This window comes from Pelodiscus sinensis, chromosome 13 (assembly GCF_052426305.1).
Source record: "Pelodiscus sinensis isolate ZL-2025 chromosome 13, ASM5242630v1, whole genome shotgun sequence".
Taxonomy (NCBI): domain Eukaryota; kingdom Metazoa; phylum Chordata; order Testudines; family Trionychidae; genus Pelodiscus; species Pelodiscus sinensis.
The window spans coordinates 44,953,578-45,089,800 of NC_143064.1; the positions used below are offsets into that span (position 1 = coordinate 44,953,578).

The window sequence follows — 136,223 nt, forward strand, 5'->3', positions numbered from 1 at the left end:
CTACCATGGGCGTGTTGGGTGACTTAATCTCCGTGCTTCACTTTCCCAATCTGTAAAATGGGGATAACGCATCCGTGCCCCCGACTTTTTCCTGTCATATCTATCTAGCTTGGGAGTTCTTTGGGGCAGGTACCTTCTCTGTTAGCTCAATGGGGCCATGATCCCAGTTGGGGCTGCTAAGTGCCACTGTTATAAAAATAATGACTGTGTGATCGAGGTGGGTGAGAAAGATTGGCGAGGAGAATGGAGGAAAGAGAGGGTTAATCCAAATGTGCTTTAAAGAGGGAGCATTTTGGCAAAGTCTTTCAAGCGTAGGGGGAGCACAGGCAAGCGGTAGCATTTAACCTCCTCCTAAATAATATACTGTGGGTTGCATGTAGTCGGACAGAGGAACAGTCCAGGCGACATGGTGAGAGTATGTTTATGTGTGTGCAGCATGGCCTAGTTAGCGTTGCTGTGGGAACACTAACTCTTCTGCATTCCCTGATTTTTGTGTGTGCCGTTTCTCAGCTTGTGTCCTATTCACAGAACATACTTTTTTCAAGGGTGAGGGGGGAATTCTGCTTCTTCAGGAGGGCCTTTTCCTCAATGCTGGCCATGTACACACCTAGGTCCTCCCCTCGGGCCCCCTTCCCTGGCCTGCGGCCTCGGATCCTACTCTGGCAAGTCACAGATTGCAGTCAGTTCTTCTGATGCCTGGCCCTTTATCGCTTCATGGGATCAGGCCCCATGTTTCATTCTCTAGAGGAGCCAGCACATGTGATGTGGCACTGGGCTGATACCCATTGAGTCAGAAACTGTAGTGGGGGTGTTTGGGGAACGGAGTTTTCTTCACTCTGAAGAGGGAGATGAAGGAGCTACAAGTTCTTAACAGCTAATAGCACCAGGCATGTCCTGGGACAAGGCCTGGTCATTTGACTTGCTTGACCTCTAACTCCCAGCGATCCTATGCTTGAACATTTGAAGCACCTCTTCTCCCTCCCACCCCCGATGAGATGAAGTGTTTTCCACCCTCCTGAGGGACAAGCAGATGTATGTGTGACAAGGGGGCTATGGGGTAATTCTACTCCTAGTCTGAGAGACGGTAGAAAGAAGACCGAAGACACCTGCTCCAGCTCTTCTTACTTGTAGACCCAATCCCTAGGCAGCAATATCTCCTCGTTCTCTGACATTGGTCCATGATCCCACTCTCTCAGAAAGGATTCCTGCTGGCCCTGGCTTCCAGGAACAAGTTACTCACCACGTGACCTTTAGACGACGTTTATTCTGGAACAAGACATGTTAGTGCAGTATCACAAGTCCCGCTGACTCAGATCGTTCAGGATCCTGCTAAGATGTAACTAAACCTGCACTGAAACCTCCTCTGCATAAATGCAGAGTCTGAACTTTGAAATATCCGAAACCCTCCTCCGTGCCCCTTCTGAACACTCAGTCTGCCACTGGGCAGTACGTTAGCCAGCAACAAAGTCATGAACCATTCTAGCAATGGAGCCAGTATGTATTTGTATTTCCATTGCTAAAACTGGAGAATGGCTGAGAAGCCTGAGCTCAAACATTCATCAACTAAATTGTTCCCTTGAGGCCAAGACCCCAGATTGCAAGTTTTAGTGGCACAGGAACATTTGGGGGGGAAGTTAGTGATTGGAAAGGGGGGGGAGGGTTGATTGAAACACCTTCCTTGCCGTATCTGTAAGCTACAGTATGTAGGAATTGTGTTCAGTGTGCTAAACAAGTGACATAGAGTCTGAAGCCCAAAGTTTGGATCCACTCCAAACTTCCCCAAATGTTGCTTAATTTAGTTGGCTGTAGAGCTATGAACCAGATTGACATGAGAATGTCTCTGCCTCTGAAATGTAAGGGGATTCAGATTTGGGTTTGGCTTAGGTCCATTTCTAAAAACAAGGGCAATTAAATTATATGCTTCTGGAGGATAGAGGTCAGGTATGTGGTTTGTAAAGAAATGGTCATTTTCCTCTGACGAGGGGTTGGACAGCTGCCAGAGGCAGGATGCCAAATGAGATGGAGCAAAGGTCTGACTTGATTCAGCAAATCTCCCTAAACGCTGCCATTTGAGCAAATCAACAAATGCTGCTGAAATGGACTTCTAAATAGAAGCAATTCTGTAGACTAGATTCCCCAGTGAAGCAACAATCATATTCTAGAGTCAAATGCAGAAGTGGTTTAGCAGCGACTATTAGTTTCTTTTGTCAGACTGGTTTTCAGCCAGGACAATGGGCCAATCTCTCCCTTACTGATTCTGAAGCAGGTGCAGCTTGATCAGCAAGAGGAAAAATCTGCGTGGGGTTTTTTTGTTTTTTTTTTAAAGCACCATCCAGTTTATCTTGAAACCATCTTAATGCTGTGCCATTCCAGCATGTAAGTGTCATGCCAGGACCTGCACGTGACACATTTCTCAGCAAAGTGATAGCGTGATCTGGAAATCCATGGCTGACGTTGTAAACGCATTTTGAAGTCCTGCCGCAGCCTCCTGAACCGGGCGATGCTGTTGTCTGCACATCGTTTGCAGCACAGGGCGTATAAACTGGAGGAAGAATTGACCAGTTTCTGCTGGGGCACCCGTTACCAGTGAAAGGTCGGTAATCTAGGGGAAGCCTGCACCATTGGCGAGAAGTCCGGCTGATACGGCATGAGGCAAAAGGCCAGTTGTCATTTCATGAAGGCTTTGCCTTCATGTCTGTGAATTCTTACCTGTTCATGCAGGTCTCGGCGTATCCTCTTCAGAAAGGCACACGGGGAGCCCACGTGTCCCACACGCAGACGGTGCGGCTGTCAGGCCTCTGGGCCTCTCTGCGGGTCCAACGGGAATGCTTTATGGACTGGCTCTGATGAGGAAGTGACGGCTGGAGATGTATAGGGAACCCTACACCCCATATTGTGTCTTCTCCTCCACCTGTCACCCGTAGCATGGCCACAGAATGATCAGTTAGTGCTGCGCTGAAGAGTGTTACTAGGGGTCTTTTTTACACAGTGCCCCGGGAATAATCCAGGGAGGGAATTTTTATACCAAAGGCCTGGAGGCTGTAGTACTCCCCAGGGCATGCACACCTGCACAAACACAATGGGACCAGCTGTTCTGCACTCTGTAAAGTGGCTACAGGTCCAGGGGCCTGACCTCTGCTCCGTCGCCAGGGTGTGCTGTTTTATCCCCTCGTTGCCTGCGAAGGCCAGTACAGATTGCCTTGGGTGGGAGAAACAGCTGAGATGGGCAAGTATTTATCTCCCTCCTCCACCCCACCCTCCAGAGTGGGGGGTGACTCTAAGACTGGGGGGAGAACCTCAGGCCTGGGGGTGGATGCAGCCCCTGGTTTGCCTGGATCTGGCCCCCGAGGCTCAGGGCTCCTCCCCCACAGCATTGGGGAGCCCGTGCTGGTGTGCCAGGCCCCCGCCGCCCCGGCTCTGGTGTGAAAGGGGAATGTGGAGAGTCTCTTTCTCCTTCTCAGTCGGGGGCCACGTCCGTGAGGGAGGCTGGGGGTTGCATTTTTGTGGGGTTTTTCTTCTCACTGTGCGCAGCCCCCAACTGATTTTTCTGTGGGTTAGTGGCCCCCGACCCAATAAAGGTTCCCCACCCCTGCTCTAAGAAGCAGTCTACTCACAGGACTATGCCCTAGAGAAACGGAGCGTGCCCAGGGGATGCAGCATCCCACACCATGGGCATGTTCCCTACCATAGATTAGCTCATCTGTCCAGTCCAGTTTAAATATCCTGAGTGATGGGCCTTCTTCCCTTCCCTTGGGAGCCTGTTCTACAGCTCCTCAGAGCTCCCTGTCGCTGTGATGGCCTCAATTTTGCCTTTTACTTTCCCCCCACGTGATTCCCCTCTCTCCTTGATGCTAACGGCCTTTGAATGTCTGAAACCGCTCTGTCCTCACTTAGCCAGGCCATTACAACGGCCGCCCTTGAAATAACTCTTCAGTAATGGTCCCACTGGCTCCCAAAGTCCATGGCGCCCTTGCTGGTGGAGCAGGCAGCACTTGTGGGGGAGATGGTGCCCTCTGTCCACACCAGGACTCTTGGCTTTCTCATCACTGCCACTGAGTGTCCGGCTGTTTGCTGTAGGCGAGTGTTCCTTGGCCAGGCTTCGTAGCTGACATGTCGCGGGCACTGCGCGGTGTAGAGCTCTGGTTACTATGCTTGTTTTAGAGGCTCTGCTGAGGCGGAGAATCTCTCCCTGGGCGCACATGCAGTGGCAGGGAAGGCGTTCAACTAGCAGGGCTGTTGCTTCTATTTCCAGCCCCGCCCATTCTGCCTCTACTGAGTCCGAAGGGTTTTATTTCCTTAGGGTGCTGCATGGTGCGGGTGGGATGCTTTGCATGACCCAGATCACTCCCATCTCCACATAGCCCCTGCCCCCCCTTTTGCCTCAGAAATCCAGCTTCTGTCGAAAGTGGGATGGCCCCCACCATTCTCTGTCAATACAGCTGCCCGGGAGCCTGCAATCCATGCATGTCCTAGCTCCAGAATTATCCCCTGACCTCCCTGCAAAGCACGGCCGTCCTGTGCACAGATGCTGCTCCAAAAGCAAAGAGCAGGAACGGATGGCAGGCATGGGCAGTCAGGGCGCACTGCATACTCCAGCAGAGGGGTGTGGAGGAGCATCCGAGCCCCTCGTCCTGCAGCCAGACTGAACGGAGTATGGACTCTTTCATCAGCGCTGTGACCCGGATCGTCCAGCTACATCACATGTGCTGAAAGGGAGTCTCAGACTTTCAGCCCCATTCTCAGCTTTGCCACCCAGCCTGGCCCATCAAGGGATGAATTTGGGGGAGCAGGAGCAGTCCAGGCCCTTTTAGGAGTTTGTGAGGAGTGTGTGCAGGGGATGCAGGAGAATCTGATATTAGCAATTGTGATGCGTAAGGCATAAGTCATCCATAGTTTCACTGGAGTTACACATGGAGTGGTTTGCAAAAGCCCAGCAAATCTGCAGATATCTGGGGTTTATTGTGCAGATATGGATATTACTCGCGCAAGAAGCCACGAGTGTAGACACACCCTTAGTGTGTGTCTGTGAGACTGAGAAAGGGAGGGAGCAAACGGAACAGAGGCCTGCGAATGGGAGAGAGAGACTGGCTATAGCCGGGGGACTTTCTCTTCGTCCAGTGCTGTCGGAATATACTGCCGCCTTCTGTCTGAGAACCCGTCAGAAAGCTCCTCAGTGTTTCCAGGTGGGACTGTGTGTGAGAGCCAACCACCCCAGGGAGGCAGCCATGCTTTCTGCCAGCTGCCTGGCTTCGTCTTTCTCACACACCCCTTTGGAAACTGCCTTGGGGTGGCTGTAGGGCTGAGGACTGGAGCGGGGTTCTAATTTCTGTAGGAAACCCGACTTAGAAGTGGTAGACCTGGAAGGGGGCCGAGTCCCTCAGCGCCGCAGGGGCATACGCATAGGCAACACTTAGCCATCCTTGTCTGTACCGTGACCTTCTGGAGTGCCGCGCTGCACAGACGTGCCCCACGTGACGTTCACATTCATTGTCCGTTTAGCCTCAACATGAGTCCCCTCACTTTGTGCTCTACCGCTCTGTTCCTCTCGTGGCGCTGTCTTGTGGTGAGAGATGTGATTTTTTTTGTGCTTTGCCCAGCGACTTGCTTGGGAAAATCATTTCATTTCTGTGTCTCTCCACTTCCCCGTAGCTTCTTGTAAAACCGGCACGTCAGTGTTGTGCGTTTGGATGTATGTTTGTAAAGTATGTTGGCCTCCTCACAGGAAAAGTGACATGGAAGGGCAAGTGCAATGATATAAGCTGGGGCATTTCCAGGTGTCCCCCTTGAACTTTTCCCGCTTTAGCAACGGCCCCAAACACATGGAAGCTATAGGTTTGGGACCTGATTGTAGAACGGTGTCCTCTCTAAAAGAAGAGTTCCTCATCTCTCAGCTGCTTTGCTGCCTAAACTGAAATTCAGAAGCAGAACAGTGGCTGGGAGAAACAGGTCAGGGACCAGAGTTAACCATTTTAATGTAATATACGTTATAGATGCCTTTTACTAGGAGCAGTAATGACCCATGATGTGGTGTGTGTCTACGTATCTTCAGGGGTTATATACAGACTATATATAGGCCAGTCCTTTTTATGCATGTAAAAGTCTGTGTACACACACACATATATACACATACACATACATACACACACACACACACGTGGCTACGTCTAGACTGGCACGATTTTCCAGAAATGCTTGTAACGCAAAAGTTTTCCAACTAGATTGGCATGGACGCTTTTCCGCAAAAGCACTTCTTGCGGAAAAGCGTCCGTGCCAATCTAGACGCGCTTTTGCACAAAAAAGCCCCGATCGCCATTTTCGCCATTGGGGCTTTTTTGTGGAAAACAAATCTGAGCTGTCTCCATTGGCCCTTTTGCGCAAAAGGACTTTTGCCCGAACGGGAGCAGCATAGTATTTCCGCAAGAACACTGACAATCTTACATGAGATCGTCAGTGCTTTTGCGGAAATTCAAGCGGCCAGTGTAGACAGCTGGCAAGTTTTTCCGGAGAAGTGGCTGATTTTCCGGAAAAACTGGCCGGTCTAGACACAGCCAAGTCTGTATATAACCCCTGCAGATATGCAGACACACACCACATCATGGGTCATTACTGCTCCATATCTACAGGGGTTATATACAGGCTTGTGTGTGTATGTGTATATATATACACACGTATACACACACAGACTTTTACATACATAAAAAGGACTGGCCTATATATAGTCTTTATGTAACCTCTGCAGACACACACCATATCATGAGTCATTAGTATATACTATATGGCTATGTCTACACTACGTGTTTTGTCGGAAGAGGCAATGCAAATGAAGCGCTGATTAGCATTTTGTCGTGCTTCATTTGCATAATCTATTCCAATCCAGTTTTGCGCAAGAGGGCTTTGTGCAAAAACATGCAGTGTGGACGTGTCCGTTTTGCGCAAAAAACACTTTTTGCGCAAGATCTTTCTGCCTCTCCTATAATATCTGCCTCTGTCCAGAGCTCTCACACATGGTTTTACCGTCAATTTTCCTTCCAAACACGGGATGCATTTATTATTCCTGCCCCTTGGAGGGGAACTGGCAGCAGTGCTCCTAGTGCCCATGGCAGCTTTCCCCACTAAACGCTATGGCTCCATCTCTCAGCCCAAAGAGAAGACACTCTTGCGTGCTGTTAAATCTGTGGAACTCACAGGGTTTTGTCAAGGCAAATTACTTACGAAAAGGAGTAGAGGGTTATATGAGCAAGAAAATAGCATCTTCAGGGAGACAAGCTGGAGGATAAAAATGACGCAGCCTTTCAGCCCTCATGCTTCAGGACAGACGCTGATCTGGCAGATGGGACCAAGAAGACTTTTCCCTCCATGGTTCAGTATTGTACAAGGAGTGCATTGCGTGTGTGTGTGGGGGGGGGGGGGTATATGCCTTTCTGAGAGGTATCTAGGACTGGCCACAGTTGGATGCAGGCTTCTGGGTCTTTGTTCTGTCCTCCTATGGCGAGATCTAGTTTTCTCCCTGCAACTCAGCCAGCTCTCCTGAATGATGGGACCTGAGAGCTGACCCAATGGATTTCACCCTGTTTCAGGTGCCCGTGCCCAGAGAAGTCTCCCTCCCCATGAACCTCCGTGCTGATGCAGCCGATGGTCATGCAGGCATGCCCCTACACCTTGCCACGATGTCGTGAGCGGCGTACAGCGGAGCAGCTACGTCCCAGCAGCACCGCCCAGGCTCAGGTAAGCGTGCCAGGGCTTGCTGGCAGTCGCACGTCGCCTTCTTTTTTTTAATTCAGAATTTTAGTGAGAGTTGCCAAACTTCTGTATTTATAGCAGAGCGGCACCTCCTACATTCCCGGGGCTGTTATTTCCTCTGTCTCCCCCGGTGCCTGCAGAGAAGAGGTGGGAAATGTGTCCCTGCTGCTCAGAAACCAGAAGGCAAAGGGAAAAAAAAATCCAAGTGTTTTTCAGTCTCCTGATTTTGACCCTGATCTCGTGATTCGTTGGGGCCTGACTCGTGATCTTTGAACTCTGGGGGTTGGCGATACTGGGTGTTGGGACTGTGGACTCTATTTCCCTTCGGCCCTTTAGGTCAGCCCAGGCTTTGGGTCAGGGGCAGGCCTGTGCTAGTCCTGGCTGGACAGGCTGCGCCCAGTAGCTGAGGGAGTTTCAGCCGTGTGGCCTGCGTGTCCCTCAGACACTGTCAGTGGTCACTGGGTGGGTGGGTGTTTCTCTTGCAGTTCTTGTGCTGAGCAAAGCCTCGGCCAGCAAGTTGTCTCGCCTGCAAACGGGGAATGAGCCGTTAACCCAACAGCCACGCCAATGGCGCAGAAATGCTGCTGTGCTTGTCTGATCTGGAGGTTCAACAGAGGCTCTGCCCTTTCCCTCCCCGTGTGGCTGAGGAGTTCGGGACCCGCTCCCCGCAGCCGAGTGGTGCTGCCCTGCATGAAGCAAGGGCCTCTCTGGCCTCCGCGTTCCTCCTGCTGGCTCCAAGGAGCTCGGTGAGACTGAGTCTGGGGCTGGAGCCCAGCGCCGTGTGTTCCCGCTGCACTGCAGGGAGCTCTGGGGAGAAACTGTGGGAAGTGTGAGGCGCTGGCGTCTGTCTGAGCCGGTTCCGGGGCTGGATGCGGGGCTCGCAGATGAGCCTGTGACGTTCTGAGTCAGTGTCTGTGGGGAGGGGGTGGCTGCGGGCAGCTGTTGCCAGGAGTGTGTGAGGGGGTTAACAAAGTACGCAGGCTGGAGGGAGAGGGAGAGCAGAGCGAGCAGCCTGCCCTGACCATGCTGAGGGGGTGCCCATGGGTGCCGCGGGGCACTGGCTCTCCTTGGGGCCAGCCGGGCACAGGAACGGGAGCGTGAGGAAGCAGGGAAGCGGACCGAGTCGAGAGCGGCCTCGGGGACACTTGCAGCAACCAGCCGCTGCTCTGGAGAGAGGGTGCCCGAGGTGCACTCGCCACCCATAGTCACCCACCCATAGTCACTCCTGCCTTCTGTGCTGCAGGGCCAGGGCAGTTAACCCCCTGCACAGGCAGCATGCCAGGCCACCGGCTTGCAGGGCAGTGAACCTACCGGCCGCCAAGGCCCCCTCCCTGGGCCGGGCCTTCCTCAGCAGGGCTGCTGGCGTCGCTACTGTCCTGGCCTCGGAGCGGACTCCTGGCCGGCTGGGGGAAGGCGAAGGGCGAGGCCCCTGACTGCGAAGGGCGGGGGGGAGAGGAGGGGCCCGACGGCAGGCGTGCAGAGAGAGCGAGAACGAGAGAGGGAGCGATACAGGGCGCTTTTCATCGGGTTCCTGTAGGTGGGACGGAGCATGGAAACAATGCTGAGCTGCAGCCACTTCAAAGGGCTCCGTGGGAGCAGACGGGGCCGGAATCCTTCTGGCAAAAACAAGATGTTTTCCCTGGACGTGGAGGGGTGTGCGCCCGCCCAGGAATGTTGATGTTGACATGGGGGAGCCCCAGCTGCGAGGGCGGGGAATGCTGAATCTACAGAGGGGCTTCCCTGTGGCTCCTCAGGCAGGCCCTGGCCAGCGCTGTGATGCCCACCTCCGCTGAGGCCCACCCGGCGAGCCCCTGGCTTGTCCTGGCGCCGTGAGCCAGGGCCCACCCTTCCCCCGAGGCCTGGGCAGGGTGTCTGGGAGTAATCGTGGACCCCTGTGGCTCGTTCAGTGGCACCTCCCTCTCTCCTTCGTGAGGGGCGTTTCTCGTTTCACCCCCTGCCCGCCCACACACCCTGTCCTGTCAAGGAGCTTGACTCTCTTCCCTGACGTCTCCACTACAGTGGGGCTCAGCCAGAGACCCAGATGCTCCCCGAGTTGGGGCGAGTTTTCAGGCCCCTCGACGGACCATTCCTTCAGGACCCCGTCCATTGGGGATTAAACTCTCAGATCCCGCACTCCATTTCCAGGAGCCAGATGGCCCAGGGGCCGCTGCCTTATTACTCTGCCGAGCGCTGTGGTGTCTGTGGTCGGGGCTAGCTGTGACACGCTGTCCCCCCTCGGTGCCTTTCACAGGCGTGTGCACACAGGGTGACTCCTGGGACCCCCGGCCCCCCACACCCAGACTGCTGCCGTGGCACCCGCAGGGGTTAAGACAGGTTGGAGGGAGCTGGAATTCCACCAGGACAAAGCGATGATTCACTGGCGCAGCGGCTGCCGCCGCGCCTCCCTCGGGATTCCTGGGGGGTCAGTAAACAGGGCAGCAGCTCCTCTCAGCCCTCCCGTCCTGCTCCTCGCCCGCCCTCTGGTCCCTTCCCCTGCCTCGCTTCCCTGGGCTGCTGTTGGCCTTTCTCCTGCTGCACGCTGCCTGGTGCTGGCTGATGGCACTGAGACGAGAGGGGGACAATGTTCTCCCCTGTGCAGCTGCCGAGCAGCCACCCCTTGGATCCCTGGCTCTGCACAGGTAGGGGAAGCTTCAGAACCTCCGCGCGTGTCTAAAAATAGTGCTGTTCAGGTGCGTCTCATTTCTGGAGGGGGAAGGAGCCAGCCAGCCTGCTCCCTCGGCCTTGCTTTCCCGTGTTCACCTGCAGGGGCTTTGTTCGGGGAGAGCAGGCGGTGCACATCTGGCCAGTGCCTGGCAGCTTCCACTCGGGCTCATTCAGAGGGCACAGTGAGTGGCAGGCATTGTGGACTTCTAACCTTTTCCTAAAGGTTCTGGAGAGGATCCGGCTTCCTGTGGGGGGTTATCCATGCAGTCCGCTAGAGCCCTCAGCTGGGCTGTTGGCCCTAATCCCTCGGCAATCCCCCTGGGGTCAGAGAAGGTGGCTTCTGCCACACGAGGCTCACCTACTTTGGCAGCGTGAGTATTTGCCCGAGAAATGTATTGACTTTCAGGATGCCGGCAGCAGCTTTCGCTTGAATGATTTATGATCGGCATGTCTCGGATTCCTCTGTACTCTGTGTTTGATGGTTTTCGGGATGCTCTCTGGAATGACGTGGCAGATCAGGGACAGAAAATGAAACAGGCCCCCCACTGTAATCATTAAGTACCTCCCTACCTGGAGATACAATATGATGGGGACTAGTTTAGCTACAACTACTCAAGAGAGAGATCTTGGAGTCAGTGTGGAGAGTTCTCTGAGAATATCCGCTCTGTGCAGAAGCTGTCAAACAAGCAAACAGAATGTTAGGAAATATTTAAAAAGGGATAGAGAATAAGACAGAGAATATCTTATTGCCTCTCTAAAACCATGGTGCGCCCTCATCTTGACTACTGCGTGCAGATGCAGTCGCCTCATCTCAAAAAAACGTATATTGGCATTGGAAGAGGTTCCGAAACGGGCAACAAACATGATGAGGGGTTTGGAATGGGTCCTGTGTGAAGAGAGATTCAAAAGACTGGGACATTTCAGCTTAGAAAAGAGGAGACTAAGGGGGGATATGATAGAGGACTATACAATCATGACTGGTGTGGAGAAAGCGAATAAGGAAAAATTATTTACTTGTTCCCATAACATAAGAACTAGGGTTCACCAAATGAAATTAATAGACAGCAGGTTTAAAACAAGCCAAAGGAAGTTTTTCTTCACGCAGCGCACAGTCAACCTGTGGAACTCCTTGCCAGAGGATGCTGTGAGGATCAGGACTTTAACGGTTCAAAAAGAGCTAGATAAATTCGTGGAAGATAGGTCCATCAATGGTTATTAGCTAGGCTTGGTAGGAATGGTGTCCCTAGCCTCTATGTGTCCGAGGCTGGAATTGGATGACGGGGGAGGGGTCACTTGATGATTCCCTGTTCTGTTCCCTCCCTCTGGGGCATCTGGCATTGGCCACTGTTGAAAGACAGGATGCTGGGATAGGTGTATCTTTTGTCTGACCCAGTCCGGCCATTCTTATGTTTTCTTGGTGCTTTTCTGGGGAGAAGGGTGAGAGCCCCAGTAATCTGGAAAACCCTCATTGTGATGGATTCTAAAGCCAGAAGGGGCCAGTTTTTCCTTCTATGCCAGTAACTCATAGCATGGTCACCTCCTCTTCCTCCATGCTCCAAACTTACAGGGTGGCTGTGCTGTTTGAAACAACTACCCTTCCCCTAAGAGATGGCTGCACTCATGAAATGATGCCTGTAGGGTATGTCTACACAGCAGTGTTATTTCGGCATAACTAATGTTATGCCGAAATAACAAAGAGCACGTCTATATAGCAAGCCGTTATTTCAAAATCACGTCTTACTCCAATTCCTGTAACCCTCATTTCACGAGGAGTAAGGGAAGTCGGAGGTAGAGTGTTCTCCCTTCAACTCCCTGCTGTATAGACAGCGCCAAAAGCCATATGAAACTATTTTGACTTCAGCTACGCAGCTGACGTAGCTCAAGTTGCATAGCTTAATTCGGCTTTTGCCCTGTTGTGTAAACGTTCCCTTCCAGATCATTTGGAAAGCACTTTGGGACGAAGGTTGCTAATCGTTAACTGTTACCGCTTTTGAGCCTTGCCAAGACATTAGAAATGTAATTTCCCAAGCAAAATGCAACAGCTGCCCACCTGTGACAACTGTAACTGTGTGTTTTGGGAACAGGCAGAAAGTTACTCTGATGGTCACACACCAGCCCTTCCCCATGCACTCCAAATACATGGTGTATGTGTCTTTGAATCCCACTTCAATCACGCCTCCCCCCAGTTGCTTGCAGATGTGACTGGCAAAGGGACAGTCTTCGCAGTTGTCAGGGGAGGTAGCGCCGTCTACTGATCAGAACGCTGGTGGGGGAGCCAGGAGATTAGGTTCAGCTCATAACGCTGCAACCCATTCACTGTACGAGTCCTTTCCCTGTGCCATGCCCTGCTTTCTCCCACCTGTAAACTGTCAATAAAGCTTCCCTTGCTCCCACGAGGTTGAGGGATGTACAGTGCACGGATGAAAAGCACTCCGGCATGCAAATAGGTATCGTGCGAGAGCCTTTCTTCAAGTTACTGGAGTGTGTCTGGAATTGTGGCTCTCCTCCTGAGTGTCACATGCCTGCACGCTCCTCCTGGAGCGGGGGCAGAGAAGAAGCAGTCTCTGGCATTTGGGTCTCTGGACTGCCAGAGCATGTTGTCACCTGTAGAAGACTGCAGGTGGGAGCTCATAGTCTGTCTTCTGTGGGGGCGAAGGCTTCAAAGCCAGGGCCATTCATATTGTAACAAATCTGTGCTCGCCTGCACCTTCCTGGTTGTCACCGTGCGGCACGCTGGGGCCGCTAGGAACTGAATGGCAGCAGCTGGACTAAAACTAGAGGCGTGTGCGTTTTGCTGCTTCAAAAGCACCAGCTCTAATTGCCTACGATGAATAGGAATCTCTATTAGCTGGTAGTGGTGTGGAGTCTAGGGAAAAAACGGGATCGAGAGTAAGACCGAGAATGTCTTACTTCCTCTGTATAAATCCATGGTACGCCCACGTCTTGAAAACTGCGCACAGATGTGGTCACCTTAACTCAAGAAAGTTATCTTAGCATAGGAAAAGGTTCAGAAAAGGGCAACAAAAAAGATCAGGGGTTTGGAACGGCTGCCATATGAAGAGAGATTAAAAAGACTGGGATTTTTCAGTTTAGCAAATCGGAGACTAAGGGGGGATATGATAGAGGTCTATAAAATCATGACTGGTGGGGAGAAAGTGAATAAGGAAAAGTTATGTACTTGTTCCTATAACTTAAGAACTAGGGGTCACCAAATGAAATGGATAGGTAGCAGCTTTAAAACAAACAAAAGGAAGTTTTTCTTCATGCAGCACACAGACAACCTGTGGAACTCCTTGCCAGATGATGTTGTGAAGACCAGGATTTTAACAGGGTCCAAAACCCTCCCCCAAAAACTAGATACATTCATGGAGGACAGGTCAATCAATACTTACTAGTCAGGATGGATAGGAATAGTGTCCCTAGCCTCTGTTTGTCAGAGGCTGTAAATGAGTGACAGGAGAGGGATCATTTGATGATTACCTGTTCTGTTTACTACCTCTGGGGAACCTGGCATTGGCCACTGGCAGAAGACAAGATACTGGCCTAGATGGATCTTTGGTCTGACTCAGTATGGCCATTCTTATGTAATTCTGAATCTGTCCAATAGAGGGCAGTGGTTGGACATGTGTGGATGCTGGAATACCAGACCAAGAAAATCTGGGAGCATAAAAGTAAAAACCCCTCATCCCACTGAAGTGTTGTAAATGCTGGTAACGTTATTGGTCACGCAGCCAGAACATCCTTCCGGTGCTTTAAATCCTTAACAAAACATCGAGACCATCTGTGATGCAGGCTGGCATTTCAATCTCTGTACAGAAGGTGAATCCAGTACATAAATGTTAAGGGTTGTGCCCACGAACACACAGTGAGTCAGTGGCAGAGGTGAGAGCAGCAGTCAGCCATGAGCTCTAGCCATCCTTTAGCTGCAGTGTGTTTGTGTTTCTGCCTAGGTTAAAGCAGCGGAAGATGGTGAAGGAGCGTCCCGTGTAACCCCGCAGACTCCCAACAGCGCCTACGGGCCCCAGCTACCCCTGGAGATGAATCTTTGTTGGAACGAGATCAAAAAGAAATCCCACAGCCTTCGGTAGGACTCCGAGCGGTGGGAGCTTGCTGGTCTTCACTGTGCCCTGGGGCTGCCCGTGGGAATTGTTCGGCACAGGCCTTTCGATCTTGTTCTGTGCATTTGCCACCCGAGTTCGCTGTGACTTCGGTGCAGTTTCCCCCGTAAAGCAGAGACAAATCTCTGAGCCACCCACTCCTTTGTTGTACTGCCTGGCGTGTATTTTCCTTCCGTTTGCCCTTGTCTGTTTGTCTCTTCTTTCCTCCTGTCCCTTTATCTTTTCTTCCCCTGCCATGCTTGCTGTTTCTCTGCTCCTCGCTCCATTCCACACTGCAGCTGAGCACGTGCCTTTCCGCAGCCCTCTATGATTACAGCTCCCCAGCCAGCCTCACTGAGAGCTCAGCTGGGGCATGTTCATTGCACTTTGCCTCGACACACACATTCTCCTGGAAACCGTCCCGCTGGCTACGACATACAGCCAAGTCCTTGCCAATATGGGTGTAGCCAGAGCTCCGGCCGTGCCATGTGCATGCACGTGTCTGGGCCAATTCTTCTGACCTCCCCCATCACGCACTTGGGGATCAGAAACCGCTTAAGGGCTTCTTCTTGCCTGCCCCTGGTGACACCAGCAAGGACGTGTAACCCTGAGCCCCTGGAAATCACCCACAGAGGGGGCCCTCTGCGGCAAGCCATGCCAGGGCAGAATCCGTGTGCCTGCTCACCTGGGACAGGCTGAGGGAGCCGCTCCCCCGTGCCTGGCAACAGGGCAGGATCTGGCCTTCTTATAGTCACTGGGCAGGGGCCGGCTGCCCGTAGCTTTCCTGCCTGGCTGCCTCTCCTCTGGGCAGAAGAGTCCCACCAGGCTGCAGGGGCCCAGGCCTTTGTGAATTCCATCCTTGTTTCTGCTCTGTGACTGTTGGGTTCCCACCCCTCCTGCGCAGGGCTCGTCTGGAGGCCTTTTCTGACCACAGTGGGAAGCTGCAGCTCCCCCTCCAGGAGATCATCGACTGGCTGGGTCAGAAGGATGAAGAGCTCTCTGCCCAGCTCCCGCTCCGGGGAGACGTGCTCTTGGTGCAGCAGGAGAAAGAGACGCATGCGGTACGCTCCCTGGAGCCCTGCCCTCGCTCACCTGCCAGGAGGACCTGGCTCCTCTGCTCCACAGCTGTCCTTGCCGGTCCCCCTGCGACTCACTGGGGCCAGCACAATGTCCGTCCCTTGTGGGACAGAGCCACGGTCTCCTGAAAAGCTGCAGCCTCAGTTTCCCCTAGTGAATAACAGAATCAGTCCCGTTTGGAAAGCGCAGGGTCGTTGAGCGTGAAGCACGGAGAGTAAATCTGTGTGACAGAGGAAATGGATGTGGGGGAGCACAGCGAGCCTCCGTCACTGGTTGTTGGTTCTCATCGGCTTCCCAGCAGGCTGCAGTGTCCGAGTTCTCGCACGGACCGATGCTTTTCTTCGGCCACGCTCGGGGAGCCGGACACTTGCCTTCTGGGATCCCAGAGACCAATTTGGGTCACCTGTCTGACTGATCTACGGTGACGGGGACAGGGCTGCCCCAAGGGGGATGCAGGGTCTGGGGTAACTCCCCCTCCCCCGAGACCCAAGTGCAGGGCCAGGGCACTCTGCTTCCTGCCACTGCTGAGGCTGGGAGGCAGCGGCAGGGCAGAATGAAACAAGCTGCTGGGCTGCTCCGGATCCCACCACCGTGGTGAGAGTAGGGGGAGGGGGTGACCCTGGACCCCAGATAATCCCATGGGTCCTGCCCATATGACAGTCGGGGTGGCTACTATGAGCCCCCCCTCCCCCAAATGTGTGAGGCCTGGGGTGGCTGCCCCGAACCATCCTGTGGATGGGACAGCTCTGGAGAGGGTGTGGGAACCCCTGTGGTGTTATAGCACATAGACGTAGCAAATCTGATTGGCCAGTGTCATCCCATCCTAATGGAGGGAAATCCTAGAACCACAGGACTGGAGGGACGGCGAGAGGTCGTTGAGTCCAGTCCCCTGCCCTCGCGGCAGGACCGAGAGTTTAAAACCTTCCAAAGGGCAGAGCACCTCCCCTTCCGTAATCCACAGCCCAGAACACGCCCGCCACCGCCTGTTTGAGACACCGTCGAGCTCCCCCGATCTCTCTCCCCTTCCCGGTGCGGGGATTGTCCATGGATCCCAGGGCCGTGTATCCGTTAGCTGTCCTCGGGCGCTGAAACTGTGCATGGCCCCTCCACGCAGGCAGCGCTTCCTTCGCGTCTCAGTTACGCGTGCCGAGCCCGCCGCTCGCCGTGCCCCACAGTCAGTAATTCACTGCCGGCTCGGTGGAGGAAGGGAGTCGTTCACCTCTCTAATGCAGCCTTTCTTGTCCTGCTGTGCCTCCCCTCCGCAGGCTTTCATGGAAGAGGTGAAGTCTCGGGGCCCGTACATTTACTCTGTCCTGGAGTCGGCGCAGGCCTTCCTTTCCCAGCACCCGTTCGAGGAATTAGAGGAACCAAATTCTGAAAGTAAAGGTGCGTAGGGCCGGCCGCTCTCCTCCCCCTCCCTGTCAGCAGGGCCTAGTTCTCGGACCCTACGTGCTGTCGCTCCACGGGAAGAGATGAGAGCAGGGTGCAGTATGGCATCGTGGGCTGCAGTGCCACGTAGACGAATGGAGTGTGCAGTAGCATAGCACAGTGTAATGAAGAGAGGTTAAAATGACTGGGACTTTTCAGTTTAGAAAAGAGGAGACTGAGGGGGGGTATGATAGAGGTCTATAAAATCATGAGTGGTGTGGAGAGGGCGAATAAAGAAAAGTTATTTATTAGTTCCCATAATAGAAGAACTAGAGGGACACCAAATGAAGTTAATGGGTAGCAGGCTTAAAACTAATAAAAGAAAGTTCTTCTTCACACAGCGTGTAGTCAACCTGTGGAACTCCTTGCCAGAGGAGGATATGAAGGCTAGGACTATAATAGAGTTTAAAGAGAAGCTAGATAATTTCATGGAGGTTAGGTCCATAAAATGCTATTAGCCAGGGGATAGAAGTGGTATCCCTGGCCTCTGTAAGAGGCTGGAGAAGGATGGCAGGAGACAAATTGCTTGGTCATTGTCTTCGGTCCACCCCCTCTGGGGCACCTGGTGCTGGCCACTGTTGGCAGACAGGCTACTGGGCTAGATGGACCTTTGGTCTGACCCAGTACGGCCATTCTTAGGTAATGCCGGGGTGTTACCTTAGACTGCCACTCTGTGGGTAGGCCACCAATGAAGCCAACTTGACTAAAGCTGGCTTGGGTGTGTCTGACTGTGTGTCCATCACGTCTCCGAGGGCAGGGTAGACCCATCCGAGGTCATGCTACTTTGGGAGGGGCTGAGGCCCGGCATGTTGCAGTGCATGCTGGGAGCGGGTGGTGCGCAGTGCGTCCTTGAGAGATGCAGTGAGGTACACCAGGGCATCGAGCAGTGATGTAACAAGCATGCTGCTTGCCTGGGACATGAACTCTTGTGCCAGCCCTTCAACAGAGCCACCCCCCTTCTGGGAAGTCCCGGCCTTACCTGAGAGGTACTCTTCTGGCAGCTGGTGGAGGGCGCTCTCTTTCCTTGGGGGCTTGAGGGGTTTCTCCTCTTCCTCATGTCCTACCCCAACTGCTGCCAGCCATTGCTCCCTTCCTTGCAAAGGGGGCAGGGTCCAGATCCACTCTTAGTGTGTGTGTGTGTGTGTGGGGGGGGGAGCTCCTGTGCTTTCCCCACCAATGAGGAGGAGTGAAGTGACCTGCTATGGCCAATAACCAGGCCCCTTTTTCGGAGCACAGAGTTCTCTATGCTGATCAGCACTTGGCTCTGCCACTGACCTGCCTTTTGACCTCAGGTGCATCACTTAACCCCTCTCTGCACCAGCTTTTCCATCTGTGTAACAGGAATAGAATGCCCCTTGCATAGAGGGGCCCAGCTAGGAGGCCCTTAGGCAAAGCTCCCTTTGCCTTGAGGGGCTGTTTGCCCAGGGAAGGATTTCAGGCGTTGTGGTTTAAAGGCAGCAGACCCATCTTTGCTCCTTCTGCGGAAGATCCTGTGCCAGTGCACGGACACAGACCACAGCTGAAGCTACTGGTGGCCGCAGTCCATGAGAGGTCCTTGTCAGCCCTGCAGTGCCTGGCTGATGGTTCACCGCGGCCAATGGGGGATGTAAGGAAGCAGAGAAAAGAATCGCACAGGTGCATTAGGAAAAGCGGCCGTTAAACTCAGGAACGGGCTTCCCAGGGAAGTTGTGGAATCCCCACCGGGGGAGGCTGTTGAGAAGAAGGTTGGACAAACCCCTGTTGGGGCTGGTCTAGGCCTCCTCAGCCTTGCCTCAGCGCCGGGGGCTGGACTTGATGACCTGTGGAGGTCCCTTCCGGCCCTGCCTTCCGCTGATTCTGTGGTGTGAGCTGAAACTGCCCTCTCTCTCTCTCTCTCTCTCTCTCTCTCTCCCTCCCCTCGGTCCTGGGTTCCTCCTCTTCCCAACTCTCCCTGCTTCTCTCTCCCTCCTTCCTCTTGTCACCTCCCCCTCGGGTTGGCTGTCCCTGCTGCGGTTGGGCTCTCCCGGCTGCTCGCTGTGGCCCGGCGGCTTTGCCCGTAGATGCGTCTCCACGGCACCGGATCCAGAACGTCAGCCGGTTTGTCTGGAAGCAAGCCAACGTGGCCAGCGAGCTGTGGGAGAAGCTCACCGCCCGCTGCGTGGACCAGCACCGCCACATCGAGCGCACGCTGGAGCAGCTGCTGGAGGTCAAGGGCGCCATGGAGGAGCTTGGCGCAACCCTGGACCAGGCCGAGAGCGTGCGAGGCGCCTGGGAGCCCATCGGCGACCTCTTCATCGATTCCTTACCCGAGCACATCCAGGCCACCAAGGTACAGCTCAGCCTGTCGGTCCCTGCGGGAGACCGGGTGTGACGGCGCGTTGGGCTTTTCCTGTCTCCTGCACCCCCGTAGTGGCACGAACAGACTCCACCAGCCAGTAGAACAGAGGGAGTTTATTGCTTCTCCAGGATACAGCACAGCACAGATGTAATCCGGTTACAGAGCAGGCCTAGGATGCCTCAGCCCCCCTTCAGATGGGGGAGCCTGGGCCCCTAAATCCCAGCCCGTTGTCTAGGTTGTCTCCTCCACGATCCCAGCCAGAAACCTAACTCACTCACTTCCAGCCCTGCCCCCCAGCCAGGGCTCCACTCCCCTTCTTCCCATTGTTCTGCTCCCTGGGAGATAACTGGTCGGACAGGTTCGAAGCCTCCTTGCATAATGACTCACCCCCTGCCCTGCTGGGCCGTGCTGCTGACAGCAGCCAGTGGAGGTCACTCACAGCCCACTGCCCAGCATAGCAACCAGCAAGGTACCCCCCACTACGTCACACCGGGTGCTAGGGTGGATTTGGGGTGTCTGGGGGGGTTAATCCTGAGGTCTTCTCCAGTGGAGCATGTGCCCCTCGCTGTGTCCTGCTCAAGCCAGGCACTCTCGGGAGAGGCTCCTCGGCTAGCTGGGAGCGGATCAGTAACCCAAGCACGGGACCTGATTCCACTGGAGCGCTGGTGTGCACAGCTCCACCCTGGCTTGAGGGTTTCCTTCTGCGGCTCTAGCACTCTCAGGAGGGGAGGGCTCGGCAGGGAGGCCCCGGGTGTGGCCAGGCTGGTCCAGAGCATCCTGGGGGCATTACGGTGAAGGAATAGGGTGACGGGCTTTTCTCTCTGTCCCGCCCTGAGTCTCTTCTCTTTGGGCTGGCGGGCTGTAGCTGTTCAAAGAGGAGCTCTCCCCCATGAAGGATGGCGTGAAGCTAGTGAACGACCTCGCGCACCAGCTTGCCATCTCTGATGTGCACCTGTCCATGGAGAACTCCCGGGCTCTGGAGCAGATCAACACCCGCTGGAAACAGCTGCAGGTAGGCAGGGGGCAAAGGAGGGGAGCAGGGTGCCCTGAGGACAGTATGGAGAAGGGGCTGTCTGAGCACCCGGGGTCCCATGTCTGAGCAGGGGGTGGTGAGTGTTCAGTGGGGCTTTGGAGAACAGAGGCCACAGGGGCTCCCAGGGGCAGTGGCTCTAGGGACTCTGGTGGCGCCATAGTGAGGCTCTGGCCCGGGGGAGGCAAGGGAGAGGGCAGGCAGGTTTGGCTGGGAGGGAGGGGAGACCCAGGGAGGTGGGGCGAGGGGGGTACCGGGGCAGTGGGTCGCAGGGCCATGCCACCTGACAGCTCCACAAGCTGATCCCAGAGAGGTTCACTTTCAGTTCCAGCGGGGCCGTCCTGACTTCTGGAGCCTCGGCAGCCCCAGCACCTGCGCCCCCATCCTCCACAGGGGAGTGGGGCAGCAACACTGCAGGGGGCAGGAGTCAGGCAGGGAGGCTGGTGGGGCAACAGGTAGAAGGGGGAGCGGTGCAGCTTCCAGTGGGTGGGGGATTAGGGCCGCAGGTGCCAGTAGGTGGAGCAGGGGGCTGGGGGATTTGGCTGCCAGAGCGGGGAGTTGGGGGAAGGAGGGGGTGGGACACCAGAGCAGGGGGCAGGGGATTGTGGCACTGCCCTCAGCCGGCACTAGGCAGACGAAGCACAGGGCACTGCTTAATTAGGGACACAGGGGTGCCCCAAATGTCGTGGTGCCCTAGGCAGCTGCATATTCTGCGTGGGCCTAAGGACGACCCTGAGTTCCCGTCCCCCCTTCTCCCAGGCCGCCGTTAACGAACGCCTGAAGCAGCTCCAGGATGCCCATCGGGACTTTGGACCCGGTTCTCAGCACTTCCTCTCCAGTACGTGAGCCGAGCGTCCCAGGGTCCCAGCCCCCCCGGGCGGGAGAAGCCCAGCTCTGTGCCTGCTGCTTTGTACGGGCTGACACCTGCCTGCCTTTCCTACTGCCTTGGCCACACAAGATCCCTCCCGCCCCGGCCTCTCTCTGCCAGGCAACCCAATAACCAGCTAAGAGGAGGCCCGGTCGTGTGGCAGTTACTACGTGGCATTACCCAAGATGAGAACGCCGTGATGTAACCCACACGCCTAGTGTGATTCGCGATCCACGCAGCGGCACTCAGACCACGCACAGGGAGCGATAGGAACAAGGGAGCTCTACAGCCGGCCCTGAGAGCAAGCTGGCTTTTAGCTCAAGTGCTAGAGACGCCCCCACTAAGCTCCAGAGGCCCTAGGTTCAAATCTGTCCGGTTGTGGTAGTGGGGGATCCTCCGGGATTTGAAACCAGGTGGTGGTTACAATGACACCTGGAGGGTACAGGACACTGGGGCGGGGTGGAATACATCAGATCCACTGCTGGGTGAAATCACTGGGCAGCAGTGACCTGCATGGACGCTCGCATTTGGAAGTAGTGGCCTTTGTTCCCTGTAGCTCAACCTTCTCTGGAGACGAGCCTTGATGCAGGAGGCAGCTCCCCAGGGTACCATGATCCGTGCTTGCTGGCCACATGCACCAGTGGGTAGAGCGGTGCCCCGTGCAGTAACACGGACGGGATGACATGAGCCAAAACTCGCTCCCCGGGGACTCTTGGGTTTGTGCCAGACTGAGACTCCCGGGGCCAGGCGACCGACGGCCACAAAAAGGCCACAGGGGCGGAGAGAATGTGCCTGTTTTCCGCTGTGAGGCGGGATGCCAGTCCCTCACCGTTGGGCTGGCTCCATCAGGAGGCCGGGTGGGCAGCATGAGGAACCCAGCAGCGACTCCTGGAGCACACAGAATCTACTCGCCTGGCCCCCCTAGGCTCTAGTATGTGGGGAGGGTCTTTCTCCCCCTCAGTCGGGGGCTATGTTAGCGAGGGAGGGTTGTTTGGTTTTGGCTTTTGCTTCTCACTTGTGTGCGGGGCTCTGACTGATTTTTCTGGGGGTCGCCGGCCCCCCAGCCCAGAAAAGGTTCCCAGCCCTGAGAGAGACGCCGTGACCGGGGTGCTCAGAAATCACCAGCACTGAAAGGAGCTGGGAGTGGTACTGAAAGGGTTCCCCTTCCCCGGGCAAAGAACCTGGTGCTGCAGGCAGCCAAAGCAGTCGTGGCCTGGCTCCTCGCCACCCTGGTCCTTCCGCTTCAGAAAAACAGGCCTCTGGCCCCTGACCAGAAGGACTCTCTAATGGCAGCAGGGGCAGCAGGTGGATTTATTGGGGAGCCCAGTGGATTTATTGGGGACCCACACACCCACTGACCCCTCAAACCCGCCCACCTTGGGGTCTCAAGGATGGACCCTAAGGCAAAATTTCACTGACCAGGGACCACAGTTTGAGGCCACTGCAGAATCCCAGTGACGGGGTCCTGTCTGGGGCCAACTGTGAGGAACAGGATGAGGCTGAGGACCCACCAGGTTACTCCATTTCTGTGCTGACAGGGCAGGTGTCCCTGGTCCCCCCTTGCCTCTGCTCCCCAAGCACATCACTTGGCAAGCTGCGATCGCTCCGCCGAGAGGGGTTTGTCTGGCATGGCTTTAGCCTCTGTGTGTGTCTCTCTCCTTGCAGCCTCCGTCCAGGTTCCTTGGGAACGAGCGATTTCACCCAACAAAGTGCCGTACTACATCAAGTGAGTGTGCGCTCGGAGGCCGGCAGAGTGGCTGATCTCTCGGTCACGCTGTCCCAGGCTCGCGGCCTGTCTTCCATTCCCCGTGGGACTCGCCACTCCTCTCCAGTAAGGCCTGCGTGGCCTTGATGCGGTAAAACACAAATCCTGTCCGTTCCAGGAGCGTGTGCGGTGAGCTCACCGCCTTCCCATCTCAGCGGACACAGCCCACGTGGCCTCTTTTCCCCTGCGGGCAGATCTGTAGGCACAGTGCAAACTCCTCAGTCTCTGGTGCAAGTAGGAACCTCGCTGAGTCCCACGGTCAGCTGTGACTGGGGCAGGAGATGCGTTCCCTTGAGAACGCCCAGCAGGCTTTGCAGAAGGGATGTTTGCAGACTAGGGAATGTGCAAAAGGAGGTAGTTTGGCAAGTGCTGCTGTAGGGCACCCCCTAGTGTCTCTTAGCTGGTAAGTAAGGGGTGAATGCTGGAGGAGGATGAACCCACAAAGTCAGCCCAGAAGAGGTGGGGCTGGAGGTGCAATTACCAGTCAGGAAAGGACCTCTAGCCTCCAGAATGCACCCCTGCCTGTGCGCACTGGGAATCCCCTGGATATTGGTACCAGTCCCCTGCCCCCAATAAGAAGAGCATGTGGGCTGTCTCTGCACCACTGTGCTGAGGTGGAGATGCAGGGCCGTCAGATGATGGGCAGAAGCCTACAGATATCTGTGGCCTGGTTTGGGGCTGGAGAGAGCGCCCATGCGGGAATACGGCATGTACTTTGGAGACCCATCAGCCCGCTCACGTGTCTGCCAGTGCATTTCCAGCTTTAGTGACTTACCTTCTTCCTTCAGCCACCAGGCTCAGACAACCTGCTGGGACCACCCCAAGATGACAGAGTTATACCAAACACTGGGTAAGAGCAGCTCTAGGTACCTCCCCCGGGTACATTCGCAATCTCCCCCCGGCACCCTGAGAGCTCCCTGTGCTCGGCTCCCCTCGATACCAGGGTCCCAGAGACCCTGCGGAGGCCTGGCGTGATCTGTGCTGCCTCTAGTCACACACGCTCCTCCTCCCCGTCTGTCCCTGAGGGCGCGTGGATCCTCTTGCATGTGGGAGCTGGCACAGCGTCCTTTGGCTCAGGTTCTGTGCAGTTCAAGGGACGCTTTCCCTGCAATTCTGTGACGGGTGAGTGCTCCACCCGGCCGCTGAGCGCAGAGAGGCACAGCCCGCGGCGACGTTCACTTCTCTCGTGTCGTTTTGCAGCCGATTTGAACAACATCAAATTCTCGGCCTATCGGACAGCCATGAAGCTGCGCCGTGTCCAGAAAGCTCTGCGGTGTGAGTACCGAGTGCCGTCCTGGCCCTTGCTGCACAGGGGAGCTGTTCAGTGGCTGGCATGGAGCAACTGATTGGGGTGGCTCAGTGACACTGTCAACCCTCTTTGATCCATTTTGACAATTATGTTCATAGGTAGGGTCAGGTCCTACCCTCCTCTCACAGCCTCGGGGATGCTTGTGGCTTTTCAGTCCCATTTCCCCCGGATTTCACTTCTTTTTCTCTCCAGTGTGGCTGTGGAAGGCCCACACAAATTGGGGAAACTGAGTCAGTGGTCAGCAAGCCGCTACCCTGGTGGTGTCCAACCAGTTCTGAAGCAGTAGCCACTACAGTGGCTACTGCTGTAATGAACTAGCCACACTCAACCGGCCAAATAGTCACGTTGTTCAAGCCAGCTAGCCACACTCAATTGGCCACATAGCCACATGTGGCTAGTGGCTAGCGTGTTGGGACACCACACAGCACTACACAAAATGGGGCTTTCCAATGCCCAGAGTAAACACATAGAAAACCGTGAGACACAATTTCCCTGTAATCTTTCCATGGCTGGGATCTTAGTGGTTACCTAAGATTAACTAGATCAGGGCATTTAACTAGATCAGGACTACTCAACACACGGATTGTGGGCTGCATGTGGCCTCCGGCCTATTTGTTTGCGGCCCATGGTGCGGTTTGGGTTTACATGGGGTCAACATGAGGCCGCAGGTGGGCGCCAAAACACAAAAGTCATCAATATCATGGTCGTCTTACTCTGCGTTTCAGTAGTTCAATTCCCGGACTGTCATTGCTCAGTAAAAGTGCTGTCAGACGGGTGGACATCGGGGAAATGTTGCATTTTATTAATATCAACAGAACTGACTTAAATGGGTCCTGTGTGTTGTGCAGTCTTGCCTTAATCTTTGTATCCATGCCCGTCAGTGTGAAGGAAGCTATTTACATACATTTGCATATAGATTTGCATGGATCTGCAGCCACACTTAAGTTGCGGCCCTCGGCATGTGCCGTGAGTACCATTGTGGCTTGCAGGGCTTCCAAAGTTGAGTAGCCCTGAACTAGATGCTGGCTCTCGCATGATGTGTGTTTGGGACTGATGCCTTCACTTTCCCCCTCTTCTCTGATCTGGAATGTTTCCTTTCCCTGGTCTCTGCCTCTGGCCTGCCCAGTGGACCTGGTGACTCTGGCCACAGCCTTGGAAATCTTTAATGAGCACGAGCTGCAGCCCATGGAGCGTGTGATGGACGTGGTGGAGGTGATCCACTGCCTGACTGCCCTCTATGAGCGGCTGGAGGAGGAGAGGGGCATTCTGGTCAATGTGCCGCTCTGCGTGGACATGAGTCTCAACTGGCTGCTCAACGTTTTCGATAGGTACCTGCTCTCGGCTTTCTTGACTCGTTGCAGAGCCGCAAAGCAGTCTGGCCTGGCAGTCGTGTGGGCATTGCCAGGCCGGTGCTGGAAGGCAGCTCCCACAGCCATGGGCGGTGGCTCAGCTGGGCGAGGCAAGGCCCTGTGGCGAGGAAGCTGGCACTGCAGTGTCTGGGAGGAAGCTGGTGCTGTTGACCTCCCAGCAGGCGCTGCCTGGCTCTGTTAAGGAAACGACCGTCACAGAAGAGAGGGGCTCAGCGTCCCGCCTCTCTGTTTTTCAGCGGTCGCAGCGGGAAGATGCGGGCGCTGTCCTTCAAGACCGGCATTGCCTGCCTGTGCGGCACGGAGGTGAAGGAGAAGTTCCAGTGTGAGTCGCCTCCCGGGAACCGTTAGTCAAAGCAGGAGTGGGAGGTTTCGGGCTTTGTAAAGTTTCTGGGCTGCCTGAGGGGAGCCTCCTGGCACGGCGGATCTGCATCACGACTCCCCCTCGTTCTCTGAATCCCTCCGCTCCTAACGCAGTCGGCTGGGACTGTTCTGCTGCCGGGCAGGCGTAGACACTCCCCCAGGGGCAGCTGTGGCCCAGCAGGGTCAAAGGGCCAAACCTCTTCATCCCCACCCTCTCGCTGCCCTTCCTCTGGCCCAATTAAAGCTGTGTCCCTGGTCATGGAGGGGGAGGGGCTCGCACCTGCATGGCAGCAAGGGGAGCGTGTGTGGGGTGGGGTCTCTCATCCTTGGTTGCCATGGCGCTGGGCCTTCTCCCGGCAGATCTCTTTGGCCAGGTGGCGAATCCCGGCGGCCTGTGCGACCAGCGGCACCTCAGCATCCTGCTGCACGAGGCCATCCAGGTTCCGCGCCAGCTGGGGGAGGTGGCGGCGTTTGGGGGCAGCAACGTGGAGCCCAGCGTCCGCAGCTGCTTCCGCTTCGTAAGTGGCCTCCGCAGCGATGGGTCCTCCTCTCCTCGCCGAGGGGTCTGTCCAGTGGGCACGGGGGCCGGGGCCGCTCTGGGAGAGAGCCTGCTGCAACGTACACGACTTCTCTGGAGTGGCTCTGGTGCTGGCAGGGCTGGGGGCACGGAGCAGGAGCTGCCCCGGGGGCAGGCCAGCAGAGATCTCCCCTCGCGATCGGTGCCTGTCTCTCCTCTCCGCTAGAGCAACGGGAAGCCTGCGATCGAGGGGATCCAGTTCCTGGAATGGGTCAACCTGGAGCCACAGTCCATGGTGTGGCTGGCTGTGCTGCACAGAGTGACGATTGCCGAGCAAGTGAAGCACCAGACCAAGTGCTCTGTCTGCAGACAGTGTCCCATCAAAGGCTTCAGGTACGGAGAGCAACCAGGGCGCAGCTGGCTGAGGAGCAGGGGAGCTCTGCAGGAGCCTGGGGCGGTGGGGCACCGCCAGGCTGCATCTTCCCCCGAGTGCCAGTCGAAAATGCTCCTGGCAGACTTCATCCCCCAGGCTCTGTGGAGCTCGGGGGCGGGTGGGGACTCTGCCTGCGAGGGGACCACAGCCCTGTCTCCTGGAGGCGGTGTGCTGCGACCTGGCTCTGGGGGGCTGGCTGAAAGCTGGCCCAGCTGTTGAGCATCCATGGCCTCTGTGAAATGATGATAGATACATCCCTGGACAGAGGCCAACAGGAAGCAGCCGGCATGGCTACTAATGAGCCCCCGGCTGGCTACCTCAGCAGAGAGGTCGAGCTGCTTTCTTTTGCCAGGAGGGCAGAGACCCATCAGCAGGTCTGAGGGAAGCCTGTGCTGCCCAGGCTAGGCTTGGTGGTGGATAGAGGTGGTCTAGGCTGTAGCCATTCTGGAAATGTGACTGTCCGGCCTCTGCCCACGGGGGCAGTGCAAGAGCAGGCTGGCGGGCCGGGAAGTGGGGCGGGGGGCTGCCCTAGACTTGCAGTAGGTTTTAGATTTGACCTATGACCTCCATGTCTCAGTAATTTGAGGCATGGTCCTGCCACAAATATGAAGTGGACAGAGGGACGGAGCCAGCTGGCTTCTGGGGATGGTGAATGGGTCAGTGCCTCTGAGCCAGGCTTTAGATCCAGTGATGTCTGAGAAAAACGAGCTGCCATGACCTGTGACGAGCAACCCCAGGCTGGTGCACCGCTGAGAGGCCCTGAGGGCGGGAGAAGGGAGCGGCTTGGCAACCGTGCCTCACGGACTGGTGCTGTCTCCCTGACCCACTTCATCTGCCCAGGTACCGCAGCCTGAAGCAGTTCAACGTGGATATCTGTCAGACCTGCTTCCTGACGGGCCGGGCCAGCAAAGGGAACAAGCTGCACTACCCGATCATGGAGTACTACACCCCGGTAAGGAGCGGGGGAGCTAGGTCAGCCAGCCTAGGGCGTGGCAGGGAGCTCTCCCTGTCGTGCTGTACCCCCGCCCGCTGCGGGTAGCCTCGTACACCGCCAGAGGGGGATTCTCTGAGGCGTCGTTCAGCTGTGGCCCTGCCTGATGCAAGCTGCCTACACAATTGGGTTTTGCAGCGTCTGCCGCTCCAGCCCATTGGTGCTGAATGAGGACACAGGCCCCGATGCTGGGCCCGTTGGCACGCCCTAGCGCTGTGTGGGTGACACGCCTCTTATTCCGTGTGCAGCTCTTGGCACATGCCCTTGCCTGCTCATTGCATGCACACATGGCCTGTGCCCTGGGGACTCTCGAGGGATTTCTTTCCTCTGGATGCCCCGCCCCTTGCTCTCTAGAGGCTTAGTTCTTTTGTGACATGTTCCGCCGTGGGCGCTGCCTGGAACCGGGGTACCCTGGGGCCCTCTGACCCACCAGCCTGAGCGCCCTCTCACCCTGCACTACTGAGACAAGCTGCAAAGCCTGCGCTTTTACCAGCACTCACACAGGTAGGGACTCGCCTAGCCACCAGCTTCCCAGCCCCCGAGCAGTGCTGCCCTGCCCTGGCTGCATCTGGCCAGTGTGTGGGTTTAATACCTAGTCCGCTTTCCCTCAATGTGAAGAGGGCCATGCGCGCTTGTCCAAGCCCAGGTCTTCCCCAGCATTCCAGTCAAAGCTTGTTGGGGTAGAGTCAAACAAAACCAAGTTTATTAACTACAAAAGAGAGATTTTCCCCCCAGTGATTATAAGTGATAGCAGGGAGATCAGATTACCTAGCAAACAAGCGTCGGTTGTGTTTTTGTTTAATACACTAAATAGTTTGGAGATGAATTTGCAGATTCGCACCCTGAGAAGTGATGCAAGCAGGCGGCTGAGTCAAGCTGCACTTGCTTTGGAGCTTGGAGTCCCCAGGTGTTAATAGACAGGCTAGAAATCCCTTTAGCCTGCGTCCAACAATTCTCCCTCACCCCGTTTGGTCTTTGTTCCTCACGTGTTTCCAGCCATCATCTGGTGTGGGGAGGGAAGAGCCTCAGACGATGTCGCTCCCTGCCTTGTGTGGCGTTAGTACATGGCAGGAATACTTCAGTTTTAAAACTTGGTTCCCAGCCTGGGAAAATGCTGACCTGCCAAGATGGAATTCAGCATCATGTGACCTGCCCGTGTAGGGTCCTAACAGCCGTTACTTACAGGCTGTCGGGAGCATTCTCAGGGAGGCTTGCTAGGTGGGAGATGAACTCCTAAAGCTTATTGTGTTTGCTAATGGTCCGTCACCGTGAATAGGTCCTGCCCAGCCAGTTATCTAGGCTGAAAGCATCTTGCCCAGCTGGCGTTGCCTAGGTGTGGCTACATGTGAAATACAGGGACATATTTATATTCAGATACAAAAACGATTCATGAATATAACCAGGATACTCACAGTTAGCAACTCATAATGTTTCCCTTGACTTACACTGCATACCATACACCATAACTATGTTCTAGTCCTGCCATCATATCACCTTGGAGACCATGGGGCGCTATGCCACTTGTCGTCTGTTTCTCTGCAGACCACATCCAGCGAGAACATGAGGGACTTTGCTACCACCCTCAAAAACAAGTTCCGGTCCAAGCAGTACTTCACCAAGCATCCGCAGAGAGGCTACCTGCCCGTCCAGTCTGTGCTGGAGGCCGACTTCACGGAGACGTGAGTGCTACCAGCGCACCAACAGGCCCTGCCTGACGCGCCCCCTTGGCTCCGACATGCAGATAGAGGGGATGACCAGTTGCGGGGGAAGAGCTGGACATTCAAAGGAAATGATCCAACTGCAGGGATCAGCGGTTGGATTGGTGTCTGGGCCTTGGGAGGTTTGGATGCTTCCATCTTCCAGTTCAACCTCCTGGGAGTGATGCTTCTCCGGATTGCCCCTGGGTTTTCTAGACCCAAATGGGGCTGGGGCAGCATGTCCTAGCCAGGGGCTGGCGTAAGGAAGCACAGAACCTCACTGACCTGTGCATGTCTCTTCCAGACCAGCTTCCTCCCCGATGTTACCACACGCCGATACCCACTCCCGGATCGAACACTTCGCCAGCAGGTACCACGTGCCAGAGCGAGGGAGAGGTGGAACAGTTACTCTGTCGCTTCAACCAGGGCCAGTCCGTGAGACCCTCTTGTCTGCCTTGTGTGCACCCTTCACTCTGCAGTTTGCAGGGTGGGAGTAACCCCAGTAATCCACCCACCCCTCTGCTGGGAATTCCCGTGAGTCACTTTGCAGGCAGAGATTGTGGCTAAAACTGGCTCAGTCCTGCTCCAAACCATGGGGCCCTTATCCTGGGAGGGGAAGCAGGGGAGTGACGCAGCTGCAGGGACCCCTTTTGGAGTGGGCTGCCCAGAGTGGTTCATACAGGTCCAGTAGACACACATTTTCATTTGTGAATTGTGTAATTACAGAAGAGGCCTCGTAAGCTGCCAGGCTTCCCCTAAAAGACAAGCCCAACCCCTCTTGAAGCCAGTCAACCCCTCACCAGCCCACTCGGAGTTTATGTTCCCAGCACCCTGCTTCAGGTCGCCCCATCGGACTTCATGCTCCTCCCCCCCCCCCCGCTGTAGTCTCCCAACCCATAAAGTGTTGCTCTGTGCAACCCCCCTGAGAGACAGGGCACTGCTGTTGTCCCCATTGCACAGATGGGAAACTGAGGCACAGAGATGAGGGTCCAGGCCCACCCAGATAGTTAGGTTTCAACTTCCATTTCAAGCAGTGATGTAGAGGCATGAACACCTGTGTGGAGCTGGGCTAACGGGCTTAGGTCACACAGGGGCCTTGGGTCTCTTCTAACGCTGTCGCCTGTTCCATGTAGGATCCATGTGCTACGTGAAACAGCAGCTCGGTTGTGAGGAGCCCCGGCTGGCCTCACGGAGGGGGCTCTCCAGATGATCTGTCCATGTTTACGGGGGGTTTTTCCTAAGAAGCACAAAAATGTTTAGAACCAAGTGGCAGGCACACTGGGGACAGAACAGCTGGGAAGACATCTAGTCCAGTTGCCTGCTGGAGACGTCAGGAACTGCGGCATGTGGAACAAATAGACACATGGGCACAAGTGAACACATAAGAATGGTCATAAAGGGTCAGACCAAAGGTCTATCTAGCCCAGTATCCTGTCTTCCAGAACCATCAAGCGAGAGACATCAACCCTACTCATCCTGGCTAATAGCCATTGATGGGCCTAACCTCCAGGCATTTATCTAGTTCTTTTTTGATTGCTGTTAAAGTCCTGGTCTTCACAACATCCTCTGGCAAGGAGTTCCACAGGTTGACTGTTTTGTTTCCCCAGGCTCGCAGAGATGGAAAACCAGAACTGTTCCTTGTTTAATGACAGCTTGTCCCCAGACGACAGCCTGTGAGTTGACGTATTTCTCTGCAATGCTTACATTGAAGCCGGCTTGGTGGGTGGGGCATGGGAGCAGCTCCTTCTCCTTTATCTGTCCTACCCTATCTGTGGTGCACAGTCCCCCCTCTGCACCCAGGAATAGAACTCGGGATTCCCCGGCGCTAAGCAGCACAGAACCCGCCTCTCCTGTACAAACCCCCATCCCTGCCGCCGTTCTTTCCCCGTGCACTCCCCCCGCTGAGAGCTCCCTCCCTGACCACCTCCTGGCACCTTGTGACAGGGACGAGGATCAGTACCTGCTGCGTCACTCCAGCCCGATCACCGACCGAGAGCTGGGGTGCAGCCCGAAGGTCGGCGACAGCCTCAACACGGAGGATAAGGGGGAGCTGGAGCGGATCCTGGCCCACCTGGAGGATGAGAACCGGTATGCGTGCGGCCAGAAGCCACGGCCAGAGAGTGAGGGGAAAGGAGCCAGCGAAATGCTGGATTGCAGGGCTGGGGGTGCCCAGGGGAGGGAGGGAGGGATGGAAAGAGCCCAACAGTTCGCTTGGCTGAGCCGTGAGAACTACCCACCAGCGTCAGGAGGGGACATTCTGCAGCACAGCGCTAGTCAGTGGTGGGGGGTGGAGCCGGCATGTAGGCGCCGTAGCGGGAGCGGGGAAGATGGATGTGGCAGGAGCCCTGTTGTCTGGGACGTCTGAAGCGAGACTGGAAAACGTGCTGCAGGGAGCAGGTTGGCCCTGAGCTAGGTACTAGCTGAACAAGCCTGGGTAGGTCTCTTCCGTCTCCCATGTCTTTGATGTATCCCCATGCCAACGGCCCGAGCACCAAGGAGCCAGCTGCAGGAGGAGGCTGTTTCCCCAGAGCTGAGATGTTTGTCTCCCAGAAGTTTCGTTCGTAGCTGATGTGTTTCGGGAGCGGGGGCTTGGGAGGGGGAAGGTATCGACTTGGGGGCAGGCAGAGAACTCAGGGAACGCTGGTTCCTGAGCCCTTACACAGCCCAGGGGGGCTTTCTTGGGGGCCTTTACTCATCCCAAGCCCACAGCTACTGGTGGGGCCGGGTCAGGGAGTCCAGCCTTGTCTCCAGAGCTGGTCGTGTCGCTGCTTAGACCCGGACTGTCCCTTTTACAGGATCCTCCAGGGAGAGCTGCGGCGTCTGAAGTGGCAGCACGACGAGGCAGTGGAGTCCCCCGCGGCGGCAGAGGGGTCTCCGGATGGGCCCCCAGACCCGCACAACGAGGAGCTCCTGGCTGAGGCCAGGATCCTTCGGCAACACAAGAGCCGCCTGGAGACCCGAATGCAGATCCTGGAGGATCATAACAAGCAGCTGGAGTCCCAGCTGCACCGCCTGAGAGAGCTGCTCCTGCAGGTACCTCCCAGGGACGGGAGGGAGAGCTGGGGCGGAGCCTTTGGCTGGATGGGAGAGGAGCCGTAATACGTGGGTGGCAGGGCTGGCAATGCAGGCGCGGAGGGTTGCAGGCCCAGGTTGAGGAAGGTGAAACAAAGGAGAAGCAGAAAACTTTTTTAGGAGGTCTCCTGTCTCCTGCCAGCCGCCTACCGATTTGGACGCCAGTGGCTCTGCAGCCTCTTCCTTGGCTTCCTCGCCCCATCCCTCGGAGGGAAGTCAGCCCCGGGAGAAGGAGCACCCCACCCCTGAAACTGAAGCTGCAGGTGAGGGTCTGGAGCTGGACCTTAATTCTCATGTGTTCCAGCCACTGCCTGGATCCTCCTCCCCCTTCGCTGTGATGCGTCCGGGGCGGTGGTCGTGGTGCTACGAGAGAGGCCCGTTCTTCTGCTGTGCAGTGCAGGGACCTGGAGTGTCCAGAGCACTCGGTCTCCCTGTGTCACTAGCCTCTCACCTCTTTGGCTTCACTTCCCTAAGGCTCTCCAGGCCTCTGCCGCGTGAGGGCATCTGTCATGTTGCCAGTCCCCACCCGGGTCCTGCCAGGTGGAGCTAGCCTACCTGGGAGCTATAGGCAGTGAATCTCTGAAAAAGGCCACTCACCGCAGCTCTGCCTTCTCCCCACCAGATGAGGTGGAGACGAGGGCACGGGACGTCAGCCTGTGTCTGGAGGACATCATGGAGAAACTGAGGAGTGCCTTCCCCAATGCCCAAGGTACCAGAGTGAAATCCCCGTCGCTGGCTTCTTATCCCTCCCGAAGATGAGTCTCTCGCTTGGCTCAAATGAAGCCCTCCCCCTTGTTCAGCCAGTCCTGCAAGACTTGGGTCCCAGCCGCCCCCCACTACCCCAGAGCTGCGAGGACTTGCATGGCAGAGCTTTCGGGGAGGAGAAATTCCCCCTAAGTGTGGAAAAGCTCCCCAGCTGCACAGAACTGCAGCCTTTGGCCCAGGAGAGAGAAGCCGCGCACAGGGGCTGCCTTTGGCCCTGGAGAGAAATATCAGTCCCAGGATATCAGACCTGGTACCGAAGGTTTCCACCCCTGCTGAAGAGGAACATGCCTGATCCCAGCTGGTTCCCGGTATCGCTAAATCTGCTCATCTCGAACCAACTCCCCCCTCTCCATCCCAGCCTGGAGGTGCAACCCGTTGCCCTGCACAGGCGGCAAAGACCAGAGCCCTGCATGTATCTGAAGAAATCACTCGCATCCTCCCACGTACCCAGGAACAGCCCGTTCTCAGCTGGGAATGTTTAGTTGGGGGATGGGGAGAATCTTTTTCAGCTGGGGGCCGCTGACCCAGAGAAAAATGAGTCGGGGGCCACACACAAGTGAGAAGCAAAAAATCCCCCAAAAACCAACAACCCCCAAAACAAAACCCAACCAAAAAACAAGAAACCAAACAAAACCCCTCTGAGACCTGAGCCCCACGCGCATGCAGCTCAGGGCACCGGGGCTCGCCTTGTGTTTCAGCCCTTAAGAACGGCCAGACTGGGTCAGACCAAAGGTCCATCCAGCCCAGTGTCCTGTCTGCCAACAGTGGCCAATGCCCCGGAGGGAATGAACAGAATCATCAAGCGACCCCACCCCTGCCACCCATTCCCAGATTCTGACAAACAGAGGCCAGGGACACCATTCCTGCCCATCCTGGCTAATAGCCATTGATGGACCTAACCTCCCTGAATCTATCTAGCTCTTTTTAGAGCCCTGTTAAAGTCCTAGTCTTCACAACATCCTCTGGCAAGGAGTTCCACAGGTTGACGGTGTGCTGCATGAAGAAACCTGCTACCATAGAGGGGTGCTTAGGCTCAGGGCTTCCCTCAGCAGTGGGGCAAGGAGACGAAGCTCGGAGACTTGTCGCAGGGCTGGAGCGCGAGCGCCCGCTTGCCCTACTGCGGCGGGAAGCCCTGAGTCTCATTGCAGGCTGGCTCAAGGTAAGCCAGGGACTAGATCTGGCCCACAGGCCATAGGTTCCCCACCCTGGTTTAGTAGCTGGCGTTGCTCTGAATGGCCCAGTCTTCTCACAATACTGACAATCTTCAGGTAAGGCTGGGATTTAGCACCTCTAACGCTGGGCTATGGCTTGAGCAAAGCTCCTGGACGTGGCTGCTCTTGTCAGCTAGTCTTAACAGCTCCCTAATCCCCCGTGTGAACCTTCCCTCGCGACCCAGCACCCCAGAGCCAAGGCTCCTGTGTGTGTGCTGGGGAGGGCGCTGGCGATCTCCCGCCACGCCCCTCACTCGTGTGACCGTTCTAACCAGCGTGGCGTCCCCCTCGTGTGACCTCTTGGCTTTTCTTTCAGGTGTGACCTCCCCTATCTAACACCTAAGAGGCTTTGCCTAACCAGCTTCTTGGCTGCTTTCCTCCCCGCCTCTCACCCTCGCGCCCCTCCTGGGACGGGCTTCCCTCGGCGGGCACCCAGTGGAATGGCCTCTGTGAAGCCCACCTATGTCAGAAGATCTCAGGGGAACTCCCAGTGGCTGCAGGCCCTTTGGAGGGGGGGCCGCCCCGAGGACCAGCTAGTTCCGCCCGAGCGCTCTGGGGTCTGGACTGAAGGGACTCTCTGGAGCACTCCTAAGAAAGCCAGAACTGAACCCGAGACAGTGGTGGACGTGAAAAAACACAGGCAAAGACTTGCCCCTCTGGCTGGTCGCAGACCGTTGCCCTCCTTGTGTCTGATGTAGGCCAGGTAAGGAACTCGCATTGGGGAGGGCAGGGCACAGCCACGCCTTGGCCCGCTGGAGCGCTGTGCTTTGCTTCTGCTCCCCGACAGCCTCCTGCTGGCACGGGAGCCCACAGCCGCGCCAGGCCCCGGGCAAGGAAGGGGAGGGCTGGCTCTGTGCTCCGGGGAGGGGCGGGGTAGCCAGCCCTCAGCACCGCCCGGAGAGCGGCACCACCCCCCCACCAGCCCTCAGCACTGCCTGGAGCGTGCCTCATGGTGCTCCGGCGGCCATTTAAAGGCGCCCCCCTCCCCCCCCGGCAGGACTGCCCACTGGGCAGCCTGATGCTCCTGCAGCAACAGGACAGTGAACAGCCTCGAGGATCTGTTTTTAAGCCCTTTTTTTAGCTACCAAAGGCTGCGAGTCTGATTAACTGAACGTGCCCCACGGCCTGGTACCCGGGGCTCGCCAGGCCCGGGCGGGGGTGCTTGACCAGGGGGAAGGGAGGAGTCAATAATACAGCTTCAGCCGAGCTAGTCGCCTTATCTGGAGAGGAGCGTTATAACAGCGAGCCTTAGCATCGGATTTACACTAGATTTATAGAGACAAGATAGAGAGATTCTGTACTTAACCACTATCCAGACTCACTCATGCATTAAATTCTCATGTTGTTTTCCGCCTCACTACTTGGGTCTATTCTAGCTTCTGCTTTTGAGCAGAAAGCACTTCCTGTGCTATCCTTTTCCCCCACGCCTCCCTGTCACAGGCACGGTTTGTGCCGCCCCGGCCTAGAAACTGCCTCGTGGTGACTTCTGCCTTGTGGGATTGGCTAGCGGCACTAGGAGTCAAAGTCAGGGTTCATTTCCCTTCCGAGCGGTCTGTCACCTTAACCCTAGAGCCGCCATTTCCCTTCCGAGCGGTCTGTCACCTTAACCCTAGAGCCGCCATTTCCCATCCGAGCGGTCTGTCACCTTAACCCTAGAGCCGCCATTTCCCTTCCGAGCGGTCTGTCACCTTAACCCTAGAGCCGCCATTTCCCTTCCGAGCGGTCTGTCACCTTAACTCTAGAGCCGCCATTTCCCATCCGAGCGGTCTGTCACCTTAACCCTAGAGCCGCCATTTCCCATCCGAGCGGTCTGTCACCTTAACCCTAGAGCCGCCATTTCCCATCCGAGCGGTCTGTCACCTTAACCCTAGAGCCGCCATTTCCCATCCGAGCGGTCTGTCACCTTAACCCTAGAGCCGCCATTTCCCTTCCGAGCGGTCTGTCACCTTAACCCTAGAGCCGCCATTTCCCTTCCGAGCGGTCTGTCACCTTAACCCTAGAGCCGCCATTTCCCATCCGAGCGGTCTGTCACCTTAACCCTCGAGCCGCCATTTCCCATCCGAGCGGTCTGTCACCTTAACCCTAGAGCCGCCATTTCCCATCCGAGCGGTCTGTCACCTTAACCCTAGAGCCGCCATTTCCCTTCCGAGCGGTCTGTCACCTTAACCCTAGAGCCGCCATTTCCCATCCGAGCGGTCTGTCACCTTAACCCTAGAGCCGCCATTTCCCTTCCGAGCGGTCTGTCACCTTAACCCTAGAGCCGCCATTTCCCTTCCGAGCGGTCTGTCACCTTAACCCTAGAGCCGCCATTTCCCTTCCGAGCGGTCTGTCACCTTAACCCTAGAGCCGCCATTTCCCTTCCGAGCGGTCTGTCACCTTTACCCTAGAGCCGCCATTTCCCTTCCGAGCGGTCTGTCACCTTCACCCTAGATCCAAGGTAGGAGCAACATCCCCTGTGATGGAAAATCCAACTAAATAAAGCAGGCAGCCCGGCTTCCCTCAGCTGAGTCTCGACACCCTGGACATGGGGGATTATCCCAGTGTGCCTAGTGGGTTGTTCCGATTTGTCAGGTTAGCGCTGGTCCTGGGGCTCCTCACGGCTTTGGGTGTCCGTGTGGCAGTTACTTCCCACCAGGCAGGCTGTCCTCTATTTCCCCACCTGACAGGTCAATGGGCTCCTTTTCCGCCAGGGTACTGCAAGAGAATGGGTGTGCTCACACCTCACGGTGACACTGAACCATTGTGACGACTGACATGCCCTGCATTGTGGCATGATGTCGTGAGGCAGTGGCAACGGCTGGAGCAAAATCAGGAAGAGGATGGAGCTGTGCTCTTGAGAGCTCCATCAGGCTTCTAAAAAATCTCTTCTCTGGCGCTAGGGCCCTTAGAGCCTTTGCTACAGTCCAGGGCGCTGTTTGGTTAGGGAGGCCGGAGGATACAGCTGGGATCTCTCCTTAAATGAAGGAACCACAGGGCATGGACGGGGGCGTACAAAACTTGAGTTGCCAGCAGGCAGTGTAGCACCTGGCTCCGGAAGGCTCCGGAAAGCTGAAACCCAGCGTTGTGGGTGAGAAGGCTGCAGAGCTGAGGGGAAAGGTACATGGGGAAGGGGGTGGGCTGCTCTGTCTTGGCGAGGCCTGGGGAGTGCCAGGCAAGAAGGCGGCGGCGTAGCAGTGGTGTTTTGGGAAGAACACCTAGGAATGCTGTAGGCAGACGGCGCGTTAGGGTTGCTCCATTCCCCAAGCTCTGCCATTAGTGTTTTATCTGGGGAACTCACCGCAGAATGCCTGGGGTGGGGATCTGACTGCTGCAGTCGTGCATTGGAAACGTTCTGGTTTGTGTCTCGAAACTGCTGTGGGCCATGTTGTTTGGATGGCGGTGGTGTGCCGTGGCCTGCTAGGCAACTGCCGTGTGGTGAGTTTGGGGGGCGCTGCAGGATGGGGTGAGGTCTGAGGGAGTGCGCCGTGTCTCGGAGGTTGTGTGCGAGGCTGACTTCGTGGTGCTCTGTTGTGGATCTCGCGCGGGGGCAGCACGTCGAGTACGTGGCATGAGGCTTGCTGTAGTCCGTTGTGCGTAGGAGCTGCTGTGATGTGTGACGTTGTGTAGTACAAGGTGCTGTGGAGGTGGGTGTCTGTTCGTAGCCCTGTGAATTCCCGTCGTGTGGTGACCAGTGGAAGCCCTGTCGATTGCTAGGCTTGCGCTAGCATCCTGGAGGGGCGGTGGGTTGCGCTTAGTGTAGCATGTAGGGCAGGAGGGTGACTTGCCCTGTCTTAGGGCAGCTGCAGAAGGTTGTGATTGTGTGTGAGAAGCACCAGGAAGGTTTTTCGGTGACTCCGTGGCAGGAGTGTTTTCGGAGGGGGCCGGGAGCCACTCCTGCAGGGGACTGTCAGCCTAGCAGAGGCGCTCTGTGTTGGGAGCAGTGCAGAAGGCTCAGGCTGGAGAGAGCTCTGACAGATGGGACTGTTTGAGACACACAGACCCAGACAAACAGGGCGTCCTTTGCTCCCCTGGGAGCCTGCAGCTGCTGCTCCCCTGAACTGCTGCTGGCTTTGCCCACCTTGGGGCTCTCCCCAGCCCACACCAGGCTGGTGCCTGGCTCCAGTCTGGAGGAGAAGACACTTCGATTGCACCAGCCTAGCCAGGCTCAAAGGGAGAGGAGGCAATGCAGACAGGTGGCGTTTACCACCCTACAGTGCAGGCACAACCCACTTAGCTCCAGTGCCTCTACAGCTGGGAAGGGTTTGGTCCTACCATGGCCTGTGGCTTCCTCGGCTGCCTGCCACACGGAGATGCAGGCCGAGGGCCCTGCTGCAGGGATGGCTGCAGCCCCCCGGTATCAGTGGTGATGGCAGAAGGCTCCGTCTGCTAGCAAACCCGGAGAAGGGCTGGCAGGGATACTGTTGAGCATGTGGAAGAGCGAGGCTGGGAAGTGGCTAAGAGCGAGTGAGCGGTAAGAATAGGGCCAAGGCACCTCTGAAAGCGTGGTCAGGAGTTGGTGCTTTTCCCAGCTCGGACTCTCCCTTCTGGGGTGCAGAACCTGGCACCCACTCATCTCCCCGACTAGGGCTGGTTCGGTTCAGAGCCCTGCCCGGCATGAGCCGCGACCGAGTCAGAAGGGACCACCGTGGGTCTGAGCTCCTGTTTCTCACAAGCCGCCCACCCCCCAGCCACCGCACACGAGCAACGGGAATTAGGCCATCGCTGCCCAGAGGCTGCCAGCCTAGGATGTGCCGCAGGCAGAGAGAAGAGGGACTGTGGTGCCAGAGGCCCCCGCAGCGGCAGGGAAATGCTCAAATAAACCCAGCAAGTGACTCGTGCCCACAAGCTGCCGAGAAAGGTAGAATCCCCCGCAAAGGCCCTGCTAATCTGAGTGTCTCTGCTCCACGGAGTGACAGCGCCATAAGCCCAGAGAGTGGGGTCTCTTTACCTTGACCCCCATACCCTGGGACTCCGCCCCCTCTGCTCTGCCCTCCTTGAATACAGGTGTTCCTGGACGTTGCCCAGTCTCAGACCTGTTCTACAGCATCCCCTCCGGGTGCAATATTTGGTTCCCACTTTCACAAAGCTCTGCGGCACGCCACCATTCTCTTCGCCATGAGTGCTGATCCAGGCTCGGATTAAACCACCTGATACACTGATGTACGTAGTGGGGCGTTAGCTAGGAAAAGACCTGAGTTTTCTCTCTGTATCTCCTCTGAGCTCCTTCCCTTCACTACCGAGCCCTGCCGCATCTAATTCCCATCAGTTAGGTGCCGAAATACTTGTGAGGACCGGCCCCGATTGCTTTGCCCTCTGCCTCCGGAAAGGGCAGTTGTAGAGAATCTGAGCTCTCTCCCCACCTAGCTGTGCGCCTTAAGACAAGACATAGCCCAGGCCAACCGACCCAACCTCTAGGACGTTTTCGTGGGAAGCAAAGACTGTCTTGTGCATAAGTGAGTTCAGGATTTCTGTTACAGCTGGGCAGGGAACGAACTAGCTAACTCGGGGTGCTGTGTGCTGCGGTGCTGTCCTCACTGGCTTCTCTCCCTTTCGGCTCTGGAGAGAGAATAAATTTGTATTTATATTGATACGTCAGCTGGTGCTTTGACCTCATTATTCCGGTTGCGCCCCTTCCTTCTCTCCCTGTGAATCTGCCATTCGGGGCTTGCTGGTTTGCACCCCACTGCTCAGTGCCAGAGGGTGGGGAGCAACTTCCCTGGTGGGTAAGGCAGTGCACAATCATCCATCCTCTCCTGTCTCTGCTCCCTTCCTTGCAAGAGCCTGTTAAAGGGGGCTTGGAGGAGCGGGACGTTGCTCACATTTCTGGGGACGGCCGTGGTCCTACCCCAGACCAGATTTGCTCAGTTTACAGGGTGTGTGTTTTCCTCTGTGCCCATGCCCCAAACTCATCCTGGGGCCTGGCAGCAGAATTGGCTCCGTTAGCTCATCCATCATTGCCAGGACTAGCGACTCCGCCGTGGGCACTTCATTAATAACGCTGTGGACAAAAGGAGGCCAGACTAGAGTCCCTCTCCCTCTTCCAGGGCCCTGCTGGCTCTGCGGGTGGGAATGTTCGTGGTGAGCCGAGCAGGCAGGAGTCTGGCTACACCCGGGGCCCATGCGTAAAGGAAGTGCTGGTTTCTCAGGCTCTTCTCTGACCAACAAAATCTGTTCCAAAGTTCCCGGCCCTGCCCATCAGGAAGCTGGGATTTGACAACCACAGCCAGAGCTTAGGCCGTTTTTCTTTGCCTGCTCTTGTATGGAAGAGCCTTTTCCAAGCAGGCAAAACAAGGAGTCCTCTGGCACCTTAAAGACTAACAGGTTCTTTAGGGCATGAGCTTTTGGGGGCTGCAGCTCACAATCCCACAAAAGCTCATGCCCTAAGAAACTTGTTAGTCTTTAAAGATGCCACCAGACCCGTGTTCCCTGTAAACTGAGCGATTGCTCAGGAGAACTTCAAATGCCACCCATTCTAGAGGTGGTGCACATCACCCATGTTTAGGTGCACACCACAAAAATTATTCTTCACATGGATGAAAAATTAGAGAGAACATTGCACGGGACTCCTCGTTCTTTTTGCTAACAACCAACCAGGGCACCAGCTTACAAACAGGGGTGCCCAAGTGCATAATGAGACAGGAAACCCTGGGCAGAGATTCCTCTCCCCCCCTTCCAAACTCCCTCTGGGCTCTAGTGACTCTTAGGCTGTGTCTACACTGGCACGATCTTGTGCCAAAGCAGCTGCTCTTGCGCAAAAACTTGCTGCCTGTCTACACTGGCCACGTGTCCTTGTGCAAGTAAACTGACGTTTTACTGTATAAAATCAGGGCTTCTTGCACAAGAACTATGACACTCCCGCTCAGGAATAAGCCTTTTTGCACAAGTGCTCTTCCACAAGAGGGCAGTGTAGACAGGCAACATGAATTTCTTGCGCAAGAAAGCCCGATGGTTAAAATGGCCACCAGAGCTTTCTTGCGCAAGAGAGCATCTCCACTGGCATGGATGCTCTTGCGCAAAAGCACATTGACATACCAGTGTCGACACTCTCTTCTGGAAGAGTTTTTGCACAAGGACTCTTCCACAAAAGAGTTCTTGAGCAAGAAGCTGCCAGTGTAGACGTAGCCTTAGACTGGGTCTTGTGTTACCTAATCTCGCTCCTCTTTCAACCAGGAGACTGGTTTGCAGTTGCCTTTGTCCTACCCTTAGCCTAACACTTCCAGACCTATTGGCCTGAGAATGGTAGAGCTCTTTACAAACACCCCACGGGAGGGACTTGCTACTGACCGTGCTAGCTGCAGAATCCAGGAGTCCTCCCTCCGAGGCTACACCCCTCCCCGCCATTTTCATGTGTAATGGACAGGCACCTGCTGCTAATGGTGGAATGTCTGGTTGTCATTCTGCAGGTCCCATTCCCAAGCCTGGTCCTGTGGTCAGCTGGTCACCCCACCCCACCCACCGTATGGCAAAGGGGGAGCTGAACTGGACTCCAGAGTGGACAGAACTCTGGCAGTGGCCTGTGGACACTAGGAACCTCCCAATCCAGACTCCAGTCCCAGGGATTACACTGGTAGCATGGGGATAATTCCCCCCTTCTTCCCCGCTGCTCCCCAGCCATACACCGGCCCCCCGCCATCACCACCACCCTGGAGCCAAAGCAAAACCACTGGGCTCCATCCTCGGGCTCCTCTTTTGGCGTGTGAGCTCGTGGGCAGATGGCCTTGCTGCAGGGAGCCCAGGCAGGGCTGTGTGTGTTATTAAATCCCCCCTCCCAGGCTGGTTGGGGGGCCGGGAGCATGGCGGGAAAGCAAAGCGCTCTGGTCTGGGGGGCCGCTTGGGCGTCTGCTGCTCACAGACACTAGGCGCAGCCCAGAAGAATCCTTCCACAGCCTTGCCAGGGACGCACTTTATTTCTGAGCGAGCTCGCAGCCACAGCACACGGGCCAGGGGCTAGCGCTGCGGCCTCGGCCCGGGGTGAGCGCCGGCTCCTGCGCCCCGCAGGGGCTGGCTGGGAGAGCGGGCGCCCACGGCGTCGGGTGGATGAATTCGAAGTCGGCTCCCGTGGCTGGGTTGGGTTGTCAGCTCCCGGTTTCGTTGGTGTCTCGGCCATGACAGGGCTCGGGAGGAAGCCTGCACAATACAGACCTACCGCCGGGGGCCCGGAGCTCGAGCCCAGGCCCAGACGCTGAGCCCCGGCTCTTCCTGCAGGGCACAGCCTAACTAGTCACCGAGCGGCCCAACTAGGCCACCGCCACCTCAGCCTGGCCCTGTGGCCTCCGCTCCCAGCTTTGCCCTGCCCGCCCTGGGCTCTCGGCTGCCCGGCTCTACCCTGCTAGAGGCTGGGAGCCTTCGCCCACCTCTCCTAGCCGGCCCCATCGAGCGGCAGCAGTGTCCCTCCGTGCAGCCCTCCCTGCAGGGCAGTGGTGAGGGAGCGTCTTGCACGTCTCAGCAGGCGTCTCCCAGCGCCCTGCTGCCCTCTCCGCCCGGCCCTGCCCCTCCCCACAAGCTCTGCTCCGCTGCATCGGAGCTGGCTTGTCCTCCTGCTTTCCTGCCCCCTTCTTCCTCTGCCTCTGCGCACCGTGCCCTGCCTGCTGCCCCGTGGCCCTCCCGGGCAGGCTCCTCTCCCCCGCCTCGCTCAAGTGGCATCTTCGGGCCTTGAACGAGATGAGACACTGCCTCACGCTCGCCTTGGCTTGCGCCTTCCCTCTCTGCGCTGGAGCCTCCGTCGCCCAGGCCTGGGTCCTCTGCCCCTGAGCGTGCTGGGCCTTCTCCTGCTCCATCTGCTCCAGACGTCCCTTGGGCTGGTCCTTTCCCCGGCTCCCCCCACCCTGCGTCCAGCTTCTCTCCTCCCCCTCCTGTCTCCTCCGTCCCACCCCCGACCCCAGACGTCCCTTGGGCTGGTCCTTTCCCCGGCTCCCACCACCCTGCGTCCAGCTTCTCTCCTCCCCCTCCTGTCTCCTCCGTCCCACCCCCGACCCCATAAGTCCCTTGGGCTGGTCCTTTCCTCAGCTCCCCCCACTCTGCGTCCAGCTTCTCTTCTCCCCCTCCTGTCTCCTCCGTCCCACCCCCGACCCCAGACGTCCCTTGGGCTGGTCCTTTCCTCAGCTCCCCCCACCCTGCGTCCAGCTTCTCTCCTCCCCCTCCTGTCTCCTCCGTCCCACCCCCGACCCCAGACGTCCCTTGGGCTGGTCCTTTCCTCAGCTCCCCCCACTCTGCGTCCAGCTTCTCTTCTCCCCCTCCTGTCTCCTCCGTCCCACCCCCGACCCCAGACGTCCCTTTGACTGGTCCTGTCCCGGGCTCCCCCCACCCTGCGTCCAGCTTCTCTCCTCCCCCTCCTGTCTCCTCCGTCCCACCCCCGACCCCAGAAGTCCCTTGGGCTGGTCCTTTCCCTGCCTTCCCCCACTCTGTGTCCAGGTTCTCTCCTCCCCCTCCTGTCTCCTCCGTCCCACCCCCGACCCCAGAAGTCCCTTGGGCTGGTCCTTTCCCCGGCTCCCCCCACTCTGCATCCAGCTTCTCTTCTCCCCCTCCTGTCTCCTCCGTCCCACCCCCGACCTCGGAAGTCCCTTGGGCTGGTCCTTTCCTCAGCTCCCCCCACTCTGCGTCCAGCTTCTCTTCTCCCCCTCCTGTCTCCTCCGTCCCACCCCCGACCTCAGAAGTTCCTTGGACTGGTCCTTTCCCGGACTCCCCCCACTCTGCGTCCCGCTTCTCTTCTCCCCCTCCTGTCTCCTCCGTCCCACCCCCAACCCCAGACGTCCCTTTGGCTGGTCCTTTCCTCAGCTCCCCCCACTCTGCGTCCAGCTTCTCTTCTCCCCCTCCTGTCTCCTCCGTCCCACCCCCGACCCCAGACGTCCCTTTGACTGGTCCTGTCCCGGGCTCCCCTCTTTCTGCTCTTTCTCCCCCAAGTCCTGTGTCTTCCCCAGAATCCCGCAGGCCTCGTTCCCCCTTTGGGTGGATGTTCCCTTCCCCAAGTCCTGCCTCTCCCATGACCCCCTCTGGTCCAGACCTGCCTTGGTCTTGTCCTTCCCCCTGTGCTGTGGAGCTTGCTGCTCCCAGCCTGGTCTCTTCCCTACCTTCCCCCCAATCTCCTCCCTCCTGCCGGCCAGCTCCAGCATTCCCAACCCCTTCCCACTGCCCCCTCCCTGCTTTGGCCCCTTGGAGCTGCGGCTGCTGGAAGAGGCCCTGGTAGCGCTGCCGATCTTCCACGCGTTTTTCTCTCATCCGCTCCCCCAGCAGCCTCAGCTCTTTCTTCACAGCCGCTGCCAGCGACGGGTCCAGTTGAGCCACCCTCAGGAAGTCGTCTCGGGCCTCCGCTTCGTTCCAGACGGCCGCATGCGCCTTGGCACGCTTGAAATAAGCCTTCACGTTCTCTGGCAAGTGCGGAGAAGCTTGGGGTTACGCTCCTTTTCCTACTAGCCTCTATCAACCCCCCGTCAGCTCATGGCCTGAAGGGTTCATATCCCCGCTGGGGATGTTCTCATTGTCCAGGTCTATAACCTTAGGCTATGTCTACACTCGCGGCTTCTTGTGTCAAATATGCAAATGAGGCTAAGCTTGGAATACTACCAAGCCTCATTTGCATACCTAATGAGCCGCCATTTTTGCAGAAGAGGCTCTTGCGCCAGAAGGAGCTGTCTACACTGCCCCTTCGTGCGCAAGAAAACCCCTCTCGTGCAATGCCGTTATTCCTGAAAATAATCAGCATAACGGCACAGCGCAAGAGGGGTTTTCTTGCGCAAGAAGGGGCAGTGTAGACAGCTCCTTCTGGTACAAAAGCCTCTTCTGCAAATATGGCGGCTCATTAGGTATGGAAATGAGGCTCACGGATATTCCAGGCTTAGCCTCATTTGCATATTTGACACAAGAAGCCATGAGTGTAGACATAGCCTAAGTGAGCTCTGGGCCTATAGAGCCAATGACAGCAAGTGGCACAGGCTACGTTATAGCTACTGTGACAGTATTCCCTGTCCAGGACAGAGTTCTCACCTGGGGAAAGCTGTAGATGAGGGACATGAAAACACTCAGGCTGTGTCTAGACTGGCCAGTTTTTCTGGAAAATCAGCCACTTTTCCGGAAAAACTTGCCAGCTGTCTACACTGGCCGCTTGAATTTCCGCAAAAGCACCGACGATCTCATGTAAGATTGTCAGTGTTCTTGCGGAAATACTATGCTGCAAAACTTTTGCGCAAAAGGGCCAGTGTAGACAGCCCAGATTTGTTTTCCGCAAAAAAGCCCTGATAGTGAAAATGGCGATCGGGGCTTTTTTGCGGAAAAGCGCGTCTAGATTGGCCACGGACGCTTTTCCGCAAAAAGTGCTTTTGCAGAAAAGTGTCCGTGCCAATCTAGACGCTCTGTTCTGAAAATGCTTTTAACGGAAAACTTTTCCGTTAAAAGCATTTCTGGAAAATCATGCCAGTGTAGACATAGCCTCACTGACCAGCCCGAGTGCAGGCTACCAGCCTGTTCCTGAATCTGCCACTCGGCATGCACCATGGGCGTGGCCTTCTATGGATGGCCCCAAGCGATTGGATGGCAATATTACTCTGCCAGCCTGGAACACTTTCTCTGTGCACATATAAGAGCTTCTGCTCCCTTCCCCCAGCAATCGAAGGGAGCAGCTGACGACGCACTCCCAGTTCAAAACCAATGATAAAGGCAGACAGCTGGACTGGAATCCATTGGCAAATTCAATACAATCAACTTAGGCGTGAATGCGGATCTTGTGCTTAACCCACTACAAAGGCAATTCCCCCTCTTTGGATATTCACATCTCCATGCCCAATGCCCTGCCTTGATTGGTCTCAATAAGGTAATACAGCTTTTCAGAGTGGGCCTGCCAGCTGGAGTAGAATTTATTGCCACTTCAGCTGATGTGGGTTTTCCCCTAATAAATCTGTTCTTCCCTACGGTGCTGCAGAACTCCTCCTTGTTTTTGCCAATACAGACTAACCCAGCCCCCCCACTGAGACTTTTCCAAGGGGATTGGCAGCAGGGAAGAAGCGGCCGTGGGCCAACAGCACTGGGGGGCAGAGTCTCCTCTCTGGGAGCCCAGGGGAAGGTTGGCACAGGCAGGCTGGGCGATTACCGTTGTCCTTCTGGAGAAGGTCGGTGGTGTGCTCCAAGACCTCGTAGTACTCCCCCAGCTCCAGCTGGCACTGGCAGTAGTTCAGCACAAGGGGCGTGATGAGGTGCTCCAGGCTCAGCCAGTCTTCAGCCCAGGGCTTCTCCTATTCAAAATCCAGCAATGTGCTGCGTGAGCACCAGCCCTGCCTGCCTGGCCGGAGAACGCTCAAAGGCTCAGCGCACCTGCTGCTGGGAGAGGTGCCTCGTGCATCCCGTGGGGGCGAGCTGTGGCAAAAGGGGGGCTGTAGCTCCCTCTGAAGGGCAAGACGGAGCACACTTCCTGGGGCTCCCCGGGCATGCATGGCCCAGCTGGCTGCCTATGCCCTTCAGAGAGCCACGGGGGGAGCTTTCTGGATCCCCTCTCTGGAGGCCACGGCCCAGAAGTGGCTGTTTGCAGCAAGCCCTGCCTGGCCCTTCGCAGTCACTTGGTCTGGTTTAGTTCGCAGGACTTTGTACCCTGACAATGCCCCCGTGAAGGCCAACGAGGGTCGGTTCTCCCAGCCGCAGGGAGAGCAAAGTGACAGGCCGACAGGGCTGTTTACTGCCTTAGGAATTGCAGTGCTGGCCCAGGGCCTCATGAAGCCAGCTCACCACTGCTACGTGGATACCACGGGCCAGCGAGGAGAAAACCGGTGCGAGGCGCGCCGTACCACCGCAATAGGCCTGGGCACAGGCAGCCTGAGCAGAAGTCTGTCCCTGCTGCAGCAGACCACTGGCCTCCACCTCTACCTCAGCCCGTCCCTCCCCACTTGCGGTGTCCAGCGGGGGGCGGCTCTCACCTTGGCCTGGACGTTCCGCAGGCAGATGACGGCTTCCTGGTACTTTGCTGCTGCCTCCTGGTACCTCTTGAGCAGGACCAGCCGGTTGCCCTCGCGGTGCAAGACAGGAACAGCCGACAGCTTCTCCTCTTTGCTCATGGCCCAGGTGTCCCGCTTGTAGGACGAGGGGTCGTCCACCTGGTGGGGGGGGGGGAGAGACCTTCACACTCCTGGGCCCACTCTGCCTGGGATAGCTGAGCCGGGCTCCCCCTCCCCCAGAGGAGCCACCAGCTTGGGCTGTACTGAGCGGAGCATCTCCACAGCCCTGCCATGGCCTGTCCCGGCTCGCCCGGGCCTTACTTTGAAAAGCTCCATGATGAAGATGAGGGGCTGGGGGGCCCTCTGCAGCTCATCCAGGTCCACATAGCCAGTGCTGTGATAGTCAAACATGTTCCCCATCCCGCAGCGGTGCTTCTGCCCTTCCAGCGGGTCCCTGCCCTCCGCGATCCTCCGCATGCCCTTGGAGACCAGCGCGTACATGCCTGTGTGCTGAAACATGGCGGGGGGAGAGGAGGGACACCTTGGCTCGTGCAAGTGTGCAGAACAACCCCCGGCCTGCGGGCCAGCGAGAGCAGGTGGGGCGAGATGGTGTAGGGCGATGTGGGGCCCTGCCTCTGTCAGCTATTCAGCCAGCAGGGCAGGAACACTCTAAACGCAGCCCCCTCTCGCAGTGGAGGGAAGAGGAACCGTGTGCTAGAGGGCCGAGTTGCAGCCCGAGCTGGGGCTTTTCAGCCTGTCCTAGAGTGAGGACGCCCGCCACGCCTCAGGTGTAAAGCCCTGGGGAGGACCTGGCGAGGAAGGACAGGCTGCTGGGCTAAGCAACCCAGCGCTCCAGCTCCCCCAGTTGTGACACGGGGCAGGATGTGAGACCGTTCAGGGGGCATGGAGCCAGGCATAAGGCAGGCACAGAAGATACGGCGCACCTATGCCATCCTGCCTCGCGGGCAGTGAGCGTGTCCCTGTGTGCATGTGATGGTGTCAGTGTTGAGGGTGCACAATGCGTGTGTGTGTAAGGGTCTGAAATCTAGGTGTTCCCAGCCACGGGGGTATCACTCACAACAGCGTCACACCAGAACTCCGCCACCTCGCCGATCCTCATGGAGGTTAGCAAGGTCTCCCACACCTCGATTTTGAACAGCTTCCCCACGATGATCTCCATGGGGATGCCAGCTTGCCGGCTGTCGTCGATCACAGTGCGCTCAAAGTTGTCTTTGAGGGTCTGAAAGTGGAACGTGAGCTGCACCAAAGAGACCAGTGCACAGTGGGTCAGCTACAGGCGAGGGGACAGGAGGCGGCAGTAGCCTGGTCTCCTTCCCCTCCCATCTTTGGGTCACCGAGAAGGGGAGACATGACCCCAGCTTAGTGTTACTTAGTTGTTCTCACGGAGCGAAGGGATGGGCTGTGAGACACTCCACCATCTGCTATGTAGTTATATACACAACTGCCCTCTGCTGCGACCTCTTTTTAACCCAACTCAGCTGGGGCTCCAGTAGCATGAACTTCCTCACACCCTGCTCTGCAAATACAGCAGGCAAACTTCATAGCAAGCGAACCACAAAGAAAATCCTTAAGTGCCACCGCAAGGGGCTTCGAAAGCTGGCTTGTGTGTACACACAAAGGGCACCACGTCACCCACACTATGGGCTCCCTAGATCTCTGCCTCCGCTGTGGATGTCACCGTCAAACGCCTTCATTCCGTCCTTTTGCTGTGCTAATGCAGTCCCAGGAGCCTGAGCTGGATTACACCACAAAGCTGCCAGCTGGATTCCAGTGGCAGAGCCTATTAGTGCCGCTGAGGAAGGAGGCAGACGAAACGCAGCTGGAATCTCAGAGCCCGCAGCTCTGGCGGTTAGAAAAACCTGCTGCCTGGTCAACTCAGCTACACTGATCTGGACTCAATGAGAGAAGAAATCAGCTGCTTTTATTTTTAGTCTCTTCTGACTACCGGTGCTTTTCAAGGGAACACAGACAGGATTTCTGTAATAAGGGTTCTGGGTCACCACCTACCGCAGGGGAGTCTGGGAGCCAGCTGCTGGCGAGTCGGATCCTGGCTGTGACTCTAGGGTGCAGGGGAACAGCTGACCTGCTCTACCCCTGCTTAGCCAGTTGGAGATGCTTGTTGAGCGTAGTTACCTTGCTCCCATCTTTGAATTGCGGCAGCTCCCCACGGCCTCCATGTAAAATCTTTTTCTTGACTCCTTCCACATTAAGCAAGTACATTTCATCCATGCTGGAGCGGTCGGCAGATCTCCCACCTCACCTCTTGGGGGTGCTGGCCGCACCCACGATTGTTCTGTCTCTTCCCAGAGCTGCCGGGTGCCTTCGTTCCTTGTCTGTTGGGATGAGTTTTCTTCCTCATCTAACAGCCTTTAGGCTACTGCATATCTGGCCTCAGGCTGCCCATCCTGAATGAGACAGACTGCTCTGCCTCCTAAAGCGTTTTCTCCCTGGACTCCCCCTAGGCGGAGTCCTGCCCCTTCAGGAGCAGAGAGAATTGTGCTGTACCACAATCACCTCAAGACGGCGGAGGGTCCCTGTTGTCTGTTATATTTCCTTACCCGTCTGCGCCTCGCTCTGTGGCACAAAAGAGCCTTCCGCCCAGTGCCCTGCGATGCATTCAGACAACTGCTGACTGGGCTGCCCTTCTAATCCCCTGCCTGGTCAATCTAGGATTGGCCTCCCTAATCAATCTGGAATTAGAGAAAGCTCTTTACTCTCCAGGGCTCTACCCAGAATGGGAGGGGTGTCCCCACAATGACAGCACAACAGCAGCTTCCCAGTGTTTTCCCTCGGGAGGGTCCCCTTTGTATCGAACTTGCTGTCGGTGAGTGAGAAGGCAAAGCCGCTGCAGAGCCCCACCACGTAACTACAAGCACCAGGGAGCTGTGTTTCCAGCTGGCGAAGGGACAGTGCCCGTCGCAGCACCACAGAGGAAATGAGCAGTAATGGACAGACACGGTTGGGAACACACACTTTATTCATTCTAGCTTTGTTCAAGCAGATGTTCCCCAGACCCGGGCACAACTCCCAGCACAGCAGAGCCCCTGTCAGAGTCTGCAAAGGAAGCAGACGTTCCCCTCAGGGAATGCTGGTTTGCAGGCTCAGATGATAGCAACAACCACTCTGCTCTTCCGGGCCTGCGCAGTGCGTGGGGGGTTAATTCCTGTGGATTAGCCTGTTGGGAAGCAAAATGCCTTTTAAGGAGTGTTCCAAGGAACCAATGGTTTCCACTTAGAGAAAAATGGGTCAAACTAGTCAAGGAACCGTCTTCCCCCAAGGGTGCAGCTAAACCGCTAGTCACATGTCTCTGCTGTTCTCCGAGGACCAATTCCAGGTTACTGCCTTTCCTTCTTCCAAGGTTAATGGTTTGGGTTGCTCTGTCCAGCGCAACCAACATCAGCCAGCAGCTCTAGAAACAGCGTCCCAGGAGAATAGAGAGTGCCAACGTTAACAGGAGTGGCTTGTAGGCAGTGAGGTCGTGCCAGTGACCTCAGATCTTCAGCCCAGAGGATGGGACTTCATCAGTCTCTCTCAGCACTGTGCCTGCTTGGACGGCACTGCTCTTGCCCTGATCAAAAGGGCCCCCCCTTATTTCTCCATAAGGGACTCCAGTTGTTCTTGCAGAGAGGTGAGCTGTGGAGAGAAGGCAGGAGGGGGCATGAGTGAAGCATTAGAGATAGCATACGTCACTCAGACTGCACGCTCATGCCAAAGGGGTAATGTTACTCTTTTTGTCAAAGGGACCCCTAAAACTTTTTACAGACTATAGGTCTTCATGTAACTGCCTAAGAGAAATACCCAAGCCTAAATAAGCGCAGAATGAGTAAGAGCAAGCACGAGTCCCAGTATTCTGCCCCAAACATCATGTTAGGTAATAGCAAGTTGGATGGCTGTGCCTATAACTGGTTAACACGTGCGAGTAGCTGTGTGCATGGACTCAGAGCTTGCTTTTAAAAATCAGGGACGGATGTAAAAACGGCTTTGTTCACAACTGAAATGCAGCCACTTCTTAGGTGGAATGTCACAGGAGTCTACAGCAAACAACGCTATGCAAGCCAGATTGTAGGGGGAAAAAACAGTAGACTCCAACTGAAACTGCAGGGAGAGATGTAAAGAGGCAGAATATAGTTACCCAGCCCGGTCATCTGCTAAGTACCTGGAGCTATCCCCGCTCTTCAGAAAGTGCTTCTGTATCTTTAATGAACATAGGGAGTCAGGGGCTTCATTTTACATCTCATGCTAAACATGGCAGCCTCAGAGCAGCAATGCAGCTTGGCTCACTCGTGTTCCGGAGAAGACTACCACCTGCTGAATCCGCAGCACCACTGGGTATAGGCATTCTACCAGGGGGGTACTGTGCTCACAGCCTGACTGATGCCGGGCTCAGAGGAATCGAAACGTGAAACTACCAGGCAAGCATGCTACGAGCTGCTTCCTCGTGCCGAGAATCACTCAGCGTCACCCCACAACACCCACACTCCTTACTTTCTTCTATAGGAACGTGAAAGAGACAATAACTGAGGCTTCCTCACCTGCTGCTTCTCTCGGTCTTCCTGCTGTTTGAATTCATCCAGCACAGCCTGGAGGCGGGTCTGGAAGAGACACACAAGCAAGAACATAACTTGGCCATTTATGTCAAGAGAGCAAAGCTGCAGCCATCGGCCTGCAGGCCGCGGAGTAAAGGGAACACAGCATGGATTGCAGGACCCATCTCTGCATTGGTCACAAGGCATCGGGCTGGAATGTATTTCAGCTTTCGTCTTAAATTCCATGTGGCAAGGCCACTGGCTATTCCAGGCCCACAGAGTTGGATGCCTTCCAGTTCCAAGCCTGCATTGCCTCAGCTGAGCTGGCCAGGACCCCAGAAGGGACGCCAGTTTTGGGCTAGAAAGAAAAGTACCAAAGGGTGGACAGCACTCACCTTGAGGGCTAGATTCTCTACTTTCATGATGAGATCTTCCTGGCGCTTTCTCCGTTCCTGGGTCTCCTGGAGTTTACCCTTCAAGTTGTCAATCTGCTTTTGGATCCCCATGGCTAAGGGAGACAACAGAGCACTCTGACCTGACAGCAGAACTGATCCACATCAGTCTGAGTGTGAGCACTAGCAGAGCAACGTGCCAATTCCCAATGGCCCTAAGCCTTCCAGCCTTCCTTGCCACCAACCCGCCACGACCGCAGACGGCTCACCTATCTGGTTGGCTCCCTCGTTCTCCTGGTGTTGCCCGTCAGATTCATTCAGTTTGTCCTGCAGTTGCCTCTCCAAGTCTTCTTCTGTGTCCATGATGTTCAAATCTTCATCGTCATGATGATCTCGCTCATCTTCATCTTCGCTGCTGCTGCTGATGTCATTAAATATCTCCCGCAGCTCATCATGTTCTAGTGGTGTGAAAGGAGGAGAAACGCCTCAGCTGATGAACTCCCATCAGATTCCAGCGTATCACCTCTCCCTGAAAGGCACTACACATCCCTAGGGATGTCAGGCATCGGTTTCTGAACCCAGTGTCTATCTAAGCACACCTATTGTCCTTAGCCTTCCTTATGGCATTCAACTGGCTAGTCAGTAGATTAATTCAAGACCCAGAAAATACTGATCTTCTCTCTCCTACTATATTCGCTAAATTGGCAAAATGCTTGAGCAAACCATCACGGTCCTGTTCTCTCATCCCAATGAGCAAAACCTCAGCATCCACCTCTGCTCAGAGGCTTCCGTGTGAAACAACCCCATAGAAACCAACACCAAGTGACCCTGCCTTTTGGTGGCTAAAGCAAGTTACTAAAAGGACAAGCCTTTGTTAATAGACCTGATGAGCCATGACCCTGCTTGTGTCCAGACATCCCAGGAGAGGAGATGTCCAAGCCGGTAAGTGAACCGTGGTTGTCTGCTTCCTTGGTTTCATCTTCAGCAATGACCTCCCAGCCTGACAGCAGACACAGAAGAGTCAAGGAGAAAGCAGAAGAATGACAAGAGGTGGTCCCAGCGAGAGACCACTGACAGCAAGTGCTAGAAGAGGTTATCCAGTGGACACTACACCAGGCATGACTGCAGTCTCTCAGTGTGCTGCACTGTGCTCAATTCTGCACTGTGCTGACAGGCTCACACAGAGGCCTGCAGGGTCAGATTATTTCTTTGAAGGACTGTACTCGGGAGATGTCGGCCCAGTGTCAGGAGTAGCAGATGCATGTGTGCGGGCATGCCCACAAGGAGGGCTGTGAGAAATACTAGAGACGGGTCGCTCAGGAGAAGCGGTAGGTTTTGAACAGGGTAAGGATCCAGCTATAGCTGTGGTGTCTGTCACATCCTCCTCCCCTGCCTGCTGCTACTCATGCGTTTTAAGAGATGAACTTAACTTCTCTCGCCCGCAGAGCCTCCCACAGCCACTCTCCTGCTCTGCGGAGTTGATCAGAAGAAAGGATACGGACACTGACAGCTTCTGCATCTGTACTCAGCAGACGCTTCACCTCCTTTTCCACGTCTGGAGACTCAATGTACTGGGCCAGAGAGGGGAAAGAGAGAAGAGACGGTGTTAAACACCCTTGGACGGTCAGTCCTCCAGTGCAGTGGTATGTTGGGTGTTGGCTGCCTCCCACACCTCATCCCGCATGTCAGCACCTTATTTTAAGACTTTTATCTTACACTTTTCCTCGTGTGCACATCCTGCCAGAAATCCCTCCCTTGCCACTACCTTCCTTTCAGGGTGGTGTTCCATCTTCCTCCCCCTGCCTCAAAGTGCCTGGACGGGCTGAATCTTTTCACTGCCCTGACTTCCACTCCATTCTCACGCTCCCACCACTACCTCTGAACGAAAGCCAGCCTGATTGGATGGCACACGAGAACTCCCCATGGCTGAATTCATTTATGAACCCTCAGTGAAAGGCTTCCCCCTTACACCGCCATGTTTGCGAGTCACCTGAGGAATCACTTTCACTAGGGTTCACTTTTTAGGATTATTACATTTGTTGGGAACTCTGGCTAAGTGTCTCCACACTTCTATGGGGAAGTCATAGCGCATCCAGGGTCTGGTTTCCCTAATGTTACACTGCAATATTGCTCCCTTGTGTGTAAATGAAGCGCAAAACAGAGAGGAATTCATTCTCCCAGCCTGTACCGCAATGGGCAGTCACTTAGTTTGACAGGGATGGGCAATAATTTTTAAGGGGGGGCCACTCAAGAATCTGGTAAGTGGTCAAGAGTGGCACTTGAATGGAGGAGGTGCGGTGTCTGGGTGCACAAGGGAGCTTGAGGTAAGAGATTAGGGTGCAGGAGGGGGTGTGGGATCTGGAGGTAGTTTAGGTGAAGGAAGGGGTTGTGACCTGGGGCAGAGGTGGAGGAGGGGGTGCAGGGTCTGGGAGGGGGTTGTGACCTGGGGCAGGAGTACAGGAGGAGGTGCAAGGATTTGGTTTCCAGCTAATGAGAGCTGCAAAATTTTGCTGGAGGCGGGGCAGCGCACAAAGCCTCTCCTCTCCCCCCGGATGGGCAGTGTTTAGAGAACTACTCTGAGCGCAGGGGGAGGCCGGCAGGCAGCGGCAGGCAGGGAGCCTGACAGAGGCTCCTGAGGGCCATATCCGGCCTGTGGGCCATATTTTGCCCACCCTGGTAGTATGTCAAGTGGTGAAAGATGAGTAATAGATAAAACCTCTTGTTTCAACACAGATATTTCTAGTAATTCAGAAGCAAGAGATGCAAAATGGACACAGAGTCGATCCACTCCTGTTCAGTGAGAATTCCCCACCTTAGGGCTGCGTTCAAAATACAACCAGGAGATTGCCAAGAATATGTTAAAATGTCCAGTTCCCTTCCTCTGTGCACTCTGAGTGAGGTGCGAAGCTAAGTTCCTAATGCAAACCCAGATTGTTACGCTTGTGACTCAGCTAAGCACGGTACGAGCCGCCTCTTCTGTCTCCCATCTCTGGCCACCACTCCTGACACACAGATGAGGAGCTGCAACTCACCTTCTTCTTAGCTGTTTTCCTGAATCGCCTCTTCCTGACATTCTTCAGTGGAAGAGTGACTAGAACAATGGAAACAGGCAGTGTGTCAGGCACATGATCTCAGGGAAAGTCACACGCATCTGAGTACAGAAAACTCTCACTCCAGGATCTGAGAGATCTGAGGAGTCCTGCAGATTAGCTCTATATTGCCAAAGACGGATGAGAAGGACTTGGGGGGGAGGGGGGCAGTGAGAGATCAGGGTCAAGCTAAGGTAAGATAGGTAAAGCATCCTGTGCTCTACTCACTGCCATGGTTCCAGATGAATTTCTTTTCTCTGTCCTTGTCCTTTTTCTTGTTTGCTTTGGGATCAGTACTCACAGTTGGCTCTTCGAGAGGGGGGTACAGATCACCGTCCACAGTGCACACGAACATCTGAAGCCCCAGAACACAAGGGAGCGGATTATAATGTGGGAGCAGAGTTACTCAATGAAATGAAAGGCTGGTACATTTACAAAATATACAAGGAAAGGCTACTCCCTGTCTCTGGGATTCACGGGCATAACTGACAAAAATCACATTGTGTGGATGGATCATATGACCCTTCATTCTGAAGGGTGCTTCGGGGTAGCCCTCAGGAAAGGAACTGCCAGCTGCTAGGCTGAGGTGAGAAGTTTTAATATCACAGCCACTCTACATACATTCTGAAGATGTGGTAAGGAGCTTTGGGATACCCTATGGAGCACTGCCATAATGTACGGGGACAAACAAAACCAGCAGAGTGAATAGAGTGGGCAGCCCGTACCTGACAAATATCGGCTGTCTTATAGAACGTTTTCTTATCTATGGTTTTTAAGCTCTCAGTGATGCAGGGCAGGTCCACCAGCTTGGCAGCTAATGGGACGCGATCTACGCGGACAATCCCATGTCGCCCATCCGCTGCAGAAAACCAAGAGACAAATTAGTGCTGTGGCCCGCCGGGTGAATGGCTAACCTGTGTGCTGCATCCATGGCCCAAACCCTTTAGAAATCCTAAAACTGCTGCGTGAACTGGAGCTGCACAGAACGTTTTCCTGTGAAGTCAGCGATGCTCTTTGCAGCAAGATAACTACAGATGGACTCGCTTTGCAGGAGAGGAACAAGCAGCGAGGCATGCTCTACAAGCAACACTGGCTATTCTCGCAGCAAGAGGCAGAGCTTGCCTTTGGTTCCTCCAGGGCAGGTCTGGGAATCTGAGGGAGAAAGAAGATTCTTGGGATTTCCTGGAGGGCCGATGACTTACGCCTGTTTTTGTAAGATGGCTCTACCCATGTGATTAATGCATCTCATGAATCAGTGGTATTTTACCTTCACACCCACAAATATTCACTTCACAATTTCTGGGAAAAAGTGAGATGCACATTTTTGTGAGGTGCAGAGAAAAGAGAAAGACCACTTGGGCCAGCCATATCAATGACTAGCTGTTGTATGCGTAACCCTCTTTATTGAGGGTATTGGCCAAGCAGGTTCTACAAGATGTGAAACTTGTCCAGTGTAGGGGGTGTGCAGCTTTCATCTTCTTTATTAAGATGCACTTCTCCTTGGAGTCTCCCAATGGGAAGCCAGGAAACAGTTCTTGATTAGATGCCAGGGACATTTCCACCAGAAATCAAACCCCAACATTCCTCAGAGCACCCTCCTCACTATGTCTGCATGATCCCCAGGGAAGCCCCAATGTCTCTTCTCACTTTGGCCACTGCAAGACAAGTCACGCTCCTTCAAAATCTACAATACTCCCTCCTAAGATGAGAGATTAAAGGCAACTGATCTTGGCTACTCACGGTGTAACTCAATAGTAAGTCTGTCTTTCAGGGTGACACTTCCAGATTGTACTGCCCTCCGCACAGTGGAGGCATATTCCTGAGAAAAGAAAGATGAGTGAGTCAGCACTGTGTGTTCCTTGGCAGAATGGCTAAAGAGAGACTGCTTTCAAACCAGATTTTAATCTATACTTTCATCTGAAAACAGAAACCCAGCTGAAAAGCACCATTAAACACAGGAAGCAAACACTTTTCTCCTAGAAGTGTGCATTAACCTCATGACTCTTATTTCCAACATATCTCACAGCCAGCAACTTAATGTAACTTGGAAAAGATTCTATTTATGGTCCTTTGGAAAACAGAAGTTTCCCTATGTTTTTATGAACGTCTCATGTCTATTTCATTTATGGAGCAGCTGAGTAACAGACCTTTTCAGCAGAACTCAGTTGCTCACTATTATACTACTCTACAATGTACTTGTGGAAATCCAGAGGGGCTCCATGAGGGTCATGGGGAGATACATCATCAATGTGTTATTTGAAGAGGCTTCTTCTCCGATGAAGCATTTGTTGAATGAATAATTACACCAACTGTGAACATTAGAATTGGTCACTGGCAATGGGGTCCAACTGAATTACCACCTGTTAATGCTTTGCCTTGATCTTCTTCACAATACCATAGTTTCTCCAAGCAGCAGTGCATCAGGATGCGTTCCACAGATATAGACATGAACAGGAATGGGTAGAAGGTCAGTTTACCAGGGATTGTTTAAAGGAGCTACACTGCAAACAGGTGGGAGTGCAGTAAAAATACCCAGTGTGAGTCAATCTCTCACACAGAGCCTTTAACAAAAGACAGAACTATGTAGCACTTTAAAGACTAACAAGATGGTTTATTAGGTGATGAGCTTTCGTCGGCCAGACCCACTTCCTCAGATCAATCTGTGGAAGAAAATTGGCACAACCATATATACCAAAGTGATACAATCAAAAAAATGAATGCATGTGAAATTGACCAATCAAATTTTAGAACAGAGTGGGGGTGAGGGAGAAAGTTTCTGTGAGGTAATGACATTAGGGGTGATAATTGGGGAAGCTATCTTTGTAATGGGTGAGATAATTAGAGTTTTTGTTTAAACCCATACATAAAAAGTGTCAACTTTAAGCATGAATTAACTACATAGTTCTGTCTTTTGTTTCAGCTACACCAGATTAACACGGCTGCATCTCTATCACTATTTTACAGAGCCTTTAGAATGTCTATTGAGTTCACCCATCTATTCGCTTTACAAGCTGCTGCTCTGCACCCTACAAACTGGGGCTGACAACTGGGGCTGACTGGATGGGTGCCTTAAGAAGCTGGTGATTTTTTGCAGCAATGGTAGCCTTGTGTGGGAATGCTCCTCTCGCTTGGTCGTCTATAATCGGGCTCAAATCTAAGCGTTTCTTACCGGAGGCAGCCGCAGAATAAACTGGCTCTCCAGCTCATGCGGCGCGTCATCCTTGTTCTTACTCATCTTTAATTCTTGAGATCAGAAAACAAGACAAAACACAATGTCACCAAGATGTCTGTTTTCACCTCCCACAGGCGATGGCTACTCAGCATTTATAAACAAAGTGCATATTCTCCCTGTTGTATTACTAGGAACAGTACGTGTTGGCTGCTGAGACACAAGCACCTATGGGATGGACACTTAACTCAGAAATTCCTTATTAGACAACACTAAAGAATTGCTGCTTCTGGTACCCAATGTTTACATTCGGTCTCCAACTTTCTGTAGGATCTCCCTTGTAAGAATCAAAAGACAGTACAAAATAATCCTGATCAAAAGGATATATTTGGGGTGTGACACAAGAGTTTAAGCCTACACACCCAGAACACAGAAGGGCTTAAGTGAGAGACGAGCTCAAGACAGCAAGAGCAGTTTCTATGACTGTGGGGGACTCATTTCTGAAGTTATTTAGGCTGGAATTTTCCAACACACTCAGTATTGGCTTACCTGCTCCTACTGACAGTAGTAGTAAAGTCCTGTTACCTCACTAGGAACAGAGTTAGGCTAACACTTAGAATTTAAAGGTGGGATGTTAAAAAGTGCTCTCATATATGTAGTAGCCCATTGTCTGTGAGCGTGTAATGCTGATGTACATGGCTGCCGCCTGGCTGTGTACCTCAGCGCCCAGCCTCCCTTCCCCTCCCTCTGTGGTGGTTCGGCCCAGCGCTGCGCTGCTCAGCTGGGCCTGGGCAGGGAAGCAAGCAGCAGCAAGCAGCCGTTTGGGGTCTGCGCTCCCCAGGCGTGCAGAGCACAGACTCCAAAGGGCTGCTTGCCGCCGCTTGCTCCCCTGCTGGGGTCCGGCAGGAGCGCCGCTCACCTGAGTGGCACAGCGCGCCACAGAGGGAGGGGAAGGGGGGGCGGGGCGCCTTGCAGGGAGGGGAAGGGGGGCGGAGCTGGCCGGAAGGGTGGCGGGAAGCTGAGCTGGAGGGGAGGATGGGGGGGCCTGGAGGAAGCGGGTAGGGAAGCAGCACTGGTGGGGGGGAGGAAGGGGATGTCCGGGGGGCTGTGGGGCAGGCTGGCAGGAAGAGGGGGCAGGAAGCAGAGCTGGGGGGGGATCGAGGGCCATGGGTCTGGATGGGACGAGGTGGGAGGGAAGCAGACCTGGCGAGGGGAAGGCGGGGGGTGCAGCCACTGGCCGCAGCTGGACCACAAACAGCCGCTTGCCGCCGCTTGCTCCACGGCCGCGACCCAGCTGAGTGGTGCTGGCGCTGCGCCACTCAGCTGAGCACCGGTGGGACAGGAAGGGGACCGGGCGGTGATGTACACGGCTGGGTGGGGGAGGGTGTGTACGTCACCGCCTCCCCTTCCTCCTTCCGCCATGGCGCTGAGTGGTGCGCTCCTCAGCCGGGCTGCCATAGGAGGGATGGGGAGAGGGTGGTGATGTAGACAGCCCTGCCCCCTGGCCGTGTACATCACCGCCCCGCCCCTCCTCCCCCGCAGCGCCCTGGCAGAGTGTGCAACACTCAACCGAGCCGCCACGGAGGGAGGGGAAAGGGGCGGGGTGGTGACGTACACGGCCAGGGGGCGGGGCCATGTACGTCACCACTCCCTTCCCCTCCCGCTGTGGCACTCAGATGAGTGCTGTGCCCCTCAGCCGGGCCACCAGGGGAGCCAGCAGCGCAAGGGGATGTTTGGGCTCCCCAGGGGTGGGAGTGGAAGGAAGGGCGGTGACGCACACGGCCCCCCCCCCTGGCCGTGTATGTCACTGCCCCGCCCCCTCCCTCGTGGCAGCCCCGCTGAGCAGGCAGCACTCAGCCAAGTGCCACAGCGGGAGGGAAGGGGAAGAGGGGCGGGGAGAGACGGAGGAGAAGAGAAAGGGAGAGTGAGAGGCAGGAGGGGGAGAAGAGAAAGAAAGAAAGAGACAGAGAGAGAGGCAGGAGGTGGAGGAGAGCTGAGGGAGGGAGTAGGAAGACACACACACACACACCCCCGAGAGAGCTCAGGAGAGAAGACATTAAAATCCTGTTTTATGATGGGCTAATTGGCTAGTCAAATAAGATTCTGCTCCTAAAACTTAGATGATCAAAATTCTGTTTTCATGAGAGCAACTTTAGTGTACATTAAACATTAACATGAAACATTTTACCATTCCTAGAACAAATGGGAAGTGAGTGGATGTTTCTACATCAGTTGCATATCTGATGTTGCTCCCCTAGAATGATAGTACTTACAGTGCTTAGCTCCTATAACAATATTCAGCCCCAACTGCTACATAAACAGGCATCCTCCCCACTTTTACTTGCTAAAAGATGCCATTATAATGGTAAGATAATATCATCTACAGTAAGGCTGTGTCTACATTGGCATGATTTTGCGCAAAAACACCCGCTTTTGCGCAAAAACATGCTGTCTGTCTACTCTGGCGGAGAGTTCTTGCGCAAGAACACTGACGTTCTAATGTGTGAAATCAGTGCTTCTTGCGCAAGAACTATGATGCTCCTGTTCAGGAATAAGCCCTCTTGTGCAACTGTTCTTGTGCAAGAAGCCAGTGTAGACAAGCAACATCAATTTCTTGTGCAAGAAAGCCCGATGGCTAAAATGGCCATTGGAGCTTTCTTGCGCAAGAGAGCGTCTACACTGGCACGGATGCTTTTGCGCAAAAGCACATGCCTGTGTAGATGCTCTCTTACGCAAATACTTTAACGCAAAAACTCTTGCGTTAAAAGTGTGCAAAATCTTGCCAATGTAGACGTAGCCTAAGAGGCAATGGAGGACTTGTAAGGAGAAAAATATACAGTTGATTCTGTTCCATTAGATTTACCAAGTGCACTACAGAGATATTTATTTTCATTATACTCAAAATGTCTCTGCAAGAAGGGCATTCCAAGCAAAAGGCCAGGGAACAGGTAACCGGAACAGCACTGTGCATCTAATACAGCACAGGAAATCTGCACTCCACATCAGAAACTCTATGGCTATGTCTACACTCGCGGCATCTTGCGCAAGTGTTCTTGTGCAAGAACTCTTGCACAAGAAAATGCCCACACTGCCATGTGCAAGCTGTGCTTTTGCGCAAGAGCGCCCATGGAAGTGTGGACGCTTTCTTGCGCAAGAAAGCTCTGATGGCCATTTTAGCCATAGGGCTTTCTTGCACAAGGAATCCCTGCTGAGCGTCCACAAAGCCCTCTTGCACAAGAGCTCCTGCACAAGAGGGCTTACACCTGTCAAAAAAGAGTGTAGCTCTTGCACAAGGAGCCCCCTCTTACCAAGCCATACTTGCGCAAGAGCGGGCGGGCAGTGTGGACACTCTGCAGATTCTTGCGCGAGAACGGCTGTACTTGTGCAAGAAGCCGCGAGTGTAGGCATAGCCCAAGTGTTTTAATATCAGGAGTGCTTGACAATGGGAACAGGTGGCTCCCTAGCCATAGCGGTCTGAAAATTGTCCTTGGTTCCTCATCTACACACGGCGTGTGTGTTGTTTGTTCTGCAGATTTGATTTCCGCCCCAATAACTTGTTCTCCTGCGGATCCTTTCAAGGAGGCCCGGGGACACGGCGGCTTTAGGACTCTGGAGAATCGTTTCCCCCACACAGGAAGGAGAGAGAGACCCAGCACCAGAGAGACAGAAGGAAACAAATTCATTACTTGTCGATGTCATCTCGCCTCTTCTTGCTTCCCACAAATGCTTACAAATACCTGCGCCAATAGCCACATCTCAGTGCCGAAAGCGGGAAAGAAAAGACACGTCAGTGTAACACACTCGGGGCATCCCAACGGGCCGGGGGGCGGGAACGGAGCCAGCGCCTGCCCGTGACGCGGCGGCTCATTGCAGAGGCGAGAGGGGCGCCAGCAGCGCCCGCCCCCCAGCAGCCCCCACAAGGCTGTTTGCAGCGAGGGGTCGTGGGGGCGGCACCGAGCGGGGCCCGCTGGCTCCAGGGCCGGGGCTGCCGCAGGGCGGCGGGGGGGGGCTTGGCTGAGGCGGCGCCCCGGGGGGCCTAGGCCGGGCCCTCGCTCTCGGCTCCCCGCTACTCACCGGGCCCCGAGCGGTCGCCCTGGCAACAGGGGCAGACGCGAAGGCCGGCCGGCTCGTCGCGCGGACCCCGCGGAAGGGTGAGGGTGGTGAACCGGAAGCGGAAGTAAGGGGGCCGCCAGGTGTCTCGCCCCGCGGGCTGGTTCCGGAGGGAGGGTTTGGCGGACGGGCCGGAAGTGGTGCCGGGACCGACTGCAGGTAGGGGGCGGTGACGTCTCGGCGGGAGGGGGCAGGGCTCTGTGCCCCCCCGCGGGGCTGCGGGCAGGGGGCGCGGCAGCGGTTAACCGGGCAGCCCCCCCCCCCGCTAACGGGGAACCCCGGCCCGCCCCGCGATTCAAAGAGATTTTACAGCCCTGCCCCCTCCCGAGCCTGGGGCGGGGGGTGCTGGGGCGGGGGCGGGGGGCGCTGGGCCGCGGGGGGCGGGGGGCGCTGGGCCGCGGGGGGCGGGGCGCTCTGGCAGCAGGCGGGCCCGTCGGCGTGTGACGCAGCAGGGAGGTTAAATATCGGTTGACGGGCTAGTTGAGTGACCTCCTGAATTCTTAGCCCTAGACGAGCTGCCAGCAACTGGCGCCCTGGGCGAGCCCTGCAGTAACCCCCCCCCCCCAAACCCTTCAATGATATTGCGCCACCATTTGGCGCCCCATTTAGCTTAGTGCCCTAGGCAACCTCCTAGTTCGCCTATACGGACGGGCCGCCCCTGTCGGTTAGTCGACTATGCTATGGTACCTGGGGCCAGCAGCCAGTGCGCTCTGGCCCCGCTTACGGGGTGCCAGGCAACAGCTGGTCTGTGAGGGGAGCCAGTTTAAAAATCAGCTCCCCCTTGTGAACCAGCTGCCTGTTGCCCCATGCTGCTGCCTCTTATACAGAGGCAGCAGTGTAGGGTGGCAGCAGCCCCTGTCCGGGGGGGCGTGTCTGTGCTCCTGGACCCGGCATAAGCCAGAATTGAACTGGGCTGCCTGACAGCCTAGCTTCTAATACACTTTAAATGTGGGGCCACAGTAGGGGTAGGTCCTGGCCCATCACAAGCCAAGACTGAGCCAGGTTGCTGACAGCCTGCTAAAAAATTTACTTGGGGAGAAGGAGAAATGCATATAGTCTATGGCATTAACCTACAAGCTTTTGCTTAACAGTTAATCTGTTAATTAACTACACTATTACATCCTTAATGTGCAGCATTGCCTGTGGTCCCCCCAGTCCCTGTGACACCCCAGGCACAGCATTCAACATGTGGGGATTGGGGCTTGTTGGGCAGGATGCGGAGAGCAGCACTTGGGGCTCAGTTGCACTTGGCCTTTAGGAGTTTCAGCCAGCGATTTGGTCAAGCAGGAGCTGCAAAGTCAGTTCCAGATGCTTGCGCATTCTTGGGTTGCGCTCAGGTTTATGATTGTTACTGAGACACTATTGGTACCACTGTCTCCTGAGAAGCAAAATCTGAATCCCCTATCCTCTGTAGTATCCATTAACACAGAGGTTCCCAAACTTTTTCTGAAAATATTTTAGATTGTGACAACCTCCCTTCCTCCCACACTTTTGCTACCGAACGTAGCACCTGCAGCACCATGGCAGATCCCTGCTAAGTAACCGTATCTATAAGCATGCCATCCTTACTTCCGCACTGCTGCTTTCGGTGTTGCTGCCTTGAGCGCTGGGTGCCTGACCAGCAGCCAGCACTCTGCAGCTGCCCAACTCTGAAATCAAAGAAAAAGGTGATCTTACCTCCCCTTTTGGGTCTGGACCCCCAGTTTGAGAGATACTGCATTAGGAGCTGGAAATGTCAATGACCCTACCACATGCAGGAGTGGAGATCAAGAAAAGACTCCCACTAGATCCCTTACAAAGTAGTAGTTTTACATAAAACAATTGGTCATGTTCCAGGAGAACACCCTGCATCTGGGGCTATCCTTAGATCTGTGATCACCAACCAGTTGATCTTGGAGCCTCTGACTGGTTTGGCCAGGAAGCTATCAAGTGCTGGCACTTCTGTTGCTCCTGCCCCCACTGTCATCTACTCCTGCCCTCGGCCTTGGAGCTGCCCCACTGGGAGCCTCCTGTTTGCTGTGCAGGGTGTGAGAGGGAGAAGAAGGGGTCACTGATGTCTGGGTATCATTCTCCCCCCTCTACTCCTGTACCTTATCTCCACACAGAGAGATGGGGAAGGAGGGAGCTTGGCAATGCACATTTCTGTTACTCTCATACACTCACAAACATTGTCCTTCACGCTCATCTCCCAACCCCAACACACGTGAGGGATTGTTGTTACTTCTTTTACTGCTTGCAAAGTAGGTTCTTTTGGGCTTGTGACTGGTATGTGCATTTCATAATTTTCATTTCTCTCTTATGCTTACATTTAACTTTTTGGGTAGTGAGTTCTAAAATGCCTAACCTGTCATGGCTGGAGTAATTAATCCTATGGTAATTGCTGCTTCTGGATGTGACTGGCATGTCCCTGCAGTCCCTGAGAAAAGGCAAAGCAGGGGGTCTCCACATGCTGTCCTTGCCTGCAGACACCACTCCTGCAGTTCCCATTGATCAATAACAGGGAACCAAGGCTAGCAGAAGCTGTGGGCTCAGTGCCTGTAGATGAGGGGCAGCACATGGCACCATGGAGTCACTGCTGTATATGCCAGCTGCTTTCAGGAGTGGTGCAGGGCCAGGGCAGGAGTAAGCCTGCTTTAACCCCACTGCTCCATCACTCGGAAACCATCTCAGTTAGGTGGTGCCCAACCAGAGCCTGCTTCCTGAACCCCTGTCCCAGCCCTGAACCTCTCCTGCACCCAACCTCCTGCCCCAGACATGAGTCCCTCTGCACCCAAACTTCTTCCCAGAGCTTGTACCCTAAAACCCATCCTGGATCCCAATCCTCCACCCTGGGCGAAGCCCCTCCCACACTCTGAACCTCTTGGCCTAAGATGAGAGCCTGCACCCCAACCCCAGCCTGGTGCAAGTGAATGCGATTCAGGGAGGAAGGGGGATGGGTGGAGCAGTGGCGGGCCCTCAGAGGGGGTGGGAAGAATGCGGGGCAAGGGCATTTGGGTTTGAGGTAGAGTTTACATTACACTTAAATTGAAAAAAGTGATCTTGTGGTTAAAAAGGTTGGCGACCACTGCCTTAGATTTCTGTGGCAGACATTCCCAGCCCTCTCCTCACTATGAATTTTGGTGTTCTTCCTTCCTCATACAGGAGGCTGTAATGGAAGGTGTATCAGGGCGCTATGACTTCTACATTGGACTAGGCCTGGCTCTATCTTCGAGTATTTTCATCGGAGGAAGTTTTATCCTAAAGAAGAAAGGGCTTCTCAAGTTGGCCAGCAGAGGCTCCATTAGGGCAGGTACTTCCCATCTTTATTGCTACAGTTGGCTGTAAGAAGTTGTGTTCCCGTCTGCCCCTTCCCCGCCCAAAGGCAATAGAACAATAAAAGTTTGTAGGGGCTCTCTACACACTTGGAAAGTCTGAATTTCAAAAAGCTTCAATTATCATTCAGCTAGATGATGTGAAAACATTTCTGGCTTTAATACAGGGCGTCCCTGCTATACATCCAAGATACGTTCCAAAAAACACGGACGTATAGCGAAACGATGTAAAGCGAGGATTTTTTTCCCACAGCTGACTTCCCACCAATTTGTGAAAATGGGGTTTTTGCACAACATAAGAGTGGGGAATGGGAGGACTTATAACGCATCAGTTCCTGTAAGCATCAACGACGTTAGTGTGGAACTGTTGTATACCAGGGCGACTTATAGAGGGGATGCCCGATACTGCAGTTTTTGTCCAATAGGAGCTGAGATATTTTGCTGGGAGAGGGGGCAGTACATGAAGCCTCCCTCTCTCCCCCCACAGCGCAGACAGCCACAGAAAGCAGCTAGCCACTTTGAGCAGCGCTGCTCCATGCTGCAGATGCATGTGGACCAGATTAAAAGGCTTGGTGGGCTGAACCTGGCCACAGGCCAGATTTGCCCCACTTCTGCTTTAGGATCAGCCAAAAGGAACACATCATTTTCTTGATGTTGGAGCTTTTAATGTAGGTGAAAAAAAAAAGAGTGCTGTAGTGGATCTTGTAACCAGTTGTGGTCTAATATTGCACAGTATTGTAAGCAGAGAGCAGGAGAAATGCAGCAATCAAAAATTGTAGAGGTTTGGGGAAAATGACAAGAGTTCAGATGAACAGGGAAGATAAATAGAAATACCAAACCTGGGCAGAGGAAAACGGGGTGTTTCATGAAGTATTTCAGCTCCAAGTCAGACTCAGATCAGTAACCCAGAGTCGTTACTATCTGACAACTGCTTAATGGTGAATCATGTGAGTTTCGTAATCTGAGTCCAGTTCTTAGTAGGCAAGTATTTGTTTCATAAAACAGTTACTACAGCTGCTACTCTTGATGATATCTTCACCAGAGATGTAATAAAGATCAAACTATCTCCTTAGGTAGGAGCTGTGGTCCTGACATAGTTGGACACGTAGAGAGACAGAGTGGAGGAGGCATGTGCTGTACTTACTCTTGAGGATAAATTGGACTTTGTCCCCAGGAATTGCTAGCCAGCACTCTTCATCAGCATCACATTATTTTTAAAAGGTGTTATTATCTGGAAATTGACTTCCTTTACAGAGGAGGAGGAGAGCTGGAGGATTGTCCCAGCCCTCAGAGAAAAAGTCATTCCTTTCTTTATTAATAAGAGATCCTGAATTACTTGAGTAGCTTGGGCCATTGGAACTTCACCCTGGATTTGTCGTTGCTCTTGTTTTCTTTCACAGGACAAGGAGGTCATGCATACCTGAGGGAGTGGCTTTGGTGGGCCGGGCTACTGTCCAGTAAGTACTTGCTGTGAAACTGACTTATGGCAAGAGACATTATGATTATGATCGTCAAGGTTTTTGATTAAAAAAACTTAAAAAACAACAAATGGTCCTGTAGCACCTTAGAGACTAACCAAATAGTATCATGAGCTTTCTTCAAGTGTGGGTTGTGCCCATGAAAGCTCATGATACTATCTGTATTTTTGGTTAGTCTCTAAGGTGCTACAGGACCATTCATTGGTTCTTTTAGTTACAGAGTAGCAGGGCTACCACCCCTTTAAGGTTTTTTATAGACTACTAGGACTGGAAGGGACATGGAGAGGTCATAGAGTCCAGTCCCCTGCCCTGATGGCAGGACCAAGTACTGTCTAGACTATCCCTGATAGATATTTATCTAACCTACTCTTAAATATCTCCAGAGATGGAGATTCCACAATCCCCCTGGGCAATTTATTCCAGTGTTTAACCACCCTGACAGGAACTTTTTCCTAACGTCCAACCTAAACCTCCCTTGCTGCAGTTTAAGCCCATTGCTTCTTGTTCTATCCTCAGAGGCCAAGATAAACAAGTTTTCTCCCTCCTCATGACACCCTTTTAGATACCTGAAAACGGCTATCATGTCCCTCCTCAGTCTTCTCTTTTCCAAACTAAACAACCCCAGTTCTTTCAACCTTCCTTCATAGGTCATGTTCTCTAGACCTTTAATCATTCTTGTTGCTCTTCTCTGGACCCTCTCCAGTTTCTCCACATCTTTCTTGAAATGCGGTGTCCAGAACTGGACACAATACTCCAACTAAGGTCTAACCAGGGCAGAGTAGAGCGGAAGAATGACTTCTCGTGTCTTGCTCACAACACACCTGTTAATGCATCCCAGAATCATGTTTGCTTTTTTTGCAACAGCATCACACTGTTGACTCATATTTAGCTTGTGGTCCACTATAATCCCTAGATCCCTTTCTGCCATACTCCTACCTAGACAGTCGTTTCCCATTCTGTATGTGTGAAACTGATTGATTGTTCCTTCCTAAGTGGAGCACTTTGCATTTGTCTTTATTAAACTTCATCCTGTGTTCCTCAGACTATTTCTCCAATTTGTCCAGATCATTTTGAATTATGACCCTATCTTCCAAAGCAGTTGCAACCCCTCCCAGCTTGGTATCATCTGCAAACTTAATAAGCGTACTTTCAATGTCAATAGCTAAATCGTTGATGAAGATATTGAACAGAGCCGGTCCCAAAACAGACCCCTGCGGAACCCCACTTGTTATACCTTTCAGCAGGATTGAGAATCATTAATATCTACTCTCTGAGTAGGGTTATCCAGCCAGTTAGGCTCCCACCTTATAGTAGCCCCATCTAAGTTGTATTTGCCTAGTTTATTGATAAGAATATCATGCGAGACCATATCAAATGCCTTACTAAAGTCTAGGTATATCACATCCACTGCTTCTCCCTTATCCACAAGACTTGTTATCCTATCAAAGAAAGCTATCAGATTGGTTTGACATAATTTTTTCTTTACAAATCCATGCTAGCTGTTCCCTGTCACCTTATCACCTTCTAAGTGTTTGCAGATGATTTCCTTAATTACTTGCTCCATTATCTTCCCTGGCACAGAAGTTAAACTGACTGATCTGTAGTTTCCTGAGTTGTTCTTATTTCCCTTTTTATAGATGGGCACTATATTTGCCCTTTTCCAGTCTTCTGTAATCTCTCCTGTCTCCCATGATTTTCCAAAGATGATAGCTAGGGGCTCAGATACCCCCTCTGTCAGCTCTTTGAATATTCTAGGATGCATTTCATTAAGCCCTGGTGACTTGCAGGCATCTAACTTTTCTAAGTGATTTTTAACTTGTTCTTTTTTAATTTTATCTTCTAAACCTACTCCTTTCCCACTAGCATTCACTATGTTAGGCATTCCTTCATCAGACTTCTTGGTGAAGACTGAAACAAAGATGTCATTAAGCATCTCTGCCATTTCCAAGTTTCCTGTTACTGTTTCTCCCTCCTAACTGAGCAGTGGACCTACCCTGTCCTTGGTCTTCCTCTTGCTTCTAATGTATTTATAAAAAATCTTCTTGTTTCCCTTTATTCCTGTAGCTAGTTTGAGCTCATTTTGTGCCTTTGCCTTTCTAATCTTGCCCCTGCATTCCTGTGTTGTTTGCCTATATTTATCCTTTGTAATGTGTCCTAGTTTCCATTTTTTATATGATTTTTTTTTATTTTTAGATCATGCAAGATCTCGTGGTTAAGCCAAGGTGGTCTTTTGCCATATTTCCTATCTTTCCTATGCAGCGGAATAGCTTGCTTTTGGGCCCTTGCTTTTGATTATTCGTATTTATCTTGGTCGTGTTCTCTTATTCCCTTTGTCATAATCAGGGATCAACTGCCTTGTTTTATCATTGAGGAGTTTGAAGGTGGGGTAATCTGGCCAAACACTGCCATGTTATGTGCTCACATCTCACATATTTCTCTGTTTCTCCCTTAAGAGTTGAGTCCTGAATGAACCAGGTAATTGGGCCATTTTGGAAGTTCCTCTGTAACCATGCAAAGCATTTTAGAGCATTTTGCGGATTGCCATGTGTGCTGCATAGCTGGCTCCTTAGCTCCTGGTGTGGTTGGTTATTCAATAGAACTTCATGGCAATTCCTAGACATGAGGCTGAGTAAAACCAGAATATGTTGCGTGGACGCCACTACAGGAAGGCCAAATTCTATAAATATATTTGAACTGTAAGGGCGTTAGTATTTCTTTTCTCCGCTGATGCTGGTTAGCAGTATATCCATGGGTAAATATCTCTTTGGCCACTTCTTTTTTTCTCACTTATCTACACTGTCCGTTCAGTGGTCAAATAGCTAGATTGAGTTACTACAGATAACAAATTATGGCATCATGGTGGAATCAGCAACTAGTGGTGATGCCTCTTATAGTGTACAGCAGGGCTACTCATACACTATATGAGTTGCTGGGCCCTTGGACAAGGTGTGTGGCACCGGGCCTTGGAAGGGGCAGGGCTGGGGACTAGCCTCCCCCAGCCAGTCCTTCAGCACTCCCTGGTCTAAGCCACTCAGGGCTTCAATGGTAATTTAAAGGGCCTGAGGTAGAGATGTAAAATCCCGTTAATTAGTTGGTTAGCTTCACATGAGGCCAGAAGTGGCAGCTCAGCAGGTGCAGCCTCCCACCTGCTCTTTCCCGTTCCACATGAGGCTGCCCACTCCCAACCCACGCGGGCTGGGAGCCAGCATCCCCATAGAGTTGGAACAGCCCTCTGCCTGCAACAGGCTGTGACAGTTAATTGTTACCCATTCACATCCCCAGCCTGAGACTCTGGCTGCTGCTTTAGCCGCAGTAGCGGTGGGAGCCCCGGGCACTTTTAAATCCCTGGACCCCAGGGTAGCTGCCCGTTTTGTCGTCCCCCCCTTCGGTAGCCCTGCAGCACAGTAGTGATGAGCTGACCTGAATTGTGCTGCATTTGCTTCCGTATTAAATTGCTCTGACTGACTGAGTCTCTTTTGCAGTGGGAGTTGGAGAAGCAGCTAATTTTGCTGCATATGCCTTTGCCCCAGCAACACTAGTAACGCCACTGGGTGCACTAAGTGTTCTAGTCAGGTAAGCAACAGAAGAACAAACAGGACTTGTCCCTGGACCCTTTACCACTGGAAGTTGTCTACCCGCACCCTATCTGTTCCCTCAAGTCATGGACCCTCTTGGCTTTTATGTGTCCTTTGCTTTCAATCCCACAGCGCAGTTTTGTCTTCCTACTTTTTGAATGAGCACCTGAATGTCCATGGAAAGATTGGCTGCATCTTGAGCATTCTGGGTTCCACAGTGATGGTAATCCATGCCCCTCAGGGAGAGGAAGTATCCAGCCTGGAGTCAATGGCAGAGAAGCTTAAAGATCCAGGTACCAAACTAAGAGGACTCGGTTAATTCCCCCCACTCCTTTGCAATGGCAGTGGAAAGTAGAATAACTTGTGTAACCTGAAAGGGACAGAGTAATCAATTCTTCCATTTTACTCTGCACTGATGTGATTGAAACATGCCCATTGATCCATGATTGTTTAATAGTCGCCTTCTCAGTGATGGAAAATATTAGATTGCTCACTTTTTTGGAGACTCTGTGAAAACTTGTGTTACTGAGATGGATAAGGACTAGTTATTGCCAAATCTGACATGAGGTATGATGCAAGTGTTCGCTACATTTGCATTTTATTTTAATTAATAAATGGCATATCTCATTTTCAGGGTGCTTTGTGAGACACAGGGTAAGTGCTTCTTCCAAGGCCCCAGGAATCTGTGTCAAAGCAGAGATTAGATCTCAGGTGCTTTTGAGTCCTAATTTTGCGCTTAGACCTCTGTCGATGACCCCCAGTTCCTTTAGGACCAAAGCGCTGAGCAAGAGTAGAGGAAGAATAACCACAAAACTAGTAGCAATATCAACAGCAATGACAATTAACCCAAATATCATGCTAGTGTAGGAAAGAAGCTTGTCAATGTATGACAGGCAGCATCAGTGGGAAGAGGAGGAAGGCCAGAGAAGAAACTTAAGGTGAAAATAAATAAGAGAAGCAAAGAAAGAAGCAGAGTTGCAGAGAGGTGGAACTTCAAGGAGAAATACCCCCCAATGTGAGGCTACGTCTACATTGCAGCCTTTGTCAGCAGAGACAATGCAAATGAAGCGCTCATTAGCATTTCTTGCGCTCTCATTTGCATAGTCTCTTCTGATCCGTTTTGCAGAAGAGGTTTTTGTGCAAAAAACCGCAGTGTAGATGGGGCAACAAACCCTTTTGCACAAGATCCTGTATGCCTGCTTTTTTGAAGAATAAGGGTTCTTGTGCAAAAGGGTGTTTTTGCACAAAATGGTCCCGTCTATACTGTGGTTTTTGTGCAAAAACCTCTTCCGCAAAATGGATCGGAAGAGATTATGCAAATGAGAGCATGAGAAATGCTAATGAGTGCTTAATTTGCATTGTCTCTGCCGACAAAGGCTGCAGTGTAGACGTAGCCTGAGAGAAGAAGGAAGAAAAGATTGGAATCAAGGAAATGATTTGGGCAGTAGCATGATAGGAAAGACCAAGTGACAATACAGAGAGGAAGCCTGCAGTGAGAAGGGAGAGGAGCAAAGTGTGCCAGCCCCCTCCCTCCCAAAAAACCCATAGGCTCCTGCAGCAGTTCATCAGACACACTGTGCTGATGCCCATGCTCCTGACTTCCAGCACTCCTTCCTATCCCAGGAGAGTCGTAATCCCAATCTGCACAGATCTGCTAGCATCCCTCTGAACTGACCTGCGGCATTTTGATGTTCCAGTCCTGGAACTCCGTATAGCTCTGCCAATTTACCGCACCCACTACTATATCAGTGGATTATTATTCCCTTATCAAGCCAAATCTCCCACCATCCTGACCTGTAGTTTCCCTCGATCTGAGGTTTTGTATTTGCAGAACAAAATCTGTTAATCATGCCAAGGTGTGGGGTAGTCTTGTGACTCCGGACCATAATGCACTGATGAATAGCCATAAAATTTCTCAGACCTGTAACCACTTCTTATTTTGAACTCAAACTATTAAGGTGAAAGGTGGGTGTACTGACCTATGGGGCACATGCCACCCTATCCTGCATCTCCACTGTTCTGTTATACACCCAAGTATATGAAACATAAATGTACAATAGTATTACCCACTGTGGTGCAAATCCCAATGAGTATTCCTTCTTATCAGGGTTCATAGCCTTTGCGGTGTGTGTGCTGGTGAGCTCCATTCTCCTGATCTTCGTGGCTGGGCCCCGCTATGGTCGGAGCAACGTTCTGGTATACGTTTTGGTCTGCTCCGCCATTGGCTCGCTCTCTGTGTCCTGTGTCAAGGGCTTGGGCATTGCACTGAAAGAGCTGTTTGCTGGGAAGCCGGTCCTGAAAGAGCCCTTGGGATGGGTCCTCCTGATTTGCCTGGTGATCTGCATCAGCATCCAGATTAACTACCTGAACAAGGCCTTGGACATCTTCAATACATCTGTGGTCACACCGATCTACTATGTCCTGTTTACAACAGCTGTCATGACTTGTTCCGCCATCCTCTTCAAGGAGTGGCAACACATGGTCCTACACAACATAATTGGCACTGTAAGTGGCTTTCTTACCATAGTCTCCGGCATTTTCCTTCTGCATGCATTCAGAGACATTCCCTTTCCCCCAGACCTGCTGCCCCTCTTCCTGAAGCAAGGGAGAGCAGGCCTGCGTGGTTCTTGGAGGGGAGCAGAAAAACACCAGTCATGCCTACATCAGCCTCTTCTGGGCCCAGAGGACATCCACAAGGGTTCTCAGAGTGTGGAGGAGGAGGAAGGGGAGAGTGTATGATTCCTCCTGAAGCTGCTGCCTGGAAAAGCTTTTGAACTTCTACCCAAGAGCTTTCTAGTTTCACTGTTGAGCTCCATTTAGTGAGTTTGCTAGATCAGACTCCACCAGCCACAGCTGCATTCTTGGGAATAAGTAAGGTCTGCTGCCTGTTTGTATGAGTGTTCTTCGCTTTCACTGCTGGGGACCTGAATAGCAAGGAGAGAGATCTGATTGCAATTTCCAGATGGTGAGAAGAAAACCTCAGCAACTCAGTGTCGAGAGGACTTGAGTTCCCTTTGAAAGAACTTGCTGCAGCTACTACCAGGCCACAAACTTACGTGGGAAGAGACTCAGCAGACTAATCCTTACTGAATGGAAGGACCACTCAATGTATGTGACCTTAAAACAAACCTTTTCTAAATATTTAGATTACTGTTTACAAACCATTCCAGCCACGTGATAAAATCCTTCTATGTTGTCAGTCATTACAGCAACAAGGGGTAATGTGTACGTGGAGATGACATGCCCAGCATGTTAATTTCAAACCCTCATCTGTACCTTTGCTCTCTGTAAGAAGCCAGCTCGGCTCGCTCAGGTTACTGACCCAAAGCTAAAAGCAGGACTCAGTTCCCCAAACTGATGACTTGTTAATGTTGGTGCTGCCAGTAAATGCTGTGGCTTTTTAGGCTGGATTACATTGGGGAGTGTGATTTCCCCAACGCGGCGCTTGTTGGATGGGAGGGATTAGAAACCTGGTTTTGGTAATCCCCTACAACATATTTGCTCGTGCCGGGAGTGCCCCATAAAGCATTCCAGCGGACAGTAGCCTAGCACACACAATGAGTACTGCTTGCCAGAGACTAACTACAGGGACAATGTGAAAGCCTGAAATCAACTGGAGAGAATGTTCAAGACTTTCTCATATGCTCACTTTTTGTGAGGACAGATGGGACTTGGCTCCTGGTTTTAGTGCCTGATGGATGAGTACATGCTGTTCTCTCCTCTTTACTTTTGATAGAAATCCCACTGTTCCTCTAAGGGTGTCTGCCCTGCATAGGAAAAACCAGAGGTGCTGAGTCTCAGAGCAGTACAGATGTTCCTGCTTGGGCTAGAGCAGCGGCTGTGAAACCTGGCAGCAGGAGGGGAGTCTTAGAGCCCAGGTGGCAATGCCCATAAAGCTATTTTTACCCCAAGAGCCTAGGCCAGACATGAGCAACCTTCCAGAAGTGACGTGCCGAGATTGAACTTCCTCCTATTTACGGGTCTGTGGACTGTTGATCCTTTTTAAAGTCAATAATAGTCTTTCCCCCACCTACCCCTGTGCAGTCTGCTCCCCCCAGCCCAGGTTGGGGTTTGGACAAAATCCTGCTTCTCAAAGTGGCAGGCACCAGCTGTCTGTCCTGTACTAAAGCCCAGCAAAAGGTCCTGTACAAATTATCCACACCTCCCCCACTTCACAGCACAAACTGCTCCTCCCCACCTCACCCCAATGCCAGCATCCACCCATCCCTTCTATCCCCCACCTACCCTATGCAGCCATCCGCTTCCCAGGAGTCTTGAGAGTGCTGAGTTTCTGCCTCTTTCTCCCATGCATAAGGGATTCTCCAAACCATCCTTCCCTCTGATTCTCCCTCCCAGTTACCCACTCCCTCACTCCTCCTCCCCACCTAGCCACGTATTCTCTCCTTATCTCGTTTTTTATTACCTGTTCTTGGAGCAACTCTGATTAGCTGCTTGTTCAGCAAGATGTCCCGCCCCTCCCCCCCCTTCCCTCACCAATCAGCTGAGCTCTCTGCCTGCTGGGAGCTTTGAACTTGAGTGGAGCTCATAAAACAGTTGTGCAGTTGCACAGCTTAGAGGGAACTATGGTCCCCTGCCACTGGCCCCCTCAGCCTGCCACCTCTCCCCGCTGCCTGCTATGGTGACACAGCTGCCCTGGCCCTGCTGCCATAACTGCTGCTCCAGCCAGCATGCAGCCCCGGCTCCGCTGCCACAGCCCCAGATGGGTTTCCCCTGCAGGGCTGCTGCAGCCAGGCTGCCATGGCTGTCCTCGCTGCTGAGCTAGCATGCAGCGCAATCTACTACTGAGCCAGCACACAGGCTGCCCGACCCCAGTTGGGTTACCAGGCTGCTGCCACTGCCAAGCCAGCACACATGGGCTACTGCTGGCCCCAGCTAGGTTGCTGGGTTACCCCTGCCCTATTGGAGAAGGGGGAAGAGCACCGGCGGTTGGTGCACAGCCCAATCTGCAGCCTCCTTGCCTGCCTCCCAGAGCTGGTGCTGCAGTTGTGTGCTGGTCACTCACCGAGCCCAATCTGCAGCTTCCTTGCCTGCCCGCCCCAGAGCTGGTGCTGCAGTTGTGTGCTGGTCACTCACAGAGCCCAATCTGCAGCCTCCTCGCCTGCCCCCCCAGAGCTGGTACGGCAGTTGTGTGCTGGTTGCTTGCATAGCCCATTCAGCAGCCTCCCTGCCTGTCCCCTGGAGCTGATGGTACGGCAGTGCAGGCTCCCCACTGTGCTCCCACCCCACATGTGACTTGTGCTGTGGGTTGCCAATCCAGGTGCGAGACTGTCGAGTTTTTCTTTGCAGTGTGGGTGGGCAATAAGCATGGGCTGGATACCATTCGCCAGGGTGACCAGTGGCCAATGGAGCCACTAGCTGCTGTTACCTGTGAATGCTCAGGTACATAAAGCATTTGGAAGCGCAACAGTCCTATCAAAAGTCACTGCCCAATGGTGTGAATTTACTCTCAAAAAGCAGATGGCTGTTATTTAGAGATTAGCTCTGCCCTAGGACTGGGGGACTAAGAGGGCTGAGTTTTCTCATTGGCCCACTCAGTCATTCTCTGAAGGATTCCAGTTGCAGGAGACTGCAGTGTAAATTACTGTGTTTCTATTTTTTAAAGCATTGGCTTAGAAAAATTACTCTAGACAGCTACTACAAGAGGTGGACAGTTATGGGATTTCTTCCCTTTGTGAATGATATAAACTGCCAGGGGTAAGGACTCTCATCCAATGAGGCGTACTAGAGTACTGGTTTATTAGCTTCCACCACAGAACTCAGAAGTGGTAGTCACAACCATGCTCAGAAAACAGGCTGGAACGTTAATTCAATAATTTATTTGGGGTTTCCAGGAACTAGAATAGTAGCACAAGTAAGCTTTTGAGTTGCTGTTTTTTCAGTAGCCCGTGTAAGAGGAAATGGAAGGTCTGTTTCTGAGAGAAAACATTTGGCCCAGAAACCCCAACTAGAATCACTCATCTTGTTGGTAGTTTCTAGAAAGGCACAGAGGATCACATGGACATAAAACAAATTACCTTCACATGAGAGGTAGTCTGTCTGGATAAAAGAGGGTTTCACTCAGGAAATCTACACCAGTTTGTTCTGTGAACGAAAGGGACTTGATCCCCTTTCTTACACAATATATTTACCGAGTGGTGGCCTTTTTTGTACTTTTTTTAGTTGGCAGAGGAGCTGGTCCAGTCATGGGAGCCATGAAATAGATGACTATGAGCAGCAAATTATAGTTCAGGGTGATACACAAACTCGCTAGTCAGAACAGAGCAGTTGTTTAGCTATAACAACTAGCCTATATATCCTTTTCCTGTCCAAAAATTACTGTATGGTCAACAGAATGGAGGTGGCAGGGTATGCGCAGACAGACTGCACATGATGGCAGAGATGACAAGAGGTGAAAGGCAGGTCTGACATCCCCCACAGCCCTCCTTCCTAAACACAAGAAGCTGATTTTAAAAATTGATCAAGTATATATTTATTCCATTGATTGGGAGGAAACAGTTTATGGAGAAAATTAAATGTTGCACTTCTCATTGAAAAGCTGTTACTTGGCCACATGACTGACTTTATCTTAAGTGAGGCTTAATCTCTTCCCATAGCAACACATCCTTGGGCAAATTCTTCTCAAAGGATGCTGGGGCAATACTCGTGCAGTCCTGCAATTCAAGCTCTGGTTCTCCCTAAGACATGCCTTAGAAGCATATGGAGGGAAATGATCAATTCAGCTACGATTTAGCTCTGAAACCAAGATTGACTAGTTTCTCTCTAAGGGGAGAATTAATTATAAAAGCTGGATGTAATTCAGGACTATTTAAGGTAGTGGTCCCCTTTCTTAAGCTTCACTTAGTGTTTCATTCCTCACCATTTCCAGCATTTGAGCACTCCCTCCTAGAAATTCTGGTGTGCTCAACCTAAGGAGTTCTGTCCATACAATCCCAGTGTAAACTTGTGCATGAAATGTACTCAGTGGGAATGAGAACAGTACACGGGCAAGTAGAGTAGTAAGTGTACATCTGTTACAGGCTCTCTTGTCTAGCTAGGATTTTCACAAGATTGGCATTTTAAATGACAAAAAATGCTGGTCTCCGCTCATTCATGTGACAGGACAATCTAGAATCTGATGCAGAGGAAGGAGCCAACCTCCCCACAGCTTGTCTTCTATAGCTGTCCCATCAGCTTCTCTCCTTTTCCTCTCTCTCCCATTTGATGTGCAATTCTCTTTATTAAGGGAACAGAGAAGTCCATGCCCTGTTCAGTCAGACAGGCTCTCTGAGAAGGGTGACTTGGCTTTCTGCGTCTGCTCCAATCGGTTCAGAATAAACTGACTGGTATCTATGAAGCGCTCAACACAGTTCACGAAACAGGTCTCTGCCCGACTGTCCAGCTTGGGCCCAGGCTTGTCCATGCATTTCTCCTGTTCAGGACATGAAAAGAACCAGTCAGAAGAAAGGTCACCCACCCAGTACGTTAACACTTCCCCAAAAGAAAGGCTCGTTATTTGGAACAACAGATCCACCATAGGCAGCAGCTTTGGCAAGGGGGAGGATCCTCCCACCTAGTGCACACCTAGCATGCTTTGACATATGCTTATAAGCCTACTTTACAGCCAAGCCTAAAGATGCTGGAACCTACTAGCCTGAGAACCAAGTCAACTAATGGTGAAAAATACCTGTGTTATCCTGCTCTACACTGTACAGTTAGGTCAACATATGGTCAATGTAGGTTGCCTAACTAAAGTCTATACTAAAACAGCTCCCACAGATGTTACTCACCCACTATAGCAACTTAACTCCACTTCCACAAGAGGGCTGGCGCTTAGGTCAATGCGGTGTCAGTGTTGACACTCTGAAGCCTTGTCTATACTGCCACAGGTCCTGGACCTTTGACTCTGCCTACTCTTCTCCTTTTGGTGGAGTACTTCTCCTTTTGGTGAAGGGAAAGCACTTCACGGTCAATTTATCGCTACCTTTTGATCCAGCAGGTAATGAAGACATACCCTGTGTCGTTCACATGGACTGTTGCTGCCTTTCCAAAAAACCCTTCTACACCGCAGTTAAATTGGTGCAAGCGCTCCTGGCGAGGACATGCAGCCCGACACAAGAAACATCATGTGGATGTGTAAACCAATTCAGTTATAATAAGGTGGCTACGCACCTCTGGCTTAGTTCTGTAGTTGAGATTTGTCTTGAGTGAACACAGGCACATCTGTGCCCTCCCCTCTCCGCTTACTCCCGCTGCCTTGTCCCACAAGGTGCACGGGAGATGGAAGCCTTTCTCCACACAAAGTTGCACCGCTGCGCTCCCTGTTTGCTAGGCAGCTTCAGCCGTTTTGTCCCTCGCTTCTACCCTCTTCTTGGCACAAGGGTCAAGCGCTACTGAAACAGCAGCAGCCAGTGGTCCCCAGCGCCGGGCGGGCCCGCTACCCTGCAGCGCTCGGGGCCGTGGAGGGCTCCTCGCGCGGCCCGCCGAGCGCCTGGCAGCCAGCTCAGCGGGGCCGGACTCCAGCGCCCCCCCGCAAAGCTGGGGCAGGCTCCCGCGCAGCCCCCAGGAGCAGAGCCCGGGGGGGGGGGCCGGCCCCCAGGAGCAGAGCCCGGAGGGGGGGGGCCCGGCCCCCAGGAGCAGAGCCCGGAGGGGGGGGGGGGGGCGAGCCCGGAGGGGGGGGGGCCGGCCCCCAGGAGCAGAGCCCGGAGGGGGGGGGGCCCGGCCCCCAGGAGCAGAGCCCGGAGGGGGGGGGCGCCCCCGGCCCCCAGGAGCAGAGCCCGGAGGGGGGGGGGCCCGGCCCCCAGGAGCAGAGCCCGGAGGGGGGGGGCCCGGCCCCCAGGAGCAGAGCCCGGAGGGGGGGGGCCCGGCCCCCAGGAGCAGAGCCCGGAGGGGGCCGGCCCCGCGCCCCAGCCCCGCCCGTACCCAGCACAGCTCGGTCATCTGGTGCACCAGCTGCTGGAAGCGCTGCTTCTGCGTCTCCACCTCGATGAAGTGCTGCAGCTGCGGGTCGGTGGCGCCCAGCCCCGCGGGGGACGAGGCCTCCATGCCGGGCTCCGGGCACGCGCCCTGCGCCGGCAGCGACCTTCACGTGTCTGCGGCCGGCCGCCCGCCTGCAGGGCAGTGAGCGTCTCACCGCGCATGCTCGGGGGGGAGAGTTGTAAGGACTGCGCAGGTGCTAAGCCATTCGCGGCAGTGCGCATGCGTGGAGCGGTCGCACCTTCCCCATTACCTTTGGGCTTGCAGGCGGCGCTGTCGTGACGTAACCAGCGACGAACCAATCCCCGTGCGGCGGGTGACCCAAAGAGCGCGGCTGAGGGGCGGGCTCATGCTGGGTCCGGGGTGGGGGTGGAAAGGGAGAGCTGAGCATCGATAGCGCCCCCTGCGGGCCCGGTCCGACTCCGCACCAGCTGTGTGACCCCGCCAGAGCGCAGCCTCTGGGCGCCGGACCCCAGCCAGTCGATTGGGGCGGGGCCTGGGGAACCCCCCGGCCAGCCTGTGCCTGGGGGGCTGGGGGCCCAAGAGAGGACCCCCCCGGCCAGCCTGTGCCTGGGGGGCTGGGGGCCCCAGGGAGACCCCCCCGGCCAGCCTGTGCCTGGGGGGCTGGGGGCCCAAGAGAGACACCCCCCCCGGCCAGCCTGTGCCTGGGGGGCTGGGGGCCCAAGAGAGGACCCCCCCGGCCAGCCTGTGCCTGGGGGACTGGGGGCCCAAGAGAGGACCCCCCCGGCCAGCCTGTGCCTGGGGGACTGGGGGCCCAAGAGAGGACCCCCCCGGCCAGCCTGTGCCTGGGGGGCTGGGGGCCCAAGAGAGACACCCCCCCCGGCCAGCCTGTGCCTGGGGGGCTGGGGGCCCAAGAGAGGACCCCCCCGGCCAGCCTGTGCCTGGGGGGCTGGGGGCCCCAGGGAGACCCCCCCGGCCAGCCTGTGCCTGGGGGGCTGGGGGCCCAAGAGAGACACCCCCCCCGGCCAGCCTGTGCCTGGGGGGCTGGGGGCCCAAGAGAGGACCCCCCCGGCCAGCCTGTGCCTGGGGGACTGGGGGCCCAAGAGAGGACCCCCCCGGCCAGCCTGTGCCTGGGGGGCTGGGGGCCCAAGAGAGACACCCCCCCCCGGCCAGCCTGTGCCTGGGGGGCTGGGGGCCCAAGAGAGGACCCCCCCGGCCAGCCTGTGCCTGGGGGACTGGGGGCCCAAGAGAGGACCCCCCCGGCCAGCCTGTGCCTGGGGGGCTGGGGGCCCAAGAGAGACACCCCCCCCGGCCAGCCTGTGCCTGGGGGGCTGGGGGCCCAAGAGAGACACCCCCCCCGGCCAGCCTGTGCCTGGGGGGCTGGGGGCCCAAGAGAGACACCCCCCCCCGGCCAGCCTGTGCCTGGGGGGCTGGGGGCCCCAGGGAGACCCCCCCGGCCAGCCTGTGCCTGGGGGACTGGGGGCCCAAGAGAGACCCCCCCGGCCAGCCTGTGCCTGGGGGGCTGGGGGCCCCAGGGAGACCCCCCCCGGCCAGCCTGTGCCTGGGGGGCTGGGGGCCCAAGAGAGACACCCCCCCCGGCCAGCCTGTGCCTGGGGGGCTGGGGGCCCAAGAGAGACACCCCCCCCGGCCAGCCTGTGCCTGGGGGGCTGGGGGCCCAAGAGAGACACCCCCCCCCCGGCCAGCCTGTGCCTGGGGGACTGGGGGCCCAAGAGAGACACCCCCCCAGCCAGCCTGTGCCTGGGGGGCTGGGGGCCCCAGGGAGACCCCCCCCGGCCAGCCTGTGCCTGGGGGGCTGGGGGCCCCAGGGAGACCCCCCCCGGCCAGCCTGTGCCTGGGGGACTGGGGGCCCAAGAGAGACCCCTCCCGGCCAGCCTGTGCCTGGGAGGCTGGGGGCCCAAGAGAGACCCCCCCCCCCCCGGGGGGGCTGGCCTGGCAGGCAGCGAGGAGCTGCACTAGCCTCCACCCATGCCTGCGAGGCTGGGAAGGGGGTAGATGGGTTAGGGTTGGGCCCCAGGTAGAGTGTCCCTGCCTGGCTCGGGGGCTGGCTGGCTAGGCTCTGGTCTTCAGGGAGACGCACATGCATCATTCTGCCACACAGTGAGGTGGCCCCGTCACTGCCTATGTGTGCAAGTGCCGGCCTTCTGGTCTGTGTCTGTCGAAGTATAGACCACCTTAGAAAATCCCCTCCCTGATGTGCAGCGCACAATACTGTGCATGTGCAGACATTGTGAAACCTATCTTAATCCTATCTGTCCTTCCACAACGCCCCGTTGCCTGTGACACTGGTCACGACTGTGAACACCTCCTGATTAGAGTCATGAAGGGTGGAAGCCATTCTGTTATTTTCAAAATGTTTTTTTCTGGTTGCCCAGTGTGGCAACTGGCCCAGGGGCTACTGGATCTCCATGACCCAATTCCTCTCAATTTGTACTGTTTTATTTTACAAAAATCCCTAGATTCTGTGTCTCTTTGCTCAATTTCTGCTTGTGATCCTGTACCCCATTTCCATGTTTAGTCCCTCCAGTCTCTGGGATGTAGCAAGAGCTGGTTCAACAGTGAAGTGTTGCTTTCAAGAATCCTTTCTCCAGAGAAATTCCTGATCTGTAACTATCCATCAAGTCAGTTGCTATTCTCTTTAACAACGGGGGAAGGGTTCACACACAAGTCAGCTGTTTGCAAGAGATAGTAGGGTCCAATGTTGTTTGGTGGATCCAGATATTTTCTGCCTTTCTGGGCATGGCAGATTCTTTTAGGATTCTTCCAGTGCCTGCTAGGGCAGGTTCATTAGTCACAAACAGATAAAATGCCAAAACCAAACACTAATAAATGACAGTATGGTTCAAATCGCAGTTCAGGGTTCCTCATCTGTTATGTCGAGGATATTTCCCAAAAGGACTCTGAAGGTTGGTCGCTCCTCTGCTTTCTGAAACAAAAAGATGCATAGAGGAAAATACCAGTGAAATAGAACCCCAAGACCAAATTCACACTGATGCCTTGCTAGAAGGGTTTTGCTGCTGTAGATACACCAGTGATAACTGCATCTATACCAGAGGGATTTTGCTGATTTAGCCATACTGATAAAAAAAAATCACCCCTAACAAAGTGGGCTTCTTTCTCCCCTACCTCTGCCCCAGGACTAGATGGCATTTGTAGAGCAAGGTTGGGTCTGTTGGAGAGACCATGGAGACTTGCAGACTGGTGGTGGTAGACACGAAGGCTATGTACTGGTGGGAATAAGACCTACCTCGTGCCAGCAGCTGTACATGATAGCATACATTCTCTCTGAGGCCAGCTGAGGCCGATAGAGACGCAGTCCTTGGGTGACATGTTCTGTTGTCTCACTGTTGTTAAACCTCTCGTAGGGCATCTTTCCCAGAGAGTAAATCTCCCACATCAGAACCCCTGTCAAATAGAAATACACATTGACAGTCTGTGGGGCAGAAAGGCTACAGTCTCATACTTGAACCAGATTCCTAGAGGAGCTGATTCTCTCTGATTCCAATCACTCTGTTTCCCTGTAAGCAACTCTTTGTCCTCTCAACTCACCAAAAGCCCAGACGTCAGACTTGCTGCTGAACTTGCTGTACAGAAGGACCTCAGGAGGAGACCACCGGACTGGAAATTTGGAGCCCATGGAGCTTGTATATTCATCATCTAGGACATACCTGCAATGCACACACATTTTATGTGATGTTGCACCATTTCCCCCCCAACCATTCACTTTTTTAATCTCATAATCTCTCCGGCACCTAGTTAAGCCTGAAAGGAAAGGAGAGACGAGACAGAGAGGGAGGAAAATACACATGGGTGAGATGGAGGCAGTGGCAGAGCAAATGATAATAGGGAAGAGACAGGAAGAAGGCAGAGAAAAAGCTTGGTGAGAGATTTAGGTGAAATGACAGAAGGAGGAGGCAAGTGCGCAAGGGAAAAGAAGAGCAATGAAGAGGAGAAGCGTGGAAGAGAAAGGAGGGAAGATGCATGTACATATATAAAAACTGACCTGGAAAGGCCGAAGTCAGAGACCTTCACAACTCCTTGGTCGTTCACCAAACAGTTGCGAGCAGCCTGTAGGCACAGAGATGGAAAGAGTTGGCATTGATTACAGCAGATGAAGTACACCAGTGGTCTCAAACTCCTGGGCCGTGGGCCATCCCCAGCCAGAGCACCTGCACAATCCAGCCAGGAGTCCTGGTGGGCCAGAGGAAGGGCTGTCTGTTATCGTTCCCTATGCTCTGTCCCTTCCCGCCATTGTCCTCCCCTCCCCCCCATTGCACCCTGAGGGACACGGCCTCAGGGATTACGGGCGGGCGGGGGCCTGGCACTGCCTGATAGCAGCCTCAGCTGGGACCCCACTCTCTCAGCAGCAGCAGGGACTGCAGTGGAGTGAGCACACGCCACGTCCCCACTGCTCCTGCTACTGCAGAAGGCCCGACCACTAGTGCTGCCCCAGGCCAGGTCCCCTTTGTAATCTCTGAAGCTGCAGCTTCAGGGATGAGGTGTCATGGGCGGGGGGCAGGGGGAGAAGGGGCAGGGCTTGGGGAATGGGAACAGACAGGCCCCCTCAGCCTGCCAGGACTCCCAGGCCAGATGGCACAATTGCTCCGGTCTGGGATGGCCCACGGGGAGAGAGTTTGAGGCCCCTGAAGAACACAAAGCCCCTTCCTGAGGGGAAATAATTGCAGCAGTGACCGTCCCCCCCAGCAAACACAGAATAGCTTGCCTTGGTCTCCAGGGGCTCACAGGTAGGCACTGATTGCCAAACCACAGCTCCGTATCATGGAGGAGCATGAACCACGACTGTGCCCGGTCACAGGTTACTGAGACGCCCGCTACGCGAGGGGAGGTCTGAGCCTCGCCGAAGCTGGCATTCTGCTCAGGACTTTTCAGAAAGACGTGGTGGATACAAGGGCCACGTTCCTGCACTGCTCAAAGGCAGATCAGGCTGGGTTGGCAACTTTCTGAGCCGCATTATTCCTACTCACCATCTCCCCAAGTCCTTTAACATGATCAGGATTGGAAGTGGAAACTCTGTACGAGCTACCCAGCCAAATGGCTCTTTTTAGCTTGTGTATTAACTGTACAGCCTGTGGTCCCAAATACCTCTCAAGTGCAGAGGCCCTACCTTTCACAGCTGTCTCCAATTTTGCAATGCCGGTTTATGGGTGCCAGTAATTATGATCTCATTTTCACACCCATAAGTGTCTGCAGGGACAGTTAATGTCTGTTACAATACATCTTTACCTGCCATCAGCCAGACAGAGGCGTAAGTGACTTTAAGTGCATCTGATTGTAAAAATGGGGCCATGAGGTTTGGCCTACACTTAAAAGTTAGGTTGATGTAGATAGATACAGTCACTATGGCCAAGGATGTGAAAAAGCCCATAACCCTGACCAATATAGCTATGCTGACCAAACTCCCAGGCCACGTCTAGACTGGCCCCTTCTTCGGAAGAGGCATGCTAATTTCTAACTTTGGAATAGGGAAATCCGCGGGGGATTTAAATATCCCCCGCGGGATTTAAATAAACATGGCCGCCGCTTTTTTTCCGGCTTGGGGAAAAGCCGGAAAAGAGCGTCCAGACTGGCACGATCCTCCGGAATAAAGCCCTTTTCTGGAGGATCCCTTATTCCTACTTCAGGAAAAGGGCTTTATTCCAGAGGATCGCGCCAGTCTGGACGCTCTTTTCCGGCTTTTCCCCAAGCCGGAAAAAAAGCGGTGGCCATGTTTATTTAAATCCCGCGGGGGATATTTAAATCCCCCGCGGATTTCCCTATTCCAAAGTTAGAAATTAGCATGCCTCTTCCGAAGAAGGGGCCAGTGTAGACACAGCCCCAGTGTTGAGGGAAGAATGCGTCCGTTGACGTAGCTGACTTGAGGAGGTGGTGTAGTTCCTCCAATCCAGGATCCAATTCTTTGCTAACTCCTGCAGCCATCTACTGATTGTCCAGAACATGAGAGCTGAAGTTTAATCTACTTCGCTACAACTACAATCAGGCACTGAGTTGTCCAGCCCCAGGATGTTACTGTGACCTCCCACGTCAGTGACTCTCCCAGGGCCCATTACACCTAAGAGAAGAATCATTTCCTGTTATTTGTTCTCAGTTCACCAGCCCTTAGTTTCACTGAGAACTGGATAGTTTGGGTTGCGCCTGTAAGTTCAGCCAAGTCTTCTAGGACACCCTGTGACTCTCACAGCACTAAAGGTGCATCACTCCGCATGCCCCTTACGGACCCTACCAGGTCTCGGTGCAGGAACTGCTTCGATTCCAGGTACTCCATGGCCTCACAGATGTCCTTGCACATCTCCAGCAGCTCGGAGGGTGGGAACCGGCTCCGGGTTTCCCGCAGGTAGTTCAGGAGGCAGCCCTTAGCCATGTACTCAGTGATAATAAAGATGGGGCGCTGCTTGGTGCAGACACCATACAGTTGCACCAACTTCTCGTGCGACAAGTTCCTGTGTTGTGGGACAAGAAAGGAAATGAAAGTGCAGAAAGCCGCCGGGAGATACCAGAGGCTGGCAAGGGCAAGCATGCCATGTCTGGCATCCTCTGGCAAAATAGTCGCAGGGGGGAGCGGGGCTCTACCACAGGTGGGAATGGCAGTGTCCTCTCCTCGCAGACCCGGACAGAACTGGGGTGCAGAGGGGGAGCCATGCAGGGAGTGACCAGGAGTGAATGACCCCAGAGGGTGAATTCTGAGGCTGTAGCGAGGCCAAACGACATCTCTGTAGTAAGACCCCAGAGGCGACGCACAGCATTGGTTGTCACTTACATCATGACTTTGGCTTCCTCAATGAACTCGTCTTCTGACATGGAGCCTTCTCTGATCATCTTGATGGCCACGTCAAACTGCCCTCTCCATTTCCCATACTTCACCACTCCAAACTGCCCCGTGCCCAGCTCCTTCAGGAACGTCAGGTCTTTGGGGTCAATCTCCCACGACCCTGCAACAAACAGCAGCATGGGCAATCCTGCGGCAGTAACTCACTGGGACAAACATGCGCATAAGAAGGGATGCTGTAGGGACAGGTGCAGGGACACTCGCAGCCTCCCCAGACTGTCCCGGATGGGAACCCAGTAGGGCAGTGTTTCTTAAACTGTGTTCTGCGGCACACCAGTGTGCCGCGGCACACCAGTGTGCCACGGAGAACAAGAGTTCAAAATGGCCGCTCTTAAAGGAGCAGGCAACTTTTTTTCTTTTTTTGCTCAATAATTTTTCCCCCGACCCGCCCCCCCCTTTTTTTTCTTTTTGCTTAACAAAAAACCCTTGGTGTTCCTCACACAAAAAAATGTTTGGCGTTCCTCGTCTTAAAAAGTTTAAGAAACACTGTTGTAGGGGATGGTGCAAGAGCTCTAGTAGCAGAGCAGCAGGTCACTGCAGGGAACAGGCAGACGCAGGCTGTATCGTGCAATACCGTCACCCATGTATGGAAGAACAGCAGCTATTACCATAGCCGAGGCCTGCTGTGGAGGGGGCATTCTTCTGTTGGTGCTGAGACACAGGGTATTTCAGTCTGGAGATGAGCCCTGAAACACAGCACACAGGAGCCAGAGTAAGGCACTGCCCCTGCCCTAGGCAGACATTCCAGAAAAGAACAGGCATCGCCAGCATCCACCCCGGGAAGACAAAGATATTCTTGCATCAGCAGGAACCTACAGTCCTGGCTTTGGGCCCCAATGCTGCTCTGTCTTGCTCACTGGGACCCAGTGTCATGACCGCCTGAAACCTGGAGAGAAGGGGTACACAGGGCAGCTGTCCCCTTCAGAGGGACTCAGATGGATCTGTCTGTCTTTAAGCCAAATGAGCCCACTTCCGCCCACCTGCAAGCAATTAGCGGCCAACCAGCCTCCTGTGCAGTCAGTTAATGAAGGAGTCTGTAGCAGAGCCCAGTTGGGGGGGCTCCCTAGGGAGGGCTGCCTCCAAGGAGAGGAGTGGCGAGGGACCTCCGCTGAGTTCTCAACCCAGGGAGAAAAGGACTGAGGTAAGAAGGGGCCCTTGGCAGGAGCTGGCTGGGTGCCTCCTGACTTGAGGAGCACATCCCAGCAGGGAGGGGCCTGACAGCAATGCCTCAGCACTAACGGTGAGAAGACCCTGACTCCAAGCAGGAGCGCCTCTGCAGGAAGGTCATTACCCTGAAGAAATCTGACGGCAGGAGAAAGGGAATATTCGGTAATGCTGGAGGTGGGGGCGGTTTCTTTCTGAATCGAAAGGGGAGGGGGAGCTGCCAGCAGAGTCTTGGTGTGCCACAAGGATGTGGCACCCTGCCACTAAGGCTACGTCTACACTGCTGGTTTTGCTGGCAGTGAGTATGCAAATGAGGTGCAGATTAGCATATTGCCACGCCTCATGTGCATATTTTATGCACACTGTTTTTGCAGAGGAAAAAAGTAGCGTGGATGGTTTTTTTGCACAAAACCCCCATTTCCTGCAAGATCCTTATGCCTCTCCAAGAGAGGCACAAGGATCATGCAAAAAACGGGGTTTTTGTGCCCAAAAAAATGTCCACACTACTTTTTTTTCCCACAAAAACCCCCTGTGCAAAAACGGTACGCATAAATTATGCACATGAGGCATGGGGATATGCTAATATGTGCATCATTTGCATACTCACTGCCTGCCAAACCGGAGTGTAGATGAAGCCTAAGAGCGTTCTAGACCAGTGGTTTTCAAGCTGTAGGTTGGGAGCCCAGTGTGGGTCATCGCCCATTTTAAGGCGGTTGCGAGAACTTGCGTAGACTTGCTGGGGGAGCCGTGGGCCAAAGCCTGAGCCCCTGCCCCCCCCACCCAGGACAAAGCCCAGGCCCCATTACCTGGGGTCGATGCTGAAGCCAGAAGTCTTCCACCCTGTGTGGTGGGACTCTAGTTACCCTTCCAGAGGCTGTAGCCCTTCCCCCCCGCCCCTCCGCCAGCTTGGGCAGGCTCAGGCCTCAGTCCTGGGATCATGCAGTAATTTTTGTTGTCAGAAGGGGGTCGCAGTGCAATGAAGCTTGGGAACCGCTGTTCTTGCCCAGGCCCCGCATGCTTGTTCTGTGCCCAGTGATACCACTGAACGCAAAGGGGCAGTTTCACCCTGCCTCTGCCTGGACAATTCCACCCTCTTCTGAACAGCTGCCCCCTCTGTGGGAGCTGGTTTCTTATCATGTCTCTGGGCTTCTGCTCTTCTAGGGAGCCCAGTGGTAGGAGAAATGACGCCACCAGCTGTCTCCCTGGGCGCCTGCTGCCAGGGGTCAGGTGGGCAGCTGTGCCTTTGGGCCCCTCCAGCCCCACTGCTGGCGAGGGAGAGGCAGCGCTCGTATGGGAGATGGGGCTCTGACAGGAATCTGCTTTCCTCGTGCGTGCTCACCGGCAGAGTTGTGCTGATGGTAGGTGATGAGCTCCGGGATGGTGGTGAAGAAGTGCTTTTCCGCCAGGTAATACTGGTTCTGGGGCGTGGAGCACACCACGTAATGGCGGATCACTCCTTGCGTGTCCCTGCAGAGCCAATCACACACCTGGTCAGCGCCTGAGGAGAGGCCCGGGGGGGCTGGCAGCTAGTGAGGGAGGCAGGCCTGGAAAGTGGGCCTCAGAGCAAGGGGCAGCCAGGGACCAGAAGCCAGCCTGCTCTCCTGATGGAAAGCCACCTCAGATGGCGCTTACCCTGCAGACTTGGCAAACACAGAGACCGTGTATTTCCCTGTCTTGCTGGTGGAATCTCGGACAATGAAGCCTCCTTCTTTGCCCTGGAACACAGAGAGAGGGATTCAGCGTGGAGGACAGCGCGGGAAGTCTGAGGAGACGAGGGATGGGACCACGCGAGTGGGCAGACAGGGGTTAAAGTGAATTGGGCCCTGTACAGCCAGCCGAAGTGGGCAGAGTCTCCACAATTAGTCGGGGAGCCCAGCACCAGGGTTTCCTGGCTTGTCACAAGGCCTGTGCGTGGGGCAGGGCTGCACACGCCAGGCACAAGGATCGTGTGCAGCTCAAGCTGGAGCGGATCTCTTGGGTTCAGTTTGCTTTGTCTTCTGACTGGACTCTTGGCCTGGGCCGGTCTGGGGCTAGTGCAGTCTGCAATGCAGCCCTCTGGGACCGTTCATCTGGGCCCTTCTGCGGCAGCCTCCGTGCCGCGGGGGTAGGAACACCCCCCTGCTCCGCTCAAAGGAGGCAGCAGCTTTGTACGCATCCGGCCAGACCCTCGGCTGCTGTACAGTGACCGCTCCCCAGACTTGCATGGAGCTCCTGCGAGTGACACCCGCGGGGGGGGGAGGGGGCAGCCTGGAGATGCTGTTAATTCCTATTGAAACAGCATCACTAGCTGAGCCAGCCCCCTCCCCTCCCCACACATCTCTGAGCCCTTTCAGCGGGGCGGCCGGCACTCTTGGCAGAACATGGCAGCTTGGCTGTGTTCTGCCGGCGTTCAGACCCGGCGCCAGGAGAACACGCTGCGGAGGTGCCCGCGTGCTTTTCCTTGCTAGGCTGAATCAGGCCTGGGCTCTGAGAAGAGCCCGGCAAGCACACAGTGGAGAAAGGCTCCCTGCAGTTAGGTCCCTTCACTTTGCCGACGCCACAGTCACCTCTTGCTTCAGCAGTTGCTCGGCTTGGCTGCGGGTGATGTTTTTTGAATACCACCTGGAACAAGAGAACAAGGCTGTGAGCAGGAGAGGCCCCTGGGCAGGAGACCACACGGGGATGGGGACGGGCTCCCAGCTCACCGGCCACGCAGAGGGCCTGGCTGGGCACGAGGCAGCCACTGCTCTCCTGCCCCCCATTCCAATACCGTATCCTGTGGCAACAGCACAAAGGCTCTGGGGCAGAGCCAACCCCTTCCCTCTCCCCCGGTGTGGGGTGCGGGAGCCTGGCAGTTAAATACTATTTTAAGTAGAGGTGCAAATGAAGCCCGAACCCCCCGCTGACTGGCCCCACCGCTTCGCAGACTCACTCAAAAATCTCCAGGGAGTTCTTGGTTTCCGTGACGTAGTTGCTGGGGATGTAACCTTCCTTCCTACAGGAGGAAAGAGACCCCATCAGCCAGTCGGCAGGGAGCTCAGGTGACGCGTGGCCGTGGCCGTGGCTGGGCTGTGTCTCCCCCCGGCTGCCCACGCCAGGGCTCTTACCCGTTCTTGTCCCGGGCTCTCCACCAGGGCAAGTTGCTCTCCTCCAGGACCAGGTACTCCTCTCCCTTCTGCAGCTGCAGGTCCTGTGCGTTCATGGGCTGGTAGTCGTACAGCGCCACCACCTTCTTCAGTTCACTTGCAGTGCTGGGAGCCGGCTCCGGGGGCAACGGCTTCATCATCATCTTCCCAGGGCAGGGGAAGCAGAGAAGAGAGTGAGGGCCCCGGGGTGCTACCCCTCACTGGGCGCAGCACCGGGAGCGGTGGGGGGGGGGTCCCACCTCAGCCTGACTGCATGTTTCTCCGGTGTACTCACCCACACCCAGGAATGGGTTAAACCAACACGTCCCCTCTTGGGGGCTCGTTCATCGAGTCGGTACAAAACACGGGCAGTTCCTCTGGCCTCCCTTTGCCCGGGGCCCAGTTCTCTCTCAGCAGGGACCTTCCCACCCCCACTCTGGCCCCAGGACCTCTCTGGTACAGCCTGCCTCCAGGCCTTTTCTTTTCTCCTCCTCCCTAGGGCTTTCCTTGAGCTCTCACAGGCTGAGGAGAGTTTTCTGTCAGTGGCTCTGGATGGAGCCAGGAGCAGCCCTTCCTAATGCTCTGCAGGCTGGCACACCTTACCTGCAACCAGCTGCTCTGAAATGCCTTAGCATGGGGCTCCCAGGCCTCCCCAGCTCCCCAGGGGACAGGCCAGCCTGTGCCAAGTACCCATCCCAGCCATGCCCCCCCGTACCTGATTCTCCTCCGGGGTCGGGGGAAGAGGCTTCTTCGTCTTGCGATGAGACTTCCCGGGCTTCAAGCCTTTAAGATAAGAAATGAAGCAACAAGCTGAAAAACTCACGTGCTCAGCCGCTGGCGAGGGGCTCCGAGCTGCCTTGCAGAGACGGGAGGAGGCACCAAAGCGCGGCCGAGGGGGCTGGGGACACAGGTGGTCTCTTACTTCCATTCCTGCTCTCCAGGACCTGGCAGCCCATGGCGTTTTTGGCAGTCTGGGAGCAGCACAGGTACTGGCCGTCGATCCAGAAGCAAGGGTGGTACTTCTGCACCAGGTCGCTGTTGTAGCGGATCACTGCAGCAGGAGAGAAAGCTTGTTTGGGGAGGGAGCAACACCCATTGACACACGGTAAGAGCTGCACCTCCGAGGTGCTCCCAGAATACAGTTCATAAACAGTCGGACAAAAAGGATGGACGGCTCCTTAGTAACTCGCATCAGCTCTTCACCCAGTGCGCCCCCCCCCCCCCCCCGAACCACACTTGCACCTACCTATCTAGGTACTTTCTCAGGACTGGGATACCGAGTATCCTGGCTAGCCCAGTCCTGGGTCCCTCAAACTCTCACTTACCCAAAGGCTGGATCTGTCCTGCCTGGTTTGACCAGAACTGCAGAGCCTGGGGAAACCAGTCACCTTTTATCTCCGGGGACCCCGAACACTGACAGCAAAGCCTGCTGGCCTGATAATCCAACCCTCCGTGACCTGAAACCTGCATCCCTCCCAGGACTTCCAGCAACTGGGATTGGACTGTCTGGGGTTCAGTTCTTCTTCTTTGGGTGACTTTTCCCTCTGGGTTGGGGGGAGACCTGCTGAGTGTGGCAAGTCCTGGCTTTGCAACGGTCCGGAAATCAGAGACTCAAATGAGCACCAGACAAAGGGAAGTGGGGGCTGAGGAGGTTTTAAGGAGAGCTGTGACCATAGGACTTCATCCCTGTAGTGTGCTGAGCTGATGCCTGTGAGTAGGTTTACCTGCAGTGCACACGGACCTTGCAGCCATGTTTATGGTCCACCAGCCCTGAGAGGCTGGCCCTAGGCACCAAGAGGGCAGGCCATGCATTAAGAGACCTGCACAGAGCAGCTGGGGGTTTCAGCAATTGGAGCCAAACATCCCTGGCCGTGATTATGCAGCAGCAGCTCGCATTGACTCCAGTGGGAGTTGCGCACCGACTGTGCTGCACAATCGGCACCATGGGGCTGTCTCACACCAGTGGAGTTGTACTGTCCCAGCGGGCCCGTTCCTCCCTTAGCCCAGAGCCAGGGAGATGAGAAGGGGGCCCTAGACCTGAACTCTACAAAGGCATCACCCTCCTTGTACAGCTGACACTGCACTGCCCAGCTTCCATTCCAGGAACCGCTGTGGGGGAAGCGACTATGGGTGGTTAATTCCCAAAGTTGTCCCCTTTCTCCCCAACGGGCCTACTCCAGCCAACAGCCGGAAACTCCCATGTGCTGAGGAAGGTCAGGTCTGGCTCTGGCTACAGGCCCAGGGCAGAACAGGCTGCCACCCTCTGTGTGGTGGGACTGGAAGAGTTAATTTCAGTCCCTCCTTGGACAGGTCCCTCACCGGATTCAGGGACTAGGTACTAAAGCAGCTGTTCTGGCAGCCATGTAAAGGGGTAACTGGTTACTTGTACACATCACTGGGTGATGGCTACCTGTAGCTGGTTAACCGGTGGCCCAGGTGGGCCGGAGCAGCCTCTGCCTGCATCACACCAGTGTGTGGCACTGCCACATCTCTGTAACTCTGAGCGGAGTTTGGGCCCTGACGGCCGCGGTTGCTGAGGAGTGATGCTCAGGGCTGCGGGGTGGTGAGCGGAAGGCACCGCCGCTATGGGGGTATGGTTAATAGGGAGCTCAGAGCATGGCAGAGTGGAAGCAAGGGTGAGGATCCAGGGCGGAGAACTGTGAACACCACCCCGTCTCCCAACTGAAGGGCTGCTCTGAGCTACAGGCTTTGCTCCGCGCCTGCTGTTTGAGAGGGGGTTGTCGTGCAATAACTGACTTCCTCGTTATCAGACTGACATCCTTCCGGCTTGCACGGGTGAACTTCCCTGTGTCATTTCAGCCAGCTAATCTCCCCCCTCACACCCGAGCCCCCACACACAACTCCATCAGATTTCACCGGCCACAAGTGGCCCAGCCCTGCTGCACTGAGTCATTCGACACGGTCCTGGCTCAAAAGAAAGGGTTATGATTCTAGCCCAAGGCTGATCTTGCCCCATCTGCAGGCAACAGGCTTTGGGCAGAAACAGACACCTGCCTTGCCCCGAGCAAGGCTTTCCAAAGGGGCTCCCGGTAAAAGCCTGATTCTCACCACTCTTTAGCTGGTGGATCCAGCGTTTGCGAAGCTCCTCTGTCGGGGAGAAGACGTAGAGGGGCCCTTCATCATACACCACCTGTGGGATGGACAGGCAGAATATAACCCCTTCGATTGTGTTCTCCCCCCACCCCCAGTGCTTATGCGACTGTGACCAGGAGTTATAAATATGCCCCCTCCCCCGAGACTTTCCACTTCCTCCTTTGACTTTCAATATTTCAGGGGCTGCTTTGTTCACCAAATGGGTCTCCGACAAGCAGGGAGCTCATGGGGCTTATGACTGGCTCAGAGAGGGGGGAAGAAGGGAAATTCCTTCACAATTCAGGCCACAAAGAGCTGAGTGTCTTTAAGTCTCCAGAACTGAAATCAGGAAAACTGTGTCTCTGTGAAGCTCACTGGCCAGCCAAGATATCAGAGACGGGCCTGAACCAACCCCCCAGATCTAAACATCCCCAAACTCTGCAGCAGACCCCCAGTTCTATCCCGGGTCGAACCAAAACCCTGCATCCGAAATTGTGGGCAAGTCTAGATCTGGATTCAAAAAGTGCTGTTTAGGCCCAGATAGGCACCCTGGCTCAAAGGCCAGCGTGCTAAAGCGGTGAGAAAGTTACTGTGTAAGCAACCCTGTGTAATGGAAACGTCCGGGCCACGTGCTAGGGTGCACCAGCTCGTTGAGCTAGTGTGAGTATAAATAGCAGTGCTGCAGCAGCACAGATGGCAGCAGCGGGCATGGCTGAGCAGTGTCAAGTACATACCCACCAGTTTCACATCAACATCTCTGACTTATCTGATCCCCGACACCGCAGTGGCTGAACCCCTCCCAGTCCCTCACAACACCCCGAAGGGCAGGGCAGCCTCGCTACCCACTTGTCCAGACAGGAAGTTGAGGGACACAGATCTTGTCTACACTTGACAATTAATTCAGATTAAGGTTGGGTGTGAATGCAAAGCACAGTCACTATCCCAGCTGAGCACCCTGTGGGCCCTCTGCTTCTGGAGTAAGAGCGGAGTGTCCCTGCTTAGCTTACTCCACTTTCAAAGTGGATTAGGCCCAGCACTGGTGTGATCCCAGGACAGCAAGGCCTAGGAACACTGCCCCCTCACGCAAAAGAAACCTGTGCCCACTGCAGCCAGTCCCAGCAGGAGTGGGGGGAAGAGTGACTCACCTGGAAGGGGTATGGGAACCGCTCTATGATCGAGATCTGCTCCATCTCGTTGTAATCCTCCCCTTTCCTCTGCAGGAGAGAGAGCAGGTGGGTTATAGCCTGGGCATTGCTACCGGGTCCGGCAGTACCCCAGGGCAGCCCTAGCCTGGACCTGTCCTGTTGGCTCCGCAGATCGGTGCCGTATTGAACCGCCGGCTCTGGCTGTCAGGGCTTTGGAATACCGGCTCCACCCCGGTCCCTGGGATCTTAAACTGCTGCTGTGCAGGGCCGAGCGCCCAGGGCTGCATCCTACCCCGTGCTGGGCAACCAGGGTCCCACGACGAGGCGTTTGTGTCCGGGTGGGAACTACCAGCACAGAGACACCCCAAAGCCTGCTCCCAGCCTCTCCCACCCAAGGAGCATGGCTGGGAGAGGGCCAGGAGACTGGGGAAGCAGCCAGCAGCTACCCCCCAGCCCCTACCATGCCCCTGGGGTATGCCACGCCCAACCGCCATGCAGTGGGGGCCAGTGTGCCCAGAGGACTAGTGTGGCACTCCTCCAATGCCCGTTTGGAAATGGAGTGTGACTCTAAGGGCAGTAGGGCTGGCCTTGTCCCCTAATTCCCTCCTACAGCAAGGAGTTCCACAGTTCCCTTAGGGGCCTGCTGCCAGAAGCTCCTGCCTTAATTCCCCAGAGGAACTGCAGCCAGTTCCTAGGGCTAGTGCAGGACCCAACCTGTTTCCGGGAAGAAGTGGGGCAGGACTCTCCCCCCCCCCGGGGGCTGGGCCTGGCCAGGAGAGCTGGGCTGGGAGGAAGTGCCGGGGATGGGAGAAGAGGGGCGCTCTCGGGCACAGGGACGGGTTGTTTGCTCACCGACACCTGCCGCTCCGGGGGAGGATTATTCTCAGGAACCACCGTTTCCACGCAGGTGATTTTCTCAATGTCCACAGACCCCTTCTTGCTGCCCCGTCGCTGCGAAAGAGAATGGGGGAAAGGAATTGGGGGGAGGGAGCAGCCCCTCCTGATCCAAATTCAGCGCAGACACCGCCCCGGGACTCCTGCCCCCAGCTCCCACTGACTTCAGTATCGGAGGGCTGGGTTTGGCGCACAGCTGAATGTTCCTCTCCAGCCGTTCCTGGGGCATGGCAGGGTGCCGGCAGGTTCCCCTGGAGAGCCTGGCACGAGCTGGCGGCCTCCTGCAACACCGCTCTAGGCATAAATGCCCAGCAGGGTACATGCTCTTTTCCCCTGGGGAGCAGGGAAGGCAGCTGCCCGCTCCTAGACCTCTGTGGCAGCCCCGGGGCATCAGAGAAAGATGTGAGTGCAAAGTCTGATGTGGCTCAGCATGCGGCTCCACGCGTCCCCAGAGTTCAGGAGGCAGCAGGGGAGAGGGGCAGGGGTGGTTTTCCCTTATACAGAGAGAAAGGGGCCAGCCAGTGAGCATGGGGTCTGATCTGCAGCCAAGCTAGCTGCTGGGTTAATCGCTAGGCACCAGCCTGGACTGGTCCCCCAGTCACTATCTCTGCCTGCACGGGATGTACCGACACAGTCAGAGAGTGACAAGGTCAAACTGCCCTTCCTCCCCACCTCTATCCCTCGGAGCACCTGCTGCCCTGCCAGCTCGCTGCCACCAGAGTCACTGGCTCAGGGAAAGAGCGTTTCTGTGTCCGCCGGCAGGGGCTCAGATCCAGCCCTTCCACAGAGCTTCCCCTGCCCCCTTAGCGAGGAGCCCTGCGTCGCCCTAGGGCAGGCCTTTGGACTCACCCCACGATCAAAGTCATACTCGTAGTAGGAGAGCTTGCTTTCCGTCAGGAGGAAGAGACGCTTCTTGAAGTTGAGGGGGGAGGTTTTCTTCTTCTGCTGAGAGCGCTTCAGGAAGATGCTTTCCAGGATAGCAGAGGCCATGCTTTCCTCCTCCTCCTCCTCGTCCTCCGCACCACACTTGCTGGACCGCCGCTGCCAATGCACACGGAGCCTGGACGGTCAGGGAGCAGCCCACCAGAGCCCACCCACTCATCAGCCAGAGCTCTAGATCTTTGCCCCCAGCCCAGTGCCACAGGTGTCTTTGATATCAGTGAGGCAGCTCGGGCACTGATAGCTCCCGCTGTCACCCAGGGAAGGCAGAGGGAGACCCCAGACTAGCTTTGTGAACCCAGTTGGAGCAGGAGCAGAGCATGCTAAGAGCGGAGGCGTTAATGGCTGAATACTGGTCACCGAGATGCAAAGGGAAGGGGGAGTAATTTACTCACTTGATCGTTATCTTTCAGTTCCCTGTTTTACTGCTGTACTATGGTTTTATTGCTGAGTCCCTATAAGACCAAGAAAGAGATGATGGTACCTGAGCAGATTTCAACGACGGTGACATCCCTGACGCTACTGCAGCCTGGGGCCAAGCTCGGGATAGCCCGAGTCTGCCGGCGTGACGCTGGCAAAAAGAGGAGACGGAGCAAGGAAAACATCTGACGTGAACCAACAGCGGATACGGAGCTGATACTTAACAGTGACATGCAAGAAACCTCAAAGTGTGTGTGTGTGTGTGTGTGTGTCTGTGTGTGTGTGTGTGTGTGTGTGTTGGTGGGCGGGGGGAAAGATTTTGTGTTGTTTCTTCACACTGCAAATGTACGAGATGCTTCTGGGAGTCACACGGCTGCAGCCACCGATGAGATTGGGGAGATTTGTGGCTAGCACCGGGCTCCTGAACACAGAGGCCAGAAAACTGCGTGAGTCTGTAGCTCCACCCACCCTCCCCCGCCATCCTCAGCACAGGGGATGTAGTAGGCAGGCCCCTGGGGGCAAGGGCAAGGCTGGAGCATTGTGGCGCTGTCCCCATCGGCCTGACTTGGGACCGGGTGTGAGTTCCAACTGTCCTGATGGAGGCTGCTGTACTTTGCAGCAGGCTGGGTCCCTGGCAGCCTGAGGCTGGAGGAATGGGGAAATGATCATCCCAGGTCCCAGCCCTTGATGAGGGAAGAGGCCAGTGCAGCGTGACGGGTTAGTTGGCTTCCAGGAGGGTAGCTGGGCCCTAGGGAGGGAGACAAGAAGGGCTGGTGAGAGCTGCCTGGGGAGGAGACAGGCTGGAGTAGGGAGACCGCCAGAGACAGACAGGCAGAGCTGCAGGTGAGGAGAGCAGGCCCAGGGAGCTGCTGGGAAGCTGAAGAAAGTCACTGGAGAGGACTGGCCAGATTCCTCCTGCAGAGGCCCTGGGAAGAGCATGGTCAGGGCAAGCTGAGCCCGGAAGCAGAGGGTTGATGCTGAGGGCAGATCCCAGGAGATCAGGACCTTGGCGGTGACAGCAGAGTCACGGGACAGAGCGGCCTGAGGGCCGGCCTGGCTAGCGGGGCTGGGAGTGAGGGCAGAGGACCTGGCAGCTGCCTGGCGATGGCCTCTCGGGTGGGTGATTTGGTGATGGCCCTGGAGGGGGCACAGGACAACGGCTGCTTGCACTTGCTGCGCTTGGGGCCTGAGGAGGGTGGGTTGCCAGATTTACTGCACACGCAGATGTTGCCCCCAGAGGTGGCCTTTGAACTGGACACTGAGGGTACGTCTACACTACAACGTTAATTCGAACTAAGCTAATTCGAACTAACGGATCCAGACTAAAAAACTAGTTCGAATTAGCGTTTTGCTAATTCGAACTAGCGCGTCCACATTAAGTGGACCCTGAAGTGGGGTTAAGGATGGCCGGAAGCAGTGCCGGCAGGGCATCAGAGGAGGACTTAGAGCGTGGAGCTGCTGTCTCAGGCTAGCCAAGGGCTGCGCTTAAAGGGTCCCGACCCCCACCCTGGACAGACAGTTCTCAGGGGTGCCCTGCTTGCAAAGCAGTCCTGGCTTGGAGTGCCCTGAGTGCCCACACTGGGCACATCACAGCACTCGGCCATCAGCCCGGCTGCACTTGCCGCAGGCTGCCATCTGGGGAGAGGGGGCAATTGGGGGGCTGCAGGAGAGCTTCCACCCCCAGAAGCCCGCAGAGCCAGCCCAGTCCTCCCCATCGGGGTCTCGTGCCCCATTCCTCCCTCACCTCCTTCCACTTACCCTTCCCTAGCCCCTCTTCTTGATGTACAAAATAAAGATAACGTGTCTTCCAAAATGGAATCTGTCTTTATTGAACAAAACGGGGGGAGACTGGGAAAAGGAGGTGGGAGCGGGGAAGAGAGAGGGTGGGAGAGGAGAGAGCAACTAAAATGATCAGGGGTTGGGAACAGGTCCCATATGAAGAGAGGCTAAAGAGACTGGGACTTCTCAGCTTAGAAAAGAGGAGACGGAGGGGGGACAGGATAGAGGTCTCTAAAAGCAGGAGTTGGGTGGAGAGGGTGCATACAGAAAAGTTCTTCATTAGTTCCCATAAAGAAGGACTAGAGGACACCAAAGGAAAGGAATGGGTAGCAGGCTTCAAACTAGTAACAGAAAGTTGTTCTTCACAAAGCAAAGAGTCAACCTGTGGAACTCCTTGCTGCAGGAGGCTGTGAAGGCTAGAACTGGAACAGAGTTTAAAGAGAAGTGAGATCAAGTCATAGAGGTTGGGTCCATGGAGTGGTATTAGCCAGGGGGTAGGAGTGGTGTCCCTGCCCCAGGTTTGTGGAAGGCTGGAGAGGGATGGCATGAGACAAATGGCTTGGTCACTGTCTTCGGTCCATCCCCTCCAGGGTCCCTAGGGTTGGCCGCTGTCGGCAGACAGGCTACTGGGCTAGATGGACCTTTGGTCTGACCCAGGACGGCCATTGTAAGCTCAGGGTCAGGGTCGGGGGTCTCAGTGGACCCCCTTGATTCTCTTGCACATCTGCTCCTGGGTGGCCAGGCTGGCAGCTCTCCTGCCCTAGCCGGCCACTTTCCTGTGCCTAGTGCGGAGATCGTGGACAAGGTCCCGGGCAAGCTCCCGGGAGCCGCCAGCCTGGTCCCGGGAAGAGGGGGAGGGCTGGGGGACATCGGGTGGGTGGCTCTGTGCCGTGCCAGGTGCAGGGTCTGCTGGCTGGTTGCTGGCAGGCTTGCACCTGGCACGGGCACCGTAGCCAGCCCGTGCCCCTTTAAGAGGTCCGGGGCCGGGAGGGGGGCAGTAGAGTTTCCCTGGTGTTGGCCAGAGTGGCCACCAGGGAAACCTGGGGAGGGCTAGCCTCCCACTAGTTCGAATTATGGGGCTACACACCCCTTAATTCGAACTAGCTAGTTCGAACTAGGCTTAATCCTCATGGAATGATGATTACCTAGTTCGAACTAAGCGCTCTGTTAGTTCGAATTAAGTTCGAACTAACTGAGCGCTAGTGTAGCGCCTATGAAAGTTAGTTTGAACTAACTTTGTAGTGTAGACATACCCTGAGAGACAATGTTCCGAGCTATGGGCGAATGGAGGAAACGGAGGCAGGTGTCCTGGCTGTGCACAGGCCAATTAAGCCACCCTTAGTGTAGGCCCTTCTTTGACTATGGCTCGGCTGGAGCTGAGGCTCAGGACTTTGGTTCCAATAAGCATCCGAAGCATCTTAGGCTGCTCTGTCATCTGCTCCATCATAAGAACGGCCACACTGGGTCAGATCACAGGTCCACCTAGTCCAGGGTCCCGTCTTCTGCCAGTGACCAATGCCAGGTGCCCCAGAGGGAGTGAACAGAACAGGCAATCATCCACTGATCCATCTCCTGTCACCCATTTCCAGCTTCTGGCACACAGAGGCTAGGGACACCATTCCTACCCATCCTGACTAATAGCCATTGATGGACCTGTCCATGAATTTACTCTAGCTCTTTGTTTGAACCCTGTTGTAGTCTTGGCCTTCACAACATCCTCTGGCAAGGAGTTCCACAGGTTGACTGTGCATTGTGGGAAGAAATATTTCCTTTTGTTCGTTTTAAACCTGCTACCTGTTCATTTCATTTGGTGACCCCTAGTTCTTGTGTTCTTTCTTCACATTCTCCACACCAGTCAGGATTGTATAGACCCCTCTCATGCCCCCTGCCAAATCATTTCTTTTCCAACCTGAAAATCCCAGTCTGATTAATGCCTCCTCATAGGGCAGCCATTCCACATCCCCGAATCTTTTTTCTTGCCCTTTTCTGAACGTTTTCCAAGCTGATATAACTTTTGAGATAAGGTGACCACATCAGCATAAAATATTCAAGATGTGGGCATACTATGATTTATATAGAGGCAATAAAATATTCTCTCTCTTATTCTCTATCCCTTTCTTCATGATTCCTAACATTCTGTTTGCTTTTTTAACTGCCGCTGCACATGGAGTAGGTTCTAAGATGTCTCTCTTGAATGGTAACAACTAATTTAGTCCCCATCCTTTTATGCAACACATCCACAACAGCAGCAGAGCAATTCTTTCTGGTGTCCTGGTGAAATGATCCAGGTAGAAATGGATCCAGATCACATCTCTGGATTCAAGCCCCTTGCTACATTGTAAGTTCTGGAAAGTCAAACATGGACTTGAACTTTACAGGATGAATCCAGGGGTTCTCTCTGGTGATATATTAATCATGTGTTCCTGGTTGGCAAATTATTTTCTACATAGTCACGTATTAGAATAAAAATATATAACTACATATTTTCCACGGGTGGCATAGTTTGCATCCAGAAAGCTCTAATAGTTGAGTGACTTTTGCCCTAGTATGAAAGGCTTTCAAAATGACCCCAAACCTGGCTAAGTCTGGATGACAGCCTGGACGGTCACATTTGGAAATTTCAGTAAGTTACTGCTTGGCTCTGCTCATTTCAACATGCCCAATACTTAGCCTGTTTCACATCATTAGCACTGGATGCCTGTGAATCACATTTGATGTCAGTTTCACTTGATGTTAAAATCACTTTTGTTTTCCCTCTTCCCGAATGCGCCAGGTTAATGATAGTATGAGATGCTCTAACCAGGCCTTTAAAAACACAGCTTTATTTTGTCGAATGCCTTTCATGTGATGCAAACTGTATCCCAGAGCGCTTTGCAGGCCAGGGTAATTACACAGCTACATCTTAATGAAAACAGATATGCTAACGGCAAGGGAGAAAGATGAAAACTGTTTTAAGGCACTGCTACAAGAAGCAGTCATATGATAGGCTGGGCCATTGCCTATCATTTGGAGGGAGAAGAGACAGAAGGGATCTGCTGGAGAAACGGGCACTAATGAATGCCATCGGAGAACTTCCCTTCCCTTTCCCCATCTATATGGAGAAGGAAGGCAACACATTCCATGCAGATACAAAGGCAGAGTTTTTTACACAAGGGAAGCATTAACCCCTGGAACTCACCTCATCAGGATATTATAAAACGAATTCAGTAAGATTCAAAACCCCAACTTATGATGCACAGGAGTATAACGCCCAGTTCACTAGCTGTTCTGAAGTTACAAACTCATCAGCCCTTGTGCTTTAAGGCTTTGTCCTGCTGCCACTGACGTCAAGGACAACAATCCCATTGAAGTCAATGGTACAGAATCGAGTCCTTAGTGTATAGGCTGGTCAAAAGTTGCCCAGAAGGAATGTTTCTTCCCCCATACAGTATTGCACAACTGAGCACCAAGGTACATTGCCAGTGGATGCTGTGAAGACCAGGACTTTAACATGGTTCAAAAAAGAATTCAATAAATTCATGGAGGTTAGGTCTATCAATGGCTATTAGCCAGGATGGGTAGGGATGGTGTCCCTAGCCTCTGTTTGTCAGGGGCTGGAAATGGGCGACAGGGGATGGATCACTGGATGATTCCCTGTTCTGTTCACTCCCTCTGGGGCCCCTGGCATTGGCCACTGTCGGCAGACAGGACACTGGGCTAGGTGACCTTTGGTCTGACCCAGTCTGGCCGTTCTTATGTTCTTACATTCAAAGGGGGGGAGGTGCCTTTATCTGAAACCTCATGCAGAGGACACTGCCAGAGACGGGATCCAGGACCTCTCCAATGTGCCTGGTCCGGGGAGGCAGTTTCCTCCACTATCAAAGAGCACAGCTGGTCGTGCATCCGCAGCAAAGCCAGCTGTTAGAACAAACCACCCCGCTCAAGAATCATTCACTATGCCGTTCGGTTTCATTGTGCAGAAGCACCCCCAAAATGCTCCAGCTGAAAGTTGTTATGAATGAACACCCCAGAGTTCAGGGGCAGAAGAAACCCCCCCGGATCACACAGGCTGCCCTCCAGTCTTGCCCGGACGACCAGCACTCGCGTGCTACACCCCGCAACCAAAAGACGACCAAAGCCTCACGGTGCATGGGAGTCTAACCATGGGGTGCCTCGGGGGCAGAGAACAGGAAGGCCTGAAGTGCTGTGGTGGCCAGGAAATGATGACGTGAGAGATGCCCAGATAATCCTGCCAAGCGACCTGCACCTACACGCAGCAGGGGGAGGCGACAAACCCCCAGGACACTGCCAGTCTGAGCTGGGGGGCAAATTCCTTCCTGAGCCCACCTGTGGCGAGCGGGTAGACCCAGAGTTTGTGAGCAAGGCCCGGCCAGCCCCATTGTCGTTAGTTACATGGTGCTGTGCTCGCCAGCGTGCTCCGAGATCAGATCGATTGACATGGTCCCTGCCTTGCAGATTCTTCTGTTTGATATCTGCCTGGCTCCTGTCACCAGAGAAGCTGACAAGAGGCAGACAAACCAAATAGGAGGAGAGGGCTTGCAGTAATTAGCGATGTTCTTCCAAGCCGTGGCCCCCACACCGCTTAACCGAACCATTGTTTTTCTGGACAGTTTTGTTTGAAAATATCTATGAAAAAGAGCTCGACTGACTCGGCTGTAGGACACACGAGTGTCATAAGGAGGGATATGAATCGGGGGGGGGCAAGAGGGGGCCTAGGGAAACTAGCTAAAAGAGGTTATTCCCTATGGCAATGGAGGCAGGATTGCCTAATGGAAAGAGCACTGGAGTGAGACCTAGGTTGAATTCCTGGCAATGGTCTGCTGGCTGGGTGAACTTGGGCAAGTTGTTCCTGCCTTGTGCCCCATGTGTGATGCATCACCTTGAGATTGGGGCACATAACAAAATTCATGTGGCGGGGGTGGGGCTGAGGGGTTCGAAGTGTGGGAGGGGGCTCGGGGCTGTAGCAGAAGGCTGGGGTGCAGGAGGGCTCTGGCTGGGGGTGCAGGCTTTGGGGTGGGGCTAGCAATCATGGGCTGAGGGTGCAGGCTGCCCCAGGGCTGCCGTGAGAAGAGAGGACTCTCCCCACCCAGTCCTTTCTCCCCACAGCCGCAGCTGCGGGAGAGGCACCTCTCCCCACCACGGCAGGTTGAGGACAAGGCAAAAACTGACTCTCCCCACCACAGCCGGGAGCATCTGCCCGGCCCTTGACAGGCGGCTGTGCGGCCATGCAGCTAAGGCGCGGAGTCCCAGTGAATTCTGGTTCTAATGACTTTTCACAGGGGAAATCATTGGCCACCCCATGCCTGGAAGGCTTGGGCTTTACGGCCATGTCCCCTGAACCCCGACCCGCCAGCGACGTGACTCTAGGGGACATGCTGAGCTGGAGCTGCTGCATCCGCCCCACGGAGAGCTGGTCGTCGCGTTACCTCAGGAGTGAAAAAGGCTTTACCTTGCGATGCAGCACCCGCGCAATTGGCAGCATCCACCTGCAGGAAGGACAGCTCCTCACTGTGTATTCCAGGGAGAGCCCAGTGACAAAGGAAAGGAAGATAAATACCAGGGGAGGAGCCGGTCCCCTACCCTCTATTCCTATGGCCCCCCCAGACACGGCCGCCTCCTTCAGCCTAGCTGAGGTAACATCCAGCTTCTCCGTCCACTAGGCCTTGCTCCGGGGTCAAGGCGCGTCCCCTAACCCGCATCTGAGCGGCACCACCGGGGCCCGCCAGGCACTGCCTCAGTGCAAAGAAAACATCAGCGTGATACTGAACCCTGCCCCCAGCCCACGGTCCCCTCTCCATTTCCAAAGGGCCAGCCCCTGCCCCCGGCTGCCCCCCAGCACCGTTCACCCCCTACCTCGCAGCACGCTGTCCATTGCTAGCAAAGTGAAAGCGCAGGAGTGGGGAGCGAGAGGGTAGCTCCCCCTCTGCCTAGCTAAGGCTATTTCCTGTAGATATGACACTTCGGTCAAGTGTGCTCTGACAAATATAGGACAGCTGCAGTTGCACAGAGAGAGTGTCAAACCCCAGGGCTCAGCGAGGCAGTGTGGTGTGGCTCCGAGATGGATCTACAGGCAGCACGGGGGAGGGGAGGGAGGAAGGGAAGAAGGGAGGGGAGGGCCTCCAAGGGTCCTCTGAGCAGTGAGGCTCATGGGATCTCGCCCCCAGGGCCCAAAGGGCCGGGGATGCTCATTTCTCCCTTCAGATCAGAGGGGTGGGCGTGTCCCTCTGTGACTCCGGTGCATCCAGCTGCCTGGGCACTTGGCCTGGGTGCTGTCCACCGGATGTTTCAGGCTTCTTGTGTCCAAATTTAGCACAAGGCTGTGCAGTGCGTTCTGGGCTGTCTGGATGCTCCCTGCTGGGAGGGGCTGGAAAGCCAGACCCACGCAGCAAAGGGGAGGGCACCAGGGACCAGCCCCCGAGCTCACGGTCCCTCTGCCTCCCAGCTCCACTCCTCTCCAGCAGTGAAGTCTGAGCATAGTCATGGCACCCTGGCTGCCTGCCAGGCGGGAACCAATGAGACCTGCGCTCAATCTGTCCTGGCTAGGGGGAGAGGAGGGAGGATCCCCATGTCCTGGGGTTTCCTGGGGAATCCCCCTCGACCTCCAAAGCAGAGACAGAGAGAAAGACAGAGAGAGAGAGATCAGCCCCTTCTCCCCCCAAACTTCCTCAAACCGCCTGTCCATTGTCTGTCTTCTCACGCCATCTGTCCCTCTGGCAGCGGAAAATCCGCTCCCACCTGCTCCTCCCCCCACTGTAGCTAACTGGGTTACTGCTGGCCATGGGGAGACTGAATGCTAGCTGGAGCCTGGGACACAGGAGCATTGCACAATAGTCAACCCAGCAAGTAAAGAACCCATTATTTTGCATTATTTGCAAAAAGAGGAATGTGGGGTCTGTGTCAAGGGCTGGGTTCCTCTTGCCTAGCAGGACCTGAAAGGGGTGTGTGTGTGGAGATGGTACACTCTTGGCTGTAATCGAAATCAAGGGGAGCTGCAGTGCAGAATTGGTCTGGATATATTGTTTCAACTAATGTTCTAGTCAGCCCCTGTGCACAAGAAATTAGCACGGAGGCAGAGCTCCGCAGAAGAGCAGTTTCCAAAAGACTGCTGGCTGCGAAAATGCTGAGGCTGCTCTTTGGATTCTGTATTCCCGGCAATCTGTTTGCGTCTCAGTTTAATTAGCTGTAGTGCAGGAGCTCCAACAGGAATCCAGCTGTGCCAGTGTCCTGCTTTGCTCGGCTGCCCCTCCTCCCCGTCATCTCCTCCCGTGCTGAAAGTGAGACACACGTGGCCGACCTGAGCTGCCGCCCGCTGCCCCCCAGAGAGGAATCTGCCTGAGTCGCTCATCTGTGCTGTGCGGGGATTTGCATAGCTCAGCTATGGAGGCTCTGCAGCCAGCCCTGCGGGTTTAACTGGCAGCCCGTTTGCTCTCGATGAGCGTGAGTCTCTGGCAGCCACTGGCAGTGCCCCAGGGCAGGTGCAGAGATTTCAAATGGACCCACTTGGGGATTCCTGCAGTGCTGTGGTGCCACAGAGCCCTGGAGTGTGGCCGGAGATTGGGAGGGCTGGGATTGGGGCTGGCTGGGTTCACACTCTGGGGATTGGGGCTGGACTGAGCAGAGTAGACAGAGAGCCTGATTCCAGGGCTCCATTCCTATGCTCAGTGCAGGGAAGGGGAAGGACCCGTCCATATCCTGGGGTCATTTGGAGTGGCCTCCTCTGCTGTAACTTAGAGCAATCTCAGGGCTGCTCTCCTTTGCACTAGGGCTGCCTAGAAGTCGTGAGATGCAGAGAACAATTGAAATGCAACACCTGTGGCCAGCCCTCCCTCACAAGTCTCAGCCAGGCTGTGCCCTGAGGCAGCAGTGAGGGGCTGTGTACAGCCGCTCTAGCAGTTGACCCTCCGACAGGGGTAATTCCCATTGCTAGCCCCACTTCCTAGCCAGCGCCATGGCACTACAGTTTGCTGAGTCAGTCACAGTGAGGACGAGCCATGGAGCAGGGAAAGGCAGGGGTAAGAGATGGTCTGAAAGAACTCCCCAGCGTGGGCGTATGGGGGAGAAGGTTCTTTAGCAAGAGAGAGATTCAGATAGACAACACTGACAGCGCTCTCAGAAGGCCAGGAGGCAGCTGTATCTGGATCTCCTCAATGGGAACAGTCACTCCCTAGTGGTGATCAGTTTTATGTCCTTAGCTTGCCTAGTGCTCAGTCCTGGGAGCAAAAGTCTATGCCTGCTGCCGTGCAGTTTAATTCACTTCAGGCTCACAGCTCAACACACAGTTTTTACAAGAAATTATGTTTACACTTCAGAACTTTAACTGAGTGAAACAAAATTCAGTGACCAAAAAACTAAAGGGAAGACAAACACAGTATCGTCCCAGCTCTGTTAACTCCCTGTGACATCCAGCCGTGAGGTACCACTGTGTCAGTGACAGGCCCATCTCTGAGGTAGGGCTGCGTCCAGTGGCACACCCACCTTGAGATACCCCTGCGCCAAGTGACACACCCACCCCATAGGTACCGCTGTGTCCAGTGACAGACCTGAGAAACCGCTGCGTCCAGTGACAGACACACCCAACCCCGAGGTACCGTGTCCAGTAACAGACACACCCAACCCCGAGGAACTGCTGCACCCAGCGACAGACACACCCAACCCTGAGGTACCGCTGCACCCAATGACAGACACACCCAAACCAGAGGTACTGCTGCATTCAGTGACAAACACACCCAAACCTGAGGTACCGCTGCACCCAGTGACAGACACACCCAAACCTGAGGTACCGAGTCCAGTAACAGACACACCCAAACCTGAGGTACCGCTGCGTCCAGTGACAGACACACCCAAACCTGAGGTACCGAGTCCAGTAACAGACACACCCAAACCTGAGGTACCGCTGCACCCAGTGACAGACACACCCAAACCTGAGGTATCGAGTCCAGTAACAGACACACCCAAACCTGAGGTACCGCTGCACCCAGTGACAGACACACCCAAACCTGAGGTACCGAGTCCAGTAACAGACACACCCAAACCTGAGGTACCACTGCATTCAGTGACAAACACACCCAAACCTGAAGTACCGCTGCACCCAGTGACAGACACACCCAAACCTGAGGTACCGTGTCCAGTAACAGACACACCCAAACCTGAGGTACCGCTGCACCCAGTGACAAACACACCCAAACCTGAAGTACCGCTGCACCCAGTAACAGACACACCCAAACCTGAGGTACCGTGTCCAGTAACAGACACACCCAACCCTGAGGCACCGCTGCATCCAGTGACAGACACACCCAACCCTGAGGTACTGCTGCACCCAGTGACAGACACACCCAACCCTGAGGTACCACTGCACCCAGTGACAGACACACCCAAACCTGAGGTACCGTGTCCAGTAACAGACACACCCAAACCTGAGGTACTGTTGCACCCAGTGACAGACACACCCAAACCTGAGGTACCGTGTCCAGTAACAGACACACCCAAACCTGAGGTACTGCTGCACCCAGTGACAGACACACCCAAACCTGAGGTAGCACTGCACCCAGTGACAGACACACCCAAACCTGAGGTACCGTGTCCAGTAACAGACACACCCAAACCTGAGGCACCGCTGCATCCAGTGACAGACACACCCAACCCTGAGGTACTGCTGCATTCAGTGACAAACACACCCAAACCTGAAGTACTGCTGCACCCAGTGACAGACACACCCAAACCTGAGGTACCGTGTCCAGTGACAGACACACCCAAACCTGAGGTACCGCTGCACCCAGTGACAGACACACCCAAACCTGAGGTACTGCTGCACCCAGTGACAGACACATCCAAACCTGAGGTACCGCTGCACCCAGTGACAGACACACCCAAACCTGAGGTACCGCTGCACCCAGTAACAGACACACCCAAACCTGAGGTACCGCTGCACCCAGTGACAGACGCACCAAACCCTGAGGTACCGCTGCACCCAGTGACAGACACACCCAAACCTGAGGTACCGCTGCACCGAGTGACAGACACACCCAAACCTGAGGTACCGCTGCACCCAGTGACAGACACACCCAAACCTGAGGTACCGCTGCACCCAGTGACAGACACACCCAAACCTGAGGTACCGTGTCCAGTAACAGACACACCCAAACCTGAGGTACTGCTGCACCCAGTGACAGACACACCCAACCCTGAGGTACCACTGCACCCAGTGACAGACACACCCAAACCTGAGGTACTGCTGCACCCAGTGACAGACACACCCAAACCTGAGGTACTGCTGCACCCAGTGACAGACACACCCAAACCTGAGGTACCGCTGCACCCAGTGACAGATACACCCAAACCTGAGGTACCGTGTCCAGTAACAGACACACCCAAACCTGAGGTACCGCTGCACCCAGTGACAGACACACCCAAACCTGAGGTACCGCTGCACCCAGTAACAGACACACCCAAACCTGAGGTACCGTTGCACCCAGTGACAGACGCACCAAACCCTGAGGTACCACTGCACCCAGTGACAGACACACCCAAACCTGAGGTACCGCTGCACCCAGTGACAGACACACCCAAACCTGAGGTACCGCTGCACCCAGTGACAGACACACCCAAACCTGAGGTACCACTGCACCCAGTGACAGACACACCCAAACCTGAGGTACCGTGTCCAGTAACAGACACACCCAAACCTGAGGTACTGCTGCACCCAGTGACAGACACACCCAACCCTGAGGTACCACTGCACCCAGTGACAGACACACCCAAACCTGAGGTAGCACTGCACCCAGTGACAGACACACCCAAACCTGAGGTACCGCTGCACCCAGTGACAGACACACCCAAACCTGAGGTACCGCTGCACCCAGTGACAGACACACCCAACCCTGAGGTACCACTGCACCCAGTGACAGACACACCCAAACCTGAGGTACCGCTGCACCCAGTGACAGACACACCCAAACCTGAGGTACCGTGTCCAGTAACAGACACACCCAAACCTGAGGTACCGCTGCACCCAGTGACAGACACACCCAAACCTGAGGTACCGCTGCACCCAGTGACAGACACACCCAAACCTGAGGTACCGCTGCACCCAGTGACAGACACACCCAAACCTGAGGTACCGCTGCACCCAGTGACAGACACACCCAAACCTGAGGTACCGCTGCACCCAGTGACAGACGCACCAAACCCTGAGGTACCACTGCACCCAGTGACAGACACACCCAAACCTGAGGTACCGTGTCCAGTAACAGACACACCCAAACCTGAGGTACTGCTGCACCCAGTGACAGACACACCCAAACCTGAGGTACCACTGCACCCAGTGACAGACGCACCAAACCCGAGGTACCGCTGCACCCAGTGACAGACGCACCAAACCCTGAGGTACCGCTGCACCCAGTGACAGACACACCCAAACCTGAGGTACCGCTGCACCGAGTGACAGACACACCCAAACCTGAGGTACCGCTGCACCCAGTGACAGACACACCCAAACCTGAGGTACCGCTGCACCCAGTGACAGACACACCCAAACCTGAGGTACCGCTGCACCCAGTGACAGACACACCCAACCCTGAGGTACCGCTGCACCCAGTGACAGACACACCCAAACCTGAGGTACCACTGCACCCAGTGACAGACGCACCAAACCCTGAGGTACCGCTGCACCCAGTGACAGACACACCCAAACCTGAGGTACCGCTGCACCCAGTGACAGAGACACCCAACCCTGAGGTACCGCTGCACCCAGTGACAGACACACCCAAACCTGAGGTACCACTGCACCCAGTGACAGAGACACCCAGCCCTGGGATACCGCTGCAACCCTCTTGCTAGATCACAGCACTTTGGCACATCCCCTTAGCAAGGCAGCAGAATGGGAGCCCATTCATCAAACCACAATGGTTTTCAAATTATGCTGAGACTGAGCCACGTGTCTGGTAGCTTGGAATGAGACCCCTCTTGAGAGCTGGAGTCCCCGGCTCCCCACTCACTAGCAGGAATGGGCCATTCTGGCATGATGAACAGAAGTGGCATGGCCAACCTTTTCTGTCCATCATTCAGCTTGGCCAGCTCCCCGCAGCCCTTGTTGGCCAGCACAGAGGAGACACGCAAAGGGAGGGCAGGGCGGAGGAGCAAGGGAGGGTGGGGGGTGGGAGGCAGGATGCTGGGGAGACAGACATCCAGGGCAAGGGGGTGCTGGCGACAAGAAACAAGGGGCCCCCTTTCCCATGTGGAATCTCCTCCTCCCCACTCTGCCACCCTTCGGCGGATGCGCCGCAGTCGGCAGTCTCTCCGCTGCCCTGCAGGTGGCGCTGTGTGAGGTGGAGCGGCTGGAGCTCTGTTGTGTCCCAGAGGTGGGGGGCAGGCGGTGGAGAGGGCACTCACATCTCGCCGTGCTCTGCCCACCTTGACCTTCCAGCCAGGGATCCCAAAGCCTATGGCACAAATGAGCACTCCACGTACCAATCCCTATTGTGCCAGTGACACACCCAGCCCTGAGGTAGGGCTGCACCCAGTGAGGTATCCCTGTGCCCAGTGACACTGGGGAAACTGAGTCACGGCTCACGGCCCAAGGTTACACAGCAATTCAATGATAGACCTGAGAATGGAACCCCGGAGCCCTGACCCCACAGGACTTGTTCTGTTTCCTTGGCCTCCATCCCTTTGTGTGTACACCAGGGACCATGTTATCAGCCTGGGCGGACACAGGGGCCCTCTCACCCACTGTGTGAACCCCATGGGGACTCTGAGCCAGCGTGACCCCCCCCCAGCCGAATTCTGACCCCACCTGAATTGCTGCTATTAATAGCTGGGGAACTCAGGGGATTCCAGAGGCACAGAGCCAAGCAGGATCTAAAGTCTGAGACATTTCTGGGGGCAGCATCTGCAGTCACATGAGCTAAAATGAACATGTGCAAGGGTCACGCACCTTCCTGCTTCAGCCCACGCTGCTTAGGAAGAAACTTCCCTTAGGGGCATGCTACTGCCCAAATAGCCACTTGCATGTCCTCAGCAGGAGCTGGCACTGGCTGTTGTGAGAGGCAGATTCCTGGACGCGATGGGCTACGGAGCTCCCTGCTTTGGCAGTTCCCACATTCCTGTAATCTGACCCCATGTGTGATCCTCCACCCTTGCCCATCCCCAGTCCTGGTCCTGTGGCCTCTGACCTCTCGCAGACCTTCACACCTGCTCCTCCTGCCTCCTGGATCCCACACCCCTTCTGTGGCACATTCAGGATGCGCTCTGTGTAACGTGCCCTTCGCAGCAGCTGCCCTCTCAACCCTCCCTACCTCCCCTCTCCAACCCACAGAGCCCCATGGGTCTCCAAAGGAAAGAGACTTACTGGTGATGCCCTGTCACTCCTTCTCCATGTGCCTGCCCCAGAGCTGGCTCGCTTCACTGAGGGCAGTTTCCCAGGGGCATTCAGACTCCAAAGCAGCCAATGGGCAGCGGGTTGGAAATGCAGGGCTGGTCAGCGGGTGAGAGGAATGGCATCAGGCGACTCATTCTCACAGAGAGCTGGGAGGGAGGAAGGAAGGACACCGAGAGCTAACCCCACCCTTTCAGTTCCCCTTTTTTTCATTTCTGACTTAAGCCAATGGCTTTGGTTCCTCTTGCTCCTCCAACAGTGCCACCCTGAGTCCTGTGCAGAAAGGGCACCAGGGCCAGGCCATGGGGTTAGCCTGTGAGGGGCAGGAGGCGTGTTTTCAGTAAGGCAAACTAGGACAATGAGAAGGGAGGGGTGCAGCAATGGAAGGAGAAAGACAGATTAGAGGCAGGATGAAAGAAGACAGGATGGACAAATGTCAGACAGACAATAAAAGAAATTTCAGATGAAGAGACAGGACAGGCTGAGGAACAAGAAAAGACAGAGGAGAAATGTGGAGTAGGTGGGTGGAGACAGTAAGGGTATGTAAGCAGAGTCTGAACCACTGCTTTCAATGAAGCCAGCTAAGGGGGAGAGCAGCTCTGGATATGGTTTTGCTCACTAAATTGTTTAGCAGTTAACAGATAATTAACTGTTGATATGTAAATACAGCTCATGTGGGCACGGGGAAGGAATCCAGGATGTGATTATGTAAATCCAGTTCAGCCAGTGCTATAGGCCTGATGGTTGGTCAGTTGTTAGAATGGAATGTTGTGTATTATAACTAATTTCACTGTAGTGGGGTCACAAACTGTTAACCCTAAATGTAGAAATTGTAAAATATGACACCAGTGCTTGCAGGAGAGACACTGTCATTATAAAGAGTCTCAGATGGACAAGCCTCCCACTTCCAAATTCAAGTGGACTGAGTTGGGGGAAGGGGCTTAAGCCAGCCAGCTACATGCCCTCCAGGTGTGAGCTGTAAGACTGGTTCAACCTGTCTCCTTCCTCCACCCTGTTCTAAGGATAGGCTTAAAACAGACTCTATAGTCTATATGGAGTCTTTTTGTTATTCCAGTGGAAGATGGAATCTTTTGGCCAGCCTAGGTAGTGGCTAAGAGCTGAAATTACTAATAGCTGAAGTCACTAATTTGGTCTGGAGCCAGACCCATTGCAACTGTCTGGTGGCCAGCAGGGTAGCTGGCGGGAGCGACCAGCGGGTGGCTGATAGGAGCAGCAGCAGGTGGCCATCAGGGTGGCTGGCAGGAGCAACTGGAAGGGAGGCCAGTAGGAGCAGCAGCAGGTGGCTGGCAGGAACAGGTGGTCAGCAGGGTGGCTGGCAGGAGCAGGCTCAATGAGTGAAGTCATCAGGGTGATGTTTCTGGGTCTGCACTGACTGGACGGAGCTGTAAGTGGGGCGTTTGAAGTGGGGTATGGAGAAAGTTTGGGTAAGTGAATGGAACCCTTACATTGTTGCACTGGTGAGCCTGAGAGGCAAAGGATATTGCTCAATCCATTTGAGCTGGGAGGGTTACTTGTGGGGGGTTATGAACTCTGGTTTTGGTATTTCCCCAAGCTAATGCCATGTGACTTCTCTCTCTCTTTCATTAAAAGCTTTTTTTCCACGTTCAGACTCTGCGTGCAAGTGGGGAAGCATTGCCTCTCAGAGGTGCCCAGGGGCGTGTGAATTTCCCAGGCTACTGGGTGGGGGCTCAAGCCGGTTCTGTGTGAGATGGATGAAAAGGAATTCCTAGATATTGAACCCAGCCCTGGCTGCTGCCAGCACTACCTGGCAGAAGGATCAGTAGCCCCATCTAAGTTGTATTTGCCTAGTTTACTGATAAAAACTGTCTCTCTCAAAGCATGTCTACACTGTAGTAAAATACACGACTGGCCCAGATTATGTGTCTTGGACTCATGGGACTGAAAAATTGCAACTTAGAAATATGGGGTCATGGAGACGGCTCCAGCCCAAACCCAAATATTTATACTGCAGTTTTGTAGCCCAGCAGCCCAAGCCAGCTGACCTGGGCCAGACACTGGACGTTTATTGCATTATATCAGAGGGGTCGCCGTGTTAGTCTGGATTTGCAAAAGCGACAAGGAGTCCTGTAGCACCTTATAGAGTAACAGATGTATTGGAGCATAAGCTTTCATGGGCAAAGACCCACTTTGCATCTGATGAAGTGGGTCTTTGCCCACGAAAGCTTATGCTCCAATACATCTGTTAGTCTATAAGGTGCCACAGGACTCCTTATTGCATTATAGATGCACTCTTTGCACTCCCCTTCCCATGTGGAACAAAGGTGGGTGCAGAGAAAGGGGGGCAGAGCCAGCCCCATCCCATGTAGAGCAAAGGGGATTGTGGGAATGAGAGGAACAGAGACAGCTCCTAGTAATGTGCCATTTGTAACTGGAGCTCTCTCTGGAGCTACAGGCAGAGACGTGGACAGACACTTCCTCCTACTGAGTCACTAGCTAAGGGTATTTTTTTGCTGTTGATTAAAATGGTAGCAGAAGAGGGAAAAAGCTTCTGCATTTTTTGCTGCCTTGGCAGTTTTATGAATTTCTTTGTCGTTTAAGGATTTCACTCCCCACTAGACACCCCGTTGAGAATGGCCTGCCCCTTCGCACGTGTTCTGTCTGTAGAAAGGATTGGTAACGTGCTCAGGAAAAATGGACAGGGGCAGTTTTACTCCACCAACTACATCCATTTCCCTGACGAACAGCCTGAAATCCCCTGGAGGGGGGAGTGGAACTGAACACCGTCACCTCAGACCTGTCACTGCCAGTGACTCCAGGGTCATCTCTCAGCGTCAGACCTTAGGCCAGAGGTGGGCAACATGTGGCCTGAAGGCCACATGCGGCCCCTTTGGGTTCTATGTGTGGCCCACCAGACATGTTGTTTACCATTGCCCACACACAATGTTGCTAGAGTATATACTGGTTTTTGTCTGCATGGGTTTTTTTCATACCAGTATTGCAAAAGTGACACATTTAAAGTGAGGGTACATGAAGTGAGGTGCGTGCTGATTGTATACAACGTTGCCAGAGCTGTGCGGTCCCTCTACAGCCAATTAAAGCACAGCTATGGTTCAATCAGCACCCCCAAAAATTCTAGGTACACAAGCGCAGTTAGCAAAACTACCCTCTCCCGGGAGACTATCTTGGTAACGACAATCTTGCGGCCCACTGAAAGGAAGGAGGCCACTCACATGGTCCACTCACTAGCCTAGGTTGCCCCTCACTGCCTTAGGGCCTCCCTAGAGGCTCCCCAGCTGCACCCACAGATTGTGGGCTCAGGGCACTGTGGATGTGATGCACATACAGACATAGAATCATAGAATAATAGGACTGGAAGGGACCTCGAGAGGTCATCGAGTCCAGCCCCCCGCCCTCAAGGCAGGACCAAGCTCCGTCTACACCATCCCTGACAGATGTCTATCTAACCTGTTCTTAAATATCTCCAGAGAGGGAGATTCCACCACCTCCCTTGGCAATTTATTCCAATATTTGACCTCCCTGACAGTTAGGAATTTTTTCCTAATGTCCAATCTAAACCTCCCCTGCTGCACTTTAAGCCCATTACTCCTTGTCCTGTCCTCAGAAACCAAGAGGAACAAATTTTCGCCTTCCTCCTTGTGACACCCTTTTAGATATTTGAAAACCGCTATCATGTCCCCCCTTAATCTTCTTTTTTCCAAACTAAACAAGCCCAGTTCATGAAGCCTGGCTTCATAGGTCATGTTCTCTAGACCTTTAATCATTCTTGTCGCTCTTCTCTGTACCCTTTCCAATTTCTCCACATCTTTCTTGAAATGTGGCGCCCAGAACTGGACACAGTACTCCAGCTGAGGCCTAACCAGTGCAGAGTAGAGCGGCAGAATGACTTCACGAGTTTTGCTTACAACACACCTGTTGATACAACCTAGAATCATATTTGCTTTTTTTGCAACAGCATCACACTGTTGACTCATATTCAACTTGTGGTCCACTATGACCCCTAGATCCCTTTCCGCCATGCTTCTTCCTAGACAGTCGCTTCCCATCTTGTATGTATGGAACTGATTGTTCCTTCCTAAGTGGAGCACTTTGCATTTCTCTTTATTAAACCTCATCCTGTTTACCTCTGACCATTTCTCTAACTTGCTAAGGTCATTTTGAATTATGTCCCTTTCCTCCAAAGAAGTTGCAACCCCACCCAGTTTGGTATCATCTGCAAACTTAATAAGCGTACTCTCTATCCCAATATCTACATCATTGATGAAGATATTGAACAGTACGGGTCCCAAAACAGACCCTTGAGGAACTCCACTGGTTATCCCTTTCCAGCAGGATTTAGCACCGTTAACAACAACTCTCTGACTACGGTTACCCAGCCAATTATGCACCCACCTTATCGTGGCCCTATCTAAGTTATATTTGCCTAGTTTATCAATAAGAATATCATGCGAGACCGTATCAAATGCCTTACTAAAGTCTAGGTATATGACATCCACCGCTTCTCCCTTATCCACAAGGCTCGTTATCCTATCAAAGAAAGCTATCAGATTAGTTTGGCATGACTTGTTCTTCACAAACCCATGCTGGCTATTCCCTATCACTTTATTACCTTCCAAGTGTTTGCATATGATTTCCTTAATTACCTGCTCCATTATCTTCCCTGGGACAGACGTTAAACTGACCGGTCTGTAGTTTCCTGGGTTGTTCTTATTCCCCCTTTTTAGATGGGCACAATATTTGCCCTTTTCCAGTCTTCTGGAATCTCCCCTGTCTGCCATGATTTTTCAGAGATCGTAGCTAAAGGCTCAGATACCTCCTCTATCAGCTCCTTGAGTATCCTGGGATGCATTTCATCAGGATCTGGTGACTTGCTGACATCTAACTTTCCTAAGTGATTTTTAACTTGTTCTTTGTGTATCCTGTCTTCTAAACTTACCCTCTCTCTGCTTGTATTCACTACGTTAGGCACACCTCCAGACTTCTCGGTGAAGACCGAAACAAAGAAGTCATTGAACATCTCCGCCATTTCCAAGTTTCCTGTTACTGCTTCTCCCTCCTCACTAAGCAGTGGGCCTACCCTGTCCTTGGTCTTCCTCTTGCTTTTAATGTATTTATAAAAGGTCTTCTTGTTTCCCTTTATTCCTGTAGCTAGTTTGATCTCATTTTGTGCCTTTGCCTTTCTAATCTTGTCCCTGCATTCCCGTGTTGCTTGCCTATATTCATCCTTTGTTATTTGTCCTAGTTTCCATTTTTTATATGACTCCTTTTTTATTTTGAGATCATGCAAGATCTCCTTGTTAAGCCAAGCTGGTCTTTTGCCATATTTTCTATCTTTCCTACACAGCGGAATTGTTTGCTTTTGGGCCCTTAACAACGTCCCTTTGAAATACTTCCAACTCTCCTCAGTTGTTTTTCCCTTCAGTCTTGCTTCCCATGGGACCTTACCTACAAGTTCTCTGAGCTTATCAAAATCTGCCTTCCTGAAATCCATTACCTCAATTGTGCTGGTCTCCCTTCTACCTTTCCTTAAGATCATGAACTCTATTATTTCATGATCACTGTCCCCTATACTGTCTTCCACTTTCAAGTTCTCAACTAGTTCCTCCCTATTTGTTAAAACCAAATCCAGAACAGCTTCTCCTCTGGTAGCTTTTTCAACCTTCTGAAACAGAAAGTTGTCTCCAATGCAGTCCAGAAACTTATTGGATAGCCTGTGCCTCGCTGTGTTAGTTTCCCAACATATGTCTGGATAGTTGAAGTCCCCCATCACCACCAAATGCCTGAGTGCACCGGCTCAGAAGGTGTGTGGGTTACACACCCACACACAGGTTGTGCAATGCAGCTTGCACGTGCAATGCACCTTGCACCCACAGCAGAGGCGTGTCCCTGCCACAAGCACCCTGCCAGCCCCCTCTGCCCGCATTGGGAGGGAGCTCGACCAATCAGAGTCTCTTCTTCATCTTTATGGCTCATCGTGGCCCACCCCTTTTAATCAATGTCCGCATCTCGCCAGCAGGTGGCGCACGGCTAGCCGCTGCCACATTCTATGGCGGCCCTGCGGCGCTCTGGTTCGCCCCTTGCACTCTATTGTTCCGCCGCAGCGTTTATTCCCTTCCGCTTCCGGGTCAAGTCCCTTCTTTTCCGTGCCGCGGCCGGCGCTGGTGGCAAGATGGTGAGAGGGGCCTGCCCTGGGTGTATCCGCCGCCATCTGCCCCCGGGGCCGCCCGCCCGAGCCCGCGGCCGCGCCCCACGCGTCGGGGAGCCGCGGTGGAGGGATCAGGCCGGGGGGCGGATCCCGCCGGGGAGGGGGCGCGTCGGGGCCCGGCTGCGAGGGGAGCCCCGGGGCGGGAGGGGCCGCTGGCTCGGGACAGCGGAGCCGGGAGCCGCAGCGGGCCAGGCCCCCGCCAAGCGGCTGCGCACATTGCACAGGGGGGTGCTTGCCTGGCCCTGGGCTGGGGGAGGGGCGGAGCGGCACCGGCACCTCCCCCCGCCTTTGCTGCAAGGCCGGTGCCCTGGGGTTTGTGGGCATCGCCCGCCTGTGCGGGGAGAGATCGGTAGGGACCCAGCGTGTCTCTGCCAGTGCTGTGATCCCGGTACGGCGTGGGGGCAGGAGCATGACGCTGCTCAGGCTTCATCTTCCTTGGGACGACACAGGGAGAGCGACGGCCATTGAATCTAACACGCTAGCGCTGTTCTTTGCTAGGTGAACGTCCCCAAAACCCGCAGAACGTACTGCAAGAAATGCTGCAAGCACCAGCCCCACAAAGTGACCCAGTACAAGAAGGGCAAGGACTCCCTCTACGCTCAGGGTAAGCGGCAGACCTGTGCATTTCTAGACTGATGTTTCCCATGGGAGGCAGCAGTGCCATCAATGTGCACAGTATTACAATTACTGCTGGCAGTGGGAACCTAGGAAATCTGAATCGCAGCTGTGGGTGATGTATTGCTCCCGAGGTAATACGCATGCTGGATAATGGAGAGGATATGCATGGAGTGGAGAACTTGTTTTCTTCCATAATCTATAGTGATTATGGGGTGGAGGCAAGGGATGTAAAAATGCAGTTAAAAAGTAACTAATTCCTGAAATGCATAGCAATTACATGAGCTGCCAGCTCTGCAGCACAAAGCTTATTAAAAGTTTCATACTGCAAAGCCTGCGGTGAAGCATTGGGGAGCTTAGAATCATAGTTGGAAGAGACCTCAGGAGGTCATCAAGTCCAGCCCCCTGTCCAAGGAAGGATCAACCCAGCCAGGGTTTTGTCAAGCCGGGACTTAAAAACCTCTAGGGATGGAGATTCCACCACCTGCCTAGGGAACCCATTCCAGTGCTTCACCACCCTCCTAGTGAAATAGTTTTTCCTAATATCCAACCAAGACCTCCCCCACTGTAACTTGAGACCATTGCTCCTTGGTCTGTCATCCATTGCTACTGTGAACAGTCTTTCTCCATCCTCTTTGGAACCTCCCTTCAGGAAGTTGAAGGCTGCTATCAAATCCCCCCTCGTTCTTCTCTTCTGCAGACTAAACAAACCCAAATCCCTCAGTCTCTCCTCATAGGTCATGTGCTCCAGCCCCCTGATGACTTTGGTCACTCTCCGCTGGACCCTCTCCAGTGTGCTCACATCCTTTCTATAGTGGCGGGGGGGGGAGGGGGGAGGGCAGAAATGGACACAATTCTCCAGATGTGGCCTCACCAGAGCCGAATAAAGGGGAATAATCATTTCTAGATTTGCTGGCAATGCTTCTCTATCCTCTATTAACCTTTTACGTTCCTACTGGAGGCTTTCAGGATCATTGGATATTAACGAGTTTCAGCTGTTGGCCTGAATAGTTTTGTTTCTTTAATCATAGGAAAGAGGCGATATGATCGGAAGCAGAGTGGTTATGGTGGTCAGACAAAGCCTATCTTCCGTAAAAAGGTGAGCGCAGCTAAAGGAAAGAGCGTTGAAACCCTCTGGTCATTTTCATGTAATAAGAATGGCCATACTGGGTCAGACCAAAGGTCCATCTAGCCCAGTGTCCTGTCTGCTGACAGTGGCCAGCACCAAGTCCCCCAGTGGGAATGAACAGAACAGCAAATCAAGTGATTTGTTCCCCGTCATTCATTTAAAGCTTCTGACAGACTGGGGCACCAGACCAGTAGATCAGGATCCACTGGTAGATCTTTGAACCTTTGACTGGTGATCCTGACAGGTTTGGCCGAGAGGCTATCCAGTGCCTGCACTTGATCTGCCCCTCGCAGCACTGTCTTGCTGCTCCTGCTCTCTACCTTGGAGGTGCCCCTCGCCCCTGGGAGCCTCTTGCTTTCTGTGCAGGGCATGGGGGAAAAGGAAGGAGGGGGATGCTGATGTCAGGTTGCCCCTCCCTGTACCCTGTCTCCACACAGCAGAAGGAGGCAGGGATGACGAGTTTGCTGATGGCTTTAGGGGGTGGTGCAGGGCCAAGGTTGGGGTGAGTCTGCCTTCGCCCCTTGCACCACCATCCAGAAGCAACCTAGCTGGAGCTTGCATTCCAGACCCCGGCCCCAGTCCTGAATCCCTCCTGCACCCAAACCCTTGCACCCAGACTGATTAAAAAGTGAATGAGGATGGGGGCGGGAGGATGGAGTGAGCAGGGGGTGAGGCCTTGGGGAAGGAGGTGGGACAAGGGTGTTTGGGTTTGAAGTAGATCCTGGACTGCACTTAAATTCAGAAATTGATCTCGTGCTTAAAAAGGTTGGAGAGTACTGGACTGGGGTACCATTCTGGCTAATAGCCATTGATGGACCTATTCTCCATGAACTTGAATTCTTTTTTGAACCCTGTAATAGTCTTGACCGTCATAACATTCACTAGCAGAGTTCCACAGGTTGACTGTGATGCGTGAAGAAATACTTTTGTTTGTTTTTAAATCTTCTGCCTCTTAATGTCATTTGGTGACTTTATTGTGTTATGTGCAGGGCTCGACAAATTGCTGTATCTACTCACCCGTGGCAAGTAGATTTCAGCCAGTCGCCCCTTTCACCGGCACTGCACCCATGTGTAGTGCCCATCTGGCGCATGTGTGGTATGGGGGCTGGCGAATAGATCTCTCTGCGGTTTGTCGAGCCCTGGTTATATGTGTTGTGTATTCTTATGAAGAGAGGTAACTCAGGACTCAAACTTCTCATGAGGCTGTAGAAGTAGAAACTTTTAACATTTAGGTAGCCCTGGATAGGGATGTAAGTGACTACTCGCTTTCCCTTAAAAGGTGGCTCCCCCCCAGGACCATCTTTGCAGAGGAGGCAGAGCTGCAGCATCCTGGGGCTGGCGTGAGTCAGGACTATTCAGTCCCGACTCACGCCACTGGGCTCTTATAAAGTGCAGACCTGTAGCAGGAGCACCCCCCCCCTTATTGACTAATTGAGTTTGGAAATTCCATCAACTACTCGGTTAGTCAGTTAACCGATAGTTAACGTCCCTAGCCTGGAGTAGGGATAGCAGTGCATATGGGCATGAGTCTAGTTTGCTTGCAGTGGATGTAATCTTGCTGCTATTGTATTGTAACTTGTATTGATAGCTTTTGCCCTTTTGTGCCTGAATTCGTTTCTTTCCTCAGCCAAATGGAAAGTTTCTTGTGATCGTAGATTGAAGTAGCTAGGAATTTTAATGGGCCTCCTGCACAACCTCCTTTAATCGGTTAACCAATTAACTTAACGCTTAACTGGTTAACTAGTAAAATGGGATCTTACAACCCTAGAAGTAATATCTTTGTCTGAAAGGGGGCCATGCTATAAGTACATGAAGGAACACAATGGAGATAGAAATTAGAGCACCCCTTTCCCTTAGTCAGTTTGCTGATATCTTACGTTTTCACAATTGAAAAGGTTGTTTTGGTTTGTTTTTAAATCCAATGTCTGTAAGTGTCAAAACTAAAATTTACTATTTTGATTAGGGATATAATTTTTTTTTTAAGCAAAAGTTTATACAGTGCGACAGCTGAGACTAGGCCTGGGCTACAATGTTAAAAGTGATTAGAGGGGAGAAACAGGTTTGTACCCCCTTCATGACTATAAAGGTGGTCTGGAGAACTACCACCATTATTTAAAAGAAAATAGCATGAGATTTATTTTGGTGTTAATTTTTAAAATGTCTGGAGTGTTGTCTAGTTTTCTGTGTTTGCTGGAAGATTTGATGTCTCTGGAAAATGGGACTGGTGAACTCAGTATTTCGATTCAGATGTAAAGTTTTTTTTAATGTTTCTTGGGCATTTAAGAACACTTTTAAAGCTTTATTTTGTGTTTAAATAGTTTGAATAAAACCCACTTCCCTTCTCAGTTGATCAGATTCTCTTTCATGGTACAGCTATCATCTTAGTTTTCTGGTCCTCTCTAAGCTTCCCGGAAAAAGATCAGAATGTCTGACCACTTTTTTTTTTTTAAACTTAAAATAAAAAACAGAATTACTCCCATAACTTTTTTCATGTCTTAAGAAACACAACCTAGACACTTGCATTTGCAAGTCACTTTAAGACTAGTGATTTTTTTCAGTGTTGCTTGGGTCTATTATTGTGATACTCTAACTCTTGTATTGGTGACCCACTTTCACACAGCAAGCCTTTGAGTGTGATTTTCTTCCTTGCCCCTCCCCCCCAAATTGAAAATACTTTTGCCTCCAGCATTTATAATAGTGTTAAACAGGGCTTAGGGGTGGAGATTGACAGCTTGCGACCCCCTCACCAAGGATCAGTCCCCAATTAGAGAACCCATGGTCTATTAGGAGCACAGGGAGAGACATGTCAGAATAGCGTTAGCATGCTAGTTGTGTGGCACAGTTGGTGACTGATATAGATTGTGTGTGTGAAGACCTTGGGTTACAAGCAGAAGGATGGACAGAATATTCAGTGTCTGTCAGAACCATGACATAATCTGTCTTGCTTGGTAGTACTGGAAACTATTTGAGTTGCCAATGTAAGAGGGGTGCTGCAGTTTACAATTACTGCTAATCTGCAGGACTCAGACTAGAACCTATGGATGGACAGAATATTGCAGGCCAGTATTGAAATGTGGCAACAGATCTACACTGGGAAACTGGCCTGTGGTTTTGTCTGCTCTGTGCTCTTCATTCCTCACTCTCTCGACTGCTGAATTCTCTGCTGTAGAAACCCCTCTTCCTATGTGGAATGAAGTTGTTTTCTCCTAAATGTCTTGCCTCCACTCCCAAGGCTGCTGCCTTTTTGTTCCTGAAAAGCCTTGCACGGAGCCTAACCTGATGTGTACAGGCGGGAGTAACTGAGCTAAATGAGGGCTGGCTTTGCCTGCTCCTGGGAACATTCCATTCACAGACACTCTCTCTAGGCCAAGACCACGAAGAAGATTGTGCTGAGGCTTGAGTGTGTGGAGCCCAACTGCAGGTCCAAGAGAATGCTGGCCATTAAGAGGTGCAAGCACTTTGAGCTGGGAGGAGACAAGAAGAGAAAGGTAGGCGTGGGTGCTGAGAGAGGTGGGTGGTGAGAGTGAAGCTGTGGACTGTGTGACCAGTTCAGTGAGGAAACTACACTCTCGGCGCTGGCCAGATCTTAGCCTCCTCTGTATTAATGTAAAGATCGCTGGCTGGCGGTAGCTGTTTCATGGAGAAACTGAGGTTGCAAAGTCTCCTTTAGTGTATCTTCAGAATGGCCGAGCTGTCGAATAATGCTCTGCAGAGGTCTGAGGCAAGTTGCAATGTTTGTGGTTTTGCATTGCACATACTGAGTCGGTTTTTTCTCTCTTACAGGGCCAGGTGATCCAGTTCTAAACTCCATCTTGTTCATTTTCTGGAACCCATTAAAGTATCTGGAAAGGATCTGCAGCTCTTGCATAGCTCTTCATTGCCAGGGAGGGACTTGGGATGCGTCAGACCCAAATGGGGGCTGCCCCTGCAAATAAAGTTCTCTGGGCCTGGGAAATCTCAGTAGTTGAACATTGCATTATATGGGCTCATGCTGCTGAAGAGGCTTTAGAATCAATTCTGGCTACAGCTAGAAAAACTTTTAGTCCCCACTCAAAGGTGCCAGCTCCTGGGAGGCTGTTCAGGGCCTACCAGTCTTGTATACTAGTGGCTTGGAGTGGAAGCCATGTGCTGCTACTCTCCTCCCAGGTCCTTCCACAAATGGGAGCAGCAGATAGGGCTGTGTCTATGGAGAAAACTCCAGGAGGCTGTCAAAACAAGTTGCACTGGTTACATTTAACTGAGTTAAATTCGTGCACGCTCTATATGTGACCACTTACCTGTCTTAAACCTGCTTCAGTGGTTTTTGCTTGTTTCGGAGAATATGGCCACAGCCTAAATCAGTTTCAGGCAGAGTTAAATTGGTGTCTCTACAAAGCTGCAGCAGTTTAGCTAAATTGTATAAAATCCCACTTTTATTACAGTGATACAGTGGGCATGGACAAAGTCTTAGCCTTGCTCTGTACGAAGAAGGGATGTCAAATCCTATTTAACCAGTTTAAGCAGGATCCCAGGGGTGGGAGGGGGGATGTTGAAGCAGCCTCCATCCATGGACGGGGCTGGCAGTGCCTGGGGCTCATGACTAATTGGTTAGTAAGGGTGATGCTTAATGTGTAACCGGTTACTAGTCCACATCCCTAGGACTAGGTGTTTGTTTTTTGGGTTTAGAAGGAAAGGAGGGGAGTAAGACTAGCTCATCTGGTAAGTGACTGCCCTGATGCACAGGGGAGGGCTGGCTTGGTTATGCTGAGCCTACTGAATAGCATTAGGAATGAGTCCATGTGCTGCTGGTCTACAGCAGTGGTCTCATTTTAGATCTCTAAAAGCACTAGTAGAAAACTGAATCTAGGGGGCAAATGTACAAAGGCACCTGGGGGTAGGGTCTAGCTGCCCCTCAAATACAAATGTAGAGATTTCACTGACAGGTGAGTCTCATCTTTCCAGTACCATTTTCAGGCAGCCATCATTCATTTCTGTTGGTAGATGTGAACTTGTTGCTGGTAGCTCAGATAAGCAGAATTGTATGGGCTAAGCATCATGTATTTAGCCTCTGGTCTGCCTCATTCTCTGTGCTGGAAAGGGAATGTCTCAAGTCCATTCGGCTAAGCAAGCGTTCGCAATGTTTAGCCTGATCCCATCCTTTGGCATAAGACAAACCTGGCTAGTTTTCTTTTCCACTTAACACCAACCCATAATTCCTTTAGTAAAGGACAGCACTGCATCCTCATGAGGATAACACTCAGCTAGCACTAAAGGCAAATGTGATCCATTCGAATGAGAATAGTACATGCTGTTCTTAGGGTATGTCTACACTACCCCGCTAGTTCGAACTACCTAGTTCGTGCCCCGTGTAGCCGCGCTGCACGGGGTCGAACCAGCGGGGTTTTAAAAAGGGCGGCTCCCCGCTTATGCAAATGAATCCGGGAAATTCAAATCCCGGGCTGCATTTGCTAGTGCGGTATGCCTACATTACCCTCCTAGTTCGAACTAGGAGGGTAGTGTAGACATACCCTTAGATACTGACCTCAGCTTCACCAGAGAGGATACTAAGGAGCATTTTGCTGCATTTCTATGAAATTCCACTTGATACAAAGACTAAACTTTGTTGAGGGGGGGAGATAGTGAGTGTGTGTGTGGGCAGAGGTCAACTGATTCTTCATGTGCAGCAACAAGCAGGGTGCTCTGTTGCCAGGATAAGCAGTTCTAGCGTATGTTCTTCTTCTAGCATAACTTACAGCATCAGAAGGCTTTTTACTAGAAGTAAAAAAAAATACAGCCAGCAGTTCTTCCAAGTGCAGGTTCAGAATGGCATTTTATTTAAGCTGGTTTACTATAGGACCCTGTAACTGTATTTGGAGGCCTGCTGAAGTAATTGGTCCTTCGGTGGTGTATTGCTAAGACGGCAGGAGTTAGCCGCCACTATCAAAGTTGTCCAGGAATAGGTATGCTTACATTTTTGTTTTAGGAAAACTTGTGTACCTGTTTGCACTGGTGGGTGGGATTCATTTCACAAGAGCTAGAAAGCTCAGACCACGCTCAAGTGGAGGGCAGCAGGCTCTGTTCCACCCCCTGCTACAAAGACTCAACTCCCTCTAGTGACTACTAAGGTAGATCTGTACTGGGGAGGGAAGGACAGAGCAAGCCCAACCCTGCCACTTCCTCTTTCCTCCCTGCTGCTGCAGGCCAGCCGACCTCTAGATGGCTAAAGATTAACCCCTTTGCACCAGGAACTGGGTTGCTTTAGTCCAGAGCTGGCAGTAGAAGGCTGGCCGGGTACCAGCATCTCACAGGAAGCTGCTGAAGACAGCTGGGTGACTGCCCTTCCCTCAAGAGAGATGGATTTAAAACCACCCTAGCGCAAAGTAAAAGTCTGGGGGCAGGGGTCTTTTCCTGGGAGATCCCACCACACGGATGCAGTGGTCTTTATTCAAATGGAGACAGCAAGTAAGTACTGGCTTAAGGCACTTGCTGACTCACCACAGCAAGGTGAGAGCAACCTGAGAGTGAGGGGAGTGACTTCAGGTGGAGTCTGAGGGCAGGGTGGGAGTTGCCTTGCAGCTGGTGTATATCAGTCACACAGGGTTGATGCTGTTAAGGCAGAAGGGGAGCACTATTCCCAGCTGTTGGCACCACCTCAGACCCTGCCTCTTCCCATCACTCTAAGGTCACTAGACCTACACAGGGATTAAACTGGCTCAGCCATTCCCTGGGGGTGGAAGGCTTGAGGCAAAGGAAGGTTGGGGCAGATGCTAGATCAAGTAGGACATGAGCAGGGATAAGTAGTGACACCACCTCCCCAGTAGTTGCAACACAACGACAGATATACCGGACAGAGTACCGGATTCAGGTTAACTGAGTAGAGTTCACCCCTCTCTGCTGGGCTCTTCCTTCACTCGAGCAGTGAAGGGGCAGGGCTGCAGCAAGGGAGTGCTGGTGCGGAGGGCATTAGGCTACCCCTGCATTACAAGATATTTGGAGGTAGCTTTCTGTTAATGTTCATGATGGGCTTCTCAGCTGGGCGCTCCTCAATCACCACCACCTTCAGCAGCACCGTACCCGTTGGGTTCACTTCCACACTCAAGAACGAAACCCAGTTGTGCAGGCCCCAGTCCTCGCTGGCGGGGAGGATCTGCTGGATGACGCATGCAGGGTTGCAGGCCAGGCCGTTGCCAAGGAAAGAGAGAGAGAAGCTGAAGGGCCGGGGTCCTCCGATCTCCTGCCGATTCAGCACGGCCACAGCATAGGCGCCCCCAGACAGAGGCCGCTCCCAGAGCTCAAAGTTGCTCTCCTGCCAAAAATGGAAACCAGAGCCTGTTTGAGGGAGCAGGACGACTCTCCCTGCGCAGGCAGCTGGCAGGCATGTCGGAATCGGTGCTCTGTGGATGGAGGTTTCAAGACTATTCTCTGGCTACTGAGGAAGGCAAAGGCACCACCCCCAGCAACCTCATTTCGCCTCTCGTGACCTGCCCTGGAGAGGAGCAAAGCTCATCCCCATCATACCTTGCTGAGCCGGTAGCCCTGCTTGCCCAGCGGGTCCTGGTTGATGGCAATCACGTCCTTGTTCTGGAGCAGCCACTTGGCCTGAGGGCTGATGTGACGCAGGTCATTGGACATGAGCAGCGGCGCTGCCATGATAGCCCATAGCGCCATCTGCGTCAGCTGCTGGTCCCAGCTCAGTCCAAAGTTGCCGATCACCAGCTGTGACAAGCAGAGGAGGAGACTGGTAACAGGGTGTTAACACTTTCAGCTCCTGCTGTTCCTTTGAGGGGAAGTCAGGTGTCCCCGCACTGGCTAAGTGACTCGATGGATGTGCCACGTACAGTGCACAGAACAATATACCTCATGCTGCAGTAGGGGCTAGTGAGACAAACCTACGCCGGGTAGAAACCCAGAGCAGGTCCTCACCAGCTGGCAGGCAGCGATGGGGCAAATACCAACTTCAGGCAGCTCTTTGTGGATGAGGAGCTAGGGAACAAGCTGGCAGGGGGGAGAGGAGGACGATTGGGCCTGGCTGGAAGGCAGAGCGAGGGAGCACAAGGCTTAGTCTGAGGTCATCATAAATGCTCCTTGAAGAGTGGCTGCTAACTGGGGGCAGAGTTAAGGTGTATTTAGGATGTGGGGAACTCTGGGTGATCAGCACTTGGCATCAGAAGCGAGCACCGGCTCTGGTGACCCAATGGGCCGGAAAGCCTTGGGCTTGCTTTTCAGAGAAGGGCTCTTAGATAATGCCCCCAGCAGAACCTGAGCAGTGCCCAGAGGTTACATCCCGTACCCTGTGGGCATCATACACCATCCCTCCCCAGCCCTTGGGCTGCCTTTTTTCCTGAGGTATCGCTCCCTTGGATGAACCGGACTGCCAGAGAGGGTCCGTCTGCTGCCCCCACCCGATATTTCCCCAGTCAGGTTGTTACAAAGTTTCCTTGTGATTCTGTCTCTTGCTTTCAGGAAGGGACTGCCCCTCCACCATTGTGCACTGGTGCTATCCCCTCCAGTCACGTAGAGGCTGCTTCAAGGTTGTTGCAATGCAACAAGCGCTTACTCTCACCATGTCAGGGTCATTCCATCCCCCTGGGCCAGCAACGTCCACAATAGTGTCTTGGTGAAGAGCTGTCCAGTCCAGGGTACTCCGAATGCTGCTCCAGGCATCATAGATGTCACCAAAGTTCCGCCAGTGGTTGCAGTAGTGTTTGATCTCTGTGTAGTTGGGCTGTTGGAGGACAAAGAGGGCGCTCACAGGAGAGGTGCCTGAGCATGTGGGATAGAGGCGCGTACCTGAGGACCGATTGCTGCACAGGTGCACTGGGGCATCACAGATGGAAAAGATCTCTAAGGTCATTCAGTCCATGTGCGGTGGCAGAGCAGGACTGTTCCCAGGGCACGTTCTTGGACCTTTGCCCCCACTCTAGGGCAACCACATTTCAACCACTTCCCATGACCACCTACATCTTCCTGGTTTTATTCAGCCTAATGTCACCCCATTAAACCTACTCCTAGCCGGTACCACCCTGCATAGCAGGGATGTAAAATCCAGCTTAATCAGTTAACTGGCTGGGGGCTGCTCCGCCCTGGCCCACCACCCCACACGGTGGGTGTGCAGGGAGCTGCTCCAACCTGGCCAGCCCAGCTGGAGCAGTCCCCTCCTTGTGGTGGGCGGGAGGAGGCTGTGCCAGGCGGCTATAACCAACAGGGGGATGCTTACCCGCACGTCCCTAATAATTACCCGTGGTTCTTGGGGTTTACAGCCTACAGTGTCCGGTGGATTTAGTCCCCTCTGTGCAGTAGGCGCTGCTGTATTACAGAATGAAGGACTCAGCTAAGGGCGGAGTCTCACTCCAGCCCCTTTACTGACTAGGATTTTGCTCACAGATTCCTCCCCTGCTGCTAGTGGAAAAATCCCTGGTAGCTCAGTCCTCCAAATTCCCTGTTGGTGAGGGGGTGACCCTAGTGGTCTAAGGAGGGTGGGGGGGGGGAGGTTCTGTGACCCTCGGGCAAGTCTGGAGGGGTAGAATATCACAGCATCAGTTCTGAGACACAGGCAAGGCACAAAGACATGTCTAGCGCATGAGTTCTGTTGTGGATTCTTAGCCAGCTGATTTCCTCCTTAGCCCTCTGCTCAGTGCCCTTTCATTCGTCAACATGTCCCTTCACCCATGCTGGCTCCCTTGACATTCAGCCAGTTCCTGTGATAGCACATGAGATGATCTGGGAAGTTAATTCATTTCCTTGGTGTTCTGAATGTCACCAGCGTGTTCCCACTGCCATGCACCACGTCTGTCTGGGGAAGGACTCCTTACCTTCCGCATGGGTCTCATGTATAAAGGCCATTCGCAAGAGTACACAATGCTTCTGCCTGTCTCATTCAGGGCCAGAGACATGTTCCTGTAACCTGAAGGAAGAGAAGAGCAGCCTGGCTGTACCACCTACCAAGGCAGAGGGAAACCTGGCTCAGCACTGATGGGTCAAACAGCAGATGGGAGTGGGTTATGCAATGATGTGTCATGTGATAGTGGCTGAAAGTCAGAACACCAGCTAGAGAGGAGTGAATTGTCATGGTCCAGCCAGATTTCTGCAGACCAGCTACCTGCCTTTCAGAGAGCTGGAGCAGTCAGGATGAGGGAAATAATGTGACTTAGAGATAGAAAACTTGACACACTCCAGGAGCAAGGTTCTATTCCTGGCTCTGCCAGTGTGTCGGTTTCTCCTCTATAAAACGAGGATGATACTGTCCGTTAGTGAAAAGTTTCAAGATCCACTGATGACACGTGTTATACAAGAGCTAGGTGTTACGAGACAGCGTGGTCTATTGCTTAGAGAAGAGGATAGCGCTTTGTCAGCTACGGATTTCAACCACTCCCCCTCCCCAGGGCAAGAGCTTCAAGTTACCTGTTATGCTGCTCTAGGACTCAACATATGCGTCTGTAAAATGGGTACAATTACATGCTGCTGTGTAATGGGCTCTCCCACCTCACTGTACAATGTGTCCTAGTCTAGACAATTTGTACTTGGCCCTCATTGTTTTGCTTTTACAGACAGCTGCTATTTTAACTTTGTGAGCTGTTCTCCAGCCGAGGGCAGTTTGAGTAAAGCTAGCTGTGGCTACCAACTGCATGACTCACTAGCGTGCTCTCCTTATGGAATCCCCAGGCCATGTGACTTCAGAGGAAAATGGGTAAGCCATAGGAGACAAAACTAGCTGGGTGAGATTCCAGTATCGTATCTTTGCAGCTAGGAGAACTCTGTCCTGTCCTCTTTGATTAAAGTCTGGGTAGCAAGTGTGTTTCTTTGCTGTCCCAATTTGAACCCTGTTCTGAGAGCAGAGAATCTCTCCCAAGAGCTTCCAGTGTCACTAACTGCTGCCTAACGGTGCTCTCTGAGCTGCAGGCAGGGCACTTGTGGGCAGTGAAGTTACTGTGTGTGTTAGACCAAGAGGCTTGGGCAGCCCTGATCAGATTGTTCTGAGGCAGAACAGAAGCCGCTCCAGCCTGCCTCTGGCCAAAGGACTCAGCGATGCTGCTCCCCACTCGGCTAACAAAGGAGGCGTTCTCTCCTGAGCTGCCCTCTTCCCTTGACGTGAGTCTGTGACTTGGACAGCAGCATGTCTGCCCGGGCGGTGTGTTGCCGGGGTGTGGTGAGGGTCCACATCTGACGCCCCGGCACAGACACTAAACGGACAGGCTGGTCGTTTTCACGGCTGACGTGTCTGCTGACTTCTGGAGGGGTCTTGCAGTCACAGGGTGCCTTAGTTGGCTTCCCAAGTCTTTGCTGCCAGGAGCCACAGTAATTGCATGTGTGTCAGGTAGAAGCTGGCTCGGGGTTTAATGTCTGTAGTGCTTGGATGAAAGGCTCTACAGTAGAGCATTAGTTGCCATAGCAGGTGCCAGAACACACTGCAGACAGGCCCCCCAAGTGTCTCTAAGCACGCCTTTTGGAGCACCTCTCTCCCTCGCACACTGCAGGCCTTGGGGCCAAGAGGGCTGCTCCTTCAAGTCATGCCAGAAGGTTTGAAGCTGTGAAGAGCCAGGGGCAGGACCCTGGGGCAGGAGGCACTAGATGAAGCGGAGGTGTTGTGCGGAGTAAGGGCTGTGGATGGATGGGTCAGCTGAAGTCAGGTTGGCTGATTCCTGGATCCCCACGACGGAGATGACCAGCAGCATGTATCCTTGGCCCCTCAGAGAAACTTCCTTTTGGTTCCTCCCACGGCCCCTCCCCTTCCCACCCACTCACCCTCATCGCTCTGTCCCAGGGGGTATGTTCAGTAAAGAGCCACTCTGCTGACGCTGTGCCAGTTCTCAGCCAGGGCTGACTAGACAGCACCCCCCCCATGGAATCTCTCCAGCTGACACATACCTTCGGCCAGCAGGTCCAGCGTGCCGTAGTTACAGCCGTCGAACTTCAGCAAGTCCACCCCCCAGTCAGCAAAAGTCTGGGCATCGAGGTCATAGTAGCCATAACTGCCAGGGTAGCCAGCGCAGGTTTTGTTTCCAACGTCTGCATAAATCCCCAGCTTCAGCCCTTTAGAATGGACCTGAGAGGGGCAGAGACACACCCAATGAGAGGCAACAGCCGGGGGGGGGGGGGGGGGCAGCAGAGTAGGAGAAGAGAGAAGTGAAAGCCCCTTGCAGTACCTTGACCACACAGCTGAGGAGTCAATTTCTTGCTCTGCCAAGAACAGGCCCATTCAAGAGAGAATCACTGCCCAGAAACCACTGGGATCCCATTTTCACTGCCCTTACCATTCACAGGCCTAGAGGAAAATGTGAATGAGGACCAACCCCTCCTCTCCCTGCAGGGGCTCAATCCACTTAGGGGTTAGTTCAGAGCTCCCCAAAGGCCAGGGCTAGAAACCCATGTATAGAATTTGCTAGGCAGCCAATCTGAGAAAGAGTCGTCATAAAAACCCTAATACAATAAAACTCCGACAGTCCGGCATCCAACTGTTCGGCACTCCTGATACTCCGGCATCTAAATGCCAAGTGCTACTGACCAGCTGATTAAAAAGCCTGCAGCTCAGCACACTGCTGGCTGTAACCAGATGGAGCATAAGGTTGGGGGAGAGGGGGAGGGGCGTGAGATCGTGTTATAGTATGGAGAAGAGCGTTTTGCTTCAGCGAAGGGGAAAGGGGAGGGGAAGGAGGATCAGGTTACAGCATGGAGGAAGACATGAAGATGAAGGGGGGAGGGCAGAGGGAGGGAGATTGTGTCCTGGTCAGCTGTTAAGCCGTGCAGCTGTACCGGACCTCCCGATTCTCCCGCAAATCTGATAATCCGGCATCACCTAAGTGCAAGATTATTGGAAGTCTACTGTACACCAAGCAAGCCAGCCAGTAAGTTTTAGCTGATCAGTAGAAACTCCTCTGCCTTCCACACCCATTAGACCTTTTACTGTACATATAATTCCTAATGTCTTTAACTAGAGGAAAGATGAAGAGCCCATGATGGTGGTGGGGAGGCCAGGTTCCATCAATACACTCACATAGTCTGCCAGTTTGCGGATCCCACTGGGGAAGCGTTCTGGGTCAGGTTGGAGCCTGTCCTGATCATCTCGGGTCATAGACATCCAGCAGTCATCAATACAGACATACTCATAGCCTGCATCCTTCCAGCCGTCTGACACCATCACATCAGCCATCTGCATAAACAGCTGCTCACTGAGGGACACAAGAACCAGGGTCACAGGACATGAGAGAGTATGGTGTGTCATATCATCTTACCAACAGGAAATCTCTCTGCGACATGGTTTCCGCCTGGAAAGGACACATAGATGCTACAGTGCAGCATACATAGATTTCAAGGCACTTTACACAAATGGAGCAGAGTCTGCTAATGGGAAATCCAAATTCATGGGGTATTTAGAGACAACTGCCACCATCCATTTACACTGGGGCTATGTCTACACTGCAGGCTTCTTGTGCAAGAACTGTTTTGCACAAGAGTTCTTGCGCAAGAGCGCGTGCACACTGTCATGTGATTTGCACCAAAGCGTCCATGGCAGTGTGGATGCTCTTTTGCACAAGAAAGCTCTGATGGCCATTTTAGCCATACAGGTTTCTTGCACAAGAAACTTCTGTTGCCTGTCCACACTGCCTTCTTGCGCAAGAGGGCTTATTCCTCTGAGGAGAGGACTAACTCTTACATAAGAAGCCTTCTGTTCCCATGCTTTACTGTAAATTTACTTGCATAAGAACGCACATGCAGTGTAGACACTCAACGGCTGTGTCTAGACTGGCAAGTTTTTCCACAAAAGCAGCTGCTTTTGCAGAAAAACTTGCCAGCTGTCTACACTGGCCGCTTGAATTTCCACAAGAACACTGACAATCTCATGTAAGAAATCAGGGCTTCTTGCGGAAATACTGTGCTGCTCCCGTTTGGGCAAAAGTCCTTTTGCGCAAAAGGGCCAGTGTAGACAGCTCAGATTTGTTTTCCAATTGGGGCTTTTTTGCGCAAAAGTGCATCTAGATTGGCACGGACGCTTTTCCACAAAAAGTGCTATTGCGGAAAAGCGTCTGTGCCAATCTAGACACTCTTTTCCGCAAATGCTTTTAACGGAAAAACTTTTCTGTTAAAAGCATTTCCGGAAAATCATGCCAGTCTAGACACAGCCCCCAAGTTTTTGCACAAGAAGCCTGCAGCGTAGACTAGCCTGGAGGTCATGGGGAGACCGTCACCCTCTGACAGGTGGGGGAGACAGGGTGGGCCGCTCCCCCACTGCCTTGTTTTGCGCATGGACACGTTAGACCGGGGTGTGACCCGTCCGGCAGCGCTGTGTTCCCCGGGCCCTTGGGGGAAGCGGGCTCCAGAAAAGCGCTACCGGTGACTAAACCTGGAAACCGGAATTGGAAGCCCTTGGCCACTCCCAGCCCGGGCCCCAGCGCGGTCACACGGGCCGGAGCGGCTCCGAACCCGGCCCCAGCGCGGTCACACGGGCCGGAGCGGCTCCCAGCCCGGGCCCCAGCGCGGTCACACGGGCCGGAGCGGCTCCGAACCCGGGCCCCAGCGCGGTCACACGGGCCGGAGCGGCTCCGAACCCGGGCCCCAGCGCGGTCACACGGGCCGGAGCGGCTCCCAGCCCGGCCCAGCGCGGTCACACGGGCCGGAGCGGCTCCGAGCCCGGCCCCAGCGCGGTCACACGGGCCGGAGCGGCTCCCAGCCCAGGCCCCAGCGCGGTCACACGGGCCGGAGCGGCTCCCAGCCCGGCCCCAGCGCGGTCACGCGGGCCGGAGCGGCTCCCAGCGCGGTCACACGGGCCGGAGCGGCGCCGAACCCGGCCCCAGCGCGGTCACGCGGGCCGGAGCGGCTCCCAGCGCGGTCACGCCGCCGGTACCTGACGCAGGAGCGGGGCTGGCCGGCGCAGTCGGTGCTGCAGAGGAAGCGCTCCCAGTGCAGCCAGCCCATGGTGGGGGTCCGGGCCAGCCCGTTGTCCAGCGCGCCGGCCCGCCCGCCCCAGGCCAGCAGGGCCAGGGCCCAGGCCAGCGCGGCCCCCCGCCCCCTCGCTGCCGCCGAGCCCATCGGCCACGGGACAGTCACTGCTGGCAACGCGGGCCGGCCGGCGACAGAGCCCCGCACGGGCACTCCGGCTGGCCAATCCGAGCCTGCCGTCCTCACAGCTCAGCCAATCAGGGCACGGAATGCTTCAGGGTGCCGCCCATCCAACAAGGTAGGCAACCCCAACCCGGAAGCCTCCAGGAGGCAGAGAGGAAGAGTGTCACGTGATTGGGGCTGTCATGTGACTGACGTGTGTGCAGGGTGTCAGGTGATGGCCTCGGTTTGCCTGTGTCTCCTATAGGGAGTCAGGTGAC

General features: G+C 54.2%; 8 protein-coding genes across 17 annotated transcripts in view; 3 read left to right on the forward strand and 5 right to left on the reverse strand.

Moving 5' to 3' along the window:
* Positions 1 to 2,085: 2,085 nt before the first annotated feature.
* DRP2 (dystrophin related protein 2) lies at positions 2,086 to 40,295 on the forward strand. Of its 3 annotated transcripts, none has more exons than XM_075896730.2 (23): positions 2,086 to 2,593; positions 7,578 to 7,725; positions 14,355 to 14,488; positions 15,406 to 15,562; positions 16,844 to 16,964; positions 19,046 to 19,314; positions 20,189 to 20,335; positions 21,113 to 21,191; positions 22,887 to 22,947; positions 23,775 to 23,836; positions 24,187 to 24,261; positions 25,422 to 25,623; positions 25,902 to 25,987; positions 26,386 to 26,543; positions 26,769 to 26,935; positions 27,816 to 27,927; positions 29,509 to 29,645; positions 29,968 to 30,033; positions 31,271 to 31,336; positions 31,608 to 31,751; positions 32,459 to 32,696; positions 32,878 to 32,998; positions 33,358 to 34,501. In XM_075896730.2, exons 2-23 carry the CDS (start codon positions 7,624 to 7,626, stop codon positions 33,492 to 33,494), a joined length of 2,841 nt encoding a protein of 946 aa, XP_075752845.2. In that variant the 5' UTR covers positions 2,086 to 2,593; positions 7,578 to 7,623; the 3' UTR covers positions 33,495 to 34,501. The 3 variants fall into 3 exon arrangements, with proteins under 3 accessions (XP_075752845.2, XP_075752844.1, XP_025034440.1); XM_075896729.2 differs by lacking the exons at positions 2,086 to 2,593; positions 7,578 to 7,725 and adding exons at positions 10,220 to 10,379; positions 35,028 to 40,295 and having other exon boundaries at positions 33,358 to 33,444; XM_025178655.3 differs by lacking the exons at positions 2,086 to 2,593; positions 7,578 to 7,725 and adding an exon at positions 10,221 to 10,379.
* On the reverse strand, positions 37,333 to 50,447 carry LOC102457172 (uncharacterized). The gene is made up of 7 exons (XM_089781720.1): positions 49,759 to 50,447; positions 48,683 to 48,862; positions 47,926 to 48,114; positions 47,587 to 47,763; positions 46,770 to 46,911; positions 43,803 to 45,054; positions 37,333 to 37,405 (listed from the first exon to the last, which is right to left on the reverse strand). The coding sequence occupies exons 1-7, from the start codon at positions 49,852 to 49,854 to the stop codon at positions 37,333 to 37,335; spliced, it is 2,109 nt and encodes a 702-aa protein (XP_089637846.1). The 5' UTR covers positions 49,855 to 50,447.
* A 137-nt stretch (positions 50,448 to 50,584) lies between these two features.
* TAF7L (TATA-box binding protein associated factor 7 like) lies at positions 50,585 to 63,008 on the reverse strand. 4 transcript variants are annotated; one of them, XM_075896723.2, is made up of 13 exons: positions 62,876 to 62,998; positions 62,488 to 62,556; positions 58,802 to 58,875; positions 57,373 to 57,451; positions 56,358 to 56,491; positions 55,861 to 55,987; positions 55,576 to 55,634; positions 54,042 to 54,114; positions 53,427 to 53,543; positions 52,813 to 53,001; positions 52,547 to 52,659; positions 52,158 to 52,217; positions 50,585 to 51,258 (listed from the first exon to the last, which is right to left on the reverse strand). In XM_075896723.2, exons 2-13 carry the CDS (start codon positions 62,498 to 62,500, stop codon positions 51,214 to 51,216), a joined length of 1,083 nt encoding a protein of 360 aa, XP_075752838.1. In that variant the 5' UTR covers positions 62,501 to 62,556; positions 62,876 to 62,998; the 3' UTR covers positions 50,585 to 51,213. The 4 variants fall into 4 exon arrangements, with proteins under 4 accessions (XP_075752838.1, XP_089637788.1, XP_089637789.1 ...); XM_089781662.1 differs by having other exon boundaries at positions 54,042 to 54,119; positions 55,575 to 55,634; XM_089781663.1 differs by lacking the exon at positions 62,488 to 62,556 and having other exon boundaries at positions 54,042 to 54,119; positions 55,575 to 55,634; positions 62,876 to 63,008.
* Positions 62,944 to 79,879, forward strand: LOC102452109 (magnesium transporter NIPA2-like). The gene is made up of 7 exons (XM_075896727.2): positions 62,944 to 63,070; positions 66,053 to 66,200; positions 67,623 to 67,679; positions 71,183 to 71,273; positions 71,408 to 71,568; positions 73,383 to 75,255; positions 79,272 to 79,879. The coding sequence occupies exons 2-6, from the start codon at positions 66,062 to 66,064 to the stop codon at positions 74,012 to 74,014; spliced, it is 1,080 nt and encodes a 359-aa protein (XP_075752842.1). The 5' UTR covers positions 62,944 to 63,070; positions 66,053 to 66,061; the 3' UTR covers positions 74,015 to 75,255; positions 79,272 to 79,879.
* On the reverse strand, positions 77,741 to 80,422 carry TIMM8A (translocase of inner mitochondrial membrane 8A). Its single transcript, XM_075896728.2, has 2 exons — positions 80,195 to 80,422; positions 77,741 to 78,704 (listed from the first exon to the last, which is right to left on the reverse strand). Exons 1-2 carry the CDS (start codon positions 80,315 to 80,317, stop codon positions 78,543 to 78,545), a joined length of 285 nt encoding a protein of 94 aa, XP_075752843.2. The 5' UTR covers positions 80,318 to 80,422; the 3' UTR covers positions 77,741 to 78,542.
* A 2,228-nt stretch (positions 80,423 to 82,650) lies between these two features.
* BTK (Bruton tyrosine kinase) lies at positions 82,651 to 113,149 on the reverse strand. 4 transcript variants are annotated; one of them, XM_075896720.2, is made up of 20 exons: positions 112,955 to 113,149; positions 97,806 to 97,865; positions 97,321 to 97,512; positions 96,430 to 96,528; positions 95,578 to 95,646; positions 94,409 to 94,490; positions 92,262 to 92,390; positions 92,055 to 92,122; positions 91,322 to 91,503; positions 91,147 to 91,209; positions 90,782 to 90,836; positions 89,868 to 89,950; positions 89,575 to 89,702; positions 87,680 to 87,757; positions 87,003 to 87,174; positions 86,469 to 86,685; positions 84,231 to 84,295; positions 83,777 to 83,895; positions 83,475 to 83,632; positions 82,651 to 83,153 (listed from the first exon to the last, which is right to left on the reverse strand). In XM_075896720.2, exons 3-20 carry the CDS (start codon positions 97,459 to 97,461, stop codon positions 83,082 to 83,084), a joined length of 1,980 nt encoding a protein of 659 aa, XP_075752835.2. In that variant the 5' UTR covers positions 97,462 to 97,512; positions 97,806 to 97,865; positions 112,955 to 113,149; the 3' UTR covers positions 82,651 to 83,081. The 4 variants fall into 4 exon arrangements, with proteins under 4 accessions (XP_075752835.2, XP_075752833.2, XP_089637791.1 ...); XM_075896718.2 differs by lacking the exons at positions 97,806 to 97,865; positions 112,955 to 113,149 and adding exons at positions 105,059 to 105,117; positions 105,463 to 105,631; XM_089781665.1 differs by lacking the exon at positions 112,955 to 113,149 and adding an exon at positions 105,059 to 105,077.
* Positions 113,150 to 119,004: 5,855 nt separating this feature from the next.
* RPL36A (ribosomal protein L36a) lies at positions 119,005 to 124,782 on the forward strand. Its single transcript, XM_075896717.2, has 5 exons — positions 119,005 to 119,153; positions 119,685 to 119,790; positions 120,833 to 120,900; positions 124,296 to 124,418; positions 124,714 to 124,782. Exons 1-5 carry the CDS (start codon positions 119,028 to 119,030, stop codon positions 124,732 to 124,734), a joined length of 444 nt encoding a protein of 147 aa, XP_075752832.2. The 5' UTR covers positions 119,005 to 119,027; the 3' UTR covers positions 124,735 to 124,782.
* A 1,938-nt stretch (positions 124,783 to 126,720) lies between these two features.
* The window catches only part of GLA (galactosidase alpha), a 10,781-nt gene continuing 1,278 nt past the window's right edge, over positions 126,721 to 136,223 (reverse strand). Inside the window, exons 1-7 of one of the 2 annotated variants that reach the window (XM_075896716.2) lie at positions 135,749 to 135,992; positions 133,901 to 134,075; positions 132,775 to 132,952; positions 130,722 to 130,813; positions 129,473 to 129,634; positions 128,428 to 128,625; positions 126,721 to 128,215 (exon numbers count right to left, since the gene is read on the reverse strand). In XM_075896716.2, the coding sequence (XP_075752831.2) occupies positions 127,889 to 128,215; positions 128,428 to 128,625; positions 129,473 to 129,634; positions 130,722 to 130,813; positions 132,775 to 132,952; positions 133,901 to 134,075; positions 135,749 to 135,933 (1,317 nt within the window). In that variant the 5' untranslated portion in view covers positions 135,934 to 135,992 and the 3' untranslated portion in view covers positions 126,721 to 127,888. Of the gene's footprint in view, positions 128,216 to 128,427; positions 128,626 to 129,472; positions 129,635 to 130,721; positions 130,814 to 132,774; positions 132,953 to 133,900; positions 134,076 to 135,748; positions 135,993 to 136,223 lie in introns of those variants that run through there. The other variant, XM_006137446.5, reaches the window with a different exon arrangement.

What these genes read in the sequence shown, in the direction of transcription:
- DRP2 (XM_075896730.2), top strand. Translation starts at nt 7,624, where the DNA reads ATGCAGCCGATGGTCATGCAGGCATGCCCCTACACCTTGCCACGATGT. An exon ending in GGTGAAGGAGAAGTTCCAGT is followed by an intron (nt 25,988 to 26,385) that starts GTGAGTCGCCTC and finishes TTCTCCCGGCAG; the next exon opens with ATCTCTTTGGCCAGGTGGCG. An exon ending in ATCGAACACTTCGCCAGCAG is followed by an intron (nt 30,034 to 31,270) that starts GTACCACGTGCC and finishes TTGTTTCCCCAG; the next exon opens with GCTCGCAGAGATGGAAAACC.
- RPL36A (XM_075896717.2), top strand. Translation starts at nt 119,028, where the DNA reads ATGGCGGCCCTGCGGCGCTCTGGTTCGCCCCTTGCACTCTATTGTTCC. An exon ending in CCGGCGCTGGTGGCAAGATG is followed by an intron (nt 119,154 to 119,684) that starts GTGAGAGGGGCC and finishes GTTCTTTGCTAG; the next exon opens with GTGAACGTCCCCAAAACCCG. An exon ending in GGACTCCCTCTACGCTCAGG is followed by an intron (nt 119,791 to 120,832) that starts GTAAGCGGCAGA and finishes CTTTAATCATAG; the next exon opens with GAAAGAGGCGATATGATCGG.
- LOC102452109 (XM_075896727.2), top strand. Translation starts at nt 66,062, where the DNA reads ATGGAAGGTGTATCAGGGCGCTATGACTTCTACATTGGACTAGGCCTG. An exon ending in CAGAGGCTCCATTAGGGCAG is followed by an intron (nt 66,201 to 67,622) that starts GTACTTCCCATC and finishes TTTCTTTCACAG; the next exon opens with GACAAGGAGGTCATGCATAC. An exon ending in GTGGGCCGGGCTACTGTCCA is followed by an intron (nt 67,680 to 71,182) that starts GTAAGTACTTGC and finishes TCTCTTTTGCAG; the next exon opens with TGGGAGTTGGAGAAGCAGCT.
- BTK (XM_075896718.2), bottom strand. An exon ending in CGCGGGTGCTGCATCGCAAG is followed by an intron (nt 97,513 to 105,058) that starts GTAAAGCCTTTT and finishes GTGCATTGGCAG; the next exon opens with CGGCGGTCCAGCAAGTGTGG. An exon ending in CCATCAGCACAACTCTGCCG is followed by an intron (nt 87,758 to 89,574) that starts GTGAGCACGCAC and finishes GCTGTGTTTCAG; the next exon opens with GGCTCATCTCCAGACTGAAA.
- TAF7L (XM_089781662.1), bottom strand. An exon ending in GCAGGGTCATGGCTCATCAG is followed by an intron (nt 53,002 to 53,426) that starts GTCTATTAACAA and finishes TCACACCACTAG; the next exon opens with AACATGATGAGCTGCGGGAG. An exon ending in AAGACCGAGAGAAGCAGCAG is followed by an intron (nt 51,259 to 52,157) that starts GTGAGGAAGCCT and finishes TTCTCTCCACAG; the next exon opens with CTCACCTCTCTGCAAGAACA.
- TIMM8A (XM_075896728.2), bottom strand. Translation starts at nt 80,317, where the DNA reads ATGGAGGCCTCGTCCCCCGCGGGGCTGGGCGCCACCGACCCGCAGCTG. An exon ending in AGATGACCGAGCTGTGCTGG is followed by an intron (nt 78,705 to 80,194) that starts GTACGGGCGGGG and finishes TGTCCTGAACAG; the next exon opens with GAGAAATGCATGGACAAGCC.
- LOC102457172 (XM_089781720.1), bottom strand. Translation starts at nt 49,854, where the DNA reads ATGGATGAAATGTACTTGCTTAATGTGGAAGGAGTCAAGAAAAAGATT. An exon ending in TGCGGAACGTCCAGGCCAAG is followed by an intron (nt 46,912 to 47,586) that starts GTGAGAGCCGCC and finishes GATTTTGAATAG; the next exon opens with GAGAAGCCCTGGGCTGAAGA. An exon ending in CCTTCTCCAGAAGGACAACG is followed by an intron (nt 45,055 to 46,769) that starts GTAATCGCCCAG and finishes CGCACTTGCCAG; the next exon opens with AGAACGTGAAGGCTTATTTC.